We start from the raw sequence: 138,126 nt of genomic DNA on the forward strand, positions 1-138,126 counted from the left end.
AAGTTCTATTGGGGGTCTATTGGGGTGAATTGATGTAATCTCCTCGTTTTTTTTTCTTTAATCAAAGTTTTATTTGTCTAAATTTAGGGAGATTAGTTTCCATTCCGGCGATTGAAAGTTCTATTAGGGGGCAATAGAGGTTTATTGCCCCTCTATTAGGGACAATGGACGTCTATTGGGGGCAATAAACCTTTCCGGCGACCTATGAGATCTCCGACGACCTCTTTGGGGACCTCCGGCGAGGTTTTCAGAAAAGTCCGGTGGGCGGCAGCCGGTGACTGGAATCTGGCGACTGGTTACTGGTTCCGGCAAAAAGTTGGCCAGAATCTGGCGACCGGTAACCGGGCTCCAGCGAAGTCTCCTATGGTTTCTCTTTCTTCCATTCTCTCTCTCTCTCTCTCTCTTTTTTAAGTAACAAAGGAGTAAGGGTAAAATGGTCTTAAAAAAAAATTAATGGGGTATTAGGGAAGACTTCCTTAGAGTGTTTTGGGTAAGGAGGAATTTAAAAAATTTAATGGGGTAAGTGGGAAAAAAATCCCTAAAAATGGGGTAAATGGACAAAAACCCTATTATTTTTGAGTGAAACGGATGGTCTCGTTCTGTCCCGAATACTTCGGGGTTAAAATGGTATTGTAATTTCAATCTTGAGCTAGTTCCGTCCCATCGCAAAATAGTTATATTTATAATTAAAATTAAAATTTTAAAATGTGTCAATTATTAGTATTTATACATCTAACAAATTCTCTTTCTGTCTAAGCATCTAACACAGTAACACTTATCTAGACAACAACAAAAAAAAAATGGCACAACCACTCTTATCTCTAACTTGCGATTTGACTCTCCAAACTTTCCAAAGACAGTAAGGCACTAAGGCAGCAGCACTGCAACAAATCTCCATGAGTTAACCACCGAAATCAAATACCCATCCTTTTCTCTTTGGAATTTCATTACTCATAAGGAGTCTCAAACTCTCAATTAGAAAATGTGATTTAACATGGTGACTAATGTGTGAAGCATTGAAGCCTTGAAGAATGAAGAGATATCAAGCTCTTTAGCTGACAGTTTGTTGTTTCTTTTGCTTCTTTCTAATTATGCATCTTGTAGATACTTCCACTAGTATGGAGAAATAACTATGTCACCACGCATATGTAATACCCTCTTAGGGACGCCCACAAGCTATGGTGGGACCCAACCGCGACATGCATCCCGTAGCCCGACATCCAAGCTACTCCGCGGTAGTCGGAAGTGGCCAAGAGCTCACTGGGAAGCCACTTTCCCTTCCTCACCAATATGCCTTCACAACAAGCTTTCTAGACTAGAAAGAGACTTTGTGTCCCACATTGAAAACCATGTAAAGGAAGGAGCCTCCCTTCCCTATAAAAGGAGACTCCTTCCCATTTATTCCACATCCCATTACATACTTGTAATCCTATTGGGCCTTGTGGCCCAAACCCATATAGTGCAACACTTCAAGTGGATGTACTATCCCGCTAAGGCGGGAGACAAACCACTATATTTTTTGTGTTTTTTACTCTCGCTCTCTCTCTCTAACATTAACTAGACCATTCGGTTCTAATATTAACATTGACGTTGTCTGTGAAAAGCTGATACAATGACTTCATCACTTATCATGCGTTAAGTCACTTTAACGGAAGTTCAAAGAACTTTCTTTTCTTATTTGAGTTATCAATTCACTGGGAAGATGATGAGCAAACCCCATCCTTGGCGGTAACAAAAAATAATTTTGCTTCTCTACATAAAGCTTGCTCCACCAGCTCAAAATTCAAATACCTCCTTACTAGGGCTGGATTCGGCCCAAAACCGACCAAAATAAGGCCCAACCGTTACCGAACCGAAGTAGGTCGGTAGGCCCATTTCTTGGGCCGAAACCGAACCGTACCAGGCCCAAACCGAAAAATCGGTTACCGAATATTCGGTTGGTTTGATTCGGTAATGGGCTGATGCCGAATTGTATTGGGCCTTCATTCCCTTTCTTTTTTAGTATTTGTTTTCAAGCCCAATATCTGTGTTGATTTTAGCCTTGACCCAATATGTGTTTCCAAAGCCCAGCTATTCATTCTCTTCTAACAAAATCAGAAAATCTGGTACCAAGTACTAAGTACTAACACAATAACACATCCAAACATAAAATCTGGAAACTGAAAATCTTACAGGAATTCAGAATTCTAACCATTCAAAGTTTCAAACTCATCTTAAAAGGGATTCTAACTCTTCATCTGGAAACTGTTAACACAAAAAACATTGAAGCACAATAAAACATTGAAGGGATTCAACTACTACTAATTTACATATAACTTAAATATTACAATAATTGAAAAGAATATTACATTACCAGCATAAATCATAATGTAAATTGTACCAAAGCATTTTGAAGAGCAAAATACACCAAGTCCCATTACAAGTGAAAATCAAAAGCAGCAGTTAAGCACAATGAGGTTGTTTTAATCTTCCGATCAGCATGACCTCATCTTCTTGCTCCATTATGCTGCTGCAGCTGCACAGTTTAAGTTAATTAATATTGGACTAAAATGATTGCAGCAACTTGATGCAGCAGCCCAAACCAAATTCACAAGTTAGCAGCCCAGAATTCATGCACTTAAAAGAATCATCTATGGAAATAAATAGATATCAGACCAAAATGAATGCAGCAGCCCAGAACTCATGAAACTTATCACCTTGACACCTTCTTTATGTTGCAGCAGTGGTTGTAGAAGAGCTTGGTTCATCCAATCTAAGTCCAGCGGTTTCTACAAATTAAAACAAAAAATTGACAGTGAGTACAAGTTTTAAAAAAATTACAGAAATCACATAAACGAGTAAATTCAATCAAATATTTGCATAATTATACCTCTCTCCATTGCTTCTAGCTCGCGATACTGCTCCAGCTCAACCTCAGTTGGTTCCTTGTAGAAGTTAGGTGTTGTAGCCCTCAGCCAATCACTTGAGCAGACCAAACACTCCACCATTTTAGGTGTTAGGGAGCTCCTATAAGGATCTACCACCCTTTTCCCCAAACTGAATGCATTTTCACTTGCGATGGTGCTGCAAGGGATGGCAAATACATCCTTTGCAAGCTTTGAAAGTATCGGATAATGCATTTGCATTATCGTTTACCCACAACATTCATGATTAAACAGTCCCAGTCAAGTACTCTTACCTCCCAATCGTATGCTCCTAAATGTATGGTCCAACTGATCACACTTGGACTCCTTGATTTATTTTTACTAGGAAGCAGGCAAACAAAGTTGGTCAGTGAAGGTATACAAAAATCAATAAATGACTTTCGAAAAGAAAGCAGCAACACACCACCACAAATCATATACCAGTTATAGCTAAACAAGAAACAAAATAAATATGAACTCAGTGGAACGAGAAGAAGTGATTCTCACCTGCAATGGTTGTTTTTAGCTCCAAAAGTACCTTCTCAGATAAAGGAAAAACAAATTAAAAATCAACAAGAAGGCCAAAATCATCTTCTGGGATTAAGGAATGAGGACCCAACAGAACATACCTAAAGTTTCCGGAGTCGCTCTCCTTCTGCCTTCTCTTTCAGTCAAAAACACCTTGCCAGGTTGCCGGAGTCGTCGAAATCACAGAACTGGAGGACGGTTTCACTTGACCTTCTTGACCTTCGAGTTTCTTAAGATCAAAATCGAGTAATCGACAATAAAAATTGAACAACAACATAGAATAGCGGTAGAGATTACCTTTCGGTGAAGGAAACAACACTTTTCCAGAATTAGGGTTTCGATGGTTTGGGGATTTTCAAACAACAAAGGTGAATCTGTCGAAATTGTGGAGAAATAAGGATGGGGATTTGGGATATGACCTATTGCAAGAGAGATTTGTCCATGGTTTTGATGATTTTAGGGGCTAGAATCTGGGATCGATGATTTTGGGGAGGGAGGCAGGTTTAGGTCGAGCAAAACGAAGAAATGAAGAAGTGAGAAATGAGGCTGGGGTCGAGTTAAGTGATAGGGTATTAGGGTTTGTTGGTCTTTGTTTTAATTTTGACAATAAGAACCAAGTGATAAATAAATATAAAATTTGTAGTATAATATAATGAAGGCAGATTGTGCTCTAGTGGTTGGGAGCCGAGTCTGTGTGGAAGAGGATGTGGGTTCGAACCCTGCCTCTTACACAATTTTGTACATATTGTAAATTTTTCGGTATGTATACACTATACTCGGTCGGTACGGTATACCGACGGTATGGTGTATGGCATACCGTAGCCGAGCCGAAGGGAGCCATACGGTACGGCTGAGCCGAGCCGAAAGTCGGTAGGCCGAGATTTCGGCCCAAATCGATTCGGGCCGGTTCGAAAATCGGTTGGTTCGGTTACTTCGGCCCAAAATGCCAGCCCTACTCCTTATTACTCCGCCAAATGTCAGCTCCAATCTCAAAAAAATAAATAAAAAAAATTGAGCAATTTCCACGTTCAGCCTTACGCCAAGGTTAAGCGGTACACGAGCCTCTTATGGCAAATGTCATCCTATCCTAGCGGTATAAATTAAAAAAAAAAAAAATCAAGGCTAGCGGCCATCTCCAGCCAAACAAGGCACCGCTAGGCACGCCAACGTCAAAGTAGGCCCCCCGTTAGCGTCAAAGAAGGCCCACAACAAAAATTTGAGGTAAAAGGTGGACACCCAGAAGCTTACTCTGGGCACCCAGCCTTCTCTGTGGCTTTGTTACTCCGCTAAGAGCCGCCGCCAGGCAAGTTCTCCTCCAGGAGCAGCAACAAACACTCATGCCGCGAACTCACTTGGTCAACGTCATGCTTCAGAGTCCTTTGATCACCATTCCCATCATTTGATCATCCTCCCCATCCTTTGGCCATCGTCAGATCGAGGCCACCACGTGCAGTGCAGCTCATCACCTCAGGATAGCTGCGCTAGCAAGCGACCCCCGCTAGGCATCCTCTGCTGGGCACCACCGCCAGCAGGCCAGCGCACTCTGCTAGCAAGCGCCAACACACCAGCGGCCCCAGCTTGGCATCCTCCGCTGGGCACCACTGCCAGCAGGCCAGCGCACTCTGCTAGCAAGTGCAAATGCGCCAGCGGCCTCTGCTAGGCACCACCGCTAGCAGACACCAATGATGGCCCACAACCCGCCAGCGCCAGCATGCCAACCGCCAAACTGCACTGCCAAGCGACGACCACCAGCGGTCTCCCTAATCGAACATCGGTCTTGACGCAGCGAATACTCACATGACACTCAAGCATACTCTAGCAACTTTACGAAAGGAAAAGATATGTTTTAATAGTTGTGTTTCAGAAAGACATAACAAAACCAACGCCAATTGAATTCATCCGATTGCTGATGATCAGGCATGCATGTAAGAACACATACAAACTAACAAACCTATGTATTCACTATAGTACTTATCCATAGAGAATTCTTTTGTTTCCCCACTAGAAGCATAACATATAAAATTCTCCAATATATCAATCCATTAAGATATAATCAGGTTCTCGATCTCTAATGTTACAAATTAGAGTAGCAAATGCATACCTCCTCATCACTTCCATCCTCTGCCATAGTGTTAAGAGAGAGCTCATCATCATTCAACATATGCTGAGAATCATCTATGTCAAGAGGTTCTGAGGGTGAGGAAAATGAACAGATAGAGTAAACAGATTCTCTAACAACAATAATGGCTACAATATCCACATCGTTGAAAATAAGTGTTAGCTGAGAGATTTAAGGTGAGTGGAATTTAAAGTACCGGTAGAGTGAGTGCAGCAGGAGAATATCAGCACCGAGTTTCTCCGATCTGGTTCCCTTTTCACTTTAACTAATCTATCGACAACACGGCATTGTTCTGGCTTCCATCTAGTGATTGTACGCTCTTCAACAGTAAATATCTCTACACTTGATGGGGAGTCCACAGTATGACCATTTCTGCTGATAGAAAGAACTAATAATGTCTTCACAACACCTCCACAAAGCCGAGTAGTACAATGAGTCAATGAATATCTAACCACTCCCTCAGTCGCTTATTTCCAATGACTATCTTCCTCTCACAATACAATCACCACATATTCAGAATGAACTAGAGCTGGATGATGGCGGTAGGCAACAAAGTCTACACCGTATTTAGCTCCTGACCTGACAACCCAGTTTTCATTCTAAGATGAGAATAAGCCTTGTACAAATATGGGAACAATGATTTTCTGGATTCCATGCACTGCCTTAGCTGGTTATCATTCTTAGAGCACTTATCTTCACCTATCTCGAGGCATTTTAGAGTATGGCATAGGTAAAAGGCCTTTTCCATACACAACTGAAACCAGTGCTTATTCTCTATCACTCTAACACCAAAGCAAGCAGATTCAAGAAGATTAGCTTGTTCTGCTTTCACTTCAACAAGTACGTACAGTGCTCCCACATAGGAACCCTCGAGAATTTGATCCGATTAGAGAAGACTGAAGCTGCAATACTATATATGTTTGACATGGGTTGTGCAAAAGCTTTAGCTTTAGAGCGAGATTTAGCTTCAGCGCTGATTCCTTTCCATCTAGGCCCCATTAGATTCTAGAAGAACATAAACAACTAAAACATTATAGGATTCACAGCAAAAAAAAAAAAAAAAAAAAAGGCTAGTAACTCGATCAACCAGCAAACCCCTTTGTAATCAAATCAAGAACACAATAAGCAACCAAATTAACCAAACATTAGATTGGTCATATAATTGCAAACCAAAACTACACACAATAGCACAGATTCCTATTGTTTCTGCATTTAGGGTTTTTAGCTGATACTAAAAATTGAAGAACACAGTATTTGCTGACGCAGTGTAAACCTCTCCACTGAGGAAACTTCACTGCGTGGCTTTTAACGTAGCCAACACAAAGAATCAATCCAATATGAAACAAAGGAGTTTACAGTATACAAGTAGTGTTGTTCATGACAAACACTTTCACTTAGCAACAAATGCTAACTTGATTTATAACTGATCTAACTTCTTACTTAACCACCACCCTATCAATGTGAGCCTTTCTACTAATCTTACTTGATCTCAGACTCTCACTAATCTTGACAATGAAGTATGTAGGTGATATAGTGTAGGGCTGGATTTGGTACGGTTACCGTTTTTTTTCCTCTGAGCCGAATACCAACCGAAACACATCGGTATATTGAAAATCGATACCACTACCGTACCGGAAAAGTCGGTAACAGTAAAGATCGGTTACCAATATTACGGTCGGTTTTGTCTCGGTTAGGGCCCAACCGAAGAGGATGATTGGGCCTAATATTGATAAACATTTATATAGGCCAATCACCCATTCTGGGCTGTTTTTAAACCATTTTTCCTGTTCAGTTTTTACCAAATACATAAAAGCTATTACATACATACTTAACTCTACAATTTCCTGAATAATACATCTTCATCAAGTGTATGTCACGTTGTCTAAAGGTTATTGGATATTACAGAACCTCAAATTGAAATAAACAATGAATATTACAGAACCTCAAATTGAAATAAACAAAAAGCTGCAAGTGATTTGAGTGTTCCTAAGACTAAACAAACAAAACAAAAAACACAGCAGTTGCATCCAAATCTTCAAGTAGACTCCAAAGACTTGACCAAAAAATGCACAGCAGCTATATCTTCGATCTGGATGTTTGCACCATCCAAATCTTCAAGCAGTACTTGTCGTAGACGAGTTCGCACCTCCCAAATTAAGCGCAGCAGTTTCTTCAATGTTAAAACCACAAAAAAAATACAAATAGCCAAGTCAATATAGAAATAAGTTGATGTATTAATAAACAAAAATTTCAAGTAAGCTAATATTTCCAGTTTCATACTTTGCAATCATGTTCAGTTTATAGTTATACACACAGAAAGTCACAAAATAATTAATAAGAGAACAAGCAGAAACTTATTCACACAGAAACTCTCAAAGTCACATACTAATTAATAAGAGTACAAGCAGAATAGAAACTTCATGTTCAAATAATCATAAACACCCATACACAAAGTCACAAGCAGATACTTTAAGTTCAAAGAATCAAAACCCAACCAAGCACACACAAGTTTAGACGTTTAGTTACCTAATCAAAGACCTCGATCACCTCCCTGCCTCAGGATAAACTGATAAAGCCTCAACTGAAATCCATGGTCAATACCTTCAAGCTTCAAAGGACTTTCCTACCAAAACACATATGAACATATATGTTAGATAACCACGATCAATTTCAACCATGAAATTAACAAAATCAACAACAGATTCCTTTTTTTTTCATACAAATTAGAGCAAAAGGAGTAACAAGAGTAAAAAACTAAAAGGAGATCGATTTTACCTAATTATTTGTGCTCGGAAACACCAATTGAACACCGTATAAGTCTCTGAGCAACCACTTCAACCAAGCAAGTGAAGCAAGTCAAGCAACTGATCTAGGGTTGGTCGAATGATTTGGGGATTTCAAAAATCAAACTCAATCTGGGTCTCAGCTTATGTTGGTGAGGTTCGCATCAATGATCGATTGTTGTTTTTGGGATTGGATTGGGGCTGGGTTGGTTCTGAGAGGAAGAGAGAGGAAGAGTCTAGGGTTGGTCGAACGATTTGGGGATTTCAAAAATCAAACTCAATCTGGGTTGAAGCTTATGTTGGTGAGGTTCGCATCAATGAGCGATTCATTCGATTGTTGTTTTTGGGATTGGATTGGGGCTGGGTTTGGTTCTGAGAGGAAGAGAGAGGAAGAGAGGGTCGAGACTCGACAGAGAGAGAGGCTGCAAATGACCTAATCTGAGTGACCCCTGTTAGGTTAACCCAATCTCCACAGATCCAACGGCTATCATTCACAGATCCTAGAAATCAACGGCTTAAAACATACCTAGTATTAAAAATAAATAAAAAATAATACAAGTATATATGTACGGTTGGTACGGTAATACCGTATAATTGATATTAGTGTACCGATACCGAGCCGCGTACGCGTATACGGTACGGTAAACCGAACCGGATCTTCCGGTTACCATCTCAGTCGGCACTGACGGCGGCGGTTGGCCGGTTTTCGGCTGGTTTCGGCAGGTTCGGGAATTTCAACCACCCCTAATATAGTGTGTAATGAAACATGTAAAGAGAGTTTTAGAAGATGATTTGTGTAAACATATGCAACACGATAAAAACCCTTTTGATCACCAAAACTCTACGTCTTAAGATGCAGTTTCAAACCTTTTATAGTGGAGTAAGACTCCCCCTCAATCAAATTTATTCTTAATCACCGAATAAGAAGAATATAGAAAGGTTTTAAACTGTTTTAAATATGCAATCAAACCATGTGGTCAAATCTCTATCGGATATGCATTGTAGAACAAATGAGATTTTCAGACCAATTTAAAAGCAATGCAAATCAATTTAGAATCATGCAAAAATGATATGAATTAAAAGACATCTTTATATCAAAATCAGTGAGCATGATTTCCTTGATTTCCTCTCGGATGATCCGATTCTGCAATCTTCTTTTATGACCTTGAACCACTGGAAAGGCAAGAGAGATATTCTCCTAATCCTTTGCATCTTCTGATCTCCTAGCTGTTTTGGGAGAGCATGTGTTGAATGGTAATAGCCCAATATACTTACAAATGTAGTCGGGTTTCATACTCCAGGTACAAAAATGTAATTAGTGTAAATTGAGGCATGTTAATTCACAGTGACCTTTAGTTCAGGTACTATTTGAAAAAATTTCCCTATTTTAAACTTTGAATGATTATTGATGCTAAGTTGGATAATACAGATAGACGGGCTCAATCTTTTGAAGTTTGTGACCATAGCCATCCCGGCCCGGGCCCATCTTTTGAAGTTTCTACTTTCTAGGGGACGAATGATAGCGTAAAAGACCACTTAAAACTAAACGGTGCGTTATATGCAAGAGAACTGTAACCGCCTTTATTGTTTTTAGACTAACGAATTGCTGGACTCGCATCCTTCCTTCCTTCCTTCCTTATTGAGAGAGCACATAGAGAATCAGAGAATTTCTCTGACACCGTCTTCGCCGTAGAAGATCGAATCGGAACCCCAAGATGCCGCCGAAGAAGATGGGCGTGAACAACAAGGCGGAAGCCGCTAGGGCTCGGCGGAGCGCCACCGAAGCCGAGCGCAAGGAGAGCGAGGCTCGCCACAAGGAGGAGCAGTACTGGCGCGAAGCCGAGGGCAGCAAATCACGCGCCGCCAAGAAGCGCGAGGAGGAGGCCGAGAAGCGAGCCGAGGCCGCCGCTCGCAAGGCCGAGGCGCGCCGATTGGCCGAGCTGGAGGAGAAGGAGCTCGAGAAGATGGCCAAGAAGCCTGACAAGAAGGTCAGCCGCGTCGCGATCCCGGTCCCGAAGGTGACGGAGGCCGAGCTGAGGAAGCGCCGGGAGGAGGAGGCGGCGGCGATGGAGAAGAAGTCGGAGGAGTCGAAGAAGAAGCAGACGCGCACGGCGGCGGAGGAGGAGTACGAGAGAATGGTGCTTGTGTCGAACACGAACCGTGATGATTCGACTATTGAGGCGAGGTCGGTGGAGGAAGCGATTGCTCAGATGTCGGTGGCGGAGCCCTTGCCGGTGGATCGCCACCCCGAGAGGAGGCTCAAGGCTTCGTTTAAGGTGCGTTTTGCCATTGGTTTTAATCAAAATTATGGCTAGTTTGGGGTAATTGATGGTTTACGTGGTTCAATTGCATTGATTTTGTTGATTTTAATTTATAGGTAGAGTTAGCATATGCTTAGGCCTAGTTTACATGACTGGAATTGTTGCTTTTGATAGAAGAATGACCTTTAGGAATTGCTTTGGATGGAAAAATGACCTTAAATGACGACGGTGAAGTTTCAGGTATCATTAAGTAACCATCTAAAGGACCTTAAATGACCTTAAAATGAACAATGGAATAGAAACAACACACATTACCATAGGATGGCTACTCTAAAGGAAGAAGCTTGCGTTGTTAGCGCATATATCTTTGCTATATGAATTTTTATGGATTTTGAACCTTGGTCAAGGCTGTGAACAGATTTTGCACAATATACATATCTTTATTCCAACTTTGCTTCAGTTTTTTTTCCTATGTACATGTTATGAGATTTCACATGACACAATGTTTATCTCATGAAGAACGTAGTTTATGCTCTTCTGGTGGCAGAGGATATGTGTTATCCACACTAGTAGTAGGGATTGAGTTCTCAGTTCTAGACTAAAGTTCTTGGTTTATGTGTGTAATGTCCAAATATCTCACGCTTAATGCCTCCTATAGAGGTACAAATTCATTTTTTTTTTTTTTTTAAATTTGTCTTTACTGCTGTTGGTTCTATTAAACCTCTGATCGAGTTCAGTACAGTAGAAATTGCTTACAAAGTACAGATATGTGGCTATTGCTAGAAGCTTTATTTCTTACTTCTTTCCCTTGCCCCAGGCAACTCATTACTTTTAGGAGTTGTCATTTGTTCATACCCAGATGAGTGTTTTTATGATGTGCTTTTGCACTTCATTGATAAATCAACCTCTAATATCTTGTTGGTGTGTTCCTATGACAGTTTAAGTTTTTTCTGTGTTGATAAATTGTTGGCGAATTGTTGTAAACATTGCAGGCATTTGAAGAGGCTGAGCTTCCCAGGTTGAAGGAGGAGAAACCAGGACTTACTCACAATCAATACAAGGACATGATATGGAAGCTATGGAAGAAATCTCCCGATAATCCTCTAAATCAGGTATATTTCAATTGTCCTGTGTCTTACTTTCACCAATATTGAGTTTTTTTTTTAATTTAAATTTTGTTATAATTACTTTGACTCTTTAAAAACCAAGGGGCATTTTTATAGTTTGGTGCATCAATATCTCAATTTAAAAGGATATCTGTTTGTACACGAAGCCTGATATTTCTACTTCCACATATTCAGGTTGCTGCTGAGTGATCGCTGAGGATGTTCACTATCCAATGGCGGTTAGGCTTCTCCTGAGCTTATTTTGTTAATTTCATCATGTCGACCCACTTACATTTGTAATTTTATATGCATATATGGTTTCTACCCCATTGTATATGCTATGTCTGTTTAATAAAGCAATACAGTCTTTTATCTTCTACCTTGGTATAGAAGTGTTTTGGTATATTTGTTTATGTGCTATTCTGTCTATACTAACTATAGATTTTGACCACAAAATTTCAACACTCCAAACTTGTTTACTGAAGAACATGATTTTCCAAAACAATTTTTTCTTCTTCTGATTTAACAACCTTTGGTCCAGAATTTTTTTGTAGAGTTGTGTAGGTGCAGATCACGTGTCATAATATTTTATTTATGTGAACTTTGTATAGTTTGTTTGATTTCAAGGAGTCGATAAACGGTCAGCACCCTCTTTTGAGTTAATATAAAACTTGTTCCGCCTTTTGTGTGCGAGTAGTGTCACCCTTCTCTTCCTTTGTTAATTTTATATTTTATTTTCGCAATTCACCATTTTAAAATGGTGACATTGGCTTAGTAATGTAGGTGATGGTTTTCTGTTGGGGTTATCTTGTAGAGGTTGCAGATCGGGCATACTTAACAAGTGGTTGCGGCAATCTAGAATTTCTGAAGAAGTTCATTCATGTGAGGTTTGACTAAGAAGGTGTTTTAAAAATTTGGAGGAAGTTCATACTTCATATCCACTTCACAAGTTGTTGCAGCAATATAGAAATACTGTTTGGCTTGGCCAATTTTGCCAGCCTTACTGATCAATAAATTCTTGTATACTTAGTTGCTTCTGCTGGATGAGAGCTTAAGATTGCTCCAGTATAAATTCAAAGCATTGGTTTGCTTTGTTTTTATCATTTTGTGTTTTGTATTGCATAAAAGTAGCAAAGCTGGTGTTTTGTTTTTTCAATATCATTGACCATGTGGCACTGAGATATTTGCTTATCACTGAAGCATATTGTTGATAGGTCAAAATGCATTTTCAATTTCTGTAGTTTAGCTTGATTTGTAGTTTCATCCTGTCGAGTAGTCTTGGTAAGTTAAGTTAAAAGCTTATAGTTTAATGTTTGCAACATCAGTCCCTACGGTCAATTGTGGAGATTGAGATTAACAAAGGGCTTATTGCAAACTTTAAACTACGGGTTTATATTCCTTGAAATTACATGGACTAAAGTGAGAATCGGCAAAAACATTAGCAGCTCGCTTCCATCCATGTCATGGGGGGACCTTCCATCCCATCATGATGTTTAGCACAACACTTCCCTGTTGTATGAGCATCTGTACGGGTTAGGGCGTGCTATTAGCACAAGTTAGTACCTCAGATGGCCAATTCACCATGGAACGAATTCCTTGAGAGACCTCAAATGGTGGAAAGATAGAAAATTTTGTACTTCTGCTCTTGGGCATGATTAGCCAGGTGAAGATGAATCTGGATCCAGTCGATTCGACTATCCTCTTCCTACAGAAGCTCCAAGTATGTTAAAGTGCTATATTCAGTCCTTGTGATTGGCCATTTTTGGGCATTTATTTATGCAACACCAGACAAGCACGGCCATTGAATCTGATATTAACTTGTGCAATCAAATTGTTCAAACAAATGATCCTGGTATAAAAGGCATGCCCAACTATTCCATTTTCCTCTTTAATTTTGGCTGAAATAGTTGCTACACTCTTTGGAGAGAGTTATATTAGCCATCAATACTTACCAACTACTGGTACATTCTGAAACCCATCAACTACTGCAGCTCACGAAAACAAAGCGACAATATGTCCAAATAGATAAAACCCAACCAATTAGTTTATGGCTATTCCAAACCAGAAAGAAAAGAGAAGAAAAATGTTCTGCAGTTTTTCAATGAACTGGTGCTCCAGCACCAAGTGCCAGTTTGTATGAGATGGTTCGAAGTCATACAATTGAACCCCAAATGCTATCGTGCCGGTGCAAGACAGTGAAGACCAAGAGGACGATTATTGCTGGCCTAAATTCAGATACCTGCAGTAGAGAAATGCTGCTTGGATTGCTCACTTCTGTTGTTAAACCAGAAGACAATGTGATGGCTATTCATGTTGAAGAAACAGATGATACATTTGATCCGAACACGTTCCACATTCATGAAGATCTCTGCAAGTCCAAGAAGGTAGGGTCTTAATTAATTCTCCCTCATGTGAAATAATCAAAGAAATTTGGAGCTTATGGTTCTTGTGTACAGGTAGATTTCCAAATAAAGGTCTGCATAGGAGATTCTTACATTTCTGAATTAGCTTACCAAGTTAGAGTCAGCTATGCTACAATCCTTGCACTTGGTTGCAGCTCTTCAGGGTAATGAAACTACTAAAATCTCTCTCTCTCTCTCTCTCTCTCTCAGCTTTCTGTGTGTTAATTATAATTTACCATGCAGGCTCAATGTTTCAGCTACCAGTGCTTGCCTGAAAGGTTTACCTCCTTCATGCACACTTCTGGTAATGAATAGTGTTGGAAGAATCTTATTTCAGAGGGAGGGAACTTGCCAACAAGGTTCTGTAAAGGTAGCCCTGCCCCTGAAATCTTCTCAGTCATTTTCTTCAGTGTACACTTGCTATAATCAGTCAAACACCAACCGGCAATTGCACAAGTCATTGACAATACCATCTGCTCCTCCCGTATCATCAATTCGGCGAATTACTAGAAGGGCACTCTCTTCTGCACATAAAACAGTGGAGGTTTCCGATTTTGTGGCTCAAAAGCTGTTTCATAGATTGGGACTACTAGAAGCAGAAGGATCCAGCAGGCATTTCGCCTCCCAAGAGCTTCGCTATGCAACTAATAATTTCAGCTCTGACATGGTGATTGGAGAGGGTGGGCATAGCAAGGTGTACCGAGCCACTCTTGAAGATGGTCGAGCTGCAGCTGTGAAAGTCCTCAAAACCACACACCATTCAGTTAGTGATCTTTTCCGCGAAGTAGATTTTCTATCTAGTATGAATCACAAGAACATTGTTCAGATAATTGGGTTCTGTGATAGTGGAGAGATGCTTGCGATTGTGTATGATCTTTTACATGGAAGCTTGAGGAGGAATTTGAGACAACTAAGGTGGAGTGAGAGGATGAAAGTTGCAATTGGTGTGGCAAAAGCTTTGGAGTACCTTCATCATTCTCACAACCCTCCCATCATTCATAGGGATGTCAAGTCTTCTAACATTCTCCTCTCCCATGATTGTGAACCAATAGTGAGTTCTAGAATAATATCACTAGAATTCTAAAACCTTCCAACAAAAATTATTTTTACTTCTTATATATGAGATATTGATACGTGCTGTTACTTTTGCTTCTGATTCTCAGTTGTCCGATTTTGGAGCAGCAATGGTACTTCGTCAATCTCAGCATGCAGATGCGCCATTTGATGTTGTTGGGACGTTTGGATACTTAGCCCCAGAGTACATGATGTATGGCAAGGTTGATGAGAAGATAGATGTGTACTCATATGGAGTGGTGCTTCTAGAACTCATTACTGGGAAAGAGGCTATTCAAACCGACCAGGAGATTCGAGAAAGCTTAGTACTTTGGGTAATAGAAGAAACTGTTGATCTTTATAACTAACTTTCTGAAAATTGGTCTGTTCACCTGAAGCTGCTGTAGTCTTTGTTCATTGACTTGCAGGCAAGGTCCCTATTGAGCTGTGGCATATGCGAACGTCTTATTGATCCTTACTTGTCTGAGGACTACAACAAGGAAGAGATGGAAGTAATGATGGTAGCTGCACGCCTCTGCCTTATGCATTCATCTTCTAGAAGACCAACCATGAAAACAGTAAATCCAAAACTTAGTTTGCATGCTACTTTGAGATTATAAATCAAGATTTTGTTTCCTTCTAAGTGTGCAAATGTGTTCCCTGTAACTTTGTGACAAATTGTTTTAACAGATACTTAGGCTATTTGAGGAGCCAGATCACTGGTTAAGGATGCAGAGAGAAAGAGACGAGTTTCTGAAAGGGACTACATTAAAAGATGATTCAGCCCTGTTTTGACCTGAAAGCTCAATTATGTAACACAGTTCAATGTTTGTTGATCACTTTGACTTCACCATGTGGTCCACAGAAGCAACGTCCTGCAATATCGCCGTATATATACACAGATATGTAGCAAAAATTTATTGTTGAAAAATGTAGAATGAATAAGACAATTATAAAATCTATGCTTGGTCTCCTGATATCTGAAACCATAATTGGATTTGTTTGCAAGGATTTTGGCTAGCTTTTATAAAATAAAACTTGTCAGGTTCAAATAATTATTTCATCTTTGTAAACTGATATCTGATACCTGATGCTATAATTATTTCATCTTTGTAAACTGATATCTGATATCTGATACCTGATGCTAGATGTTCATTTTGATATCATCTATACAGTTCTATTTTACTTACTTTATTGTTTCAAGAATCTATGATCAGTGCCTCATTCAACTTATACAACAAGGGTAAGCTAGAAATTGGGTTTGTGCTGATATTCATGATGATTTCTTTATACATACATAACTGAACTTTTCAGAAACATAGAATCAAAAGCTGATTGCATAAATGTCCATTCAATTTGATTTTTTTTTTCTTTCCTAATTCAACCTTACATTAACAAAGACTTTATATATTTAAAAGGTAGAAGTAAAAGTCTGTTTGTTTCTGGAGATACGGTTGATTATTGTCCAAAGGGCAATCTTTTACTGTTAATTAAGCCTCAGCCAACTGAGCAAAATTAATTGGGGTTACAAATTGTGGTCCACCACCGTAGAGGGTTACAGCAGCCAACTTATAAGCAGCCTGTGTTGGATGAAATCGATCCCAGAACAAGTATTGATCGCGATTCGAACAGAGATTTGCATCTGGTTTACAGAAGTTTTCAGCATTGAGCTTCCCAGTTCCACAACATGCAGCTGCCACTTGTGTAAAATCTGAAAAATCAAAAGTAGAGTTTCAAGGTGATTAGTACGTTATGCATTTTCCGTTATTCTTTTGCTCATGTTTAACAGTAATTACACCATTGACAAGAAAAAATTGCTTACTGAATGCAAGAGGGTTCTGTATGACATTTATAGTCATTTCAAATGCATTTCGAAGTGAGTACTTCAAGCCCTCAAATTCTGAGCTGAGCTTGTGCATAAGCACATCCAGCTTTGAATGGAAAGCTTTTGCATGATCATTCAGCTCCTCTATACAGCCGCCAGTAGCATTAAAAAATCTCTGAGATGGGCAGCAGCCAATCGGTGCGACGCTGATAATTCCTAACTTCCTTGCTCCAAGATTGAGTAACGTCTGCAATTTCAATACAGCCCTCAGCTTAACTATAAGAATTCTAAACTGCAAATCTTCTCTTGTTAGACAGTAGTCTAACAACATGAAATTGGTCTGTGAATCTGGACCAATGGTTAGGTTGATTCTAGGCGTAACGTCTGAGCCAGATTCACAAGTTTCCCAGAAATCATTACCCCATTTTGTACATATAATTAAAAATTGCTTCTGTAAGAAGTGTTTCAGCAGCGCTTAAAACTCATAGAATCTTTTCAGTTAATATTCCAACTGCAGGAAGCACTTGGAAGTGCTTCATGCCAGGTGATTCCTCAAAAAGCACTAAAAAAAAGCTTCTATAAGCCTGAAAGAGTTGTAACTTTTTTCTGCCAGACATCAGTCAAGCATTTTTCATTATCTGATAGTGCTTTTGCAAGTTCCAGAACCAATGCCAAACCAGCCCCGAATATTCTTATTAAACCTGTATTTCTAAGATACATGAAACATAGAGAAAAGTATGTTACCTTCAAGTGATTCTCATAAGCGAGTACTAAAGAGGACAAGAATTGTTCCTCAGGAATTGAACTGTTTGAGCTGTAGTATTCAAAAATGTCATTGCTGCCAATGCTGATGAAGAACAAAGACTTTGAAAGATACGTCTCAGTTGCTACAGGGCCCATTAAGGCGGTGAGATTACTCCGGACAGACGAAAATTGCTGTATCTGCTCTGCTAGTGGAATACAATTTTTTGTCATTCTTTGTCCAGTGGTATCAAAAAGGCCAGACCCTCCAGAAGCAAAGCTGAAGCCTCCAAACCACTTGAGAAGAGAAGTAGAGTTGAGGGAAAGAAAGGGCTTTGGACTTTTCTCGTAACCCAATAGCTTGGCTACATATCATCACAAGATAGAATATGTTAAGCTAGCTTGATGATGCAGCAATGCTGCTAAATATTCATGAATAAGGCAGAAAATGTATTAATTTCAACTAACCAAGAAAATCAGCTGTATTAAGGCCATTGCTGAACCTTCCAGTGGGTGTTGAGTTAGAAAAGTCGATTCCATTGTAGGGGAAATCAGCCCTGGCCATGCTACCTGGCAAGAAGTTGTTGGTGCCAACATCAGCAGTGGAGTCACCTAGTATGAAGATTGCTGGTACAGCTGCTTCTGCTAAATTAAGAACAGCTATGACCAAGGATAGAAGAACTAGAGGAAAACCCCATTTGTTTGCCATGACAAAAAATATAAAAAAAATAGAGATGTGAACAAGTTAGTACCAAAAATATGTGTATTGCAGGAAACCTTTACTTGTCATGGGGATTTATATGCATGGAGGTTTTAGAATTACATATAGAGCTGGTCACTTCCTTCCAAGAATACACTAGAGACATGTATAATATGTTCATTGCTCAGTAGGCAAATTGGCCTAGTGATTGTCTTTCTGATGCATATGGCCGGATTGACCATTGACCAAACAATTACCATTGTTAATCACCTTAGCTTTCTCAACTAGGTTTACCACTTTATTAGAGTTTAACTCGGGTGCAACATTCATTCATAAATTACCGAAACTCATTTTAACACAGAATGAATTGGCTAGAGCTGGTGTAGACCTTTATAAGGATTACATTTCTAGACCGGATTATGTGACCACATGAGGTGACAATATTACATTTTAAGACCTGATTGATGTGTTAATTAACACTGTATGCAAGCCCTAAAAAGGAAGTTCTTATAGCATATATTCCCTTATAAACTCAAGATACTGTGTCCACTTTCCCAAGACAGAAACATGGAGACAAGTGGCCGGTTTATTTGTCCTCATGGGGTTTAACTTTCTTCCTCATCTTCGTAGTTAGGTCCAAAAGTGCACATCAATTAGAATTCTCCATTCTTTTCCTGAAAATTCTTTTTCTTTCGCTAGAGCAAGGAATTTTATATAGTTTTTGACTTTTTTCTATCATACAACAAAAAAAAAAAAAAAAAAAAAAATTCTAAAAATGAAAAAAGTGGTTCAAATGACTTTTCATCTTGGTTACTCACCCTCCAGATGTTTAATGCTTTGTTTACTTTCACCTTCTCTGCACTGCAAGTTTGGATTGTTCTTTGATACTATCACCTAATTATGTATGACAGTCTTCTTGTGTTTATAAGTGGAAACCATATTACTGAATCCTGATTCAAAATGCATAGTTTAATTTGGTAGTCTACAGTTATAAAACAAAGTGGAAGCTGAAAAGTGCAATCCTCTGTCTCTGTGAAATTGGGTTTTAGGCTTTTAGCTGATATTAAAAATGAAGTCTTCATTACAGATTGAACTTTTCAAAACCAGAATCAACATCTACTTGCATTATTATAAACAAAATTTACAATGCATGCATAAAAGAACAGTACGTGAATTAAAAAGCAGAAGTAAAAACAGTTGCATCTGCAGACATAATATCAAGTCATGACCAAATAGATAGGCTTTGCTCTAAGCCTTGGCCAACTGAGAAAAATTAATCGGGGATACAAATTGTGGTCCACCACTGTAGAGGGCAACAGCAGCCAACTTAGAAGCAGCCTGTGTTGGATGAAATCGATCCCAGAACAAGTATTGATCCCGATTCGAACAGAGATTTGCATGTGGTTTACAGAAGTTTTCAGCATTGAGCTTCCCAGTTCCACAACATGCAGCTGCCACTTGTGTAAAATCTGAAAAACCAAAATGCACTTTGAAGGTAAGCCTTTTCCTTACGATTTTTGTGCTCATGTTTTAAGTATAATAAATGTACTAAGACAACGTATTCTAACATAGGAAAATGTATCAGATTGACAAATATTTCTGAGCATTATGCTTGTAAATATTGATGAAGATAATTTTCTTACTGAATGGAAGAGGGTTTTGTATGACATTGATTGTCATTTCATATGAATTTCCAAGTGAGTACTTCATGCCCTTGTATTCTGAGCTAAGCTTGCACAAGAGGGCATCCAATCTTGAATGAAAAGCTATTGCATTATCATTCAGCTCTTCCAAACATCCCCCAGTAGCATTGAAAATCCTCTGAGATGGGCAGCAGCCAATCGGGGCAATGCTGATGATGCCAAACTTCCTTGCTCCAAGATTGTATAGAGTCTGCCATTTTAACACAAGAGATCATTACTCCTTCAAATCTTGTCATATACGATCAAGTTGAATTATCTATCTATTTACAATTCCACTTATTAATGACATACACAAGACAATGTGCTTAACATAAAAAAACGAAGTTTGTCACCTTCAAGTGATTCTCATAAGCTACTTCTAAAGAGGACAAAAACTTTTCCTTCGGAATGGAACTCTTTGAATGGTAGTATCCGAAAAGGTCATTGCTGCCGGTGCTGATGAAGATCAAAGACTCTTTAAGAAACTTCTCAGTTGCTACCGCACCCATCAAGGCCGTAAGATTGTTCTTGACAGATGAAAATTGCTGTATCTGCTCTGTTAATGAGATAACTTTTTTCTGGTTTTTGAATGAGGCACCAAATGGAATATTTCCAGTTCCAAACTTCATCAATGTCAGCTGAAATAAAAAACATAGAAGAGGAAAAATAAATCATCATCTTAGTCATTTATCTGTTTTTTCCGGATTAGACATCAGATTGACAAAGAGCCATCTCATGCTTAAAGTAACTTGTTCCCCAAGAAAGTGACTTGCCATTGTGTGTCCAGTTATGTCAAGAAGACCAGACCCTCCAGAAGCAAAGTTGATACCATTAAACTTCTTCTTTTGAAGAGAAGTAGTTTTCAGAGAAAGAAAGGGGCTTGGACTTCTCTTGTAACCTAAATGCCGGGCTATATCACCAAAAGAAGCAATAAAATGTTAAGCTTAAAAATGAGCTTTCCCACATTGTTTTCTTATGAATGAGAAACTAAGGGAGTAAGTAGTATATAGACTAACCAAGAAAATCAGCACTGTTAAGGCCATTGCTGAACCTTCCGGTGGGTTTTGAGGTGCGAGGAAAGTCAATGCCATTGGGGGGAAAGTCAGCTCTTGCCTTGCTAGCCGGCAAGAAGTTATTGGTGCCGACATCTGCTGTTGAATCACCAAATATGAAGACTGGTGGCAGTACTGGCTTAGCTGCTGCTGCCAAGCTAAGAACAGTTATAAACAAGGATAGGGCTAGAGGAAGAACCCATTTGTTTTCCATGAGAAGAGAAAAATCGATAGATGTGGGTTAAAAGAACAAAGAAATCCAAAAAAAAAAAAAATTCTGTTGGTCTCCAACGAATGACGGTTGTGTTGCAAAAAAGATTCAGTTCTAGTTGGATTGATAAGAAAAGAATGGATGTTTTAGAAGTATATATAGTCCTGGTTAGGCGGTCACTTGCAGCAAGAATATACACATACAAATATAAGCGGTTCACCAGGCGGATTGGCCTAGTGATATTCTATTGCCGGATTGAGCTGTCACCAAACCATATTAATTGTTAATCTTAATATGCTTTTTAGGTTAGGAGTAAACTAGAAATAGTAAGTTTGACATCACAAATGATAGGAACTGCACTCTCATGAATCACATGTACACTCATAACATTACTAATCATCTCTCACAGAAATGCGACTGAGACGCATTTAGACAGAACTGGCCAGATCGATGACAAACCCCTACAATACTTTTGTTTCATGCCATTGATTTGATCTGGATTAACTCGCAAGTTTTTATCTCAGTATTCTTAAATTTTTTTCTTTAAAGAAAGGACAAAAGGTGTTCGATGAAATGTAACTATGACTCGTCGCTAAAAATATGACGGTCTAGAATCAAATCTGTACTGTCTATGGGTGGTCACTTTGTAAATACATTACTAATCGATCAGTTCACATTATTTTCTTTGACAGAAACAAGGGAACCAATGGCCGGTTTAATTTGTCCTCATTGGATGATTTCTCTAGTTCACCTTTGTATTTAGGTCCCAATTAACATTAGTTTCACAAAAAGTGAGCCTGTCCCAGTCTTCACATTGAAGATTTGAAGTTTACACATGAAAATCCTGTGTTTTGACTAATGCATTCGAAATGCGCAAATGTAAGATTTAGATGAGTAATGATATAAGATTAATTGTGTGACTATTAATTCTTTAAACGTACATACTTTAAGAAAATAGTGTCAATCAATCTCTTTTAAAATATTGAAGGGAACTAAAAATTTGTTACTATTTTGAAAGATGTGCATTTGAACCGTTCTTGATACATTTACACAAAACACTACGTGAATGATAGTTTGTCACCACAAATAGCGTTTGACAACATGAGAAGTAGATACATCATCATATTCATCATCCCTGAGGTTATTGTTTCCTTTAATTTATGCTGCTAGAATAATAAGTTGTTCAGGACCTTAATCCTTTTACTTGAGCAACTACAAATGGAGTCTCCCTCATTGACTTATCATAACTTAACACTACAGATTTATCTTGATTATCTCAAAGATGGAGCTGTCAATCTCGTACTGTGTTTTATAAAAAAAAAGAAATAAAAAAAAAAAAGAATAATTCGATATTGAATTAATCTGCTCAACACAAAGATTAATTACTATTTTTGATTTGATGCCACAAGTTAATGATCAAATTGTAGCCCAAAACCAGTAACATCCTCTACATGAAGAATAGCATTTGCCAAACAAAGTTTTGCATGTGTGTTAATGCATTTGAGTCACATTCTTCTCGATCTAAATGCTTTCAAATTTCCTCAGGAAAAAAAAAAAATCATCATTCTAAAATTTGGCATGTTAATACATTTGAGTCACATTCTTCTCTAAATGCTTTCAAATTTCCTAATAAAAGAAGAATCTGTTGTAGGAAAATTGTAATTGTGTGTATTATTGATAATAGGAGCCCTTTAAATAGGGAGTTACAAGGTATACAAAAGGCAATAGAATCCGAATACAATTGAATACTTAGAACACTTTCCTATTACAACTCTAAACCCTAGTTTGTAGAGGCACACATTATGTCGACATCCTTCAACACTCCCCCTTGTGCCACTCAAACTTGGCGATGACGCTTTGATTGTTGCCTCGTTAAAAACCTTGTCAGGTAACAAAAACCCTGTGGGACAAAAATAACCCTGGTCGAATGACAAAAAGAGCACAACACGTCCTTCACTCTTCGAGATCTAACTGTAGACATCATACCTCCCCCTGATGTCCATATCTCCCCCTGATTGCTACAATCATGGGAGTTCGGATAACTTCCTTAATCCGATGCTCTTCACATGTTTCTCGAAGGTGGATTTTGGTAACGACTTAGTAAATAAGTCCGCTACATTATCCTCAGATCGGATTTGGTTCACTTCAATATTTAGAAGTGTCTGTTGTTGCTGATTGTAAAAGAACTTAGGCGATATATGCTTGGTGTTGTCGCCCTTGATGAAACCTAATTTCATTTGCTCAATACAAGCTGCATTATCTTCATAAATGCATGTAGGTTCATCTGTGGTAGACTTCAAACCACAAGTTCCTCGAATGTGTCTAACTATAGACCTTAGCCATATGCATTCTCGCACGGCTTCATGTAGAGCAATAATCTCTGCATGATTTGAGGAAGCAGCAACAAGGGTCTGCTTTGTAGACCTCCAAGATATCGCAGTGCTTCCCATGGTAAAGACATAACCCATTTGGGAGCGACCTTTGTGAGGGTCGAGAGAAACCCTGCATCAGCAAAACCCAGCAAGACATCGTTGTCATTTTGATGGAGGGGAGGAGGAGCACGGAAGGTGGCGTTTTGCCTTGTGGAGTCTGATCCCATACTTCCGTTATTTCTTTTCTCTCTGTAGGGATAGAACAAGCCCATATCAATCGTACCTCTCAAGTATCGAAGGATTGTCTTTATGCCAATCCAATGGCGTTGCGTTGGCGCGGGGCTATATCTAGCCAACAAGTTCATAATAATTGAGGTGTCCGGTCTTGTATTGTGCTAAGTACAATAATGCGCCTATTGTACATAAGTAAGCACTTCTGCTATTAACACGTCTTCGTCATCATCCCTGGGACGAAACGGATCCCTTTTAGGGCCAAGACTACGGACGACCATGGGAGTGCATCTTTGACTTTATCAAAATGCCTAAGCATCTATTGACACGGTATACAAAACCGTGTTCTCCCAAGGTCCATCCTCTCAAACTCGGATTTCAGGTGTTCAGCGGTTTTCCTTAACTCACAAGGGTTCCAATTATGTTTATCAACATAAACCGCGACAATTGCAAATCCGGAACATGTCATGGAAACGCGTGGGCATAGTTCATCATATCCCTTCCCAATCAAGTAGTCACTTTAGTGAGCGTTTCAACCTCGTTGCAAACGTGCTCCGTGGTCTAGAGCCACTTGACTTGGGTAAATGAGGTTCACAAGAACCTTCATTATATTCCGTATCTAGATCCCCATAAAGATACGTAGTGACCTCATTTGTAAGCTGCATGTTCAGTTATTTGGAAACTACCAAACTGACAAAGTAGTGGAGTGCAATGACATCCATTACGAGAGAATATGTCTTCTCCAAGATTCGAAAAAACTCTAGGCGCTAGTCGGGCGGTGACCCAGGGACTAGCGCCCAGAGGCCTAGGCGGGAATCTAGGCGGGGACTAGGCGGTTTTTAATTTTTTAATTTTTAAGTTAATTTTATGACATATAATTAATTAATTATATAAATAAAAATGTTTAAAGACCAACAATAAATTAATAACATGTAAAATTAGACAAAATTAGTCCCCTTCATCTACTTAAACTGGACGTCTCATCTATAATTAGACCTTAAATCCTAATTAGCCCAATGCAAATCAGAGCCACCCATCTTCCCTTCAACCCTACCAAGCCAAAAAAGCAAAAATTAACACTGCAACACACCGCCACAACCTTAAACATTCTCTCAGTCGAAAGCTCATACCTTTTCAGTGCCCTCTGTTGATTTCAATCTCCAACGTCTTCACCTTACGCAACCCAAGACCCCATATCACAAATAAAGCAAACCCAATCCATATTCTTTCCCTCATCTTAAAGTTTCAATCTTTCAGTCCTCTCTTTGAAATTTCAAATACCCAGAAACCAAAATCAAAATCCAATTCGTGTTTCTTCATTTCTGTGCTACCCAATTCACCAAGTTCTGATCTGCTATTTTGGTGTTTCTGGAAATCGAGCTATGAAATCCCAACCTTCAAATGTGGTGGGTGTTTGAGCAAATTAGTGGTTTAGATTCACAAAACATCATCGCAAACCTCGCAGTTCTCGTCTCCTCCAAAGACATCCAGAACGACGATCCACCGCATCCCCCCGCCTCCTCCAAGAAAGCCTCTGCGATGAGAAAGTTCTTGAAAAAAAAAAAAAAAAAAAGCAGATCCGCCTACTCCGCCCAGACGACTAGGCCGATTAATCTCCCGCCCAAGCCGACTAATCGGCCGCCCAAAACCCAGGCCGCCTACCTCACCGACTTGGCCTTACTCGCGGCGGTCACCTGCCGCCCAGCGCCTAGGCGGCTCCTAAGCGGGCTGGGCGGCCGAGTTTTAGAACACTGGTCTTCTCGTAGTCGATTCCAGGGTATTGTGAGAAACCTTGCGCCATAAGGTGAGATTACCATCTCTTTTTCTCGTCACGTTATCTAACGAAGACCTATTAATGTCAACAGGTTTTATGTTAGGAGGTGTTGGCATCTCAGGCCCGAAATCCTTCCTCTTCGTTAGTGAATCCAATTCAACCTGGATCGCATCTTTCCATTTAGGCCAATTTTCTCTACATTGGCATTCTTCAACTGAGTAAGGTTCGATGTCATTGGTCTCAATAATTCCACGTCTTCATGTACACTAGTGTAATTCGTAGAGATCTCTATATTCTCAGGGATCGGTTCCAACATTGAGGCGTCCCCCAACGATGTCTCTTGGACATAACCATAATCCAGAATATTCTCATGAGACGGATTTTGAGTATCAATGATCAATGGATCAAGTTGTGCCAAACTCGCTCTCTTTTTAGGGCGAGAATCCATCGAACCTATGGGTCTTCTACGCTCTCTAGCGAAACCCATGGCCTATGACGCCATTATGCCACCTTTGTGGCGTCACCATACCACCATCCATGGTAGTGGTGCCGTACCCATCTCCTCTGGGTGGCACCATGTCCTCTTGTGGGGACATCAATCCTTGCAGACATGTTTGCAGCAGGTATATGTGATCTCGTCACTTTTAGGGGATCAAGATGAGACATAGTGGGGACAGACCACGACAATTCCTGTCGTTCCTGTTGAACATTGACGTTCTAATCTCCCCCTAACGACGGGAAGACTGTCTCATCAAAGTGACAATTCGCAAATCCAGCGAAAAAGAGATCACCTGTCAAGGGTTCTACATAGCAGACTTATGGTTGGAGACTTATGTCCAACACAAATATATATATGCATTCGTTGCAATGACTCATGTTGATGCGCTGTGGCGGCGCAATTGGCACATAAACCGCACACTCAAATATGCATAAGTACGAGATATTAGACTCGAACCCAGTCACTAGCTGTAACGCAAATAAACGTTGAGTGGCTGCTATGAGTCGTAGACGAATTAGGATAGCTACATGCGATATTGCATAACCCAAGCGGAAATGTTGGTGCGCATTACCAAAGTCCAGGCTACCATCGTAGTCTTTTAATGGTGGCTTTTCCGCGAGACCAATTGGGTGTGTACATGGGAATATGATACTTGATATCAATACCCAATGATATGCAATATTCATCGAAAATTTTCGATGTAAACTCTCTAGCATTATCAAGTCAAATTGACTGAATGGGATGATCTGGGTAGTGAGCCCGTAGCCATATGTTATGTGCTAGGAGTGTAGTATAAGCAGCATTACGAGTGGATAATGGCACAACACGTGACCAACGTGTGTGCGTATCAACCAACACCATAAAACATCTATACGGTCCGCAAATTGGTTGATCAAATCCACAGAATTCCCTTAGATTCTTTGTAAGAATGGAATTATTTCCTCAATCTCCTTTGCATAGGATGGTCTCAATCCTAAAGAACAGGCTTTACAAAACGAAACATGGGCCTTATAATTAACCAATGAAGGTTTTGGTTAAGCCACAATGTCACTATGGACTTGAGAAGTAGAGAGAGGAGTTGAATTAGGGTTTATGGCGTCAATGCCATGTATTTGCCGCAGGGGGTAGGCGGCGCCGGCTATGTGTGGCCGGTCTTGCGTAATCATGGCACCATGAGGCGCATGTGCAACTCCTCAAACCAATTCTTGGTTCTTACTTTTCTTCGTTCTGAAAATGGATGTCTGTGTGAAGTCTTTTAATACACGGATCATCATGTCACGACTTGGGTGTCCCAAACGGTCATGCCAAAGCCTATATGTGTCAAAATCCCATAAGTCGTCTCTCATGACATGGTTGGATTCAATAACTCGAATAGTGGTTGCTTACAACCCACTAGAGCGACACATAAGTTTCTCTAATACTCGTTTATGTCCGTAGTCATTAGAGGTGATGCAAAGGCTCATAATGTGTTTCCACATGAAAACCATTGACTCTTATATAATAAAGTTCGAATTAAGGTATGTCCAAGACATTTAAGTAAAAGAATTGACACTTTATTAATCACCAATGATTACATCAAAGTTTCCAAAGTATAATCCAAAATAAAAATCAAACTTTAGACGAATCGTAGTCACTCAATCCGTTTGGTAACTCCAATCAAATATGACCAGGAAAGTAGAGAGATGTTGGTGGAGCGAGGCTCTCTTAAGTACCACTCATCTCAATGACTTTCCTAGACATCATATTTCATTGGGTGCGCCACATGAGAAAGAGTTAATACAATTGTCATTTATTGACTAAGGCATATTGCCATTACAAAATTCTTGGAAAATAAAGACTATTTATCAAAATCTGCGGCATCAACATGGTTGTTTTCCTCGCCAGATTTGAAGTCTGTAATGATGAGATTGATGTCATTATCATTTCCATCATCTCCTTCAGCTGCGAGACGAGCCTCATGCTCTCTCATATCTTTATACACTTGTATTGTGCAGCTTTGTTTTTCCACTCGTATTCTAGTGCTTAAACCAATGTTTTAAAGATCCACATCTATAGCATTACCTCACCCATTAATTGAGATGCACCTTGTGCATTTGGACATCCTCCATGGACGTTGGTGGCGACACTACCACTACCGGTGGCGCCTGTTTTGCCTCTCCCACGTTGGCCAATATTGCCACGTGTCCGCTTATTAATCTCGCCGTTTTCCTTCCTTTGTAGGGCGGTTGTATGAACCCACACGTCCATTTCATTGGCCCATAACTTTTAGGGTTCCGCTCCTTGCCCCCTTCTTTCGGTGCGCTATTATAATTCGCTTTGTGAACGCTCTTAGTTCCAACGGGCCTTTGAATTATGGTTTTTCACGAGTATGTGGTCAACTTACTCAGTAACTGACATAAGTTGATGAAACCTCGTAATCCATCTAGCATTGCACACAAGCCTATTGCTTTGCAACCAATAGTGCTGAGACGGGGAAGGTTGAGAGGATTTCTCAATTAATTCATATTCTGTGAGCTCTACTCCGCAGAATCTCATTAGTAGTGAGGTGATTCTTGACATTATTCACCCACCGGTGATAACAAATGTCATTTGAATCTGGTTTAGTGAAGTCGGGTTTTTGCACGTTTGCATTCGACATTCAAAGATGAAGGAGAATAGATTAGTTTAGGAGTAAAAACTTCCACGACAACTAATATAAGGTTTCCGAGCCTTAATGCTACCAAGAAACCGATTTCCAAGAATATTTGGATTAGACTGAAACAATGATGTTGATATGGTCAAATTCTCATGCTCACGGACGCTCTTAGTCCATAGCTTACGAACGCTCTTAGTCCGTAATATTTTTATGGTCGCGAACGCTCTTAGTTCGTGGTTTACGAACGCTCTTAGTTCGTAAAGCGGGAATCCCCACAATTCCGCTTATTTAAATAATCGAACCATGTTCATATTATACAAATCCTGCAGCAAAATAAAGGAATTTAAAAGACAAGAAAGCAGGAACTTTAATCGTAAAAACTTACTTGGTTATTTGAAGCTTTGCTTCACGATTCTTTATACACGCGCGTGTTGATGCAGGCGTGTAGCTAAATTAGGATTGCTGGAATCTGGTCGGAAAATGGCAGTTGGTGGGCTGCCCTTTTTTTTTTTTTTTTTTTTCGGCCCAGGCCTGCATTCCTTTTCTGGGCACGTGGGCATGAGCCTGTTTCTTTCTTTTCTTCTTTTCTTTCTTTTCTTTTTCGCGTCTCCTTCCTTCCTTCTGGTTCTCTCTTCTCCTTCCTTCTGGATTGCAGATGTGTGTCTGCAGCGAGGATGGGTCGGGTCTGTGCGTCGAGGCCGGTCTGGCCGGCTGTGGGATTCGCGCTGGAGGCCGGTGGGCTGGAGGCAGCGACTGCAAGGCGGGGCAGCGAGCTGTGTCTGCGATGGCGCGCACTGGAGGCCGGTAGGGAGCAGCGCTATTGCAGGCGTGGGGCGAGGGTGAGCGCAGCAGTGCGTTGGGCTGGAGGCTGGCAGGGAGGAGGCCCATGTGGAGAGGTTGATTGGGTTCCGGCCTCAGGTCTGATGCAAAGCCGATCTGGAGACTGCAGATAATGTTTTTTTTTTTTTTTTTTTTTTTTTTTAGGGCTGCCTTTTTGGTTTTAGGTTTTTTCTTTTTGGCTAGGGTTAAAGCTCGTGCTGATAACGTGTTGTAGGAGAATTGTAATTGTGTGTATTATTGATAATAGGAGCCCTTTAAATAGGGAGTTACAATGTATACAAAAGGCAATAGAATCCGTATACAATTGAATACCTAGAACACTTTCCTATTACAACTCTAAACCCTAGTTTGTAGAGGCACACATTATGTCGACATCCTTCAACAGAATCATCATTCTGTGAATAAATAAGCCTACAAGTTGAATACTAGACTTCAATGTTTTTGTTTTTTTGTTTTTAATTATTTTCTTTTAATCCTCACCTTGATGCCATAATTCTACATTTGAACCGGTGACATTCACAATATTAGTTATGTCAGCTAACCAACAGATCACGACTCATCGACAACTATAAAGTTGTGTCACCTTTCACATCTTATATACAGAACAACATTGGACTCTTTGTTGATATAATGACCTAGTTACTATTCAACATTCATAGTTATAGAACAAGGGGGAAGCTGAAAAGTACATCTTATCTCTGTGGAATTGTGTTTTTGCTGATATTAAAAATAACTCTTCATCACAGACTGAGTTTTGCAGAACCAGAAACAATATCTGCTTTCATAAATGCCAACTCAATTTCAGTATAAGCTTGTAATGAAAGAACAAATAAATAAAACGTAGAAGAAAAACTAGTTTTGCTACTACAGACACAATTGGTCTTAAACAAATGGTTAGTTTGCAGTTAAGCCTCGGGTAACTGAGCGAAGTTAATTGGGGATACAAATTGTGGTCCTCCATAGTAGAGGGTCACAGCTGCCAACTTAGAAGCCGCCTGTGTTGGATGGAATAAATCCCAGAACAAGTATTGGTCGCGGTTCGAACAAAGATTAGCATCTGGTGTACAGAAGGATTCACCACCGAGCTTCCCAGCTCCACAACATGCAGCTTCCACTTGTGTAAAATCTGAAAAACAGAAACGGAATTAGAAGGTAAACCTCTTCCTTGACCAGTTGACCACCTTCCATTTCATGTTACACACATGCATGACAAAGTGTTAAGCATTATGACTTCATTATTTACTAGTTGCTTACTGAATGGAAGAGGGTTCTGTATGACGTTTATTGTCATTTCATATGAATTTCCAAGGGAGTACTTAAAGCCTTCGTGTTCAGTGCTGAGCTTGCACAATAGGGCATCCAGCTTTAAATGGAAGGCTATTGCATGATCATTCAACTCCTCCAAACATCCCCCAGTAGCATTGAAAATCCTTTGAGATGGGCAGCAGCCAATCGGGGCGACGCTAATGATTCCAAACTTCCTTGCTCCAAGAGTGTATAAAGTCTGCCATTTTAAAACAGGGCTCAGGTTATGAAACTCCAATTTTATACTCGAGAAATAATGTTCTCTTACCAAACAGTCTGGCAGCATAGCATGTTTATCTAGCTACACGATGAATCTGATTAGGTAGATTTTAGCCTAAATATTTGGTCCGGATTAATGCAAGAACAGTAATTGCTCCTTCAAAACTTGTTTATCTGTGACGCTAGACAGTGTGCTATAACATAAAGAGAAGTATGTCACCTTCAAGTGGTTCTCATAAGCAAGTACTAAAGATGACAAGAATTCTTCTTTGGGAATTGAACTGTTTGAATGATAATATCCGAAAAGGTCATTGCTTCCACTGCTGATGAAGATCAAAGACTTCGAAAGAAACTTCTCAGTTGCTGCTGCACCCATTTTGGCCATGAGATTGTTCTTGACGGATGAAAATTGCCGTATCTGTTCTGTTAATGGGATAACATTTTTTTGGTTGTTGAATGAAGCACCAAATGGAACATTCCTGGTCAGCTTCAATCAAAATGAAAAATAAGAGAAACTTGTCATATATGGTTTTAGCCATCTCATTTTCCAGATTAGACATTAGAATGATGAAAAGCCATTCTATGAATTAAATAACTTCTGCATCAAGAAAGTGACTTACCAATGTTTGTCCAGTTATGTCAAGAACACCAGACCCTCCAGAAGCAAAGTTAATACCTCTGAACTTCTTCTTTTGAAGAGAAGTAGCACTGAGAGAAAGAAAGGGCCTTGGACTTCTCTTGTAACCAAAATGCTGGGCTATATCACCAAAAGAAGCACTATGTTAACCTTCAAATTAAAATCGGCAGAAATGTAATAATTTCAAAATAGGGTTTTTAAACTTGAGAGTGAGCTCTTCCAAATTTTCTTATACCGACCTAGAAAATCAGCACTGTTGAGGCCATTGCTGAACCTTCCAGTGGGTCTTGGTGAGTTAGGAAAGTCAATGCCATTGTGGGGAAAGTCTGCCCTTGCCTTGCTACCTGGCAAGAAGTTATTGGTTCCTATATCAGCAGTTGAATCACCTAGTATGAAAATTGGTGGCAATAGTACTGGCTTAGCTGCTGCTGCTAAACTAAGAACAGCCATAAACAAGGATAGGATTAGAGGAAGAAACCATTTGTTCTCCATGAGAAAATTATTAAGGGAGCAAATTAATCGAAAAAAAAAAAAATGTATTGGTATACAAATTCTGTGTTTCAAGAAAAGCTTCTAATGGGATTGACGATTGATAATGAATGCCTTAGAACTATACATAGTCCTGGTGAGGCGGCCGATCACTTCCTAGAAAGAATATGCACTTACAAATATAAGAGGTTCACTAGGCGGATTGTCCTAGTTATTATCTTTGGACCATTGACCAAAATCTAGAATAGCATTGTTAGAATAGATGATAGGAACTAGGATACACTCTTACTGATTCAACGATTTTCAATAAATTAAGATTATGTTTCACATTTACTGATGGCCTATTACAGTAGCGAGACACAAATAGATAGTAACCTCAATAACTTTGTTTCATTCCATCAGTTTCGAGCCAACTAACCACTTTGAAATTGGTAGTATTCTCAAGTTTTTTCTTCCAAGGACAGAGAGAAAGTATTTGCTGCCTCTTAGAGACTACTGGGGGCACGCCCATGTACTTCTTTTTCATTTATCCAGCCCCCCAATTACAAATTTCTGACTCCAAAACTGCGCCTTGAGCAAGTTAAATTATGCACGCGTCATAACTTTGTAATTACATAATCTAAGCCACATTTGTTCTTATATATGACAGAACCAAGGAGACCATTGGCCGGTTTATTTGTCCTCCTGGAGTTATTTTTCTAGTTCACCTTTGTAGTTAGGTCCCAATAAACAATTAGTTTCAACAACTAATCTTTCTTTTATTCTCTTCATTGATTTAAAAAATTCTACAACACTTTTATGCACCTTTGCTTCTAATTGCTCAATTACATTCCACAGAACTAACTGAATATTGCTTCACCTTATTGCCAAACTGTAAAATGTTTCTTACAAAAGAATGACACTCAATTTCAATGGTTAATGTTGAATATGATAATCTTCTGCATGCAGCAGCTAGCTTGCTTATAACTATCTAGATGTTCTGCCAGCAGCTCTGCCACAAAGAAGAGCATTCCTTGGAATAGGGTACTCATCTCTAATAGACTCCACCGGTGAGTAAACTCGTAGGTAAAATTGTTGTCCAAGGTATTGTCGAGTCCAAAACTGACTCCTCACGTTCCACATACCCACATTGTCCAATGCTACATAAACTGCAGTCCATGACTTGGGATACACCTGTTGCATCAACCAAAATTTTATAAACATCAGTACTAGATGAACACAGTGATACTTCGCATGCGTAACTAAATTTTTTTTGTATCTGCCGGTTATAATCTTAATAACTAGGCGGAGAACTGACCTGTGTGGTGTGTCTTGAAACTGCATCTACAAGATTGTACTGCTTTCTACTAGCTGGTGTCCATTGTCCTCCATCCATTCTGGAAATTCAAGTAAAAATGTGAGTAATAGTGAAGGACATAGATGCTATTCCATTTTTAAAAATGGGAATTTAAAAAATAAATAAAAATAAATAAATTACTGATGGTATATATATCATTGAGATACTTACCCAACTACCCAGAAGTAGTATCCATCAAGGTGCCAACTCTGAAGAATGTTCTCATTGTTCTGAAACACAATTTCCACAAAGGCTCTAAAGTCAGCACCCATAACTGCAGTGTCAAGGTGCAAGTTCTTGGTGGCGGGATTATCTGGAATGCTTCCAACTTTGAAAACTCCATCAATCTTGAAGTGGTCTGCAAGCTTTAGTGGAGTGTCAGCAGGGATGAACGACACACCATTCACTCCATATCTCTGTTTCCCATTTACTTGATCTGCTGAGCTCGATAGTCTGATGGTTCTGCTCACATTTACAAGACCATAGTGGTATGAGCCTTGTGGGTTTGGTCTAGGCCCACTAGCTGTTAGGTTTGTCCTGAAATGCATAATACAAAGAGATAAGGGTCAGATTGATTGGTGAACAACATTTTGAACAAAATCAAAAACCGTTGCATTGCTCCAGATAGAGAAAAACTTCTGGTGGGAATGTCAGGTGAAAGAACAATCCGATCAAAAGTTGTAGCATGTTACTAAATTTTGATATAAACCTTGTCTAACTCGACTATTCTGTTACTCAAAAATGCGACATTGCACGGACAACTCTCAATTGCCATGCAATACAAAGAAAAAGACACTATCATGAAAGTAACTGATTTTATGCATCACCTTACTCACGAATAGAAGAGCCCAGAATTGACCCATATGCTTCTACTTAGTTATGTGACACAAAAGTATGGTACATGTAGCATTACTTGGATAAATTAGATTAACTAGAGGAAACATTTACCTAATGCTACGAGCCTGGCTAAGAGACCAGCCGGTTTGGGTGGTAGGCCCACCGGGAATGGGGCCGGAAACTTGACGTCCTGAGTTGCTGTAGTGAAGGACGGCAGTGGAGGTGAGGACTTCGGAGGTGAAACGGGTTGAGGTGACAATGTAGTAGTCCTGAGGGGCCTGATCCGCTGTGATTAGTACAGAGTATGATTGGCCAACGTGGATATCAAGGGAATCATAGGTGGTCTGGACAGTGTGAGTTCCTTCAACTTCAACCAACTTCATTTGGTGACCTTGGATCCGGAAGTTGAGTGAGTTCTGCATACCCACATTTGATATCCTAAGCCTGTAAGTTTTACCTGCAGGAATAAAATGAAGTGAGCTAAAATTTAGATAAAAGAAGCATCGATCGTTAGTCTATACTGTGAACAAAATTTCATTATGTAATGTGGTGACTCTAGCTAGTCGGATGGTCTAGAAATATACCTTGTTCAACTGTGAACCATGTATTATTGCCTCCACGGCCATTGATTAATAGACCGTGTGGGCTGGGAAGCCGATGACCATAATCAAGAACAGCTTGTAGTCTCTGCAATGTTCCAAACAAACATATAAGTCGTTAATTAAGTACAGAAGAAATTTTACATGGATCACATTTGTGAAGTAGGCTACTAACAAAGGGTGAAACCTACTTAAACAAGTGGGTTTTCCACCTCTATTGATTCGAGAAATTTAAAATGTCGTTAAAACAGTTTTATCAGTGTACACAATTAGAAGCATTAGAAACTGATAGCATAGAGAAGTTGTTACCTTGTGATCAATATTGTACCAATCTCCAATTAGAACAGAGTAATCATTAGCTGGTTCTGGGAATGGAACTGGGATTCTAGGCCTGCTGAGGATTTTAATGGCTCCAAAGCCACCAGCAGCCTTGTGAAATGCAAGAGATGGGAAGTAGAAGAAACTGCCAATTTGATCCTTCATTTGGAGTGTGTAGGTGAAGTTCTTGCCTGGTGGGATGGGGCATGTTGTCCCATACACTCCATCTTGGTATGAATTTCTCCTCTGTTGAACTCCATTCCTGTTTTGTTTTCCCCATATTCAAATTTAATTAATTTCGTATCAAAACCTAAGTATCAAAAATTGAATATAAAAAGATAATTGAACACGGCCGCATTCGTCCAATAATTCTAAATATCATTTGCTGAACCAACTCAAAAATGTAATATATAGAGTCGAAAATATAACCAGGCTTATTCTAAAACAATATATATAACACGATCATTCTTAAAACTCGTTTCACGTCACTTCATATCATTTAGAATACATTGACCAAAATTCATAACCCAATTTCATATCCTATTAAAGAAGATCCAACAAAGGCCAGACAAAAAGGAGTTGTATCCAAGCTGTAACGATTATGAGACTTAATTTTGACTTGACCTTAGTACGAAATTCTGAAATTGGACAGATTTGGAAGTAATTAAAGCAACTTTTTTCTTTATCACAAGCAAATTTTGGATGAAAATTAGTTACTTCTATTGGTGAATTGGTCATACAGATCTTGGATGCGCGTGATGATTTATTCCTTTTGGCACCAAACTATTCGGCAACAATTTTTCACACTTGCCGACCAATTCACATGTAAGAAATTTCGTGTCGATATTTTGATGCTTATGAGCTGTCTGGACTCTCACTATATATGCAGGCAACCTATTCTAATTGGAAAGCCGTCTAAATTGGAATGTACCAAATCATTATATTAATAACACCAAAAATCTAGTCACATTCAACGTAAGCACTCTCTTATTTTAACAAAAATCATAATGTATGCCTCTATTTGTTTATGTACGTCATATTATATGCGGAAATTAAGAAAATTAATCACCATGTAACTTTAAAGGAAATAAATCATACAGTCATAAATACTAGACTCCAAACAAATCTTATGGGTGTAGATAATTATGCATTTATGTGGGAAGTTATTCCACAGAATGTGGAGAAAATTGTTGCACATATTAATATACACAGTGTTTTGCCTTGTAGAGCAATCTACAAATGGTTATAATTTATCTTTAATTATGTGAAGGAATGCAGAGTTAATTACCATTAAAACCCTTAATTTATTTTTCTAACAGATGTCTTTCGCTGTTTAATTAAGCAAACGTGTTTCTTTAAATAAAATGAAGGTGATGAAAATGGTGACCGGAGAAAAAAAGGACGAGAAAAGTAAAAGGTTGGGAAAAGAAAAAAAAACCGACCATGTAATGAGGAAAGGCTCCGGCAGGCTGTTGTAAACGTTGATAATGAGGTTGTCATTGGTGACGGAGTAGATTTCCGGCCCCGGAAACTGCCCGTTTATCAGAATACCCTGCAAAACAAACCAAAAATCCCATAAATTTTTCATTTTCAGTCCAGAAATCACACAAGACGAACGATCAAAGCATCACAATATCTCCACAGTAATAATCAGTCGAATACGAACCCGTTGCTTAACGCCGAGAGGGTAAATGTCGCCGTAGGTCACATTCCACTCGAAGAACCTGTAAGGGTCTTCACCATTCACAAGTGTGACAAGAGCCAGAACCAGAACGACGGCACCGAAATGCCACGTAAAACCCATGACCGACGAACGGAATGTAGCTAATGTTTCGGAGGAGAAAAGCCGACGAGAAGATTAAAGAGGAGGGGAATGGAACAGTAGTGAAGAAGAGTCTCTTCTCTCTTTCGAGAGAGTTACGGATGAAGAATGAGTTAGTGTGTGGGGAGAGGTAACTGACCAGGACTCGTATTTAAAGTGAACGAGCACAGTAATAGACTCTGATTAGCGGTGGGCTGTCCACGTGTCAGTGAGCGATTAGTGGTTCTCGGTTTCCTCTGCGGTCGCCCCCGCATGAGGGGAGGATGTGAGCGAATGGAAATGCAGGTGGGGGATGAGTAATGACGAGAGTGCCCTTAGGTTGGTGGCGCGCTAACCGCGTAAAGCATTTGCAAACTAATGCATGGCTGGATGTTTGGGTGTGGGGAAGGATCCGTGATTTCTGACGCGACACACGGTTTTCTCATGTGCACTTCGTTTTATTTCCTAACCAACCAAACACGCCACTTTGATTTTTTTATTTATTTTTCTCAAAGGAAAGTTTGCGGCATTTTTTCGGTGACAAAAATGAAGTAATGGTGGGCGAAAGAAGATGACAAAACAAATGGTTTCAGATGGAATTATGGGAAATTTGGATTTTTATACATTTTATGTTAATGAAATTCTCCTCATTATGTGTATACGGTCGTCACATAGCTGCTCAGTAATCTGATAGTTATGAATAAATACACAGTTTGAAGTTCTTATAATTTTTACCTTTAAATTTAGTACGTGTGGTTCAGATTCAATTGTTCTTAGTTGAGCAGGATTAATAGACGTCGAATCAGAACCAAAAAGCCAAAACCAAGAAAATACAGTGGAAGATAATAAGTTATTGTCTTACAATGTTGTACTTTACGATTGAAATTTTTTATTGTCAAGTAGTTGTCTGTCAGACGGAAAAGAAATTAATTATTGATTAAATGATATAGACTTGTATTTTTTTTTTTCTTTATTTTCAAGGAAAGTTTGCGGCCTTTTTTTCGGTGCATGAAACAATAATTAAGGGCAAAGGTTGTTTCTAGTCTCGGTGGGCACCAAGAAAAGACCGAAATAGAATAATGAGAAAGACAGGTTTATTACTATATTAGTGACTACTAATAAGGGAGAGCGATTTACGTACGCGCAAAAATAATTGCTTTGCTCGTATTTGGCTGTAAGCGTACGCGACATTCTTAATCATCATTGATCTTAGGGACTCTTCTCCTTTTTGGTTCTTTGCTTGTGAAAGGAACAGCCACCGTGTATGAAGCTTCGTTAGGATTTCGCTTAATGAAAGTGGAAGACTGTGTTTGGATGCTGGGCTGGAAATATGTTATGGGATTAAATTTGGCAGTCATGTAAAGTCATGGCGTTAATTTATGAAATCAAATAGTCCAGTTTGTTATGAGTGCATGGATATAGTTGACTATGAGCTGACAGCTATTTTATCTGGTTAAATGCATGGCTAGTGTATATATATATATGCATGCATGTAGTAATACTATGCATGGAAATGTCAAAGGTTTTTTTGTATAAAATTATTGGGCGGAAATACTGATGGACAGAAAGTATTCTGATCGCATGCATGAGAGTCTTTATTCTAGAACACAAGAACATGGCATGGAAAATATTTTGTGGAAGCTGTGATCGATTAGGATGGACAAATAACCACTTAACGTAGGAAAATTTTAGTATACAGATCTCCATAGCACACGCATAGGTCATGTGCTTAACATGTGATATCACTTTTGGGAATAATTTGATCAAGTAGTGACCGGTTAGCCACGTACCTCCTGCGGTTATTTTTATATTATCACATTTTTTAATTTCATCTTCAATAAAAACTTAACGGAGCGTAGTGGATCCATATTCTTAAATAATAATATAACAAAGATAATCCCTCATGGAAACAATGAATTGGTCAAAAAAATGATCGACAAGTTAACCCAAGAACTTTCGTTTGTGACTACTGCCAATGTCATGAAAAGAATAGTCTTCCTATGCTTTGTGAAGAGTCAAAAATGACCTATCACGAGAAATTTTTCATAGCTGAAGCTAGAAGAAAAACAACAAGTGGAGCAATAAGCCAAATTGTAGAGCAAGAATATTAAGAATATTTCTCTTAAATAAAATAAAGAAATGAAATTCTAGCTCAAGATACTACGGAACAAGCAAAACCTTCTCTAAAAACAAAAGAAGAAAAAACAGATGAAGAAAAAGAAATAGAACAACTAGAAAATAATCCAAGCATGATAGAAGAATGTAGACCATTTATACGTACATAAGGAAGAAGTTCAGGAAGAACTTCAACAATCAAAAATCATCTCTACTAGTAGATTCAGTAACTACATAGGGATTGGATTAAAATTTTCTGATCACAAAAAATATCATCTATAGTCCTTTGTAGATAGTGGATCAAGCTTCATAGTAGCAAAAACATTTGCAATTCTAGAATATCTCTGGAAGAAAGATACTAAAAGAATAGCTACTGGTATTCAATTCGATGGAAGCTAGTTTACCATGAAAAATGTATCTAAAGATGTCAAAATCACTATAGGTGGTGGAACGTTTGTCATCAGAACACTTTGGCATTTAGAAGGCCAAGAAGCAGATTTTTTGCTGCGAAATGATTTCGTTCTCCAGCAGAGAGTCGTTCAAGATGAAGAAGCCATAGGCTTTAAGAAAGGTGATAAAATATTTTGGGCAGGCAGACTAACACAAGCAAAGAGTGTGGTCGGTCCAAACTTTACCACTTAATATCAGAAGTTGCAGGGAAATAGTGGTGACTATCAGTCTAGATTTGAACCTGTGTTGCAATATAAAAACCAGGAAGAAATACTCAAAAAACAAGAAGAGTTTTTCTATTGGAACCTCCAAATTTACTCACTTGACCTCTATGCTTTTTACACCTCTTATCAAATTTTCAAATACTAAATTTACTCACTAAACTTCCTCAAATAACCTCACTCATATAATTTGCAAACAAATTATTAACTTTAAAATAAAAAATTTAGTCATTTCAATGATTTAATCACTCTATAAATCTTAACTAAATATACATTTCTTAATCAAACTTGAGTTTCAAAAATTAATGTCCAATCAATAAGACAATGTCATGAACTATTATGTTTTTTTTAATTTTTTTTTTCTATTTTAGCTGTGCAAAAAAAAAATTCATTTGTTTTTATTCTCAAAAAAAAAATCATTCTTTTTTTTTAATGTTTTTTTTTTCTGTATTTTTTGTACCGCATGATTAATTATTTAAATATTTTTAGTTTTTTTTTTTTTTTGCAAATATAATGGATTGACTTAGATTTAGGTCAAAAATCATAAGAGGATTTATTTTGTTTTCTCTCACCAATATGCGTTCAGCATATATATCATACATTTTTAAGTCACATAATCTTAATCATATTTTTAATTCTTATTAAATATATATGAATGCTTTAATGAGTATGTAGTGAAATTAGAAAATGAAAATAGATAAGGAAAATAATAAGGAATACAATCTAATATTATTGAATTGGAAAGTCTACATAAAATAAATGTAATATTTTTTTGGTATAATTATTGTCCTTAATAGTCATTTTATAGTAGGTTATATATGTCATTTAATAATGATTGAGGTCAAGTGAGCAAATTTGGAGGTCCCAATAGAAACTCTCAAACAAGAATAACTGCTCACTGAAGAATCTTCAGAGGAAGAAGAAACTAGTGATGATGAAGAACCTAGTTTTATCCATGAGCATAACTTCAAGCACTTTCAAAACAAGCTTGAAACCCAGAAAATCCTACGATTTCTTTAAACAAAATATTGATGTCGACCATCAAAATTTTGAGAAAAGACCCAGTGATCTGTAAATTAAGATTACATGACATGAATGCTATATGTCATGTCAAAACTATTTCTCAATACAAAGAAGAAGATAAAAAAGAGTTCAGGAAAGATATAGAAAATTATCTGAAAAAGAACTTTAATAAGGTCATCTACTAGTCCTCATCATGCTCCAGCATTCTATGTGAGAAAATCACGCTAAAAATGTTAGAGGAAAAGTAAGAATGGTGATTGACTATAGGGATGTCAATAAGAAAACTGTTAAAGACAGTTACCAATTATAGCAAAAGTAAGAGTCTTGATTAATCAACACAAAGGAGTTAAAGTCTTTTCAAAATTCAATGCAAAGGCGGATTTTGGCAAGTTAAAATGCATCCAGATATTGTTCCTTTCACTACATTTGGGAAACCACAAGGTCATTACGAATGGTTAGTAATGCCTTTGGTTTAAAACAAGCCCCTTCAATCTTCCAAAGAAAGATGGATAACATCTTCAAACATGTAGCTTAATTTTGTGTTGTCTATATTAATGACATCCTGATATTTTCTAAAAACAGAGAAGAACACATGAAACACCTTTATGATGTCGTTAAGTTGATAGTTCAGCATGGAATCATCTTAGGAGAAAAAATGGTTTTCTTTATCCTAGATGAAGTTGATTTTCTTGGTATGTATATCAAGAACGGAGTACACACACACACACACCTCCCCTATATATATCCGAAATTAAATACTGCAAGCTATACTTCAAGAACCCTAATTAACTTACCTTTTTTTTTTTTTTGAGAATGTTTTAATTAACTTAGGTAAAAAGTTAATTGTAGATTAAATTATTTGAAACTAGAGTACATAGGCCTAGCTCGGCCCGGCCCAGCCCGGCCAGGATAAACGAGGGCTACCAGCCCTGCTCGAAAAAACCCTGTTTATATGGACGAACTTGGATCTTGAAATTTATAATGAAGGGGCCTGTCAGTATGTCAAAATATTGTAAGGCCCATCCCGGCCCGTGGACGACTCCTACTTGTTGTTGTGGGAATGTGTTTTTTATCATTAAATTGTGGTGGCACGTTTTGTTTGATGGTTTGCACACACAATATGTACTTATGGAGATCTCGTTTGACATTGATGGCCCTCAATAAAACTTTTATTGGGGTCAATAAACTTCTTAAAACTTTCAAAATCTAGAACATCGATCTTTATTTTTCATTGAAATTGACCATCAATTAAACTTTTATTGGGGGCAATAAAATTTTATTAGGGGGCAATAAATTTTTTATTTGAGGTTAATAAAATGTCTAATTTTAGGTAGATCAGTCATATTTCCGCCTAATTAAATTTTATGGCCCCTCAATAAAATTCAATAAGTTTTTATTGCACCCCCAATAAAAAAAAAACTTTTAACTTTTATTGGAGGGAAATAAAAATTTATTGGGTTTTATTGGTGAGCAATAAAAGGATATTGGGGATAATAAAAATCTCCGGTGACCTATAAGATCTCTGACGACATTTTTGGAGACCTCCGGTGAAGTACCGCAAACGTGATCTGACTTTGGTGACTGGTAGCCGGAGTTCGATGATCGAAGTCTGGAGTTTGGCAAAGTCTCTGATAACTTATCTCTCTTCCACTCTCTTTATTTTTTTTATTTTTTTTGAAGAATATCATGTCGATATATATTAATACTCAGGCCAGAAATGACCATTACATATCCTCCTCCTGCCCTCTCTGGGTAGATAAAGAGTTTGCGGCGAACCACAACGATACATAGATTAGATCCGATCATTTGACGGTACCCATGCTCACTTAGTTAAGCAAGCCTATAGACTATGAAATAACATAGTAAATAAGCAAGCCTAAAGATAAAAACTTATAGTTGCCCTAAAAACAAAGGAAATAGAGTTCCCTAAACAAATGGAATTATTGTAAAAGACTAACTGAAAACATAAAAAGGAGTAGGGCAGCAAACCCCAGCCCAAGAAGGCAGCCCCAAGAAGAGAGGCCCGAACTCAGGCCCAGGAAAGAGTGGCTTGACCCAGCCCAAACTTCATCTTCCACCCATTGGCCGGATGTACAATTTCGGTGCAGCTCCATCGGTTCCTCCGCCGCGTCCCAAAGCCGTCTCCCCACGCTGCCGCCACAATCATCGCCTCGCCTCAAGCAGTCGAGCTTCAAGCCGCCACTCCTCAAACCGCAACACCGTCTCGATCCCCACGTCAAGCCGCGCCTCCACAAACCATCTTCACCACGCCGTCATGCCCTCCTATCCAGCAAGCATCAGCCCTCCTAGATTCTGGAAGACACGCTTGTACACAACCACAACAAGGAAGATGGCGTCCGGGACTTGTCGCCAAACCCCTCCACGCCAAAACCCGATTCAAACTCTCTCCAAGGAGCCCCCAGGCATGTAGTATTCAAATTTCCATCCGGCAGCAGCCCCTGACCGGCGAGGCGAACCAAAGCCAACCATGAGCGCCGCCGGACAAGAAGAAAGTTGCAACCTTTAGACACCGATCGATCCGAGTTTCGCGGTAGGTTCTTCCACTCTCTTTATGTGACATAGAAAAGGCAAAATAATCTTAAAAATAAATAAAACAACATAATTGGGTATTAGGGGATAAAATGAGTAATCTTTTTTTTTTTTTGAATAAAAAATGAGTAATCTTATAGGTAAGGGGAAAAGTTTATAATTTATTTGAGTAAGTGGAGTTAGTGTAGCTGAAATTAGGGCAAATGTACATGGTCCCTAATAAATATGCATGGTTGAATGAAGCATGCAGGAGGTAAATTTGAGACTAGGACTTGATAAGGATAAACCATTATTTCAAAAAAAAAAAAAAAAAAAAATTGTAGCTAGCTCAACATTAGAACCATGCAGATCATAAACTTATATAGGCCCAAAGTTGAAAACTCGAAACGGTGATTGTGATTCAATTACGCCCAAGTTCAAGAGGCCCAATGTATGTCCCAATCTCGCGCGAAAACAAACCAGATTTCCCCAAGATGAAATAGATTGGATGGGATTTCTTATCCTTAACCGATTTCTTTCTCCCACACTCTCTCCTCTTCACTCTCTCTCTCTCTCTCTCTCTCTCTCTCGATGAAAGCTCAGTAACCCACCGGACTCCATGGAAGCCCTCTTCGTCAACCAATACTCCATCTCCGGCGGCCTCAAACTCTCCCCCAACCTCACCGCCTCCTCTTTCCCTTCCCAACCCCACCTCATCATCCGCCTCAGACTCAGACTCAGACCCGCCCCCAAATCATCCATCTCCGTCATCCAAAACCAACAAAACCAATTCCTCGAAACGCAGAAACCGCTCTCATCAGACTCCTCCGACGAGTCGTACGGAGAAGTCGACAAGATAATCGGCAGCAGAGCGGTGGAGGGCGGCACCGGAATGCAGTACCTGATCCAGTGGAAAGACGGGCACGCCCCTTCCTGGGTCTCCTCCGACTCCATAGCCAAAGACGTGGTGGCCGAGTACGACAGCCCCTGGTGGACCGCCGCCAAAAAGGCCGACGACGCCGCTCTCAGGGAGCTCCTGGAAGCCGAAGACGACCGCGACGTTGACGCCGTCGACTCCGACGGCCGCACGGCTCTTCTGTTCGTCGCCGGTCTGGGATCCGAGCCGTGCGTCCGGCTGCTGGCGGAGGCCGGAGCCGACCTCGATCACAGGGACAACGTCGGCGGGTTAGCTGCCCTGCACATGGCGGCCGGGTACGTGAGGCCAGGTGTCGTGAAGCTATTGGTGGAGCTGGGGGCGGACCCGGAGGTGGAGGACGACAGAGGACGGAAGCCGTTGGATTTGGCCAAGGAGGTACTGAGCACGACTCCCAAGGGGAACCCGGTTCAGTTCGCGAGGAGGTTGGGGTTGGAGAGCGTGATTAGGGAGCTGGAGGGGGCGGTGTTCGAGTACGCGGAGGTGCACCAGTTGTTGGAGAAGAGAGGGAAGGGGGATGCCGTCGAATATTTGGTCAAATGGAAGGACGGTGGAGATAACGAGTGGGTCAACGCGCGGTTCATTGGGGAGGACTTGGTGAGGGACTTTGAGGCGGGGCTGGAATACGCTGTGGCTGAGGGAGTGGTGGGGAAGAGAGTCGGGGACGACCGGAAGATGGAGTACTTGGTCAAATGGACGGATATAGATGAGGCCACGTGGGAGCCCGAGGAGAACGTCGACCCCGATTTGATCAAGGAGTTTGAGGACAAGGGGAGTAGTGCTAGTACTGGGACTGGGGTGCCCAATGTGGGATAGTTCCTGTAAATTCATTGACCTGAAAATTTGAAATGCTGGCTTACATTTTCAATAGTTTTTTTTTTTTTGTTTGTAAACAACCGATAATATTACGACAGGATGGATAAGAATGAATCTATAAGACGACTCGTAACTCTCTATTTACTAAGTAAGCACCAACGCCACTGCATCAAATGATAATAGACATTTTAAAGAGAAGTTACCTTGTCGAATAGTATTTGAGACATTTCTTACGGCAGTGAACTATAGTGTTCAAAATTGCACCCTGTCATTCGACTCATGAGGTACGATTACTAATAGCAAATCATATGTCGATTTAGGACAGTCAATGATGCAAGTTTTGGATTTCTGGGCAAGCTCAACCAAAAAGAATGTCCAAGGTTCATGAGGGCGCAGGAGATACCATAAAAAAAAAAGACCACTTTCTGTTAACAAAATCCTTAATAACTTTACTATCCTTCACCCCGGGCAAAACAATACATACAAGAACAATTACGTACGGCCGTACGCAATGTCGGTACAACAGCCTATAAATCGATCTATTATGAAATTTTTTTTTTTAGCTCCAGAACATTGTATGGAACTCAGAGAAAGGGTTTTTTATGTTGTTCATACTAACATTGTGTCTCATATAATCATGCTCTTCAACACAACATTAAGCTCTATCAAGTCTCCACATAAACAACATATATGAAAAAAAAAGAAAAAAAAAAAGAACAATTTAAAACATTAGAACAGAGACATGCATTCACTTAAGCATGAAAAACTTCTTTTGTCAAAAGCTATGATCTCCTTGTATGAAAGAGGTATGGCCAAAATCATTCAGGATATAAATGAAACAACATAGTGATAAAACCATTGATGATTTAGCTCAAACAACGATATCAAAACAAGACATTAATGGTTTTCATCTGCTTCACATCCATGGGTCAAAAAAATCATCAAACAATTCAGTTTAGACCTCAGGATATTGGATGTGTTTTACTGTTGTTGACTTGGTCCGGCCTTTAGAGCTGAGAATTGCACTGCATACCAAACAGGCTTCTCTGGGAAATCACCTCTTGTTTCATAAATGGAAATAATGGAGCGCCAGCTATTTAAAATTAGCATACGTTCATATGGTAGATGCCTCATATATGAGCTCCAGGACCCCATTTCATTATCAAGACCGGCGAATTCACACAGATGCCTATGTGCGTAGATGAGTCCAATCTCTAAAAACAGCACCAATCTCAATGCCACGACCATCTACTAGTACCATGGAGTGAATTTCAATAGCACTTGAGAGTGGGAATGCCAGAAGAGGGACTGTAGTCTGAGGAGGCCTCATCATAGGAAGTCTCCCCTCCAAAACATGAAGTTATTTCGAATCTTTTGAATTGTGAGTCCTCATCAAAACTACCAGTCTTCCCCATCGCTGCATTCAAAACTTCCCTTGACAGACACTGATTGTCATTGTGATGAACGGAGTTCATGACCTCGTAAAGGAGAAATGTTCCTGCTGGATTCAGTCATGACACTTTACCAATAATCATAGAGTTTTATAATTTTCACTAATTTCGCAATGTCAGCCAACTTTTTGTAAAGTTTCACAGTGATAATTGAAAACACGGAAAAGCAAATTAAAAGATGGATTATAAACCTTAACCTCAACGATGACTCATTCCAACCGTAACTCTTGTGCAATTATTCTCAAGAGGTATTCTCGATCTCCCACTATTCTTTTAATAATCACTCTTCTATTAATCCATGTATCTTTTAGTTTATTTAAATAAACAAGTATTAGTTGGGTACTGTCTTATTCCATCATAAACAGAACAAATAAGGCCTCCAGAAAATTAGTCTCAATTAAAACACTAAATTCTTCATGTGTGAATCACTGATATCCAGAAAATAAGTCTCAATTCAAGCAGTTTATATTCTTACAGTTTGATCAAGCGATCTCCTCTCAAAGACAGGAGCCAATGGGGCAATCTTCTTCCACGCAGTCGTGCACATCCTACATCACATATGATTGCATCGCTTGATTACATATATGAGGGAGTAAGAGAAGAGATCGAACAATGTATATTAACTTGACTACAACAACACCACCTTGACCATGTTATGTATACACTCTTAATCCCACCTGGAATTAACCTAAACCAAACTCAAAGAAGTGATCAAATGAACATGCATGATCTTCTCAAAAACTCAAGCTGCACTGCCTAAACCGGCAGACAGAGAAAAGAAAAAAAGAAAAAAGAAAAAAAAAACAGAGGCATATATATTAATGTAAGAATCATAATAATATATATGTTCCATATATATTGATCAGGCAAGGGCAAGGAGCACATGGCGTACTTCAGGAGGGATACTGAGACAAATTCAGTCTTATTACAAGGGTGGATCGGCAGAGCTAATTTAATTGGAGGGGAAGCTCAGCTATCTTTTCCCAAGATTTGAGAGTTTTGTCTTTGTAGTTGATTTTGTACAATGCAAGGCGAGTTACGGGGAAGCTCAGGCTAGTAATGGTCTCATCCAAAACACTAACTTTATCTCGAGCTTTCTTCCTCTCCTCTTCTGTCAGCTTACCGTAAAGGAGGCTCAAATAAGGCACACCAGCTGCAGAAATATATGTAGACATAAATCAATACTCACAGGAGTCATAGTGATGCTATTAAGGTCTGAAAATTTGCTTCTCTGGAAGGATAAAAGTTCATCATGTATAGTGACCCAGAATAAAGACCAGATTAAAACAATATTCACCATCGATCTCTCATGTTTCATAACAAAAACAAAACGTTAATACAGACATGAGTTGAAACATTCTGGAGGCAGTGCCCTCCCATTAGTTAAAACTGCGATTATATATGTGTGTAGTGATGTAAGAAAGTTTCATAAAAGAAAAAAGAAACTTACGGAAACGTAAACCCCATTTATGAGAGCAGCATCTAGATATTTCTTTTAACTGCATGCATGAGAAACGAAACTATAATTTGAGTGGTTAAGGAAAAGACATGGACAAGTAGATGTAGATTTAGAGTTGTAGGTTTTTAGACCTGGTGGGAATAATGGATGCGGAGGCAAACGCACTGGTAATAGAAGGGGCGAGCAACGATTTCATCTACTCGAGCAGTGAAGGCAGAGATACAACCAGGCGGGTAGGACTGAATAAGGGTCCTCAACTTGTTGAGCGCGTCCTCCCTCGTCATACGGATGGACCCCACGATCGGAAAATGGGGCTCGATCTCCTCCGGTGCCCCGCCGAACTCGTCCCGGAGGCCCAACATCACCTTCTTGATCCGATCGGACACGTCATCCGGTGGAATGGCCCACACCGAATACGAACCGATCGCGGTTGCATCTGTTGTCATGATGGATGATCAAGGACAAGGAGAAGAAGGATGATGATGGCCGGGGTTAGGATTTGAGAAATATGCGAAGAAAAAGAGTTGGTACTTGGTAGGGGTAAAATTGGGTTAGGAAAAAAAAAGAGACGACGTCTTACATCTATTTAAAAGGAAAAGAAAGAAGAAAGAGAGTAAGAGACGGTGTCGACTAGGGAGAAGTTGATAGCTATCAGAAATGGCCGCCCAAAACTCGGATGTGGAGGAAAAAATACTATCGCTTTTGCCTCCCAAAACTCTGATGCGATTCAAGTTGGTCTCCAAACGGTGGTATGCTTTAATCAGCAATCCCAGGTTTGTAGATAAGCACCTCTCCAATTTCAATTCCATGCATAATAATCCGTCCACCTCCGTCTTTATAAAGCGTTTGGTTGTTAATGAGGACACAAAGGAAAGCGAGACTGTGTTCTCGCTGCTTAGTTTTTCCAATTGTAGTGATGATGATAGTAATGATGGTGGCGAGCCTGCTAGCTTTCTTTTGGGTGTCGAGGATATGGAGATTCCATTCCCAATGACTAGTCTAGACACCAATAGGGGCGAATCACTTGAAATTGTAGGCCATTGTAATGGGATCATATGTCTGAGTATTTCTCGCTCTACCAAGGTGTTTTTATGGAACCCGGCAATTAGAGAATTGAAGCTTCTACCCCCGGAACCATACCTTCCACATTGGACCAGAACATGCTCAACCGCGGCGGATTATCCCAAAGATGTTGTTACCATGCCATTTTTCTCAGACGATCCGGTGTTCGGCTATGATCCTCTATTGCAAGATTACAAAGTTGTCGAGATTGGATTTCAAGGAGCATATCGTGAGGAAGATAATTATGTTTTTCATCCTCCCCTAGCTGCGGTATACACGCGGGGCACTAATTCCTGGAGAGAGATCAGTACTGATTCTTTAGAAACAGAAACTACTAACCTATGGCCTGGAAATTTCCAAATGTTCTTCAACGGGATGTGTTATTGGTTGGGAAGAGAGCAATTGAAGGAAGGCAGTATTTATGATTACATGGAAGAGGAATATGTTAGGAAATTGATCATTTCGTTTGACATGAGTCGTGAAGTATTTCATGACATACTGCTACCATATGAGTTGATTAACCCTCCATGCATCACTGTGTGGAAGGAATCTATTGCTCTTTTTAATTTGCGTGATAGTGATGATGCAGATTCTTCAAATCTTTTGCCTTATAGTGATGCTTCAGATGCTGCTAAATTTGAATGTTTGGATATATGGGTGATGGATGGCTTTGCTGGTGTCGGATATTCTTGGACAAAACACTTAACTCTTGAGCTCAGAGAACACCCATCTCAGAGCATATCGTCACTCTGGTGGGATCAGACCACATTAGTGATGTGGAACCATGAACTTCTCATGGTGTCCCCAAATAGATCTATAGTGTGTTATAATCTAAGTTCCAGAAGGCTTAAGTATCTACCAATTCAAAGCGGCTCAAAGGATCGTGAAGCTGTTGCTGCTGTTTATCTAAACAGTATAGTTTCGGTCGTGGGAGACAAGAAGCTTCAGAGCAGAGAAAATGTAGCAATGTAGCTATGGTTTAGTTGATAATGATATTGTTGTTGTTTTTATTTTTATTATTATTATTATTTTTTAATTAATGATTCTCTCGAGTTGATAAGATATTAATATTGGTATCAGTAATGATTTTGAAATTGGGAGAATTCCACAAATGGTCACTCAACTATGACTCATTCGACACTTTGGTCACTCAAGTTTAAAATATATCACTTTGGTCACTCAACTATTACATTGTCAATCACTTTAGTCACCCAAAGAGTATTTTTTTCTCACTTTAATCACTTCTCTCAATCATTCTAATACATATTTATCAATTTTTCATAATTGGTTTGATGAAAATATCATTAATATTGTGGCAAATAATTTTTTTTAATGAAAAAAATTAATAAAGTGACTAAAGTGATTGACAGTGTAATAGTTAAGTGACCAAAGTGATATATTTGAAACTTCAGTGACCAAAGTGTCGAATGAGTCATAGTTGAGTGACCATTTGTGAAATTTTTCCTTTGAAATTAGCAGATACCAGTTAGAGGTACCGCGCTTTGCTGCGGGGTGTGGATCCTTTTGTTATAATATGTGATATTATCCTTTTGTTATAATATGTGATATTGACGGAACTATAGTGATCGCATGATAAATAAACGATAATTGTTGTTTATGTAGACTAATTCATTGAAGTTGTTATTTTACATCATGCTAACACCAAATTGTAGGATTATTGACATTTGAAGTTGTCGTTGTGGACATTTTGCCTCGTAACATTCTAAAACATACAAATTCAAGCATCGACAATGCAAATTTCTATTATGACTATGATTGTTGGGTTGATGAGTCAAAGGGTTATTTTCTTTATCATTGTGTATTCAACTTTACTGTTTGGAATGAGATCCAGAAGTCATCACTGTCATCTGTTTGACTTGGAGGATGGTAGTATGAGCAACATTGGCTATTCTCAGTTGTTCCGGACCCCCCCTCAAATTGGCCTACTACTTGATGTCCAGCTGTATCCTCTTGAATGTAAGTTCAAATCTTCTGTTGTTACTTTATTATAATTCTTACTGGCTAAACAATTTTAATTTTGTACTTTTTATTGCCCTGAGCAGCCATTATATATGTCAAAAGTGCATAGTTAAGGAACAATATTTTGGGGCTGTGGTGTGGTTTGAACAAGTAACCCTCTTAGAGGGAGGAGATAACTCTTTGTTTTGTGTATAACTCAGCTCAAACTATTTTATGCTGGTTTTAGAATTTAGTTTTTTCAAGTAAAATTAACTAGCTTATATCGTTAGTGTTGTAAATTATTATGGATATATCATGTAAATTATTGTATATTAGAAGATGCTTTCCTCTTTCCTAGTTTTAGGGGATCCATGTTTTAAGGAGGACTTTAAGGGTCCTTGTTTTATGGAGGATTTTAGGCTATATGTTCCTTGCCTTCCACTATATATGTAATCCATTTCTCATCTATGGATGATAGAGAAAACAGAAAATACTACACTCCCTCTCTGCATCAAAACTCTCTCTCTCTCTCTCTCTCAAGTTCTTTGAAGCAAAACTCTCTCCATTTTCTGAAACATTTCCATTTTACAACACGTTATCAGCACGAATAGCTCTAGGATTCGGATTGCAGATTGACAAGAGAAGAGGTGAATAACTCTTGGGTTGCAGAGAAGAGGTAGTTCATCATTCAATCAACATCAGTCTACAAGCTCTACAACCAAGTAGGTTTTTCCAAACAAAAACCAATTTCGCTGTTTCATTTTACCTTCTGATGTCTGTGTTCCAGTATTTATTTAAAATAGTAATTCAACTCCAAAATTCACCAAATTTTGTATGCTGGAGTCCTTATATGTTTAGTACATCTCTGTAAATTTTCATATTTTTCTGGGTAGTTTTGCTTAGTGTTTCAGTTCGTTTTTTGACTGTTGTTCAGTAGGAACTGCAGTCACAGTTTATGACTTTTGTTGAAGCATCTAGTTTAACTTAATCCTCTATGAGAGACACTTATTTCTCTTGCATTATAATTGGCATGATTGAAAAAAAAGGGAAAGAAAGAGGAAAATCAATAGCTTTTAATTTAGCTATCAATTCATGTATATTGTGACGAATATCTATATATACTTGTTTGGACTTTGTGATAATGATACATCTTTCCTTCATTATTTATTATGATAATGTTTTGTGGTGTTACCTGCTCATATTAAATTTAAATATTTTACCCGCTTAAATTCTTTGCATTAAGAATATATATGTGAGGAATGTAGGTACTTAATGAACCGGAAGTTCACACATAAACATTGAACCAAAAAATTCATACATAAATATTGAACCAGAAGTTCACATGTATCATAAAAGGAACTTGAAGTTTCCTTCACAAATTCACTATACATGTTTAATCCGATTTTTAGTATCATGTTATGGAACCTGAAGTTCTTATTGATTGCTTATGGAAGTTATTACCCATAGCACTAACTATTGTCCTTTAAATCCTTGTAGAGAATGTCAAATCTCAACAAGCTTGACTTTGTCGCTTTGGAAGTTTCCGGAAGGAACTATCTCAAGTGGACCCAAGATGTCAAGCTTCATCTGACTGCAAATAAGATGAGATCAACGATTATTGCTGACAACATCACCCCTGAAGACATGAAGGCAAGAGCTATGATTTTCATCAGGAAACATATGGAAGAAGCACTCAAGGTGGAATATTTAGCTGAAGAGGACCCACGATCTCTTTGGGTCGCTCTAGAAGAGCGATTCAACCATCAAAGAGCCATCTACTTGCCGGAAGCAAGACACGATTGGCAGAACATACGCTTCCAGGATTTCAAGACTGTCAATGAGTATAACTCTGAAATCTGCCGGATTCGGTCACTCCTAAAATTCTGTGGAGAAGAGCTCACAGAAGCTGACCTACTGGAGAAAACTTTCTCCACCTTCCCTCCTTCCTGTATGGTCCTGCAGCAACAATACAGGGAAAGAAACTTTGCTAGATTCTCTGAATTAATCACCATCCTGTTGCTCGCTGAAAAGAACAACAACCTACTTTTGAGGAATGATCAAGCAAGGCCCACCGGTACTAGAGCAATTCCTTTGCCTGAAGCAAATATTATTGCCCATCACGAAAATAATCGTGGAAGGAGGAACCGGGGCCGTGGAAGGGGAAGAAGGTCTGAACGTCCAAGGCATGGACGAAGAAATGGACCCAGAAATGGCCCATATGACCGCGACCACCCAGGCAATGGCCCAAGGGGTCGAGGAGGACGTGGACAAGGCCCACGTGGTGGAAACCGAAATGCCCAAGTCCGACAGGCTCAAATTAGAGAGAACCCTGGTCCGGCCCGTCGCCCTCAAAATCAGCATAATCTATGTTATAGATGTGGAGGCACTGACCATTGGTCCCGCACCTGTCGTGCAACAGATGAAGAGATAGGAGAGTATCACGCCAGACGCGGAACTCAAGAGGCCAACCTTGTGGAAGAGTCAGTCCCTATGGATACCACCTTGGAGATTACTGATTTCCAAGCAGCTATGGATACCACCTTGGAGATTACTGATTTCCCTATGGATACCACCTTGGAAATTACTGATTTCCAAGCAGCTAATGGATACATCGAGGATTGAAAACTCGAGGACATGGACATAATAGGCACTTGTGCCATATCTATGTTATTGTTATGAATAATGCTTTCTATTTTTCAGTTTATCTTTGGTGATCTTTGGAATATTAGTTTTGCATAATTTTGTTATGTTTGGATGTTTAATTCAATAAAATTATTTATTTTCATACATGTGATCCATTGAATTAAATATATGAATAGGCATGTCTTGTGGAGAAATTTGTTGTCTGGCTGATAGTGCTACTACGCACACCATACTCCAAGATAGGAAGTTTTTTTTAAACTTATTGCCTACTCATACCTCTGTGACAACTATATCAGGACAATCCAACCTGATAGAGGGCCATGGCAAAGCCCAATTTATGTTGTCCAATGGTACTGAATTTACCATTAATGAGGCCCTATACTCTCCACGTTCCAGAAGAACGTTATTGAGTTTTAAGGATATTCGAGCCAATGGTTATCACGTTGAAACCACTGAGGAAAAAGGAGTGGAATATCTTTGCATAACCTCCAATTTGTATGGCCGGAAGCGGACATTGGAGAAGCTAAAATGCCTCTCGAGTGGTCTCTACATGGCTACCATTAGATCGATTGAGGCGAATCACATAACCAGCCAGAAGCTAACCAATTCGAGCAACTACTTGCTTTGGCATGACCGTTTGGGACACCCAGGTCAAAGTATGATGCGCCGTATCCTAAATTCATCCCACGGGCATCCCCTTACCAATAAGGATCTTGTGTACAGTAACACATTATGCCAAGCTTGCTCATTGGGAAAATTAAATATAAGACCATCATATGCAAAGACTGAAAAAGACTCCAACCTTTTTCTACAACGGATACAAGGGGATATATGTGGACCTATCCAACCACCATGCGGACCATTTAAATATTTCATGGTTTTGGTTGATGCATCGACAAGGTGGTCACATGTTACACTATTGTCCACAAGAAATGCTGCTTTTGCTAAACTCCTTGCCCAGATCATTAAATTAAGGGCTCACCACCCGGATTATCCAATCAAGTCCATAAGACTTGATAATGCCAGAGAGTTTATATCAAAATCTTTTGATGATTATTGCATGTCCCTCGGGATTAATGTTGAGCATCCAGTTCCCTATGTTCACACCCAGAATGGTCTCGCAGAAGCGTTCATTAAAAGATTACAAATGATCGCACGGACCTTGGTAATGCGCACCAAGCTTCCAGTATCTGCGTGGGGCTATGCAATTTTGCATGCAGCCATGTTGGTCCGACTAAGGCCCATTGCCACCCAACCTTATTCCGCGTTACAGTTGGTGACTGGGTACGAACCTGATGTTTCGCACTTACGTGTATTTGGGTGTGTAGTTTTTGTGCCAATTGCGCCGCCACAACGTATAAAAATGGGTCCTCAACGAAGGATGGGCATATATGTCGGTTATGAATCCCCATCCATTATACGCTTTTTAGAGCCCTTGACAGGCGATCTCTTTACCGCTAGATTCGCGGATTGTCACTTTGATGAGACAGTCTTCCCGCCGTTAGGGGGAGATAAGAACGTTACCGTTCCTGATGAACGACGTGAATTGACGTGGAATGTCCCCACTATGTCTCATCTTGATCCCCGAACCGCACAATGCGATAATGAAGTGCGAAGAATTCTAGATCTACAGAGTGTAGCCCAAAATATGCCAGACGCTTTCTCTGATCTAGCTAAAGTGACGAGATCACATATACCTGCTGCAAATGTACCTGCAAGAATAGATGTCCCTGTAGGACGCGTTGTCCCGGATGGACGAGGTACGACCATGGCGGCTAACCAGTCACATGTCCCTGCCCAGAAGCGAGGTAGACCACTAGGTTCGAAGGATTCCTATCCCCGGAAGAGGGTAAAACCAGCACAAACGAATCCACTAGACATCGCGATCTCAACTGATCCATCTCACGAGATAATTCCAGATTATGGGTCCGTCCTAGAAGAGACAACGTTGGGGGACGCTCCAACGTTTGAACCCACTCTCGAGAATAGAGAAATCTCGATAAATTATGCATGCTTAAGTGAGATTTGGAATCGAAATGAGATTATCATCGATGATATATTTGTATTCGCAGTAGCTACTGAAATTATAACTAGCGATGATGTCGAACCTCGCTCTGTTGATGAATGTCAACGTAGAGACGACTGGCCAAAATGGAAAGAAGCAATCCAGGTCGAAATAGATTCCTTGACAAAGAGAAAAGTGTTCGGACCTGTCGTTCCCACACCTCACCATGTTAAACCTGTAGGATTTAAATGGGTATTTGTAAGGAAGCGTAATGAGGAAAACGAGATTGTAAGATACAAGGCTCGTCTAGTGGCGCAAGGATTCTCTCAACGCCCTGGGATTGATTACGATGAGACATATTCTCCTGTAATGGATGTTATAACGTTCCGCTACCTCATCAGTTTGGCAATTTCCGAAAAACTGAATATGCAGCTAATGGATGTGGTCACAGCTTATCTCTATGGGGATCTTGATACAGAGATATACATGAAAGTTCCTGAAGGACTTAAGATACCCGATACAAATAGTTCTAGACCACGGAACACCCTCTCCATTCGTTTGAGGCGTTCACTTTATGGATTGAAACAATCTGGACGGATGTGGTACAACCGTCTAAGTGAATATTTGATTGGGATGGGATATGTAAACAATGAACTATGCCCATGCGTGTTTATTAAGAAAACAAGTTCTGGATTTGTAATTGTGGCAGTTTATGTCGATGACATGAATCTGATTGGTACTCCTGAAGAGATCAAAGAAACCGCCAAGCACCTGAAGTCTGAATTCGAAATGAAAGATCTTGGGAGAACGAATTACTGCCTCGGCCTGGAGCTTGAGCACCGTGCTGATGGGATTCTGCTTCATCAATCAAACTACATCCAGAAGATGTTAAGGCGCTTTAATGAGGATAAAGCGAAACCTTCAAGCACACCCATGGTCATCCGAAGTCTAGATCCTAAGAAAGATCCGTTTCGTCCCGCAGATAATAACGAAGAGATATTGGCACCAGAAGTCCCATATCTAAGTGCAATAGGCGCATTATTGTACTTAACTCAATGCACTAGACCAGACATTTCATTTTCTGTGAACTTGTTAGCTAGATATAGCTCTGCACCAACACGCCGCCACTGGAATGGTATAAAAGATATTTTTCGTTATCTTAGAGGTACGATTGATATGGGCTTATTTTATCCCTATGCATCAAGAAATGGATCAAACCCCCTTGATCCTCAGAATGATGCTCGCCTTGTTGGATATGCTGATGCAGGCTATCTATCAGACCCACACAAGGCACGTTCCCAAACTGGTTATGTCTTTACCATTGGGAATACGGCAATTTCTTGGAGGTCTACAAAACAGACCCTTGTTGCTACCTCTTCGAATCATGCTGAGATTCTAGCTCTTCACGAAGCAGTACGTGAATGTATATGGTTGAGAGCCATCACAAAGCATGTTCAAAGCACATGTGGACTGCATTCCACCACTGATGAACCAACCACTATCCATGAGGATAATGCTGCTTGCATCGAGCAAATGAAGACAGGTTTCATCAAAGGAGACAACACAAAACATATTGCACCAAAGTTTTTCTTCAATCAGCAACAACAGGAGCATCAGAAGATTGAGGTCAAGCAGATTCGATCTGAAGACAATCGTGCAGACCTCTTCACTAAGTCACTACCAAAATCTACATTCCAGAAGCATGTACAAGGTATTGGTCTACGTAAATTATCTGAATTACCTAACATGTAATTTTCAGGAGGAGTTGAATCAGGGGGAGTATCCAGAAGCATACCCACTTGACCATCGTGTACTCTTTTGTCCTTCGTCCAGGGTTATTTTGTCCCACTGGGTTTTATTACCTGGCAAGGTTTTAACGAGGCACATTTTTAGTATGGTCGCTCCATCCTGAAGATGTTTTTGATTCAACATATATGCATTTGCTCATCTTTTCCCTTCGACCACGGGTTTTTCCCACTGGGTTTACCGGGCAAGGTTTTGGTGTAGCAACTCTAAATGCATCCCTCTCGTAGACATGCTACTTACTTCTGATGCTGATAAGAAGACTCCACTTATCTCCGAAGCTGTGATATTACTACTTCACACTCATGCGCGTTGTGCTCTTTTTCTCCTTCGACCAAGGTTGTTTTTTCCCACAGGGTTTTTATTACTTGGCAAGGTTTTTGACGAGACAACTTAAAAGCGCACAGCCTAGGCAACACTATTGACATGAAATATCCAAGGGGGAGTGTTGTAAATTATTATGGATATATCATGTAAATTATTGTATATTAGAAGATGCTTTCCTCTTTCCTAGTTTTAGGGGATCCATGTTTTAAGGAGGACTTTAAGGGTCCTTGTTTTATGGAGGATTTTAGGCTATATGTTCCTTGCCTTCCACTATATATGTAATCCATTTCTCATCTATGGATGATAGAGAAAACAGAAAATACTACACTCCCTCTCTGCATCAAAACTCTCTCTCTCTCTCTCTCTCAAGTTCTTTGAAGCAAAACTCTCTCCATTTTCTGAAACATTTCCATTTTACAACAGTTAGTTAATTCTGTGAGCAATAGTTAGTTTTCTAAGCAACATGAAGCATACTAATATGCTTACATTTTGGTGATGAAAGCTTGACAACAGAGCAGATTATTGTAGCAAGTGAACATGACTAATGTCTAGAAGTTGCAAGAAATTGGTATGCTTTTGTAGGTCACTTTTGTTTTAATATGTTGCAGAGAAGGGGACATTGTTATAATACTACTAGAATTTGCTTTTTATATCTGCTCTGTGGGGATGCCCTTATGTTTAGAACTGAGAATGTACATTCAACGAATGAGCTGAAGATGGACTTGATGATTGTTTGAGTTGTGGTGTTCAAAGTTCACAATACTGCTACTTCTCATATGTAGTTTTAGTCACCTCTTTTTACTATGTTTTACTTCATTCATGAGGTTATATGTTTTCTTTGGATAGATCTCTATTGAAATTACATGTCAGTATAACATGCAATCCTGCCAACGTTTGGGTCTTCGTTGGTTTGGTTACAGAGAGCAGCTCAGTTAGTGAGAAAAAGAGATAGAGAGGCGACATCGATTTCAACATGGAGGTGGGAGTGCATTGCCGGATAGTAAGGTTATTGATTTTGGTTGTTGGTTTCAAATCAATCAATTTCCCATTTTTTTTTTATGAAGGTTTATAGAAAATTTGATCTGTGCATCTGGGTTTTGTCAATCTTGAGGAAATCTAGTCGTGGCGCGTGGTGGAGCTGTTGAGGGAATCCGGGGCTCAGAGAGCAGGTCACAAAGCAGCAGCATGTAAATCTATGAGCACCCATTTCTAAGTCATGGATTTTATGAGTGATTTGAATTTGCTCCCAACTTTTCATTTTAGTTTATGCTCTTCTTCATTTTGATCGTCTTCTCTGAATTTATATTCAGTTTCACACTGCCTATGAATTTTAAATCTTTGATTGCTTTGGATTACAATTCAACGGACTCTCTTGGTGTGTTGTTTTTATCTCTCTGTTTGATTATCCAGAAACAGAACAAAGGGTACTCTGTTCTTGGTATTTCCTTTGTGAAGTTGGGTTTGATAATTTTTCTTTGTTTGATTGGTGAAAGAATTGCGTGGAAGATAGAGTTGTTTGGTTTTTCAGTGTTTTGGGTCAAGTGATGACCTGAACTGAGCTGATTGCATTTTTTTCATTGCATGAAGTTTTAATCCTGTTTTGCTATCTAATTGCATTTCTTAGTGCATTAGTGAACGAGTTCTAGGGAATAATGGGAACACAATCTCGACAAGTGCCATTTTTTTTTGTTTTCTAGGAAATGTTTTCTGAAGTTCCAGTTCCGAGTTGATGAGATATGAGTTGTTTAAATCATTGGTTCTGTATTGTGAAGTCTTTCCAGTCATTTTGAGAACTTCAATTTTGAATTCTAGAATGTCTCTCTTACTGTTTTATTGCAGATATCAGGAGGAAATGGGTACGGGAAGGTTACAGACAATCTGGTATTTGTTTTGGTTGGTGAGATTTACTGTTACTGTGATTTTTGGTTTTATTTTTTTTTTCTTTCACCTGGCTTGACTATAAATGTATGATGGTGATGCAGATGAAAGCTTTATCGGGCTCTGAACCTTCAGATTCTATTCGGGTACCATGCTCTCCCCCTTTTCTTTTGCAGGCTATTTTCTAAGCTTTTTGATCAGATGTAATACAAAACATCAAGATTAACATTTTTTATTTGGTTAGAGGGTCAAGGTCATGTTTTCAAGCTTTCCTTAATTCCCTTCAACCACGGCATGTGCCCATAAGCCCTTGACTTGGGGTTACAGGACAGTGGTAATGGTAGGTAACATAATGAAGATAAAGTAGGATAGTAGTAATGAGCTAGATGCCTGAGAATTCATGGGGTCCTCCCAAACTGCACCATTGAAACTAAGATGAGACAAAAAGAACAAATATATCATCATCAAAACTGAGATTTGAGGAGGTCATTCTCAAGCCTGAGCAGTTCTTTAGAAGCAATGTATGTTCCTATTAGAGGAGAAGACCTTATGCAGGACCATCTATGTTTAGGTGTATAGTTTATTCGACACAAAGACAACTTCAGCTCTATTAGACTGTCATCAGGATAGGAAAAAAAAAAAAAAAAACTTCAGCTCCATTAAACACAAAGGCAACTTCATTTCAACTTAGATGAACATTCTCTTTGGATGTATATATGATGTTTTTGTTTTAATATTCTTCATCAAAGTTATTTTGCTTATGGTTTGATTTCATACTTGTTCAGTCTTTCTGTTTGTAACTTTGAGTATTTTTTCCACTGAGCTTTAGTTGCTCATGTCTCTTTCGCGGTTCTTGTCCTGCAGATTCATAGGTGGCAGGCTCAAGGATTGAGTGCTGAGTGTTAGAACTTGTGTTTTGTTTTTCATTTTTGGTGAACCTTGTCTTGTAATTATCTTCTATGCTTCTGGACATGATCCCTTGGTGTAAGGGTTTTGCAATTGTATTATATGCAAGTTTAAATCTTGTACATACGCAACAGATCATGCTGAAATGTTATAAAGACATCTTTTGGTCTACTTGTTTCTTTTGCTTTAGTTTAGTTACCTCCTGCCTTTTTTGTGGTAAATATTTGTCATAGCTTGTGATCTCATATATGTTAAGAGAACAGGGCGTGACATCAGCAATCGGATTTGCTATAAATTGATGGAACTTTTGGTTTGCTTTTTTTTTAATTGCAAGATTGCAAAGCTTTTCTAACTAATAACTTCTGTGGTTGGATACTTGGATTAATATAAGAAGATTACGTAGTTTAAATATTTTTCAGACATTGCTTCTTCAAGATTCCTTGGTTGTAAAAGTGGTCAGGCACTGTGCTGCAATGCACAGTTGGAGCATTTCACATGCGCCGAAGGGGGTTTATCTTGGGCCTAGGAAGCCTTTGGGTTCCCCTTGACAAAGTCAAAAAAAAAAATTCCTTGGTTGTATGCTGGATACACGGGAGTCAGCTCAAGCATGAAATTTATTATGTATAACATTCAGCTCAAGCATGAAATTTATTATGTGAAATTTATTATGTGAGATTTATTTTGTATAACTTATGCACTAGTAAGTATGCTATATATATATAACAACTACAGATCCTTGTACAGAATAGTTCCAGGACCAGTGCAGCTTTTTGACAGATCGGAGTTGCAGTTGATAATACTCTTTCGATCATGGTCATAACATATGACCACTTCCAGCAATAGTCTACCCAAAGTTGGCAGATCAACGCAACGCAGCGCGGGATCCTTGGTGATTTTCTTTGCTACTGCTGCCTGTAGATCAGCTGGCTTGTATTTATTCCCTGGTTTATAACCAGCCTCGCTGAACATGACCTCGATGTGATTGTGGCTCCACATCTTATGCGCTGTTTCAAAGTATACCGTCTGAGTGAAGGTATCGTCGCAACAAGTTCCGTGCTTGTTATATTCATCGCTCCAGAAGCTCATATAATCACCAGTCAAGTTTGGCCATGATGTAGAGAGATCAGTCTGCAATTGCTTTTGCTTAACTGAGTAAAAGTTAACATTTTATTAATATACGATCCACACACATAAACGATACAATGAGGTAAAAAAAAAGATAAAAGGTACACTAGCTTTAATATCTATACCTCACACACACATAAACGATACATTGAGGTAAAAAAAAAATGAAGTTAAAAAGGTACACTAGCATTAATATATATACCTCGCTGCGATCGAAAGAGGTACCGCTGCACTGTAACTGAGCACCTGAAAAATTCGCTGGCCACAGGCCATGAAGTAAGAGATATTTACTAATTACCTGCCAAAGCAATCATTCGTTTCTCTGCCTTACGGTCCTCAAGAACTTTTTTAACCTCAAGTGGAACAGCTATGTCATCTAAACAAGTATGACAAGTGAACCATATACAAAAGGATGGATTTCTCTCGAACATAAAATTAAACTACTATAAAAAGACTCACTTATCTGAAAGTCCTAACAGGTCATGCCGCACCTCCTAGCCCCTCCTAGAGTACAATCTGCAAGATGATTAAGTTTAATATGTACTGGCACCAAATGTATAGACTACAAACATAGTTATATATCATGAGCAAAAAACGATGGAAGCTATATAAACCTACCCGTAGACGATGGTTGAGGCTTCCTTGATGCTCTACTATGTTCTTAAAAGAGACTTTTCCAATCACATCCTGTAACTAGTAGCCTTGACAATGGGATTGTCAACTTGATTGTAAGAAGAGGCCAGAATAGGCTCCACAATCATGAATGTAAATTCTGCAGTAATTGAAAGGGGGACAGAATTGCTGGTCAAGGAATAATTGAGTAATGTACTCAAGGCTTCCTTGATAGTGTCCTGCATAGGAATATGAGTGATCTTTTGTTTCAAGGAAAGCACGGGTGCGATTTTGTCAACGAATAATTGAGTAATGTACTCAAGGCCACAGCACCTTCAGATTTCCAAATCCACGGCTCCAATGAATCGGGGAGGACTAACCTCATGCTGCATGCATGATTGATTGAGTTCAACAAAGAAAACCCTAAATAGATCAGTGTAACATTGGGTTTGTAAAAAGTCAAGTAATTACCCCCATTATTCAAAAAAAAAAAAATTCAAGTAATTAAGTTAATTTTTATCTACTTTCGAAAGGGGGATACAAGTGTTTGTGTTTTGTTTTGTGGAGGGGGGGGGGGGGTGTGTTGGTTAGGCAAACCATGCGAGCGCGGACTCAGGACTGTAGTGGCCTCAGATATCTCTGTAGACACAAGAAATTTAATGAAAATAAAATTCATTAAATAAATCAGTCAATTTTTGAAATTCTGACCAAACAAGCTTAGTTGGCACATGGATCCTACAAACGGTACACGTGGCTCGTACGTCACCAAAATTATGTGAGCTCCAAGGATGACACATGTCAAAACACGGGTGGTCCACCGATGGAATGACGTAAAAGCGTTAATTTATCGCTGATTGGTTGTTACTCAAGTTAAGCATTAAAACGGATCAATTATATTAAACTGATTGATCTTGATGAAAATCAAGCATTAAATACAAATATCGATCAAATTAAATTGATTAATTATGATTGAAATCAAGTATTACATACAAATATAAGATTAAATTGTTTAATTCTGATTGAAATCAAGTATTAAATCAAATCATATTTGATTGACATATTCCTGAAATAAAAGGTAATTAAATCAACGAATTAAAACTGATTGATTTAATTACATATTTACGGAATGTGATTATTGCTATGTCATCAATACATTTCAAATTGAGGGAGACGTCGACATTATAATTACCCCTTCTCATATCAAGAGAAGACGCGACGACAAACAAAGGATAGACCGACTTCAGACAGACAGAAGAAATCCCCCCAAAGCTCAGAAGTCTCCCGAGATCATGAAGAACCATCAAGCTGCCAAATAGCTGGTTCCTTCACCTCACCGACTTCAGACAAACAAGGGAAATCACCTACAAGCTCAGAAGTCGTCAAACTCGCGGAGAATCAACAAGCACCAAGCACACGTACCGATTTATCAGCCATCAAAGTCATACTTGCCGCGCGACCTCTCATGGTTCAAATTTAATCAAGATTAAGCCTTTGCAGCCCTTGATCATCCGTCTTCTTCAAGTTGTCAACAAAGCAAAGATTCTGCCAAGTTCTTCATCAAGCTCGTGGAGAATCAACAAACGCCAAACACACGTGTAGGGATAATCTTCTTGAGTGGTGAGTCCATACTTTTTTATGTAATCAAATGCATTTTCCATGTATCCACCACTGCAACCTTGGTTCCCAGTATGTACGTCACAGTCCACAAGCTCTTTTTCCGAGAGTGACACCAGTTTTCCAGTATTGATTTCGTGAAGGCCTTCCACAGCGGCAACTGCAGAGAATGCCCAACAGCTACCTGTACATATAGAATGATACGTATTATATATCCACATAGGCTTTGTGTCAGTGGAATTATATTGAGTATTTGATTTTAAGAAGAAAGTAAATAGGTCAATACTTCTAGTGCAGGAGCCACAAAAACAAAATATAAAAGTGGTTAGCAGACACTTTTAGAGAATAAACTCAGTTTTATACCACATCGGCCTTGATCCCTGACCGGAGTTACGCTCCCATTCTTTCTCCAATCCACTGTAGTTGGCAAGTCCTTCTTCCACTCATACCTGAACTTCGTCTTTGGATTTCTACCAGCTTGGAAACCCAAGTGGGTTCTTGTAAACTCTAAGTTTGTCATGTCTGCAAATTTGTTGTCAGTGAGTTTGTATGACAGGTTTTGAGAGTTTACAAAATCAACAAGCTCAACGTTGGACTGGTAAATTCCGAAACGATATTCCCACTCCTCTCTATTCTTGTATCTTCGGTCGTATTTTGTCAGCCACCTTTCGTACTTCTCCTTCATGGATTTTTGCTCATACCCTATCGGCTTCTGCTTTTCAGTACATGCCAGAGACGATGATATACACAGCGTCCAGACCATAAACAACATAAAACTGGCACACCTCAGCATTATAGATGTCACCATTGTTCCCTTTGGAATGTAGGTGGATCTTATGCCTAATATGTTGGTTTTGCAAGTCTAATATAGATTGCGAGTTCGTATTTTCTAGGTAACATTTCTTTGTTCATGCCTTTGGTGCTTGTGGATCTGTCAAGGCAAGCTTTTCAGATCGTCTTTTTAATGATCACTCAACTTCTTTTCGCATGAGGCTCAAGGATAGCCAATTAACTCAGCTACTCTAACCAGTGGCAGAATTGAGTTGAGTAGCCCCAAAAAAAAAAAAGAATTGAGTTGAGTAGCCCCAAGCTATCCACACAACTGAGTCAATCCAATATTCATGCAAAAGTTGCAACTGAGTCAATCCAATATTCATGCAAAAGTTGCAATGGTGCAACCCAAGACGTAATTAATGAATGCATTTGGAGTATGGGACTGGGATTCTAAAATTCATTTCACAAATCGCATGGCATCTACATGATCAGAAGAATAACAAAGAAAATGAGAAGGGAGAAAAAGAAACTAGGCTACAATCAGTCTTAGCATACTAAGAGACGCTGAAATCAAAGATGAAACTTTTAAACGAGATAAGGTTCAAATAAACAGAGCTAAAGAAAGAAAGAAAGAGAAAAGACAATCCAGATAATAGATCTGCCTAAAATTAGTCAGATAAGAACAATATATGTAATAATGCTTACATTAACAACGTACAACCAAAACAGAATCTCCTCTGACGTTTCCATAACTTCTCCAACAGTGATTACATGGTTCCAAGCTCACATATGCTGTTGCATTCTCTGCCACATCGCCAGCATATCTCAGATCAAGAACCTGTACCATTCAAATTTCTGGTATGAAGTTCCATCAACAGCTTGTTGGGATATATAGGTGAATTTACAAAATTCATGTACAATAAAAGATAACCTTTGGCATACTTGAGAACTACAAATTCAAATGATACTAGTCTAACACAAGATAGTTTAGCCATTTCCCTTCTTGTTCTCCCTAGTTCTAACTTCTAACAAGACCTTTTTACTCTGCATACAAGCATGAAGACATCAAACCTATGCTAATTTTTTGAATTTTTTTCAAGCAGAAAGCTTCAGGTCTACATCATCGATCATTTGTAGTAAGAACTGAAATAGGAAGAGAATGCCAAAAAGCTATCTTATCCAAGCCATTGAACTCAATGCTCCACTGGGTTGTGAAGAAAATAGCAGCGGAAATTTAGTTGAAAGTCAAAAAAAAAAATGCAAGAAATATAAACTCAGAAAGTGTTAGTCCCTTAAAAACTCAGAAAGCATTGGTCCCTTAAAAATTCAGAAGGTTGCATTTATTTATTTATTAATTTATTTAGAAAGCAATTTCACTTGAAGTGCAAAAGATAGCTCAGTGGAAATTTTGTGTTAAGAACAAAGAGGCGAGGCACTTCAATTTGGCTGATCAGGCAGAAGGAGCAGGATTGGCATGTGTTGTGAATAATATGATATGGATAATGTCGGATTGATGAGTTTAACAATTTAGTAAAAAGGAATACAAATAAACGAGAAGTGTAAGGGTTGAAAGAGGGGGAAGGGGGCAAGAAAAACTCCCCAATTTCTTAGAAACCAAACGGACATTTAATTAAAAACCAACAGACTTCATCACTCACATAGATCCATACACATTTCAGAAGGAAAATAAAAAATAAAAAACAAGGAAACGAAGAGAAGTTTACCTCAATATGTGGTTGGCCAGCTTTAGGGTGAAACCCTTGACCAATAACCTTGCCATCCTTGACAATAACAAAACCCACCATTGATTGGCTAGCAGACATGAGAGCCTTTCTGGCAAGCTCCACAGACCCCCTCATATAAAACCCATCATCTCTTTCTTGTTGCCAGTCCACACCTGACCCAAACCAAACCGCCATGGTTTCTTACACCTGTTAGTGATTTAAACACCCTTTTGAACGAATTGTGAAACTGATATTCCAGATTCTACCTCAAAGGTTGGTTGAACGTTTCTTTGATTGTGAGACATTGTAGAGAGTCCAACTTGGGAGTGAGAATCTTTGAAATTGCACTCTCTTTTTATCTGTAAAACCTAGATCACAACTTTCCTAGTGCAGCAGTTTGGTCGAAGTAACTTCACCTGTCAGAGAAATCTAGGGGTTGTTCTCACCACTTCTATGTATCGTTGTCTTCTCTGTAAAACGAATGCAATGTGGAGATACAATCATTTTACTTTTTTGGAAATTGTGTTTGTGCTAATCTAAAAAAGAATTAACACCAAAAGGAAAAGAGTGAAACCGAAATAAAAGGAGCTTAAGGGAGTACAACCCTAACATCACATGTGTTTGCATGGCTGAAGCGTTTCAACAATATCTTTTCAGAATAGATATTTGAAGAAAGGTGCCCATCTCAGCCTCAAGCATGTGCAGCAAAATGTGAGGGATTGTTCTTTCTTTTCTTTCTTAATTTCAGAAGGTGAATTAAACACTACGTTTTTTATGCATTCAAAATCAACATAACATTCTGAAAATAGTTAACATAAATCAATAAAATAAATCAAATGAATAGATAGAGTGCACATTTTCGTTTCCCACATAGTAAGCATCTCTGCCAATGCTAGCTCTCTAGCACAGTGGCTGATAGCTATTTTGACTTAAGGTTAGTCCACAAATCTTTCTTAACGGTAACTAACAGTAAAACTGAAATTCTGTTATTTTTGCATTAAAAAAAAAAAAAAAAAAAAAAAAAACTTTTTCTCATCAAAAGTTCATTTGAAAGCTCATTTTTCTTCAATCTTCAGCATCTATAGTGTCGACCAACTTATTATGCACAACTTTATCACATCTCTAGTCCAGATAATGTCAATCTTACTACAGTTGATGCTAAATCCTACAGTCTGTGTTCACTTATTATATACAAATCCAAATCTAGCTCTCAAACACGCTCAACAATTTTTGTCTATCCAGTTGATTTAGATTAAAAAAACTAAAATCCTGCAAGTGGTAGAGGCAATGTAAGTTACTGATATATATAGGTAAAAACTAATACAGTATGTGTTCACTTATTATATACAAATCCAATTCTAGCCCTCCAACAAGCTCAACAATTCTTGTCTATACCAGTTGATTTAGATTAAAAAAACTAAAATCTTGTAAGTGGTAGATGCAATATAAGTTACTGATATATATAGGTAAAAACTAATGTCCATTGTATGAGAAGAAAAAAATGCAAATAGAAATCAAAAGGCACAAATAAAAAATGCAAATAGAATTCAAAAGCACAGATCAAAAATGCATATTTGAGTTAACACCGATCCACGGTTTAACTATGATGACAGATTTACAAACAAATTGGCAATCAAACTCAAGTCATTAGTCAGTTATAGTACAAAAGGAGAAGAGGACTACTACTATTTAAAACATCTAAACAAACTCCATGCATGAAATTTATACACTGACCAACACAAGAAAAACAGGTATTGCTTATAATGCCATGTAGGAGTTCAAACAATAAAGAATAAACTTTTAAGTCAAAAAGTAGTTCAGTTCACACAATCTTTGTTCAGATTTTGTATCAAGTTTGAATTTGGTGACACTTCTAGAGACATTTTTTTGTTACATTGGGGACCCAATATGTTTACATCAACAAATCCGCAATATCAAATAAATTTTTCATCTCAAAATCATCATTTATCCCATGCATGAAAAATTAAAGTCCATGAACTTTACCATATATCACCAGACTTTTGAGAAGCTGAGTAGCAGCACCAAGGAACATTGGCCTCAAAGTTAAGGTGCAAAACATCCCACTGAAAACCAGCCCCCTTATATGCTAGCATTCCATGGACTCAAGGAAGAAACAGAAGGAACTAAGACCTCAATTCTGCAAATCTTTGTCTCACAGCATAAGCTAACTTCCACTCACCAGCACCAGCCAACCTGTCCACGACCTTGTGCCTGGTCCTGATATACGGTATGAAGCCTTTCTCTGTCATCCTCATGACCACCTTCCCGGCCAAAATATTCTCACCGGAATCCAAGCAGCCTTTAACCACTAAATCATAGCTCTCAAACCCAACAGGGTAATCCTTCCTCTCTAAGAACTCAATCAGCTCAACTGCTCTCCATATCTCTCTGTTTGCTCGCAATGCTGCTGCTACTTTCACAATAGTCCCCTGCCTCGGTGTCAACCCAACTTTCTCCACCATTTTCTTTATCATATCTAATGCCTCAGAAGTTTTTCTGACCCTGCACATAGCACGAACTACTGTGTCAAAACTCTCCAAATCAGGAACACATCCAGCCCTATTCATGCCCTTCAAGACTTTAACAGCCTCATTCAATTGATCAACATCACACAAAGACCATATAAGGTAGTTACACGTACTACTGTCAGGGTGATATCCAATTGACTGCATCTCAAATAGGGTGTCAGAGACAGACTGAGATTCCTTCCTGCAGTTCAGCCAAGCAGACGAGAGGAAAAGACGAGTTTGGGCAACAGGGACGCAACCAGAGCGAAGAGTTCGCTGGAGAACGGCAAGACCAAGAGGGAGAGGATTGGAGCTTTGGAGAGTAAAAGACAGGAGGTAGGCATAGGCAGCCTGAGCACGAAAGCGGGGCCTTATGGGGATGAAAGACTGTAAGATTTCATCAACTACTTGCATTCTAAGGCTGTCGGGAAAGGTTGATAGGAAAGCAAAAGGATTCGGGTTTTGAAAAGCTTGTTCAAAGGAAACGAGAAGATCAGGAATCTGCTCATAGGCTTTGGCTTCAACTGCATTTTTTACAGTTTCGTGGAGGGCATGCGATGGAGATATTGAGTTAATCGAGCGATACTTGAGGAGACAACAATGTAAAGGAAGAAGAGATCTGCAAAGCTTTGCCGATACAATTGCCATGTTCTGCTCAAGACATCAACGTTTACGTACACAACAGTTGCAGCATCCAGATTACAGAAGTAACCTGAAGAAAAAAAAAGATTAACCAATGCAATAACCTCCATATTAGATAGCTAGATAACAGAAGACATAGCTAAACTTTCACATATTCCCCTAATTCAGATTCAATTTCGAAGAGGGATAAAAAATTCAGTACATGAATAAACTAAACAGTTTTCGCAAACGAACACTATAACAGAATCAAGAATTCCATGAAAAAAAAAAAGGAAGAAGAAGAAGAAGCAAATCCAAACCTTGCGAGAGACTTGAAAAACCTGCAGATTCATTCTGAGAAGATCAGAGTTTCTTAGAAATTCTGAAATGATATGCAACTAGGGACTCGGGGATTTGGGGATGGAGGAGTGTACTTTAATAGATATACTGCTATTACGATTTTAACCTCGTACCAATATACTTCTTTCGTCTCAAAGTTTCTGTTTTCGAAGACTATTATGGTAAATTCAGTTTTTTTTTTTTAATTTTTTTTTTATGGGGACTCTTTTTTTTCGGTTTGGTTGTTTATGTTGCACACAAGGTGTTTGATGAAATGCCTGTGTAAATTCTTCAGATTAGAATTATGCGAGCAGTGGAATTATGTGCATTGTTTGAAGGAGAAGCAGTTTATAGTTCGGGAGAGGATCCTCTCCTGAGCTAGTTTTCTAGCTGAGCTACCTGAGCTTTCACTCAGATTAAGACAGGAGGTAGGAAAGCAGACAGTCTATCCCTCTGTGGATTGTTCTTGATAAGTGATAGAATTGAAATGGATCAAAATACCTGAAAACGTAATCAAAGAGAGCGTAGCTTAGTGGAAGTTGAAATGAATCGAATGGAAACAGGACTTTTCTGCGTATTGTTGTTTCCCTCTGTAACATTTTTTGTATTTCTATGCAACAAAGATGAAAAGCCTCTGAAAATTACGGGAGAGAATTACCGGATTCAATTGGATTCATGTGGCGACCTTTAGTTATGCCTCACCCTTGAGTTTAAACTCTGGAGCTTCAACACTTTAGCTGGTGTTCTGTTTTAAACCTGCACAAAAGAGGTTGATTAGCTACGGCCTTTGCTATTTTGTAATACAATTGGGGTATGGTGTCTTTTACGTTCACAACGAAATCAAAAGTATTTTGTGAAGTAAACAAAAAAGAATGAATCGGTGCTGTCATTGTAGATTAAAAGGGGAAATCCAATTAAATGTGCTGCTATCTAAGCATTTGCAGTAGCCCACAACAACAACAACAAAAAACAAAAACAAAACAACAGAGCTGAAGGGGAGAAGTTTTTCGGTGCCATCCTTGTCTAACTATGAAATATCAAAAAAGCAGAAAGCAAAAAAAATAATAATAATAATAAAAATAAAAGAGAATAAAAGAGAAGTTTCGGGTAGTTTAATTAATCTATGCATAAGACAAACACAGTTTTAAATTTTTAATTAACAAAGTGCAAGCAAAGTTCTTCCATACTGGGCTTGTGAAAACAATGCAGGAAAAAGCAAGACAATCAAAATGTTCAATAAAGACAAAGTATTTGCCACTTCAAAAAGTTTGTCAATTCACAGTTGAATTGAGTGGCAAAGAGAATCTGGCCTCACCCATGAAATGACAGAGATTTTGAAGTTGGATGCACACTAACAGAAAGCTCTAGCCAATATTCTTGTCACATGCAATAGAAACAGTCTCAGTACTTGGCTTTCATTACAAAACTAGAAGCAAGAGCAAGGAGGAGAAGCTCCTTACCCATTCTCAGAGGAAACAGCAATACAACAAATTTTTAAGCTTCAAGGGTTGACAAATTCCTTCTAGATATATACAAAAGCAATACAAAACTTGTATCACAATTTCAACAAAGACATATAACAATTTATCTCCTCTAATCTCTAAATTCATCAAAACTTAAATGGACAGCTTGTAGTATATTTAGTAGAAAACAATGCAATTCAGCAGGATAGTTGCTTAATGAAGCTATATATATAACTACATATGATTCATTAACTTCTCACATTCAAAAACCTACCGAAACAGTATGAGCTGTGAACTTTACTCTACTTTATGGTGAAAAATTAAGATTTTGAATGAAATCAAAGACTGCAGACACCTTAAATGTGACAAATAGACATAAAACAGTAGAGTATCGCATCTCATTTGAACAATAATAAATTTAGAAACTCAATTAACCATTAACATTAGATCATCCCATAAATACAATGTTAAAAACTCATTCTTGGAAACAGAACACCTCACAATCTGAATGAATATAGGAAAAGAGAAACCGAAGCAAATTTAAGAGATTAAAAGAAAAATAGATCTTGATCATAGTACAAAACCCCTCACCTAGTTGGTCTAACATGATTATCTTCAAAGCCCAAGCACGGTTGGTTTAATTGTAGTGAGTAAAATCCAGTTCACATATAGAGAGAATTGAAAAAAATTCCGCGAAAAAAAAAGTACCAAAAACAGATGATTCATTCATGACTACCTTTTATCAATAGATTGGAAAAAGCTCTGATGCTAAAGATCGAATAGAGTCCAACCCTCTCATCTGACATTCACATTAGAGGAGATAATGAGCAGAAAGAAAACAAATCTGAATCCAAGTCTACCGACTATACCTCAGAAGAATAAACTAAACAACAGCAAGCCTTCTTCTTCTGTTTTCCACAAAGCCCAATCTGATTCGAAAGAGATTGATCTTTCTCTCTCACTCACTCTCACTTTCAGTCCAACCCGACCCGACCATCAAAGATAAAACAACGAATCAATAATCAATGATTCGCAGTCGCAGACCAGATTACGAAGGAAGAGAAAGATCACCAATCCTATATCAAATCTACAAACAATCAATTATCGGATCAATTATTTGCGAATCTCACATCAAGTCAAACAATTAATTAAAATTCCAAATTCTATATCAAATCTGCGAGATAAGATTTGAAAACGGAAGAGCAGATGATTCATGATTACCTTTACAGATCGAAGATTCGGACCAGTCCCTTCTATCCTCGCATGAAAACCACAGTAAACCTCTATCAAAACCCCGCACTCACAGTCATTGATGGAAAGAAAAGGGCAAGACAGTCATTACGCACGCTTATGAACAGTTGTCAACAGTGGATTAATTGAGCTTTAGTATATGTTAAATTTCGTATACAGATGATGAGTTTCTATAGGTATTAAGAATCGTCCACTCGATCAATTTGGCAAACCAAACTTGTGTCATTATGTAATCAAATTTCAAAAGGAGAAAAAGAAAACTGTTGGGAACATCTCAGTAAACTCCTTGCACAACAAAACATCACTTGGTTCTTAAACACTGATCCAAACAAACAATAAAACAAGCATTGATGAGGTACAACATAGCTCAGTACTTAAAACCTGCCAGCTCCTTTCTCTGCAAAGAATCCGTGGACTCAAAGAAGAAACAAAGATGCTAGCTAGGACTTTGACTCAGCAAACTCTCCTTATCAGCTTACGTGGACTTTAAATTGAGTGAAATACTAACTTAATCAATTCTTATCTTTATCACGCACATACTTACCAGCCTCTTCGTCATCGACTACTATCTTTCTAAGTCGCTAAGTCTGAGTTGGAAACTGACTTGAGTGATTTGAGTAACTGGCCGATGGGCTTTTAGACAATAAACTTGATTAAGGATGCTAGTTCGTCTACAAGAATTCTTAAGCCTAGAGAGGAGTGGATTCAAGATGAGATTCATGACTGGAAGGGTGACTTCAAAGAAATAAATAGTCCTTTCACCGCCTTGTCCAAGAGGGAGAGAGTTCGTATTAGTCATTGTGAAACGGCTAAAAAGGCATGGGATATTCTTGAAGTTACCTATGAAGGAAATAAAAAGGTTCGCTCTCAAAAACTTCAAAGACTTGTCTTAGAATTTGAAAACATGGCTATGGGTGAAGAAGAGCCAGTTGATGATTTTCATGCTCGTCTTCTAAATGTGACAACTCAAAGTCATAGTCTTGGTGATCCTTTTGAAGAGCATCAGATTGTCAAGAAAGGTCTGATCGAGGTCTCTTTCATCAGAGTTTCAATGCAAATAGACAGTTATAGAGGAGGCTCAGGATTTGGACACCTATTCTCTTGATGAACTGGTAGGTAATCTCAAAACCTTTGAGATGAGGATCAATTAAGCCTGAGAAAAAGGTAAAAAAAATGTTGCTTTCTCTTCTGTTAAAATGAAAGATGTGGATGATAGTGGTTCTGTGGATTTTGCCTTACTAACCAAAGAGTATAAAAAAATTCTTAAAAATAAAAATTCTTCTAGTAGTACTTCAAAAAGTTTATCTGAATAAAAAAGGCGGCAATTATCTGAAAAACCTAAATGTTATGAATGTACGTGGTGGTATTGGTCACATCTCTTCTGATTGTGGAAACATAAAATATAATTCACGAAATGACAGGGCTATTAAGTCAACTTGGAGCTATAGTGAGGAAGATTCTCAAACTGAGAATGAAGAAGAGATCATTGCATTCACCTCCTCGCTTCATCATGAGGCATTTGATGATTCTGACATTGAAGGTGAGATTTTTGATGTATCTGATGAGGAAACTAATGATAAACATAGGGAATTGTATAGAGCACCAAGAGTGATGCTCAAAAGAAATCTCAAGCTGGAGAACGAGATTGAGCAGATTAGAAAAAGAAAGGAAAAGTCAGAGCTAAACCTTGAATTAATCAAGCCAGAAAAAATGGGAAGGTGAAAATGCATTCTTATACTGACAAAATTGATGCTTAGCAGGATGAGATGTAATCCCAAAATTGGGAGGTGGAGCGTACTGAATTGATTGACAAGATCAAGACTCTTCAGGTTGAAATCAAAGGTCAATCTAATCTAAATGTCTCACTAACCTTTGAAATTGAGAAATTGCAGGCTAAGCTTGAAGAATCTTAGGAAAAATTCAACAAATTCTCAATAGGATCAGATTTGGTTTCTAAAATGATTGGAATTGGAAAACCACACAATAACAAGAAAGTGTTAGGATATGAAGATGCAAAAACAGAAGGCATAAAAATCAACCATTCTGGCTTTGTGAAAAGCAAGAAATTGAATGTCCAGTCTAGCTCATCATCCTCAAAAGATCGAGAAGTACCTGCCCCAACTCTTCCTCAAAGGCCAAAATCTGATTTCAGCACCTCTACTTGATCAAAGGAGAACTCAGGTAAGTACTTTGACATACACACCTCCGTGAGCCAACCAAGGTATGATAAACTCTCAAAAATCGTTATACCAAAGTGTCACCAGTGTGGTAAAATAGGGCACATTCATCCTAGATGTAATCTGCTCTGCAAGGAATCCTAAAAACTCAGGAAATAGAAAGAACTCAGTTCTACCGCCTCTTTGCAAGCTGAGCTGAAAGAACATCTAAAATTGATAAACAAGATTGCAGAGCTTGTTGCAATCCCAAAGAGCAGAATTTGAAGCAAAAGCTAATCTGGATTGACAAAGGATTCTAATATTGCTTTTCTGCTCATATGGATTGTTTTGATAATATTCTTGAGCTTGCCCTTGTTCCTACTGAATACTAATTGGCTGATTCATTCACTAAGCCCTTAGATACAGCTCGATTTGAATCACTTAGAAGCGTCATTGGTGTGTGCTCTAAGTATTGATACTCTCACTTTGCTTGATCCATTCTGCATGCATTCATGCTGTATGATCTCATAGTAGTATAGGTGCATTGCTATTTTTATTTTTGCATTTTTTTTGTGCTTTCTAGAGAATCAAGGATGCATGTGAGGTTTGTATCCCAAAGTGTCTGACATCAAATTGAACTTAGATTGACAAAGTGTTCTGATACTTTCCTTAAATCTGATTGTGATAAGTTGACTAACATGTTTTGAATTGGTTCTTGCATCACTCTGTAATCTTGAGCTTGAACAACATATTCTCCATCACTTTGTATTCTCACATGCACACATACTCCTTTGTGGTGGTAAGGATCTTCTTGGTTGATTGGAATTTAGCTCACATATGCTGAGTGTGCAAATATTATTATTGTTGCTCCCTGTTAAAAAAAAAAGGTACAAATTTTTGGAGCAAGGCTAGGCTATTCCTAAAGTAAACAAGCCTTGGTCGTGGTGAACGATATGAGGTTTGGGAAGAAAAGGGAATGTTTGGTCACCCGGTGGATTGTGAAACTATTGACTCGAGTTTATGTATCCTTTGGGATGTCCTTGTGATACGTCTTGGATCGCAAACTACCGGTCTACTAGTCATTCGGATGGTAAACGACATTTAACTTTTACTTTTCACTCTATTTTGATCTTTTAGGGACCCTAAAAGTAGACTTTTGTATCGTTCGTCATTTGAGAAAATTTTTTTCAAGGAAGTTGTAGATGACGTTAAATCGAGTTCGTAAATATGTGGTACACTCAAATTAGAGTTCGTATGAAGAAGTTATGGATGAAAAACCAAAAGTTATTGGTTTGGGAAGTTACTATAAATAGCCCATTTACCTTTGGTAATTTTCCATTTTCGGAAAGTACCCTAATATGAAAACCTATTTTCTCTCGCTCGGACCCGCGAACCAGGTTCCCCTCCTTTAGCTGCGGATCGAGGCGCCGCTGGTGCCGTTAGAAAGCTCTTTCCATCCTCTATCGATCTGTGGTGGTTTGGTGACCAATTTTGAGCCATAGAAGGTGCAGCAAAGCGAAGAAGGTGGTGCTGCGGACCCGATCGGCAATCCTGCTGGAACTTGCTTTTTCGGCCACCTCCGGCAACGATTCTTGTCAATTTTAGGAGCCCATGAGACGCTGATCAAACCCTCCAAAGGGCTTGGGACGATGTGAAGTCTGGAGGGAGAATCAAGCTTCGAAAGATTTTTGGGAATTTTCGGCCTCTCCCCTTTTGAGGTAAATTCTGGCCATTTCATGCATTTCTGGACTTTGTGATAATTATGAAAGTTGTCGAGCATGTTTAGATGAAGATTTTGGTATAGGTATTGTGACCCAATTTGGGGTTGGAATCGAAGGCGCATGGGGGCGCGTCCGGTCGTTCCTGGCGGCTTGCTTTGGTCTGTTGGGTTGAGTTTATCGTTACGGACTTGTAGATATGGTTTTGGTAGATATCGAAGAAGGTTAGGGATCGATCGGAATTTCCAAAATTTATAATTTCGGGTTGTGATTCGAGGAGATCTGACTGTTGGATTGTCTTCAATTTTTATTGGAATATTAGAATAATTAAGTTTGCAAAATCCTGGAAGTTTGGGTTGATTTCGATGTGATATCGGATATTCGAGGAATTGCTTGTGCAGGGGTTTTCAGGTTTCGTTTTAGAATCATATTTATCTTCGAGTCGTCGTTTACAAATTTGATTTGGGAACAGGTTTACGTACCAAGCTACCGCTTGACGGAGGAATTCCCATGCATGATCGCCTAAGTCGTATTGTGAGTGGACCATTGAATTATTAATTTATTCACTTATCGTTTCATTTATCGAGCTTATTATTTGGTTTCTGATAATATTTGGTTGAATTATATTTTGAGATATGATTCAATTTCGGAAATTTGATTTCGGTTTAACCTGGGGATTTGCTTTCAATGATGATTCTCAGAGATTCATTATGATTTATCTCGGTTATGATTTCAAAAATGGATTTGTGTTACTATTTTATTTGATATTGAGGTTTCGATGATTTATCTCCGAGAAATGGTTAACATTTGAAATTATGAATTCACTTTAATCTCACGTATTTGTTTATTGATTCAAGGGTATTTTGGCATGTGGGACACATCGTTGATTTAATTATTTTCTCTTCAGATTTTTCTAAGTACGGTTGGGAATTGTAATCGTGTCTCCATTTGCGAGATATTAGGGAAGCTTTATAATTTTATGGATTTATAGACTTACTGGTTTTCAAATATTTTTATGCACCATACTTGAATTGCTTTATTTAGGCTTCTCCTCTCGTGGGTTGCAGTTGGGTATTTTGTATAGACGTCTTCCTCACTTACTTTGTGTTTGTGAGTTGCAGTCTAGCATAGAGCCTGGAAGGCTCCGTCCTTGAAGATCAAAAAGTGTAACCATGAACATCATCTATTGCGATTTCTATATGTTCTTGCATGATTGTTAATTTCGAACTTCAATCCCAATTTTTGTGTGTTAATTGATCTTTGGATGCATACTTAGGTTGATAAACATGTAATTGAATCCATATTAAGGTGCTAGCGTTCTAGGCTTTGATAAATTCGGTGGAAAACCTAAAATTACTTAGGTAAATTAACAATGAGTCTTGCTTGCTTGATTAGCGTTCTAACTTGTGTTCTTGACTTGAATTGATCAAACTTCTATGATTCTTAATGCGTTATGAGTGTTTTTGTTAGTGATTAGCTACCACTTGTGATTGCATGATTAATAGGGTTAACTATGGTGAGTTCATCTAGTTAATTTAATTAAGGGAAGTAAAAAGAACTTTGTATGCGTTCATCTTTGTTCTTGATTGATTCTATGCTTAAACATATTTTGATTCATGATTTGATGTTTGAAACATTTTCCAACGTGTTAGTAGTAGTTAATTATATATTATTTTCATTCCATTCATATAATTCTATTTGATTCTTGGTTTTGATGTGTCACATATGTATATAATTACTTAGGGGGGTGTATTGTATTTGGATTTGTGCAGACTTTTTTAAATGACAGACTTTTTGAAAAGTCCACAGACTCTTTAAAAAGTTGATAGACTGTTATAGATTTCTTAAAACCATTGATTTTAGCAACAGACTTTTATTGATTCATGAAAATCTATATACTTTATTATGAATGACTTCTACAGATTTCCTAGCATGTACAAAATATAAAAACAAAAAAAAAAACAAAACAAATGCATTCCAAACACAAAACAAGATAATAACTCGTTGCCTCTTCAATGCTTAAGTATCTTCTAATAGAAATTGACTCAAATGAATGATTGTTAGTCTGTCTAGCGAGTTTGTTCTCATTCCTAATCTCCCAACAACATAAATATACAATATAGATCACTTGATGCTAATGGTTAATTATTCTCATCAATTTTGTTTTCGCCGATTAACATATATTTTAGCAATATTGATCACTGTCTTGATCTATAATCAATCAATTGAAATTTAATTGTTCAACTTTTCTTCGTGCGTAGAGATAAGAACTTTGATAGACCCTTTTTTTTTTTTTTTTTAAGAGGAAACTTTGATAGACTTTTTCAAATCTTTGGTCTGGAGGCTGGAAAATTATTGGAATTTGGTATGTATAGTTAACACTACAAAGTCCATGATTATCCATGATTTTCTAATTCCATAAGTATGAATGATATTTTGAATACCTCTGTACTTTTATTCATTTTTAAAAGTCCTAATTGAATACCCCTAGATTTTGGTGGAATTCATGAAGTCTTTAAAAATCCTAATTGAATACCTCAAGACTTTCATGGACTGCTAAAAGTCTATATTGAATACACCCAGAATTTTAAATTCCATAGATTTCTTTAAAAGTTCCACTAATTCCATATACAATACACCCCCCTTAGTTGTTAAATTAGAAAACAAATCTTAAATCCCCTTCTTATTTTCGTAACTATGTATAGATACATTCTTTAATTTGTTTTGCTAATGTTTTATTTTTCAGGAATTAATTAGGCCCTAATCCCCGGTTGAGAACGATCCCTACTTATTCTTACTACATTGATAGGGTTTTAAATTGATACACTAATTTGTGTACGTCATTCACTTACACAACAAAGGTACAAAATACTCAATCATCTTTTTGCTTACTTTGTTGTTGTCAAAAACTCTTCACTCATGTGACCTTATCTTATTGTATTTATGTTTGAGGATTGGTGCTAACACTCTTGTCTAAAAGGCTATGCTTTTATCTTTGTCAATTGTACAAGGATACAAACCCACTCATTGTGTGTTTGCATTCCATTCTTGCATCTTTCATAACATGATCACACTTAGGGGGAGTATTGATACTTGGACTACCTTCCTTTGATTGATTCTTCTTGGGCTGGTGATCCTCCTTCTGTATAGCTTTTGCTACTCTTTTTCATTGCTTTTGTCATTCCTAGACAAAAAGGGGGGGATATTGGTGAACTTGTGCTTTGAATGTTTAAATCTTTTGATAATTGATCTTGAAATTGTCTTGATATATGCCTTATCTTTAACTTGCTTTTCACAAGGTGTGTTCATAAATGTTTCAGGAAAGGTATGTGGCTGGTGAAATGTGATGACTCTCATGTACTTGTCGAGGGGGAGTTTGAGTAGAATAAGATTGTTTTGCATAGGAAATGCCAAAGAGGGAGATTGTAAGTACAAAATTTTGTACATGTTGGTTGTTGACATTCCCATACAAAGAAAGTGAAGTATATTATGTCATTTCGTCACTGAAGAAGCTGAAAAAGTGCCTCAAAACTGATCTTAGAGATGTCTTAAGTAAATGCATTTCATGTGTCTGCATATGCACTGAGTTTTCAACCTGTATTGCAGTCCCCGAGTTTGTCTTTGGTTTTAGGTCGTCCTTATTTGGAATATATCTTTCTAGTATTTAAATATTGATTAGAAAAGATATCTTCCAGCTGGTTAATTCGTACTGTTTAAGAGTATCATTCCTAATTGATTTAGGATGATTTTAAACTAATTGACAATCTTTCCTTAAAAGATTTTTTTTTTCCTAATAGGAGTTAATTCGGTTAGAAACATTGATTGAGTAGGAATTTTTTTTCCTCCATATAATTATGAAAAAGTGGTCTAGGTTTTTAGAGCTTTCAGCGTGAGATTAGTGGGCATCTCATATCAGTACAAAAGGTGTTCTTACTTAGCAAGAAAGTTCCATGTATGCATCATTAAAATCACTTGTTCCTTGTTAAGTGATTTATTGCTCATATACTTGCATAATTCTCTCGAAATCAGTGGAGAAGTCCTCGATGCAAGAAGATTGAAGGTCGTGATCAGTATCTTTCATTCATGTGAAGAAGATTCCATGTGAAGAAGATAGAATATGTTTGATTCAAATACATTATCTAGAAAGTCTACTGATTGTAGCCTTGATTAGTGCTAATTTTGTTTGTAAACAAACTTTTTCTTCACCATTAGTGGATTGTCTTTCATTTGGGCTTTCAAGAGTTAAAGCTCCACAGTGTTTTCAACCTCAATTTGAGGTTTTCACTAGGTAAACAAATTGCTGTGTTTATTGAAAATTTCTGTTATTAGTACCTGTCAGGATAGCAATCTTACTTTCAATCCCCGATATCCAAAAAACGTTCATACTAGCATTTTCATCTAGCAAACTCTATGGTGACCTCACTCACTCACTCCCTCCCTCTCTCTCTCCCCGACTTTATCACTGTGTGCTAAAAGATGAGAGAGTAAAATAGTCTCAAAAATAAATATAAAAAATTGAGTTTAATTAGGAAACAAAATTAATTATCTTATGAGTAATGAAGAAATCCATAAATTTGGTGAGATGAAGGACTTATTTTCCCTAAAATTAAGCTATTTAGACATTTTTCTGAAAAAACAAAACGAAAATTAACTTAAAAGATTTAAAACATTCTGTCCTCCAGTGTACCAAAACCAGATCCCAGGGCACCCAGCATTTATAACAAAACGTACAGCAGAATTCAACTCATCCTGGCCGTTGATCAAGTCCCAGCTACTTGTTTTCTTTGTCCTCGAAATGAATAACAAAACAAACAAAGAAGAAGCCGCAGCAGCGGCAGCAGCAGCTTCGCTTTAAACCCTCTGCACTTTCTTCTTCGTCGTCTTCGTTTCAAACCCAACAAACAAACAAAGAACCCAACCTCTTTCCTTTCAAACATATCAGAGACAAAAAATGCACGCCAAGTCCGACTCCGAGGTGACCAGCGTGGAGCAGTCCACTCCTCCGCGGTCGCCGCGGCGGCCCATCTACTACGTCCAAAGCCCGTCCAATCACGACGTCGAGAAGATGTCGTACGGCTCAAGCCCAATGGGCTCTCCCGGCCACCCCTACTACCACTGCTCCCCCATCCACCACTCCCGCGAGTCCTCCACCTCCCGCTTCTCCGCCTCCCTCAAGAACCCTCGCAACCTCTCCGCCTGGAAGCGCCTCCACCGCCCCGACGACCACGGTAACGACTCCGACGAAGACGACCAGAACGACGCCGCGCCCTCCCCCGGCCGCAACGTCAGGCTCTACCTCTGCTTCGCGCTCTTGTTCTTCGTCCTCTTCACCCTCTTCTCCCTCATCCTCTGGGGCGCCAGCAAGTCCTACAAGCCCCAGGTCGTCGTCAAGGTAACGCCGTCTCCACTCCTTTCTCTTTCCCCGGCGAGCGGAGGTTGGTTTTTGACGCCGTTAAATTTTCTGGTTTGTTATTGTTGCAGAATATTGTGTTCGAGAGCTTCAACATACAGGCGGGGGTGGACAACTCCGGGGTGGCGACGGACATGCTGTCGTTGAATTCAACGGTCAGGATTCACTACAGGAATCCCGGGACATTCTTCGGCGTCCACGTCACGTCCACTCCTCTCGAGCTCCACTATTTCCAGCTCAAGGTCGCCTCCGGTCAGGTAAACCGAGGGTGCCACAGGGGTAGTGTTGTCATTTCGCTTTAGGTCGTTGGGAGGTGGGATAGATAGACTGAGATGAAAGTTTGAAAATTTTAGAGTGATGGGTCATATCATCGTCTTTATTGGGAAATGACTGACTGCAAAAGCCTGTAAGTCCTGAACCAACCAGAACGTACTAGAGTCGGACATCTTTGTTGGGATGCGTAGGGCGCTTTGAAAGTTTCAAATTTTGTGCTAAGACTATATTAAACAATCTCACCCCTTGTGGTATATTTGGTGCACATCATGCTATTGTTGCATTTGGGAGACCCAAGAGAAAGTCTTGCTCTTTAGGCATTGGGACATTGCTCTTTCATTTTTCTAGGCTAAAGCTTGTTTATTGCTATATATTTAGTATGTTTTTTTGGGCTTATCTTTCATGACTGCTAATCACTTCCATTTAGCTATGGGAGGAACAACTTGGTCACAAATGGGGGAGGGGACCATTATCCATTAATATTCTAGATTAAATAGAGATTTTCCTTATTCCAGCCAATTTTCAAATTGTTTTTTGGGGGTTGTTGACATGGAGTTGTAATCAAACACAAGGGTGTAGTTATTGAATTTAAGAATTTGATGGATACCCCAATAGAGAGAACCACTATTTTGGCAATGTCTCTGTCACTTTAATGGGATAAAATCCTTCAAAATATAGGTGGGTTGGGTTTTCCTTCAAGTGTTTAGTTTTTCTTCTCTGATTATTTTGGGACAACGCAAGAAATGTATATGTAGAAGAAATTAAGAACCCTTGGAATTGACAATAGTTTGCTGTTATGAAGCTTTATCCATGGTACTGATAGCAAGAACATTTTAAAGCAATTTTTGGTTTATTTATATAGGATTTGGTAGTCATTGCTAGCTTTATTTCAATAAGTTTATGTTTTATTTTTGTAATGATGAAATTGAAACAGATAAAAAAGTTCTCCCAAGCAAGGAAGACTCATCGGACAATATCGACAGTGGTGCTAGGGTCTCAAGTAGCTCTCTACGGTGGAATTTCAGTTCTTGATGTTAGAGGGAATCACGAGAAGGTGGCAGTGCCGCTGAATCTGACATTCGTTGTGCGTTCCAGAGCCTACATTTTGGGAAAACTAGTGAAGTCCAAGTTTTGTAAGAGAATTAGATGCTCTGTCACTCTGAGGGGCAGCAATCTAGGCAAGCGTTCTAATTTGACAGAATCTTGCGTCTATCAATGAATCATATGCTCTGTTCATTTACCATCAGTAAGCTTTTGGGGATCTGATTGTCCATTAATTGTTTCTACCACAACTGTTTAAACTATTGTGCTATTTCACTCCATTAGCCCACAAGTTTGTGTACAAAATTTTAATTTGGCTTCAGCCTCTTGGTGGATTTGCCTTTCATTTACATTGTAGAACTTCAGTAGTTGTAAAGAATAGACGGGGGAAGGAAACAAGTATTTGCAGCCTCCCATTCATTTCTGTAGAACTGATTTGTATAAAGCAACATCATTTGTTTCATGAGCGTATGAGATTTCTGTTTCGACTATGGTTGATAGAAAATGCGGAGCACAATGTTGAGCTAAAGTGTTTTATTTTATTTTATTTATTTATTTTATTTTTTATAAGAATGTTGAGCTGAAGTGCTGACAATATTTTTTTTATACTCTGCATACTATAAGGTTTTATTAGTTAGTACGTTAAGGGCCTCAAGACGAAGTAAGTGAAGTTTTGGCCTTAGAAAATGCTGAGTAGGTAAACAAGGGGAAGAGAAGACTTGCAGGACAACATGCCTAACAGGCACAACACATGAAATTTCCGCAAGTACATAGGACAATAAACAATACAGATTACAAGCGAACACTTTTACAGGTACAGAAAGGAACACAAGCAAGACACGTTACAGGCAAACATCATAGCTAGCTAGCACTACTACTAACACCTAAACATTTATTGGTTCCATAACTCCTGCATGTTAGTACTCCTTGGGCTTCTCCTCTTCATTCTTGTTACCACCAGGGAGCTTCTCCTTAATCTTCTCCATGATTCCTTTCGTCTCCTTTGGCTCACCTTCGTGTGGAGCATGATACTCGGGAGGGGCACCAACTTCAGCTTCCTTGTGCTGTCCAGGAAGCTTTTCTTTAATTTTCTCTATGAATCCCTTCTTCTCCTCACCATTTGTTACTCCACTCTTTGCAGCGGGAATGGGTGCATGGTAAGCATCTTCCTCATCCTTTTTGCCGGTGATCTTCTCCTTGATCTTACCCTTCAGTCCCTTCTTTTTCTTCTCCCCGCCTTCTTCATCACTGCTAGACTGTAATAACACAGATTTAATCAGATCAAACACGGCATATATACCAAATTAGGATCAAATGAAAGACAGCTTACTGAGCTAGAGTTGCTGCCATCATGGTGGTGGAGCTTTTCAGCCAGGGTATGCTTCTGTTCTTCAGGTTGGGGCATCTCATTTTCCTTCTTCTTCAAGAAATCAAACATCCCACAGCCAGTAGCAGGCTCTTCTTCCACCTTCGCTGCTGCACGGTTCTCTTTGATCTCTTTCCGGTACTGATCTGCCATAGTGCTAGTGCTAAGTGAACACACAATGAAGGCTTTGCACAACAATATGTGATTCGATATCAGTGATTTGATACTTTGAGTGATGGTTGAAGGTCTGATAGTGCTGGTATTTATAGTGATTTTGAGCACGGATTGCTGACAAGGCAATGCATTATTATATGGCTACATTCATACATGGGCTCTCGTATCGACCAATGGGGAAGAGAAAACTAAGAAGGGTCGGCGTGGACGGTGTGCAGAATCTGCAGTTATCAAGAGGTTTCAGTAGAGTTGCCTAGCTATGTGCGGGCAAGGCTTCGAGATTAGGAGCTTGCCAAGGGTTCAATGGTACGGCTCACATGGATGAACTTGGCCGGTGCTCGCAATGTTTAACTTTGATGAATAGATTAGTCATAAACTAGTTTGATAACCTATAATTAATCAAAGCATGTAGGAGAACTGTTTTCAAGATAAACGAGCAATATGTTTTCTTAAACTTGTCTGATTTCCAAGGCCAAATGATAAAATAATTGTCTAGTGTAGCTTATTAACTTGGGTTACTGGATTCAAATTAATATGATCTTGATTTGTTTAACTTTGACGACTACTCAGGCGTAAAAATCTTATGTATTCCTTAGCAAGATGTACTAGGAAGATCAACCACACACTATCATTTCAGAAGAGTTTATTGCAAGCATGTGTAGAAGCCGAATTGAGTTTCTCAATGTAGCAAAATTGATGAGTCCTCATTCATCCTGTTACATGAGTTTCTCAGTTTCAATAAATTTTTCTGTTTATTTTGGGATTAATTCATCATTGTTAGCTTGTATATAGTATACTTTGCCAGTCACTAATAACTTGAAGTTTCAGGGTCCAGTGATTGTCTGCTACGGCATCGAAGTTCTGGTCGTAGGTGATCTTGAGCTCGAAACTTCCAAATTTCCAATCCACATTTATCACTTCTGGGATAACTTATAAGTTCCAGGGTGCTGATTGCATCTATATGTTTTTCTCTGTCCCCTCCGCAACAAAAATCTTTTAGGTTCCGGTGGTTGTCTTAACAATTACGGCTTGAAGAAGTTGGCAACCAAACCTTTGTCAGCCAAATTCCAAGCTGCTGCAACAACAAAAAGAACACTCAAAACCATTCCCAAGCATCCGAGTCCCATATTAGTACACCAAATGACACCTTTTGGCTTTGGTTTCTTGATAGAAATCCACATAAAACATGGATAAACATATGTCAAAGGCACCGATGTAACTGCTCCAATTAGGGGTGATAGGTCTCCCAGGAATGGCAAGGCCACTGCCACAAAGAATGCGAGTCCTCCAAAGAAAAGGCGAAAAACTATCCGAAGCCATCTCGGGCACGGTTCCTTCTTCTTACTGGTGTACTTCATCTCCATGTTGTCAAAAACTACCATGACATAGATTTGGAATGTAGCTACGCAATTTATCAGTACCAGTATGCAAAGTAGTCCCAGAACAAATTCTGAGATGTTTTTTCCATGGAATTGAGAAACTGCTTTCACCACTTGTGCATTTTTGAAAGGTACCTGCATAAAATATGATACCCTAGTCTGTGATCATATATGCCAACATTAATTGAGATCATGTATAAAAGCTTTGAAAAATTCCTCACCTTGTTTCCATAAGCCCAATATCCACCAAGTGCAAGAGGAAACAAACACATGGCTATGAGTACATGTGATATAGTCACTCCACTCCACTCCACATTCTCTTATGAGAAGGATGTTTTGGGTTTGATGGAAATGTCCCCTGCATCAGTAGATACCTTTACTCCCACAAGCATTGCGACGCCACCAACGACATCGGCGACATTGCCGTCGCCTAGCCGTCGCCATTGGTCATTGGCGACGGCAATTTGGCTTTCGGCGACGGCCTTGCGCCGTGGCCAATTGAATTTTTTTTTGTAGCGAATATTCTGAATAAACCAACAAAACCCACATCAAAATCACACCTTGATGACGATTGTGTCGCCCCTAAAGAGCTGGAGCTTCTCCATGGTCTCAGGGTGGAGCGCGACGACAGAGTTGTCATCGTTGATGGCCTCATCGACGACAAGGCGATTCGCTGCCTTCTTCCGCTCGAGAATCGCAAACCTGAAATCCCTTTTGGTCCCCTTACAGCAACAATTTTCAAAGCAATCGCATCAGAAATCAAAATCCCTAAAAATTGCAGAAAACCAAAAAAGTTAGGTCAAAATCGAAAAGAAGAGGAATTGGATCTGAGGGATTACGGGTCGGACGATTCAACTTTATCGGTCATGATGGAAGAAGAGCAGGAAATTGAGACTCACCCATAACTCATTCTCCTTATATGTGAGGCCGGGCTCTAGCGCACAAATCCATAGAATAAAAGCAACTAGCAGAAAACATCGAAGAGCGAAAAAGAAAAAGGGGGCTGGGTTTAGAAATTCATACACTGATCTGGAGAGAGAAGCTGAGATGAGATGAGAATTAAGCTAATTGATCTCAGTCGGAGGCGAAGAAAGGTCGAGAAGGAGCTCGAGTTTCTTCGACATTGTTGGGATCTAGGTTTCTTCGACTCTCTCAGCTCTTTAGATTCCGCCAAAAATGGAGGAGGAAGGATTGTGATGGTGAGGAGGAGGAGGAGGAGGAGCTCAAGTTTGGGAGGAGCTCGGGACCGAGCTCAAGGGTTTTGATCTGTTTCAGTTTTGGGGTCGGGCGCAAATTTTTTCTAAGTGTGAAAGTTTTGAGTTTTAGTACCCGCTTCTTCATTTCACTTAAAAGACTTAGCGTTTTTTGCAAAAATAGGTTCCCGCAAATTTTCGAACAAAACTTTTAACACCGGTCATTTTAAGAACCGATGGTAATGATATACATTTAAATCGGTATTTTCGTAAAACGATGTTAGATTACTTTTTTACATCGTGGGCAAGTCTGACCGATTTAAAACATGCGATGTAAATGAACAGATTTCTAGTAGTGATGACTCTTCCTTTTCCATTTTCAGGACACAATAATTGTGTCCTAGTAAGGTAAAGAGGACACATTTTTCTTGATATGAGAACACATTTTAGGTGTCCTCTATCACTACCAGAAAAAAGGTCTTTTACGGCCCACAAATGTAGGCAGTAAATGGACATGCCGTAAAAGACAATTATTATTTACGGCGCGCATGAAGTGCGCTGTAAATGAGTCACAATGTGCGTCGTAAATGAGTCAAAAGTGTGTCGTAAAAGAGGAGTACATTTACGGCACATATACCATGCACGCCGTAAATGAGTCAAATGTGTGCCGTAAAAGAGGTTACATTTACGGCACACATACCATGCACGCCGTAAATGAGGGTTGAAAAAATTAAAAAAAAAAAAACAAAAATCCACAATTATATATTATTTCATATTTCTATATTTTTGTTGTTAAATAAATTTCATTTATATAATTATTTTACATCATACAAAATTTGCTTACAAGCAAAGAAAAATAACCTTCACTACTATACTTTACATCCATTTTCTACACTACTTTACATTCATTCGCTCATCCACTCTGCAAGATAAGCATATACTATACCAGCTGAAGTTATTTGAATTACCCTCTTCCCACCGAATAACTTGTGTCTTGCAGTCAACAATACCAATGGGAGCTGGCAAAAGATGCTCCAAGTCCAGCATTCTTTAAGACCCCAAAAAAAAACATATGTGATCCCCGTTAATTATCAACTTCATTGATAGAGCTCAACATATTTGTGGAATATCACATAACAGTACTCCTCCTATCATTCTGTATAACAGCTACAAAAATCCTATTAAAGACTTATGAATTGCATATCCAATATCAATTTTCAAAATAGAATGCAAACCAACTTCTAAGCTTCAAAAAACTAATTCAAAGGCTATAAAGAATAGTGATAAGAAAGCAAGCAAATTGAATTTGTAATACAGGGAAGTAGACTAACTTGTAACCCAAGCTATGATTGGGCTATAATTGGCACAATTGCCATTGCAGGTTCAACACTCTGTGAGAATTTGGTTTCTATTCGGGTCTCATGTGCAGAACCACCATTCTAAGATGCTTCACTTGCATTGGGATACAAAATTCTTCACTAACAGACACATCATATCTATGCAACTTTTCTCGCTATTTTATTATACGAAACAGTTGCTCAAGAGTCCTAAAATTGACTCCCGAGCTTCTTCCGTTCCCTCCATTGTAAAGGTTTTTCCACTTTCAGTCTGCCCGTAAGCAAATATGCAGACATTGTACCCATCTAGAACTGAGGTTGCAAATGGAGTTGTGTCTTCGAAGACATCAGCTAATATGACAAACAAAAAGGATGTCTGTTATTCAAAGGTGTTTTTTGTACTTCAGTAGATAACCAACAGAAGACTTGCATCATATGCATGTACCTTGGTCTGCTTGAGGGCCGAAAACTGCATCAAACTTAAAGGTCCTTCTTGTAACCCCATTTGACTTGACAGCAAGCTCACCTTCTTTCTCAGATTGAAAGTCAATAGCCATTGAAGCTCCTGCTGAAACTTCCTCAGTGTTTAGAGGCCTACACCTGCAAAAGACCCTTATGTTTCCTACAAGAGAGCAAAACTGATGTCAGAAACCCTCTCTAGAATCACAATCGATTGGACCTCTATAGAACAACATACACCTAACCTTTCAACTCTAACACCTTGTTGTAGAGTTCTTTACGTTCTTTGGCCCCTTCGATAAACTTTGTCTTCAGATCATTATGCAAACTTACATGTTGATTTACTGTTGGATTAAAAGATAGGATCAAAAAAGGAAAAACAGATAGTATATCTCAAAAGATTGGCATTGTCAACTTACAGCGTTGGCACCTCAGGCTTTTGGTTGATCAGAAGTTTCCAGCTGCTCTATCCGTCCAACTTTATACCTTAACAGCTGATGTAACAAAGAACAAGTCAATTATGATGTATTAATATATTAATCTAGGAGGTGAGACTCTTCCTGAAACAAAGGATGCAGAGGATGATCAAGTTAATAAGGGCAGTCAATCACATACCCACGGACAACCAACTTTTGAACATGTCATTAGGCATTAACTCAACTTCAGGACCACAAATTCAACCAAAATATCAGCAAGATTTACACCAATTAACAAATAAACCCATAGCACACGCACATTCAACAGCGCAAGATTCCATGTTTAAGCTTCCATATTGCTAAACTATAAGCTTAAACTACAATCCCAATTGAAAATTATCATGCCTACTATACTTTAAGAAAGATGAGAAACTGGAAACCTAATTATCCATGTCCGGGAAAACGACCCTGAGCTGGTCGATCAAGCACGAAGCAGTAAACGACGTCGTCGGAGGGGAGAAGCGTAACGGAGAAGAAGAAGAAGAAGAAGAAAAGTGAATTGGCGCGGAGGAGGAAGCGGCGGCGGATTGGCGCTTGGCTTTGGCTCCTAATTTCACGAGACTGACAGTAGCAGCTGCGATGGCGGCGATCTAGGGGCTCTACGACGACCCTGATATACTTCTCTGCTGCTCCATTCAACCCAATTGCAATTAAGATCAGCCCAAACTCAAAATGGCAAACAAATTCATAAAATCATGGCCAAATTGGGGAAGGGAGAGTTGTAGATTGTAATTACCGTGACAGACGCGAGCTTTAGGATCGAGGCCAAACCTTTGAAGGGTTCGATGATGAACTGCTTCTTGCCGGGCTGAGGGGGCTGGGCCTTTTGCGGGACAGATTATAGGGCTGGGCACGGTGGCCGTCGTCATAGTTGTCCGAGTGGTGGTGGCGGCGCTGGGAGAGCCAAAGGCCGTACATATCAGCGCAGAGAGATCAGATCCAGTTTACGGTGATGGGCTCGCCCTTCCTTGTATGGCCGCCCTCCCAAACACCTGACGCTCTGATCTAATCTTGTTTAGAATAAGAAAAGAGAACGAGAGAGATGAGAGGTAACTGGGAATTTGGGCGAGGATGAAGATAAGAAGAGAAAGTAAGAGATGAGAGAGCCATAGAGATATATGAATTATGGAGAGGGAAATTAGAATTTGAGCCGAAAATATTAGCGGGTTCTTATGACATTCACGGCGCTCATCAAAGCAAGCCGTAAAAGATTATTTTATAAACATGATACTTACGGCGCAAATCAAAAACACGTCGTAAAAGATAAAAAAAATAAGTCTTTTACAGCTCACAAAAAAAACACGTCATAAATATATTTACACATTTATAGCATACATGAAAAACACGTCATAAAAGACAAAAAAGAGAAGTCTTTTACGGCGCACAAAAAAACACGCCGTAAATGATCATCTTTTACGGCGCACACGATATGCACGCCGTAATTTGCGCGTCGTAAAAGACAAGTTTTCTAGTAGTGTATTGGTTACAATGACACTTATTTTGGATTTTTAAGGACACAGTTTAAGTGTCCTAGCAAGAAAAAGATGACACTTTTTCAGTGTCCTTATATATGACTTACAATGACTGCTGAACAGAGGACTTTTTTTTTCAGAGTCCTTAAACATATTAGAGGACTCTTTTCCAGTATCCTTAGATCTAATTTTTCTAGTAGTGGAAGTAACATTATTGATGTCGTAATTAGTATCGAAATGGTCACTTGTAGGACTAGCAGTAGCACTTGTGAGGGGAATCTGCACAAGTTAATCAGATTTTCTACTTGCGCTGTTAAAAGGAGTGAACGCTGGCCTCCGATTGATTTCATCGATATCAGCCACTTGTTCCATCCCTGCCATTTCCTTGAGCTTGATCTCTTGCAAAAACATGGTGCCCGACTGAGCTATCTTATAGCTTTGTGGGTTGTTTCAGTTTCAGCTGAGGTGTGTTGTTGATTATGACTTAATTGGTATTGCATAATAACGTGGGTATTGAGGTGCCGATAAAATAATGTGGTGTGCGGCATTTTACTTTTTGAAAGGGTGGTGTGCGACATTTTAATAACGACTTGATGACGATGCTGAAACAAGCAGATGGGTACTTGATAATGTAATGGCTGATGATTCATCAAAAACAACTGAATGGTCATGCTTAGTATAATAGTAAACTTGCATTTTCTTGAGTCGAAATCTATTCAATTCGAGCATAGGTATTCTATGCGCTTCATTACTTTTTTAAAGTTCGTCATTGTGAAATTTTACTCTGATTTTTAAAAAATTATGAGGATGTTCATGCACCACATAGATTGATGTGACTGGGACGAAACTTACATTGGGCGTATTCTAGCCGTACTCAATTAATAATTAGGAAAAGCTTACTTTATTATTGGGGACCTTTGTGCATGCATTACAGGTAATTGTTATTATTATTTTTTCGTTAAACAATTGTAGAGGCAATAATTGTATTTGTATCTCAATCATGAGTAAATGTGTTGTGGTGGATCCTTGGAGTCATCAAATATAATATTATTTTTACTAAAACAAATATTAATAAATGTAACTAGAAACAAAATGGTTAAAAATATTTTCATCCGTATTTTTTTTATCTAGATTACTACTTATAATTTTTTTTTTTTTAGAAAAGATTACTACTTATAATTAGTATAACATCTTCATTGATGAAAAGCGCATGCATGTAAACTTCAATTGTAGATTTGAAGGGGATTCGTTTTGTCAAAGAGAAATAGCGCTAGTAGAAGAGCACATAGTTCAGTGGGCATTATATAATTGAATCAGTAATTGTCATCACCAAATGCTTTATGTTCTTGGAGATTCTAGCTTGGATGAAGGTCTATACATGAGACAGAGAGCAAATACGTTGCCATATACAATATTATCCAATACAAAATATTTGATATTGCCAAGAAAAAAATAGAGCGGAGGGTTGTTGAGTTGTACGCGCTTCACGCGCCCAGGAAAAAAAAAGGAAAACCGTCGAGGGATCTCTCTCCCGGCCGAACACGGTAGGCTTTCTTGCCGCTGTGTTCCGTCCGGGAGAGGAGTGATGTTTCGGAGCTGGTGCAGGCTTTCAGGACAGAGGTTTGGTCCAGGGCGGGTGGAGGTTTGTCCGGCTTCGGATGGTATGGATCGATCTCGATCTGTCCTGTTCGGATCCGGGACGGCGGCTGAGGTGCAGCAGCGGCGATCTTTGGCTTTCCGGTGGTGGCTTCTTGCGTCTCCTTTCCTACATGGGTTGGGGCTGTGGCGAGTGAGATCGGATCGAGACAGTGGTGATCTCGAAAGGGATCTGTCTCCGATCTGGTCTGGGTTTGTTTGGTGGGTGGCTGTCTGGTGTAGGGGCTGGCTATGGCGGGACAAGGCGGTGCTGCGACGGAAGGATTGGGCGCAGCGGCTTGTTGCTGTGTGGTGGCGATCGGGCTTCTCGGCGGCGAGGGTGGCTTCTTGCTGCGCATGGTCTTGGCAAGGGGAAGTGGGCCTTGGGCCGTACCAATGTTCTCGGGCCTTTTGGGTGTTTTGTTGTTGTTTTCAGTTTAGTGTGTTGTTGTTTGTTTCTAGTTGTTGCTTGTTTAAGCATAAGTCCCCCCTCTGTTGAGCGGGGGTTTGGGTGTTTTCGGTTGTTTAGTGTGTTGATTTATTCTCAGGATCGCAATTCATTTCTTGGTGGTCAAAGTAATGGGGAGAAGCTCCCGCACATGGTCTGGCGGTATTGGGTCATGGTGCTGGAGGGAGTGACTTTCTTCTTGAGGTTGGCTGCGGGGATGTGCGTTGCCTCTTGGGGGAGTATGGAGGTTGTGCCATGGACATGGTGTTTTTTCCGGGGACTATTTGGTTTACTATCGATGTTCTCTTGTTGTCAACGTAATTGTCATTTGTTCACGCACGTGGTCTGGTTGGTTTGGGACACGGTGCTGTTTGTGGATAGGTGGCTGTTTGTTATGTTGGATGCAGGGTCTTATCGTTACTCTCGGAAGTGGTCTCATGTTGTAGCCCGTGTGAATGGGCGAATTTGGTGGGTGGTAGTTGGGCTTGTTTGGCTCACGGAGGTCGGTCGTTTTGACTGGTTTGCCACTTATGGTTCTAGCTTGGAAGGGGTTGTGCGCGACTCATCAATCATTCGACCTGTGGATGAGGGTGAAGTCGCGGCTTGTCACACCCGTGTTATGTAGTCTGTTTGCTTGTTATTGAATAAAGGACTATGTTTTCTTCTCAAAAAAAAAGATATTGCCAAGAAAAGAAATACAAAAGATTTAAGCCTCGAGTTGGGGATAGGCCACTTGCAGTTGGTTATAATCCAATGCATAATCAAATCTTTAAAACTATAACTGTTTGGCTGATAAAAGATTAAACATGTGGCAATACTGCATTTATTTCACTATGCATATTCAAAAACTATCAGAAAATTAAAGTGAAGCAATGAAAGCCAGTCTCTTTATGCCAGGCAGGTTGACCCATCAGTTCTAAACTTCCAATATCTCAAAAGCAATAAATTCCTGGATGTGCTTACCTCTTTATGCCACTTTCCTACCTTACTGTAACAGTGGCTGAGCAACAGCTCATGGCCGTTAAATTTGAAAATGCTAAAAGACCAAGGATTTGGTCGAAACAGGTACAAGTGTTTCATGTGTTATACGAGGTGCTCCAAGGAGAAGCATTTTACGCGCTTCCCCAAGAAGTTTTTCCCAAGTACATTTTCGCGAAGTGTTACTGAGCTAAAAACAGTCCGTCCTCACGGATCCTAAATAGTGATTAAGGCCTGAAGAAGTTGGCTTTTAGGCCGTTGTGAGCTATATTCCATGATGCAGCAACAACTAAAAGAACACTCAAACACAGGCCTAAGCATCCAAGTCCCATGTTAATACACCACATCACCCCTTTTGGTTGTGGTTTCTTGATAGCAATCCACATCCAACATGGATAAGCATACGTCAAAGGTAATGTCACCCCTCCTAAAATAGGTGCCAAACTTCCCAAGAATGGAAATGTCACTGCTGCAAAAAATGTCACTCCTCCAAAGAACACACGCAAAGCTGTTCGAAGCCACCTAGCGCATGGCATGTTCTTCCTGCTAGTGTAGTTCGACTCCAACTTGTCGAAAATCACCATTCCATAGATTTGGAATGTGCTTAAGCAGTGAACGATTACCAGTATGTAAATGAGTCCCAGCACTACTTTTGATGTGTCATGTGCATGGAATTGCGAAATTGCGATCAATAGTCCTCCATTAGAGGAGGGTACCTGCAGAGCAACAGAGCTTATAATTGCGCACAAAGATTGGTTATGGATATGGAGCTATATACATTCATTGTTCGAAAAAGGGATTGAAATGATCTCTCACCTTGTTTCCATATGTCCAAAATCCAGCTATGGCTACAGGAAGCAAACAGATGGCTATGAGTGCATATGATATAGTCACTCCTCTCCACATTGTCTTATATGTTGGGAATTTTGGATTTGTTGGCAAGGTCCCCTGCACGTTAGCAGATAAGTACTTTAGCCTTTAGATGCCATTACAAATTCACTACTTAATTTAACCTGCCAGCTCTCATACCCACTCACAGTTAATCCGACAAACGTCCAAGAAATATAAAAGTTTTAAACTACGTAATTCTAGACATAAGTACAATATCGGTGGCAAAATGCATGTAATGAAGAGGCCGGAGCTCACCTGTATCTCAAGAATAACATTGTGACCTCTGAATGCAAGACAAATGATACCTATTGCATTCATTATCCCACCAAACCTATCCATGTTAGACTCCATTGCTGGCGGGTCGTATGACACGTTATTGATCCTGCCCTTCCCAATTGAAAGACCCCAAACCAGAGTACAATACACAACTGCAGTTGTGGTGCCAATAAAAGAGACCCAAGCCACGGAGTTCAGATTTGGAAACTGAGCCACAGCTATGGCCATGCACATGAACACCAAGAAGCACTCTGAACCAGTCAATGATTTGGGATCACAGGTTGATCCATCCCTACACACAGTTCTGATGAAAAGCCTTATTGTTCCACCTCCTATGATGATTAGTTGTACACATGTACCAGCTGAAAGATACATTACTGGAACCAGAGCTAGAACTTTCCCCAGCGTTTGACCTGCATGGACAACAAAATAATATAACATGATTAACACTAAATATTTTCTCAACATTAATTTATAGACCATAGATCTCTGATAGAACTTAGTTACTAACCGAAAGCTGTCATTGCTAGGTCGAGGTATCTACTGTAACGAATTCCAGAGTCTGATTCGTGTAGGTGTACGAGAAGCCATATGGTGTAGAGCTGCCATGTGAATGCAAGTGACAAGCATACAGTTCCCCATGGCCTGCAACCATCGGAAATATATTGTTACAAGAATTTATTAAACCAAGAGAACAGATAGGATGGTTATGAGTGATAAACATATATATCTTCTTCCTTTTATTTGACCAAAATGTCAAAAGTATATTATAGTTTTATAAGTTCAGCCACATGGATGTATCTTTAATATATATGTGTTCTATCACTTCTATGTGCTTTTGATTCTAAACCTCTTATTGTTCAAAAAAAAAAAAAAAGACAAAAAGATTCCAAAACAGATAATTCAGATATTGGAATTGAAAAACCAGAAAAGTGGAAAAACTCTAAGAACTCAAATCGATCCAACTAGTAAATAGCATCAACTCCAGCAAGATCACAAAAATCAGCTGGAACCTAATCTCAAACCATCAAAGCCAAACATGCCGAACAACTAGAAACAATTCGCCATGAAAATGCAATTTTTGCAGAATTAATCCATAGAATTTATCCAAAACTTTACCATTGACTAATTCAGACTAACAATCTCATAGCATAATATATCAAATTGTGTACTACATATAACAGAAAACTTCGGAATATATACAAGACCTATTTGAGTTGAAAAGGCAGAAGTTTTTATGATAGAGGTAATGTTACTTGCCATCCAAGAGTCGCAAATGCAACAGGAAGCAAAAGGGCTTGGACTCCGATTCCCGAACATAGTAAATGAAAGCTAGCAGAGAAAGCATTGCCTTTCCTCGACTCGGTGAGAGGTAGCCAAGCGTCCTGCGGATTGAGCTCACCATTTCCCCCCCAATTTGCAGACGTAACATTATTGATGTCGTAATTAGCATCCAAATGATCACTTGTGGGACTAGCAGTAGCACTTGTGATGGGAATGACTCGTGCAGAATCAGACCTTCTACTTGCGCTGTTAAACGAATGAACCCTATCGACTGGCCTCTGATTCGCTTCATCAGCCACTTCTTCCATCCCTGCTATTTTCTTGAGCTGTCTTGCAAAACACAGAGTGCCCAGCTGAGGTAGCTAATAGCTGCGTGGGTTGTTTCAGTTTCAGCTGAGTTTGTATATATGTATATGTTGTCTACTTGGTATTTGCATCATAACGTGGGTGTTGAAGACTTGAAGTGCCAATAAAATAATGTGGTGTACTGGTGTAGTACATATTTTAACAATACCTTGCCTGCATTCCGACTATAATCATGACTTCGATCATGACGATGCTGAAACAAGGAAATGGGTACGTGATGATGTAATGGCTGATGATTCTTCTAAATCATCATGTTTAGTATACAGTAAACTTGCATTTTCTTGGTCTTAGCGACCCAGAGACTTATATTTAAATACGACCAGAGGTATAGTCTACGCTTCTTTACTTTTTTAACAAGCCAACTAATTAGGAATATCTTACTTTACCGTAGGGCTGGGCACGGGCCGGGTTCAATAAGAATTTTGCTGGGCCCGGGACCGGCCCGTTTTTTACGGTTCGGGCCCAAAGCCCGTTTTGCATTCAACAGGGACCGGCCCGTTTTATTTCAGGCCGGGCTTCCGGGTTTACGGGCCCAAACAGCCTTAAAAAAAAAAAAAAAAAAAGAGATAGACATCAGTTGCATTTTTTGGCCGCCACCATCAGTTGCATTTTTTAGCCAACATCAGTTGAATCATGAATCTGGGCTCACATGCTTTTATCCTCCCAGTAGAGCAAAATACTAAAACCCCCCAAAGACTCTTCTACTTTGCTTTGTGCCGACCCCAGCAAGCATCTTCCTTGCCCCAATGTTGATCTCGCGGTCCAAGACGCAAAGCAAAACCCCAAGTTCCAAATCCTGCAGTCAAAGCAAGGTAAGGAGGTTTAGCTGCTAATCACCACAGATCTTAAATCAAAGCCAGAGAAATCTGAGATTTGGGATTCTTCTAACTTAAAAATATGTTAATAAATTCAAATCAATTTCTGGTTTACTTTTGCTTCATACCGTGCAGGTGAAGTGAAGAGGGAAGGAGGGAGGAAGAGGGGAGGGGAAGAGAGAGTGAGAGAAAGCAGTCTCGGCGTTCGGCTATGGGGGATATGGGGGAGGAGACTTGGACAGCAGAGGCACAGACTTAAGACTCGGAGAAGAGGGAGAACGAAGGAGGCGGCCTCGTTCAGGTCGGGAAGAATTGAAGACTGAAGACTAGTCAATTAGGTTTGGGTATTTGACTGAAGAGTCTAATTGAGTGTGTCCGATGCTATGATAAGGATTTTGAGCCTTATCTTAGGACCAATAATACATGGACATCTGTCTCTTTTTATTAAAACGGGCCTGACGGGTTTATGCAACTTTGAAAGTTAAGGCCCGGCCCGAACCGTTTGTTTGAAAGTCAAGGCCCGGGCCCGAACTGTTTTGATGGAAAAAAAAATGGGCCCGGCCCATTCGGGTCGGGCTTTGACGGGCCAGTCCGGGTTTGCGGGTTTTCGGGCTTAAATGCCCAGCCCTACTTTACCGGGACCGTTGTACCTGTGTTACATCTATATAATTTTGTATTATTTTTGTTAAACAGTTGTATTTGAATCTCAAATGCCGTAATCATTTTTTGTTAGACCTAAGCGCCGTCAGCCTCCACTGTACGACGCCTCCAAGCACGACGCTTCAAACCACCGTGCACACTACCATCTTTGTCATGATGTGGCAAGGTAATATCATTGTCTGGAATTGTCGAGGCATAGTGAATCAAGAAACACAAAGGGCTCTCATTGATATGGTTCAAGCAAAGCGTCCTCAATTAATCTTCTTGGCTGAAACTCTAGCCAAAGAGAAACTGATCGATACCATCACAAATCGTTTAGGTTTTGCTGGTAATATCTGTGTTCCACAAGATCGAGATTCTCAAGGTCTGGCACTCTTATGGGGCTCTGACTTACACGTTGACAGTCGCACTTCTTCCGCACATCATATTGATGTTGAAATTTGTGAGAGAGGAGCCTCTGCCTCTTGGCGCTTCACGGGCATCTATGGAGTTGCCTCCAGAACTGATCGAAGTAGAACGTGGTCCTTAATAGAAACCCTAGCACAAGAAAACTGTTCACTGCCTTGGCTCATGGCAGGGGACTTCAATGAGATATTATGTCAGGATGATAAATCGGGAGGTGTCCCTCGTGCTGCTGCTCCTATGTATCGTTTTCGCAACACTATGGTCTCTGCAGGATTAATGGACATGGGTTTTGTAGGCTGTAGATTCACATGGTCAAACAAATTCACAAAGGAACGTTTAGATCGTGGCTTTCAATCTGTGCAATGGAGAGACCTATACCCTTTTAGTAGAGTTATAACCTTGCCTCCCTCGGATTCTGATCATAATCCTCTCCTTGTGGAGGTCATGGCAGAAAGACATAGAACAAAGAGGGGTCCAAGGAAATTTCGTTTTGAGGAAGGCTGGCATGGTAATGAGCACTGTACTCAAATTATCCAGCAAAACTGGGCAGCTCCTCTTACAGGGAATGTATTGCAGCAGCTTGGCACCAAAATAACCACTGCAGGACAGCAGCTTATGCAATGGCATATCCTTGAGTTTCAAAAACAAAAAGCTGAGCTCCATGAAATACAGGAGAAGCTTTTTGATATTATGAAGCAGCCCTTTTCACCATTGCAATACGAAGAACAGAGAATCTTACATGTCAAACAAAGTCAGTTACTTTCACTTCAAGAAAAGTACTGGAGGCAACGTTCAAGAGCTATTTGGCTAAAGGATGGAGATCGTAATTCTGCATTCTTTCATAGGAAAGCTTCTAACAGGAAAAATCGAAACTCCATTAAGGGTCTCAAGACTGAAAGTGGTGAGTGGCAAACTGACCCCGGTGCCCTAAAACATATTCTCTTGGAATACTATCATAAAGTCTTCACCAATGAAGGGGTAGATGATGAAGCTATTTCAGCAGTTTTCAGAGCTACACCAATGAAGGTTACTGCACTTATGAATGAAGATTTGAATATGTCGTACTCAGATGAGGAAATAAAAGCGGCGTTATTTCAAATGCACCCTTCGAAAAGCCCAGGACCTGATGGTATGTCCCCGTTCTTTTTTCAAAAATATTGGGATGTAGTGGGACTGGATGTGTGCTTAGCTATTCGAAATTTCTTGGAAAAGGGAGAGGGTTGGGATGAGTCAAACTTTACTCATATATGTCTCATTCCAAAAATTAAAAACCCTACTGATGCCTCACATTTTCGGCCTATAGCACTATGTAATGTAATCTACAGGATTTGCTCCAAGGTTGTGGCTAATAGACTTAAGAGATGGTTGCCTGAGATCATCTCACCTCTGCAGAGTGCTTATGTGCCTGGTAGATTGATTTCGGATAACACATTGGTTGCTACTGAAGTGGCACACTTCATGCACAAGCTGAGAACTCAAGTAGAAGGTTTCTTCTCACTAAAATTAGACATTAGTAAGGCATATGATTGCCTTGAATGGCCCTTTCTTCAGGCTATACTGACAAAATTGGGTTTTGCATCCAACTGGATCCACATGATAATGAGGTGTGTTACATCTGTTAGTTATGCTATTTTGGTGAATGGTGAAGCAACTGACAGGTTGAAGCCCACAAGGGGTATAAGGCAAGGTGATCCACTTTCCCCTTCCTTGTTTATTCTTTGTGCTGAAGGATTATCTGCACTAATTTCTCAGGCTGTCCACTCTGGAGCTATTAAGGGTTTGAAGATGTGTCCCCAAGCTCCAACCTTGCATCATCTATTTTTTGCAGATGATAGTTTATTATTTGGTGCAGCAACTATTGAAGAATGTCTTACTTTCAGAGAGATATTGAACACTTATGAAAGAGCCTCGGGCCAGAAGATAAACTTTCAAAAAAGCAGTGTTGTTTTTAGTAAAAATGTACACACTAACTTACAAGCTGTTCTTGCTACGGCTCTGGAAGTACAATGTGTTGAGGAACATGACCGATATTTAGGTTTGCCTTTGAGGGCAGGCAAGTCTAAGACACAACGATTCCAGTACATAAAGGAAAGGTTGTCAAAGAAATTGGTCAGTTGGAAGTCCAAAATTCTCAGTTGTGCAGGTAAAGAAATTTTAATTAAAGCTGTTGCACAAACCATGCCATTATATGCAATGAATTGCTACTTACTTCCGAAGGGTCTTTGTGATGACATCCATCAATTATGTGCTTCGTTCTTTTGGGGTGACACAAATGAGAAGAAAAAAATTCATTGGAGAAGTTGGGACAAATTATGTTTGACAAAGCATGAGGGTGGTATGGGATTCAAAAATATATATGCTTATAACTTGGCGATGTTAGCCAAGCAAGGATGGAGATCATCACCAACCCTCATTCATTAATTGCTCAGCTTTACAAGGCAAGATACTTCCCAAATTGTTCGTTTTGGGAGGCTACATTAGGAGATGCACCTTCATTCTCTTGGAGAAGTATACTAGAAGGCAGGCCAGTTTTAAACGCAGGCACAAAATGGAGAATTGGTGATGGTTCACAGGTCCATATTTGGAATGATACTTGGATTCCAAATTGCCCTACATACCTCATTCAACGACCGGTGGACACTATTTTTGAAAAGGTTGCTGACCTTATAAATCATCAAACTCATACATGGATTGATGCTTCTGTACACACTCTTTTCAATGATAATGTTGCTGAGCACATTCTTAGTATTCCACTGAGTCGAAATCCTCTACAAGACAAGCTCTATTGGAGTTTTGAGAAACGGGGCCTGTTCACTGTTAAAAGTGCTTATTGGAGTGCCAGGGAGTATGTTCTTGGACAGGCTTTAGCAACCTCATCTACTGGTGATCCTTTTAAGGAGTTGTGGAGGAGACTTTGGAAGACCAAAGTGCCAGGCAAGGTCCAGATTTGCGTTTGGAGGGCTTGTAACAATCTGCTTCCCACAAGAGAAAGACTACTCACAAAAGGGTATATGGGGGATGTTCATTGCCTTCTATGCAATCATGGATGTGAAGACACTGCTCACTTATTTGGTAAGTGTCCTACTGCTCTTGAGTTACTCTCTGCTGCACCCTTTAATCTGCATCCCACTGTATTGCCCAACTTGAATTTTAAGGAATGGATGTTGGAGCAAGCAGTCCATCTTAAAGCTGAGGTGTTTGAAAAGCTTGTTATGCTCATATGGGGACTGTGGAAAAATAGAAATGCTATGTTGTGGGAGAACAAAGTACAAGCTCCAAATGATATCATGTTCAGTTGCTTCACTTGGTTGGAGGAATTTCAGAATGCTAGTAAACCGACTGTGCCGAACCTACCAAGAGCAGTACAGCACTGGCGTGTTGCTGATACACTGAAATTGAATGTTGATGGTGCTTACTTGGCACAGGGAACACGAGGTGGTGTAGGTGGTGTCCTGCGTGACTCAAATGGCCAGTTCAGGGCTGCCTTTAGTCAGCCGGTATGCCATGTTAGCTCTGCACAGCATACTGAGTTGCTGGCCATCAAAGCAGGGCTAGACTTGGTCCAACATATGCAGCTACAGAATATCATAATTGAAACGGATTGCCTACAAGCAGTAACTGACATTACAAGCTCAGCTCCCATTTTGTCATCGCTAGGCAGTATACTAAATGACATTCAGTTTGCAATGCGGGGCATTCCCGGAGTCCAAATCAGTTTTGCCCCACGTTCTTGTAATAGAGTAGCACATAGATTGGCTAATATTGCCTATGAGTCTGAACAAGGAGAGATGTGGTTTGACCATATGCCAAGCTGCATTCTTGACATTATGCAGCAAGATTGTAACCCTTCCTGATCTTATTAATAAAGCTCAGTACTGTTTCCTCAAAAAAAAAAAATATGAGAAAATGTATTGCGAGTTCTTTTTTTTTCTTTTTTTTTTTGAGATTTGGACGACAGTAGTAACCACACACACCCTCATGCAGTGTATCACAGCGTAGCCGGACTAATCACTGCACCGCAGACGCACGAACCATGGTGTTTAATCAACCTAGGTCCCTCAAATATGCTGGCCACAGGGTGGAGCTGAGATTCGAACGCTAAACCTGGGGGTTCCAGACTAGGCCTCTCGACCAACACACCACACCATGTGGTTTGTTGCGAGTTCTTTGAGTCATCAAATAGAACATTTTTTTTTTAAATACAAAATAATTTTTGACAAAAAAAATACATAAATAAATGTACCTAGAAAAAAAAAAAGGTCAAAATTATTTCATCCATGTGTGTTTTTAATTTAGGTTACTACTTACTTTTTTTTTTTTTTTTTATATATCTCTACTACAATAAAGCATTAAAGCGAAGCGTCCAAAAGCATCACCAAATTTTAAACTTCCAAATTTATCCACATTTCACCAGACTCTGACACACAAACACTGGAGCTATTACCGTAAAAAAAACAAAAACAAAAACAAATTCATATATACGGGAGAGAGACAGACGTGGGTACGCACGAACTCACCCACTCAGAACTCCATCATTTGCCAGATATAACCAGAAAAAGCATGATCTGAAGTTCTGAACACGAATGTGGGAGTTATCGGCGGACAATTGGGAGATGGACTCACCACAATTTACGGACTATATATAAATCACCGAGTTTCTCAAAGCAAGTCGGTGATTTATATCTCTTTATTGTAGTAGAGATTAAAAAAAGAAGAAGTAAGATTAACAATTGCGAACCATAACCACCCCACTCAGTTTGTAGAAAAGAGAAGGGGTAATCGAGGATGCCCGAACAAATAAAAGGAAGTCGAAGATAAACTGAAGGAAGGAAGTAGAAATATGCATGCTTATCACAAGGATAACACCGGTTTAAACTTTATGTTCTGGGATCTCAAACGACGGTTGGATTTTGGGAAACTAAGAGGATAAGCATGATCCTTATATCATGCTTTGAATCATCTTCATTTTTTTTTTCTGTGTAACTCTGGTTTTTTTTTTCTTTTTCCTTTTCTGTAGGTACAATTTTTGTACATGTCGTGTTGGCATTCCCATTGTAGCTGTGACAAAATCTATTTACTGATCTCGGAGAATCACAGGTAAATGCATCTGCATATGCATGGGATTGCAACACACGTTGCAATCCCCGAGTCAGTAGTCAGTTTCTTTTGGAGTCCGATTTTGGAAAGTACGTTTTGGGTTTTATGTAATTACGTTTTAAAAAGATTTCTTTATGATTGATAAAATCATGGTTTTAAGTCCTAGGCATTTTAGGATTTGTAAATTTTATAATTGATTATTTTAAAGATTTGGTGGATATATTGGAGTAAAAGTTCTTTCCTAATAAAAGTCTAATTAGGGTAGAATCTTGGATTTTTTTGAGTCCTGGCCGTTGGTCAATCATATATACACAAAGATACACGGTCAGAATAATGTGTCTTGGAAACGCAAGAATATTGTTAGGTGTCTTGCATGCTTGCTTGTAATTGAGTCTTCACAAGAGTCAAAACACTTGGTCCATGTTTTAAGTGTTTTTGATCATTGGTTCATATGCATAAATTCTCTTGATATCAGTGGAGGAGCCGTGAAGAAAGAAGAGCGATATTTGGTGATCGTTCAAGTGAAGAAAGAGTTCGAGACGGAAGACAAACTTTGGATTAGTTTTTGTCTAATCATTGTAGCCGAGCTAGTGCTATTCAAGTTTGTAAAGAACATATTCTTCATCATAAGTTAATTGTTATTTTGGGTTCTCAAGAGTAAGAGCCCCGCAATGTTTTTAATCTCATATTTGAGGTTTTCACTGCGTAACCAAAATTGTGCTTTCTATGTGAATTTTTTGATATCTGCCCAGTAAGGATTGCAACGTGTCTATCAATCCCTGACGTTTCATCCAAGTATTTTCATTTTCTAAAAGGCATGCTTATCATATTGTATTTTATGCCTTATTGCAGTCCTATTGATCGAGTTTGTCAGTTTCACACCTTCACGTTTGTCTATTGATTCATTCAAGAAGACCGGGTATTAGAATTTTAGTTTGTTAAGATCTTCTCTGCAGATGGAGAATTGTAAGTCTCTAACCACGAAATCTCTTTTTTCTTCAATTGTATGTTTCTCCATTCCGCAATTTATTTTTGTTTGCCAAGTAAATTTGGTGCACTGTATGATATAGAATGCATCTTGCCCACATCGTCTAATCGCTTGTGAGAGCATCTCGTTTTAGTTAAAAGTCAAGTACATCAGATGCTGTCTTATACCAAAATCATAAATGACACAAGCCGCCAAACAAAATTCGAGTGACCCTCATTATTAACAAATGTGCTCCATTATTGAGCCTAAAAATAAGAAAACAAATCCTCATATCTACCTCCCTTTGAACAATAACCTAATCACTTAGAGAACTCAATTGGTGTACAACTAGAGGAACTAAGATGCAAGTAGCAAAAGACCATACTTCTAGTGATAGGCAAGAAGACTGGCGCAACTTAAAGCTTCCCTTTGCCCTTGTTTTTAGGGCTAGGATCAATAGTTGCAGGGTAAGTGAGTTCCAAAGTAGCAACATTTGACATCTTGCTGGGGCAAGGGTTCTTGTTCCTGCTTCCAAGTGGCTTGCCTTACTTTTTCTTTAGCTTCACCCTTGCGACATCAGTGTCTTCTTCTACCAAGCCTAGAGCTTCAGCCTCCAAAGTAGGAAGCTTACCGCCCAAGACAGTTTTAAATTCCTTGGGGGAGGGGCTACATCCACTACTTCGCTTTCTTTTCTTAGAGGGCAGAGCCTCCATCTGCACAAGTTGCACTGCTTATGCAGGTTCATGCAAGCCAATGCCAGTCCTTGAAGCAGGCTCCAGTACCACATGCTCCACAACCTGCTCTACAACAAATTCAACTGTAGCCCTCCTTTCTGCATCTACTGCAGAATTAGTACCTAATGCAAGATTAGTTCATCAACATTTGATCTCACTGACCTTCGAATGGTTGTCCTCTTCTTCTTTGGAATGGAGGAGGAAGCCATGAAGACATCACGACGGTTCTGCACTAAGAAAGAGAAGGAGCCTTCTGAAGTTGAGGGGCCAGTAAGGTTCAAAACCCTGGGTGCTGAGATTGCAATGCTAGGCTCCTCACACTTTGCTCTAGCATGTGTGATCAAACCACATTGAGGGGACCTCCCTTTCAGGTGCTCAAACTGGAACTGCAAGATTGGTTCAACACCAACATCTAGAAAGACTGCGCGCTCAAGCAATACCGGTCTAGTAACGTCATGGGCAAATACGATAGCGATCAAGCCCTTCTTGAACTCCTTGTCATAGTCCAGAAAACCACCCAACAGATTGCCAATAAGTGTGAAGTTTTTCGGTTCTTCATATAAGGGAGGGATCCTGACTTGGATACACATTTACGCAAGCGTACGTATCATTGTCAAGATAGGGAAATATTATGCCCAAAGTTTATCGTACCACGGGGATTAGTGGCTAACCCACAATCCTTGGGTAATCGAAAATAAAGACACTTAGCAAACAAAGAAAATAAATAAAAATGTTAATCTAAGGCACCAAGCCTTAGCAATGCTCGGCTTTTCACCAAAGCCTAATCAAAACTAAGAACCTAGTGGTGGATAAGCACAAATGAGTGGAAGAGTTCAATATTTGGGAGTTGATTTCAACTTAACAAAAAGATAATGAATGTAAAGCAATAAAAATAAAAATGAAATGTAAACAATAAAAATGAGAATGTTGGGTGCTAGGGAGGTTCCTTCACCCAAATTCTATGTGTCGGAAGCTAATCTAATGTAGATGCAAATTCCTACTTTGGCGGTAGTCGTATCCAAGGCGTCGTATCCAAGGCGGTTCAAGGCTCAAGGACCGAAATTCTCTTTCACGGTATTCCTACTCCGGTTCAAAGGCCGTAGGAACTCACTTAGCATGAATTAGAGCCGGTTCAAGGGTCACTAATTCACATCAAGAGGCGTAGAGATCGAGGAATTAGACTACTAAGCGACCCGCCCGCGCAATCACGCAACGGGTGTAAATCACCATGCTTATAACCCCTCGAATACGAAATTGAAGGTTTCTAGCTTAAGAATTAGAAGGGGTCAAGCCTCTAACTCCGTCCTAAACATGCTCAAAATACACACCCTAGAGTTGACTAGGCTCCTAGACATGCATTTTAACTCAACAAAAATAGATATAAGCATCCATCATATGAAAATTGCATCATTACATTAAATTAAACATCTTTTACACAAAATTTGGGCTAGGGCACACAACCCTAGCCCCCAACAAAGAAATTACTCACAACCCATAAGCATAGACATCAAGATTACAAAATTCAAATAGCAAAGAGTAGAGAAGTGTGGCAGAAAACAAGGATAATCACAAATAGTTAAAAAGCTAACATAACTAGCCTTGAATTACAACTCCCACAAAATACCCAAATATTGAATCTTGTAGAGGTTGAGCCAATCGATAGATCCTTGAAGCTTTGTGTGAGTAGTCCTTCAAATCTCAAAATAAAATAGAAAGAAAAAGAGGAAAAATGGAGGAGAAGGAGGAGAGTGAGCAGCCCAAAGGGGCTGCCTCTGTTTTGGTGCAGCGCTGTAGCTCTAGGGTTCTGTCCTCCGCTTCTCTAAGGGTGAGGTGTGTGTATATATATATGAGAGAGTGATCATGAAAATGGGTGGCTGCTGGAGGTCTTCGTGAGAAAAAGAAGGGATTTTGTCAAAAGATCAGGAGCTCCTCCAAAAATTGGGCACGTGTCCCCTCACCTGTTGCTATGCTTTTCGGGAATGAAAGAGTAAGAAAGCTTGTTTAATTAAGCCATCATGTCATCACACCATGGTCTACACGTGCAGCACATAATTAAGCCCAAAACATGCAACACTTAATTAACCATTAATTAATTAAAACTAATGATTAATTAAGTTTGCTATTTTTCTTTTGGGAAAATAATACAAACAGTACCCAACTTAAGGGTCACTCCGAATTTCTATACCCAAATTTTCGAAACTATCACAATGGTACCCGAAATAGCCAGCCCGACCCAACTTTCGTACCCGCCGTCCATGACGGCATTAACCCGCATGCTACGCGCCAAAATTAGATGGGTATTTCGGTAATTTTCTCACCCAACCCTTGTTTGTCTCCTCCATCGAAGCACAGTCCCTTTTCTTTCTCCCTCTCTGCTTTTCTGCCTCTCTCTCTCTGTCTCTCTCCCTCCTCTCTCAGATCGCTTCACACCATTGACGGTGGAGGAACAAGCCTTAGCTTTTGAGCTCAAAAAAATCTTCATTTACAAGCTTCTTCCTTCCATCTCTTTCACACTCTCTCTTCACCATCACAACGCCAAATCTCACTCTCAATCTCCGCCATCACCGCTTGATGCAGCCCTCTCTGGTAATGCTATTGGCGCCAACAACCAGCGATTCCGCCACCGAGATCACTCACCGAGTTCTCTAAACTCTCTCTCTCTCTCTCTCTCTCTCTCTCTCGTTGAAAATAGAATTTTTTTTCCTCCTAATTTTCCATTTGAAACATACACACAAGATTTATTTGGGTTGTAATTGAAAAATGAATTTGAGCCTATATTCTTTCCCTAACCTCCCCTAAAGATGCTTGCCGATTAGCCTTGGACTCCTCTGCATTTGGATCTGCAGATGGCCAAATGGTCATTAGAAGCCATTGACAGGGGGTCACAGGGGTAATTAGAATGTACTACAACTGGGGTTGGATGTTTGTTTATTGTAGCTTTAGTTGGTTCATTGAGGAATGCAGATCACGTGTTTGTGAAAATGCTTGAGAGGCTTCATATCTGCTGCTGAGCTGCGTCATGTGATGACAAACCTTGGGGAGAAGCTCACTGATGAGGAAGTGGATGAGATGATTCGCGAGGCTGATGTTGATGGTGACTTGGTGATGGAAAGATAAATTATGAGGAGTTTGTGTGATGACGGCCAAGTGATAACTCACAGCAGATCAAAAAGAAAAGAAAAAAAATGAGAATGGTGGACTTTGGAGGGTTGGTTCACAAATGACATGGTGGGAACTGGGAATGGTGGAGGTGAAGACAGAGGGTCGGTTTTACCCCTAAGAAAATGCCACGTGGCATGATAGTTAACGCCGTCATGGACAGCGGGTATGAAAGTTGGGTCGGGCAGGATATTTGGGGTACCATTGTGATAGTTTCGGAAACTTAGGTATAGAAATTCGGAGTGGCCCTTAGGTTGGGTACTGTTTGTATTTTTTTCCCTTTTCTTTTCTTTTTTCCCAAATCACTTCCTCGTTTCTTGATCGCACCAACGCATGGTTGATTTTCTTGTCATGTAGTAGAAAATCCTCATTTGCTCTATTTTCTTGCGTCGGTTTGTCTCAATTTTGCAACTCCGCTTATTTTCTACATAATAAATAAAAATGAATTAATTACATAATAATTGACTTGAGAATTAACTTATTTATAGTGTTTTAGATATAATGCGTGTATACAATACGCATAAAAATGCGTGTAATCAGATCTCAGGAACCTTAACCCAAAAACAAACATGTTTGAGAGGGACTTCATGGAGAGATTTGACACCGTCATACTCCTCAAGACAGACAGAAGCTTGATCAAAGCACCAAACCCCACCCCGCAAAACTTTGATGCGTTCACAAGCAGATTCAAACGAGAACAAGAAAAGATTTCTAGCCCGCACCTGAACCCTAAAACCTTTATCCACCATCCAAGTCCTAAGGAAGTGGGCTTTGAAGGCTGCAGGGTCAACCGGCCGGCAAGTCAGAGACTTCCCAATCAAAAAAATTTAAGACGACCGACAAATAGGGCCACCACAAATTCTCCCCAGATCAGGAGCACTACCTCCCTCGGCAAACGCAAGGGAGGCAGGGAAGCTAGCAGTGACAACGTCAATAAAGGCCATTGGGTTGAGGGTCGAGGATGAGAGCGAGATGAAGAAAGGTAGGAGAAAGGAAGGGCTAGGGCGCCGTCAAAGCTAGGTTGAGAGCAAAGTCTCTCCTGGGGCTTTTCTTTTCTTTTAATTTGTTGGCAAAGCTAAGATTAGGGTACTACTTACTAGTATCAAAATTGTATTTGAAAAGCGTGTGAACTTTACTTGGAGACTTGAAGGGAGACTCGTTTTGTCGAACAACAATATTGCAATACTGCTAGTAGATGAGCACGTACGTAATTCAGTGGGCATCACATAATTGATGTTCAATCACCAAATGCATAATATTTTTGGAGATTCTAATTTGGATTTTGGATGAAAGCTATATACATGAGATAGAGAGAAACTTTGTTGCTATATACAATATTATCTAATACAAAAGATTTAATAATGCCACAAAAAAAAAAAAAAAAAACTTCAAGCCTTGAGATAAAAGGGACTGTTCGGTTGATATTGGATTTACACATCGCAATACTGCCAATACAGCATTTATTTCACCATGTCGTATTCACAAAACCAGTGCAACAATGAAAGCCAGTCTCTTTATGCTCGGCAGGTTGATCCCATCAGTTCCAATATCTCAAAAGCAACAAATTCCTGGATGTGATCACCTCTCATTTCTCCTAGCACTTTCCTACCTAACTGTAACACTAGCCGAGCAAGAGCTCATGGCCATTTTGGAAGTGCTAAAAGAGCAAGGATTTGGCCGAAATAGCTGCTAGTGTTTCATGTCCCGAAGAAGTTTTTCCCAAGTACATTTTCTCCAAGTGTTAATGAGATAAAAACACTCCGTCCTCACGGATCCTAAATAGTGATTAAGGCCTGAAGAAGTTGGCATTTAGGCCGTTGTGAGCTATATTCCATGATGCAGCAACAACTAAATAAACACTCAAAGACAGGCCTAAGCATCCAAGTCCCATGTTAATACACCATATGACACCTTTTCGCTTTGGTTTCTTGATTGCAATCCACATCAAACATGGATGAGCATATGTTAAAGGAAATGCCAAGCCTCCAATTAGAACCGCCAAGCTTATCAAGAACGGGAAAGCCATTGCTATGAAGAATACAAATACACCAAAAAAAATCCGAAAAGCTACGCGTAGCCACCTTGCACAAGGCTTCGTCTTCTTGCTTGAGTACCTCAACTCCAAATTGTCAAACACTACCATGCCATAGATTTGAAACGCACTTAAGCAGCTAACCACTACTAGTATGCAAATTAGTCCCAATACAAATTTCGAGGTTTTATGTCCGCCAAATTGTGCAGCTGCTATCAATATTTCTCCAATTGACGATGGTACCTGCATAAAGCAAGAGATATTAACTGTGATTGGTTATAAACCCAGTTTGACGTGTATTTCATTATGTAGTCAGATCAAAATAATTGCTCTCACCTTGTTTCCATAAGCCCAAAATCCGCATACGGCAAGAGGAAGCAAACACATAGCTATAACTGCATATGATATAATCACTCCTCTCCACATGGGCTTACGAGTTGGATGTTTTGGACTTGATGGCAATGTCCCCTGCATCACAAGGAAACTTAATCCTCTAAACTTCTCCGGGTTGACACACTCTGAAATAGTATTGCCACTTACAAAACAAACTAGGACTATTGTGCTATAGACTAATAACACGCGCGATGCATGGTTTTCCCTCTTGTTTTTTTTTTTTTTTTGGTAGCAATGGAGATTGCACTCCCTATTTGAGAAACCACCCCAGCCCACCCCCAAAAAAAGAAAAAGAAAAAAAAAGAAGAAGAAAGAACTTGAACCAAGGTTCGACTTCAGACGGATTGGAACCCCATCTTAGATTGGATTTATCTGAGATGAGTGTACTCATGGGTAAAATCAGGAATGTTGAGGAAAACAAAAGGTGTCTGAAACAAATCATTATTGGCTGCATATGGATCCTCTTGTACATCAATATTAAGCATATTAAACATCATCTTATTTCAATGGATCTTTCTTAATGACCACTAGAAAAGCATTTTAGACATCCTCCCAAAAAGTTGACACAAAATGAACTATGAAAAATGAGCAAGACATCACACTCACCTGTATTTCAAGAATTACATTATGACCTCTGAATGCAAGAAAAATGATGCCAAGTGCATTCAGTATACCACCAAATCTATCCATGTTGGACTCCAGCAGTGGTGGATCATATGATATATCATCATGCCTTCCCTTGGCAATTGAAAGAGCCCAAATCAGAGTACAGTAGACAATTGCTGTGATGGTGCCAATGAAAGAGACTCTAGCCATGGAGTTCAGATTGGGAAACTGAGCCCCAGCAATGGCTAAGCATGTGAACATCAAGAAGCACTCTGTAGCAGTCACTGACTTGGCATCACAAACAGTATTGAAGAAAAGCTTTATGGTGGAACCTCCTATGATAATCAATTGCACACATGTACCCCCAGATAGATACATCACTGGGAACATGCCTAGCAACTTCCCTAACTTTGGACCTGAAATAGGAGAAAATGAAAAATCATATATTAGTCGGTACTTTATGAAAATTTAGTTCAACTCGTTTCTTTAAATTGAGTGCAATATGACAATTTGGGAGTGTGAATAGCAATGTCAATGTAATCTGTAAACCATTGTTGGCAATAATTTAGTGTTTGTTTTAGAAGAAGAGTTTGTTGTACTAACCAAAGGCTGTTATAGCGAGGTGGATGTATCTGCTGTAACGAATTCCAGATTCAGATTCGTGTAGCTGAACGAGGAGCCATATAGTGTAGAGTTGCCATGTAAATGCTAGTGACAAGCATATGATTCCCCATGCCCTGCAACCATTGAAATTGTTATGGGGATTAAACCTTTTGTATATTTGTAATTAGTATACAAACAAATTAAGCTTTTAATTGGGATCTGATAAAATACTTGTTTCTGCAAAACTCCAAGTGATTATGTTAACTATTTTGGGATCATCAACATGAAGTTGGTCAAATATTTTAGGGGCAGACCGGGTTGGTATGGAATTTATAATTATGGGTAGCTGCCTCAGTTCAAGGTCAAATTAAGAGTCAGACCAAGGACTAGTCATTAGTCTCATTTCTTGAGAAAATCAATTTACAAGGATCTGTGAACTCATACAGTAATGGGTACAGAAATTCAAAGCAACTACTTTTAATATATATGTACTTTGTAGATTCCAAATCCCTCATTAAAAACCTGGAATTGAACAAAGAAAATAAAACAAAGTTGACCTGTAAGTCCTAGGTCCTCCTTCCAGGACACTGTCACACTGTCCAATTAGAAAATCTTAGAACCCTAAACTCCAGCAAAATAAAAAAGGTTTCCTACATGGGTTTTTTTTTTCTTTCTTTTCTTTTGTTCTAAAAGCCATGAAAAATAAATCATAAAATCTGCCTTAGCAAGTTTTAATAAGAAACTGTAACAAAAAAAAAAGTTTTAATAAGAAACTGATCGAGTAGAAGACTTTTAGAAAGAGCCAATGTTACTTACCATCCAAGAGTGACAAATGCAAATGGAAGTAAAAGGGCTTGGAATCCAATTCCAGAACACAGTAAATGGAAGGTAACAGAAAAGGTATTCCCATTCCTGGACTCTGTGATGGGTAGCCAAGAATCTAGTGGATTGAGCTCACCACCACCACCTGGGCCTCTCCAGTTTGTACCATCTTCTTCTCCTCCACAAGGAGGACTGGTTGTGATGGGATTGACTTGAGCAGACTCTGATGAAGTTTTGATACTGAAACTGTGAAAGGAATGTCCCCTTGTTAACTCTGACCTGCAATCTGTTTCCATAACCACCACCTCTTCCATATCTGCAGTTTCCTTAAAAACCTTAAATGCTGTGAAACAAGAAAAGCCACATTTATAGGGACCTAGCTTACACATGGGGTGCTTCTAGACAAAGCCAAAGCAGCTAAATGGGTAACTTGTAATTTTGTGCAAATCAGTTTTGTAAGACTTGAAGTAAAAAAGGAGGGTCTAAGTTTTCTTTCTCCTTTTCTTCTTTTCCTTCTTCTTCTTCTTCTTCATTTTTCTTTTTCGACAGAACTTCGACTAAATAAATGAAATTTCTAAATGATAAAAGAATAAAAATACAAAACCAAAAAAATAAAAATAAGAGAATACAAAGAGAAAAGTTTATGAAACTTGAACATTTAGCAAACATATGGCTAAATTAGTATCCTATTCCTTAGATCACACTTACCTTGTCAGTAACTAACTAAACAAACTAAGTTAAATCACCCTTACATGTAAATCCAACGATTGAAAACAAAACAGCTCAACTCAAAAATAATTTTCTGGTTAGTTATTGACCATGTGAACAATCATCTAGATTTTTTTTTTTTCAATACAGTATTCTAGAAGTCTTTTTTTTTGTTAAAATTCTAGAAGTTATTATGAAACACAATCTTCTTATTTTTTGTGAATAATAAAAAAAGATGTGAGGAGATGTGAACTTTGCTTCATTGGTGGTTGGACTAGGGCTAATACCCAACCCTTTGCTACCAAAACCTTGTTTGCTGAATCACTGTCTTAGTCAGCTATCAATTTTCATTTGCTTCATTTTTCTTTCTGACTGGTTGTAAAAAATTGCAACATCCAAGCGCTTGTATTTGAGTTTAGGACTTACCTTTGTGAGAAAGCTCGAAAATCACTGTTGCTGCTTTACTGACCCTCCTTCGCCTCTTCATATGAACTATGGAATTCTTGTGTTTTAGGGTTTAAGGTTTGTATTTAAGACACTTTACTATGTTCGATCTATGTACATATAAGACATACTCCACATCTTTTTGGTCATTTCAATCAAGTGGAAAAATTAAAAGAAAAAAAAAATTCTAATTAGGTCATATTTTATGAATTTCCCATTTAATCAACATGAACTTTTTATTTCCTATTAAGGAGTTTTGTTGTAAGACAATAGTTTCTTAATATTATGGTATTGACGAGTTTTAAGCATTATTTGGCCGTATAAATGTGGGTAGGAGGACTTGATGCCTACAAATGTTGAAAAATTAAAATTTATTATTAGATAGTAAATTACTTTGAGTCTGTGGGAAAAAAAAAATTTCTCATGTTTAGATGGGCAAAATTTCCTTATTTTAATTTATTGGTGAAAGACTCAAAAAAAAAAAATCTAACAATAAAGTATGATTAGAAAGGTAAAAAATCCCTAAGAACTAAAATGACATGAATTCTAAATCACAATTATTAATTAATGACAATAGTAATAAAAACGGACAAAATTTGGGACCCAGCGTGGACAGCCTAGACCGACTTGGATTGTCCACCAAGTCGTGACATCAGCAGTGATGTAATTACGCGACGTCATGCCATTAATTTTCCCACAAAAGTAATGCGCTTTTTCAGGTTTTTATTGTGGATTTATTTGGAACAAAACAAACAATTCTGAAGGCCCCAAAAAAAGAAGAAAAAAAGCCGAAAAAGAATTAATTGATTTCTTTATCCATTTACCCCATTTTTAGAGATTTTTTTCCCACTTACCTCATTAAGGGGGGTGTATTCAATCTAGATTTTAAATGATTTTATCTGACTTTTTATAATCCATGGATTCTCATGAATTCTGAAGAATCCACGGATTGTTTTAATTCCATACGGATTTAAACAGATTTTAATGTATTGTATTAGCAAGATTTGTTTGGATTTTAATAAGTGCTTGGATTTCTTGGACAATGATAAATTGATAAGGCTGGCCATTATGATTGCTGCAGATACAAATAATCGAATAAAAACCGCTACAAGAGATTTTATACACAATAATCTATTGTCCTTTTAATTTTCAAGTACCATCACAATGCAATACCATTCAGATACTATACACCATATATAACATAACATCAACAAAGCCTCTACAAGTATAGTTGACAACAAATTTTCCTACTCAGGGCAAATTTCAGCAAACAGTGGGAATCTTCTTCTTGTAGTAGAACCATAGACAAGACTCAGCACAGCATTGCTGGGTGCATCCGTATCTTCCTTCGTTGAAGGTATTTCAGTTGGAGACAAGATAACCTCAATGCCATCATCTTGGGGTGACCAGTCCTTGTAGCTGATGACAGTAACTGGGATCTTGCCGGTGTTATTTGGCTTTGGCAATGAGGTTAACGTTGTTGTTGCTGCTGCTTCTGTAACAGCTAATGCCATGACCTGATGGGAAAAGTAGGACTTCAAGCTGGGTGTGCATAATCTTGACTCTTGAGCTACTTGTAAACTTGCACATCTGTGCCTGGGAAACAATAACAGAATAAAAGTACAATGGCAGTTTCAATATATAGTTGAATATGTCAAAATTTGGCAGCTAATTAGCGCTTATCCGACTGCTAACCTCAGATATGTTCTTGGCAGGGAAAGAAGTTGACGCAGATCTTCTTGGACATTTCAGAGTGAACATTAGGTTCGTGTACAGAACTGTCACTGACTACTAAAAATATATACAGTACCTCATGGACTGAAGTACACTTACAATTTAACCTCTCAATGACCAACTAAATTCGATAGAACACTATTACTTTCATTTCCATAATTATTAAGCTTGTGGACGGATGGCACATAAGCTACTACTTGTTTACTTCAGAGAAGGCAGGTTAACTTTACCTGACTTCCTTATCAACTCTAGCATTAACTCAAGGTACAAAAACATGACTTCAAAATCTTATCGCCAAGGCAACAACTTATTGTCCAACTGTGACCTAGGCTATGTTTGGGGGGGCTTTTTTGCTCCCCTGCTTATAAGCACAAGAGCATCAAGTGTTTGGTGACTGAGCTTATTCTCAGGTTTTGAAAAAAGCTGCCCCAGCTTCTATCTAAACGCAGAAGCTGACTCCCCCCAGCTTTTAGAAGCCAGAAGCTCGATCGGTACTGTAGCGGTAGTTACTGTTCATTAATGAATTTTTTTAAATCTCGAATTCTATCCTCCGTTGGCTGAAACAATTACAGCCATCTGCCACCCACCCTCGATATCAGTCTCTCGCTCTCCCATCTCCCATCTCCCATCTCCCTCTGCTCGATCCCATCTCCCTCAAATAACATCACAGAACGCATCCCATCACAGAACGCATCCCATCCGATCTCCCTCTGCTCGATCTCCCTCTGTTCGATCTCCCTCTCACAGAACCCATCCAATCACAGAACGCATCCCATCCGATCTCCCTCTGCTCGATCTCCCTCTCACAGAACCCATCCAATCACAGAACGCATCTCGGCCTCACTTGCATCTGAAATTGAAGCCTCAATCAAGCAATTTTCGAATCAAGCAAGTCAGTCTCCTGCCTCTGCTTCGTTCTTATCTTTAATGTAATTGTTGTTATAATTGTTTTGATTTTCGTAGTTCTTGTTAAAGCTTTTGCATTGTGACTTTCGCAACCTCTTAGTACTTTAGCGACCTATTTGTAAGTCGTGACCACCCTCTACCCATCTTCTTGAAATGTTAATGAATTAATGATAGAAATATTTTTCTCATGCTGTCATGTCACATGTCAAAACCATCAACTTGAGTAAACACAGCATTGTCAAATATCTCGAGGAATAGTAATACTACAACTCGTATGTGATGATCTTTGATACAGCTAGTAACGACATTTTCTGCTTGTGCTTGTGTATAACCAAGCAAATATTGTTGTTTAGTAAGCTTAAGAAGCAGAGGAGTTCAAGAACACTAGAGAAAACAAAATGCAAAAGAAAAAGAGGTCCAATAGAAACATTTCGCAGTCATTTGTAACTACCTTTCCTTGGATGTCAACAGACATGTGGTAAAACCTAAGATTCATACAATTAGCATGTCAAAATAAGTCTCTAATGGACCATCATTTTGACTAACCTAGCATCATCAGAAATCTAAATGAATTCCAAATGTTGCAATGTCATTTACTCGTACCTAAGGGCAACTCCAACCATAGGCACCATTTGGGGGTGCTATTCTCATTTTAGCACCCCCTTGTTACACTATTCATATAGGACTCAATTCTCATCTCCAACCATTAGACCTATATGGGGTGTTATTTTCACTATTATTGATTAAAATATAATATAAGTATAATATAAAACGTTCAGACAAAAAAAAAAAAAAAAAAAGGCCAAAATCGGATCGTCCATATTCAAACTGGAGCGATCTCAGCCGTCCATTTAGTGACCGTTGGGTGTGCCAACGGTCGGCAGCAGACAGCGCTGGCATCGCGGGGCCCACTGCAGCAGACGAAAGCAGGTGCATTTTCTCTCTCCAGCGCAGGTTGGCGCGTCTTCCTCCTCCCCTGTTCTCCCTTCTGCGCGTGCTGCACACCCAAGGCTTCCAGCGCGTCAAGCCGCATATTGGGCTGGGTCATCAGAAGCTGTGGTCCCGGGCAACAGTGATCAGTCTTGGTCTTGGATTTGTCTCAAATATGAGACTACAAATGAGACCAAGTGCCATAATTATAGAACCAGATCCACCAAAAACACAAGGTTGGAGAAGAAAAGTCTTATAATTGGCAAAATATAGGTTTGGCACCACAAGGTTGGAGTTGCCCTAATGCCCTCTAAAGGCAGGAAGTGACAACATTTTCCGCTTCACTGCATTTTTATTGACCATAGCATCTATTTGTAAGTTTACTCTTCCTAAAATGTTAGTGAACTACTGGTAAAATGTTACTGTCGTTTCTCGAACATTCATTTCACAAGTCAAAAAAAGCTCTTAATGGATTGTATTTTTCGCTGACCATAGCAGTAGCTGAAATCTCAAGGAATTGTGGATGTTGGAATGTTAAGCCCAAGATGGCGAACCATATTAGTTCAAGAGCAAAAACCCTAAACTAATTCAAGTTTGCATCTTGCAGCGTCTATAAATATTACACGAAGTGTAATTCCCAAATCTCAACCAAAACGAAACAAAAAAAAATCACACAAAGACTAATCACCTTGCACCAGTTGTTAAAAGAACCAATTGCAATTGAACATAATTATGATTTCATGAAAATAGTATTACTTGGACCATTATCCTGTCATACATGAACAACAATGAATATAAATCGATGAACAAGAGAGAGAAAGAGATGGATAACTAGCCTTTGGAGTCGTAGCTTTGGGGACCGAAGTGTCGTCAATCACCAGAAGCTCCTCCCTCTGTGCGCGATTGGATTCTGCATGAGCGCAAGCGGTAACAATTGACGACGGCGGTACTTGAAGACGTCGATCAGTTGGTGTTTGTACCAAGCACCCCAGAATCCTACACAATCTCACGTCTAGAGGATGGATTTTGGATAGGGTTTGGTATTTATACTAAGCACCCTCAAATCCTACACAATCAAGCACCTAATATAATCCTTCAAAATCGTTAGACTTTTGAATACCACTAGATTTGAAAGGAATTTTTTAAATCTTGATTGAATACCACAAAATTTTAAAGGATTTTTTAAAATCCTAATTGAATACCACAAGATTTTAAAAGACTTCTAAAATACAAAACAATCCAATAGACTCCTAATTGAATACACCCCCCTAAGTTTTTTTAATTCCCTCTTACCCAAAACACTCTAAGGAGGTCTTCCCTAATACCCCATTAAGATTTTTTTTTTGTTTTTTAAATTTTTTTAATACCATTTTACCCTCACCCCTTTGAAACTTAAAGAGAGAGAGAAAATGGAAGAGAGAGAAACCATAGGAGACTTCGCCGGAGCCCGGTCACCGGCCCCCGGAATCCGGTCACCGGCCGCCGGAATCCGGTCACCGGCCGCCGGAATCCGGCCAACTTTCGCCGGATTCCGGTCACCGGTCGCCGGAATCCGGCCAACTTTTGCCGGATTCCGGTCGCCGGATTTTGGTCACCGGTTGCCGCTCACCGGAATTTGCTGAAAATCTCACCGGAAATGTTTTTTTTGCCCCCAATAGACATCTATTGCCCCCCAATAGACTTTTATTGCCCCCCCAATAGACGTCTATTGCCCCGATAGTCTATTGCCCCCCAATAGACGACTATCAGCCATGTATTGCCCCCCAATAGACTTCTATTGCCCCCTAATAGACATCTATTGCCCCCAATAGATGTCTATTAGTCATGTATTGCCCCCTAATAGACGTCTATTGCCCCCTAATAGACGTCTATTGCCCCCAATAGATGTCTATTAGCCATGTATTGCCCCCCAATAGACGTCTATTGCCCCCCAATAGAACTTTCGGTAGTCGGAATGGGAACTAATCTTCCTAAAATTAGACAAATAAAACTTTGATTAAAGAAAAAAATGAAGAGATTATATCAATTCAAAACGTCTATTGCCCTCCAATAGACGTCTATTGCCCCCCGATAGATATTCAATTTTTTTTGTTTCTTTCCTTCTGCCCTATTAACATGATCGATCCTACTCACTGATACATATTTCCAAAAGCAAAACTTAATAAACAACCTCCATAATAAATCACCAGACCGTGATTGATCTATCTTATTCAATCCATGTTATATTGCTATAAAGGCCCAGTAAAAATAAAGCAGGTCCTAAAGCCAGAAAGATATTAAGAAGAAAAAAAAAAAGGCATGCGATTTTGCAACCACAAGTTTGCACATCTATTGCCAAAAAAAATGTTTGCACATCGTTCTGGAAGTGTTAAGCTGAGGTTGAAATTGAATTGAAGAGAGTAATGGGCCCCAGAATGCTGAAACCCACGCCAAGTCAAAAAAGAGGAAATGTATGCTACCTGAAAGGTCAAAGAGGGAGAGATAGTTTCCTCTCCGTCTCACGGAGAATGACATGTATGCTACCTGAAAGATAAAAAAAGGACAGTTTCCTCTCCGTCTCATGCAGAAACAGTATAGATCGGGGAAAGACTAAGAGAGAGAGAGAGAGAGCGCGCGCGCGCAGAGACAGCCCTCCCATCCCTTTGGAGTCTCCCAAGCTCGCCGGACCTTCCCGTCGCCGAGAAGGTGAACCGTGAAGGCGAGAACAATCAGGCGCTGCCGGAGCCGCTCGATCTCGGCGGAGACGGAGTTGGAGAGCCAGGACAAGCTAGTCGACGGCGGAGAAAGCGCTTTGAGACGGCGGAGGAGAGATAGGAGAGTGAGAGAGAGCGCGCGGAGAGAGAAATCGGAATGAGAGAGACAGATGAGAGAGTGGCAGTGGCTGTAGTTTATTAATTAGAACGAGGGCAAAATTGACTTTTTACACTAAAATGGGTGAGTGAGAATAAAAATTTGTTGCTGGGGTAAGTGAGATAATTTTAGTAGATTTTGGTGCTTTGGGTCAAGGACCCTTCCAAATATTCAACCTAGTATGATATAACTATAATAGTGCTGACACTTGGACATGCACTACAGGCATTTTCTATGTTTTAAGTCAATGATGTCAATTTTTTTTTTTATCAAAGTCAAAATTGGTGGATTAATGTGAGATTGTGAATTCTGGCTTTACACGGATCTAGTGATGGTAGCACAAGGAAAAAAAGGGATAGAGGGACCAGATGATGATCATAATGAAACAAAATTTAATGCAAAAGATCATGAGAAAATAAAAATAATCCAACGGCTTATATTGAAGAAAAAGATTACGTAAACTCACAACTAATCAAAGAAATGATTCATATTTCAAATAGAGAAAAAATCACAAATGATCACTGAGTTATGACCCGTTCGACACTTAACTCTTTGATTTTTTAAAAATATCACTTGACTCACTGACTTTTCAAAAATATCACTTAACTCACTCACTTTAATATCCGTTTTTCACATAACTCACTCCCATCTATTGTGTTGTTAAAAATTTATACGAAAAGATTATTTTCATCAAATTACATATATATATATATATATATATATATATATATATATATATATATAAAATAAAAAAATGAATTTTTTGAACAAAAGTTATTCGATTTTTCTTTTAAAATTTTTCATAGTTTTCTCATAATTTCTATTAAATTTAAAAAAAAAATGAATTTTAATTGAAAACAAAAAAAAATAATCATTTTTTATTTAGAAAAAAAAAAAAAGGTTCTTCAAGAAAGAAATGTATACTTTAGTGTTTAAATAAATATACACTCAATTTTAACGGCTTTTAACGACAGTGAGTTAATAGTAAAATAATGAGATAATGATAAATGTGAGTGAGTTAAGTGTCGAACATGTCATAACTCAATGATCATTTGTGATTTTTTGCCTTTCAAATATAGAATTTAGGGTTACAGATATATATCATGAGCCAACTAGGCCCAAACTCAACCACAATATATGTTCACCCTTCTCTCCGAGCTACTTGTATTTAACCAATCTTGAGTGTCACAATATAACCTCACAACCAACATCAAGCCAAATCACTTCAACATTTTTTATACTATGTCAAAAAACCACTAAATTATTTATTAGGAAAATTTACAATCATATTGATAACAAGAAGACAGACACCGAATTACATCATATAGTTTGGGTGGTGCTATTCACACACCATTTTTCTCTATTCACACACCCCCTCTATTTTTCTATTACTTTAATTCAATTTTCTTTTAAAAATTACCCTAACTACCCTTCCTTATAATAATGTTTCTTTTTTCTATTTGGCAAGTCAATCATCCTCAAATCCTAAACCCTTATTTTCCCACAAACACAGAGGACTTCAAAACTCTTTTTGATTCCCTCTTTTCTTTTTTATCAAAAACTTCTCTAGCATAGTCACTCTATCTCTCTAATATGATCCTTTGAAGTTTAATCATGGTAGAACAAGAAACTTTATACCCATCTTTTGAGAAAATTTTACATTTGATTTGCAATGGAGACATGGAAAAACAAAATGAGTTCAGTGATCATTCGAGCCCCTTTGAATCTATTATTCCTGGTAAGATTCTAACTGAAATTATATTGGTGTATTTGAATCCATTGAGCAACTATAGAACTTTACAACAGCTTAATAATGATGGCCTTATTATAAACATGATTTTTTCTACTATATTATGCTAGTAGAACATAATTTTTTCCCCACACGAAGATTGCAACTCATTGCATTCAATATTATGTAGAGCATCTCCAAATTTTGTGTACATCATCAGCTGCAGTGTGGAAGCTTGTGGCTGAAGTGGATAAAACGATGATGTTTTATTATTTTTTTTTTTTATTTGAGGATGATGCACTTGGATTAAGAGTCATAAACAAACAAGCATTGAGTTTGGTACTTTGCAAAGTATGAGGACAAACTTTACAATTTGGATTCAGTTGGGTGAAGATGATTACCTGGAAAGCATATTCTTTGTCTAATAATACAGGTCATTCCACTTGATAAACGTATTCTTTTTCCTTCATTTATAGGTAAAAAAATTGATTTATTGTATAATGATATTTGATTCATGATTGAATTGCCAATTAGAAAAAAGGAAAAAAAAAAAAAGATTTATAAGGGAGGGGAGTTAGGGTAATTTATAAAAAAAGATTGAATTAAAAGTAATAGAAAATTAGAAGGGGTGTGTGAATAGAGAAAAAAGGTGTGTGAATAGCACCACGCTATAGTTTTTGAAAATCATGTCATAAAAATGGCACAACAACAACTCTAAGACCCCTAAATCCTAATTAGATTGAGCAAGAACTTGGTAAAAGAAGTAAACCAAAATCCAAAACCCTATCAAAAAATAAAAAAGAGCCAGCACAAACCGTCGTACTTTCTCGAGAAGTCAACACCGGACCTTGATCTGCACCGCCGGACTAGTACCCAAGGGCGGAACTATGTTCAGGTCCGGACCCCCCTTAAGTTTTTGACAGATCGCTCAATACCAAAAATGTTGCAGTGATAAAGCTTTAAAAAATTATTGTATCCAATACATGGACACCCCCACCCCTAAACCCTAAACTCAAGGTTTTAAATCTCTGCGATATTTTCGATATATCCCCCGATATCTCATTTTTTCGACGGACCGATATATCTAGGGGGTAAATATCTTATCTTTTACCGTTTCTGCGAAATTTCTCTGACATCGTCAAATATCCCCGATATATTAGATATTTGCGATATATCCCCGATAAAGTGAAGAAATATCTGTAAACTTTGAGGTAAAAAAAAAAACTCGGTAATTCTCTAAATGAAAATCTGTGTGAAAAGAGATCTCCTAAAGGCAAATCTGACTATCTGAGTGAGGAGAAATCTCTTCAAGGTGAATCTAGGTGAGTAGAAAATCCCTTCAAGGCGAATCTAGGTGAGGAAAAAAATCTCCTCAAGGCGAATCTTTACCCCGGAGAAATACCCACAAGGCGATTTTGGGTGAAAAGTAATTTTCTAAAAGTCTAAATGCAAATCTGTGTGAGGAGAGATTTGGTACTATGTAGTCTATGACTATGTCTGTAACTCTGTATGTAGTTTGTAACTCTGTAGTTGAATAATAGAAAGAAGATAAAGCCATAAAAGTTCAATTATTCAAATGAGGCCAAATGACATTGCAAAAGGAAGTCAAGGAACCATATATGGATGACATGATGAGAAGAGAGTGCAGAGTACGGAGTATTAAATTTTAGCTATGCATCTTGAAAAAGTGAGGAATAATGAAGCTACTGTGTAGTATGTGAGTGTATAGTCTGTAGTTGAATAGTATAAAGAAGCTAAAAGTTCAAATGCTAAAGTAACTATCAAATGGAATAGGTGAATAGGTATATAGATCTACTTCATGTTGCAATCGAGCCGCTTGATAATTGCATTGATCCACTTCATGATTGGATTATGCCTGCAGACCTCGATGATAAAGCTGGAAGACCTCTTCCACAAGTTGTAGAAATTGTAACTAATGCTGGAATCAACGTAGAGAGAGTCTAATCTGAAGAAGTTGTTAAAAACCAAGAAGATAATTCAGATAGTGATGATGCGTGGGGTGGTACAGCAACTCCAGATAGTTCTGATGATGGTGGAGAGGGTGGAAGCGGAACAGGTGGTGGAGGTGAAATATATGAATATGGACAATCTTCTGTGGATGGAGGATTCCAATTTACCTGTGAAGGTAATTTTGATCATGCCGCCCAAGATGAAGACCACAGAGTGAGAACAGCTGGTCATGGTGCTCAAGAGAAGACCCGATATGGGAGGAGGACTAGAGGTGCAACTGATGATCAAAGTACCCCATATGATGTTTCTTCAATTGCCTTAAGTTTTGACTCTATCAGTTTAGGCACAGAGCGCAGTGAGATCTCAAATGAATCTCATGAAGGCAACAATCAATTTGGTTATGATGCTTATGGATATAATCAATATGGAGAAGTATATGATCAGTCATCCAGTTGGGTTCATCCTTATTATCCCCTTCTAGGGGAAACAGTCGGCAGTTCTAAAGAGATTTATAACTATCATGTTCATCACTACAATTCACACTATATGGGTCATATATCTTGGTCTGATTATTACATTTTCGTAGACCAGCGAGCAGCTTTTCAACCGCCTAGAGTCTCTTTTTGGATGTAAATGAAGTTGACATTCATATGTATTTATATGTAGTTCTAAATTTCTAATAAATTGACTTTTTTGAAAAACGATATTTTCGTACCCTGTATCCCCGATATCTCCATTTTTCAAACTACCGATATTTAAAACCTTGCATACGGCCTAAACCACAACCCCCCCCCCCCCCCCCCCCCCAGGACATCCCTTCCTCCCCCAAACCCAATCCCACACTACCACGTGCCACTTGCTAGGTGTGAGAAAGAAAACAACCATAAATGTCCCCTTGATTACTATTCTATATATAATATTTTATTGAATTGAAATTGGTTAACTAAAAATAATAAACAATTGTTTAGATTAATAAAACGAAATATATAATATGCAATAGATGTTAGGGTTTTTAATGGTTTTGAATGAGAAGCTTTTTGTCAATTTTGTGCCTCTACTTTTTATTTCGAGTCTGCGACTACAATGGTGTGGAACTAAATTTTCAGAAATTCATTCTCGATTAAACAGATATGGTTTTATAAGATTTTGTAGATTTAGTCCTCTAAAGTATTCAATTCTTTGTTTATGAGTATCGTGATGAAAAATAATCTACAAAAACACTACATTTAACGCATAGTTAACTCATGCATGTAAATTCTTTTATACATTTTAAATAGAGAAAAATTCAGCTAACGTCCCCAAACTATGTTGCCAAGGCCAATTTGATACCCGAACTCTCAAAAGTATCAATGTGATACCCAAAGACCTAAATTGCTATCAATGTGATACTTCCGTCCAAAATTTCTGACTGTGCCGTCTGTTTGCTGACGTGGCAAACACGTGGCAAAAAAGAAGAAGGGCAAAATCGACTTTTTACCCTTTTTTGTCAATTTATTTTTCTTTTCTTTTCATTTATTCTTCTTCTTCTTCTTCTGCTTCTTCTTCATCGTCTGGGATTTTCTTCTAGCCCAAGACCCACTCCGATGACGATGGTGACTCTCTCCCTAGAAATCAAAGAAAAATAGCTTCTTCTTCTTCTTCTTCTTCAACCTCACTCTTCTTCTTCTTCTTCTCTCTCCTCTACTTCTCCTCCGCCCAAACCATCACTAACGCCGCCGAGATCCTCTCCAGTTCCTGCCACAAATCCATCTCCCTCACACTCCTGTGGCACCCTTAACTTTTTGACTACATAGTATCGCATCAGTACACTAACTGCACCATGCACATACAAAAGTCTCTGGTTTCTCAGTGTAATGCAACAGTTCTTTGGTGACTGGATCAGCAACCAACTCACCAAACTCGTTGGCAGATTCCGCAGAAACCTGCAGATACAGCAAAAAAAAAATGAATAAGAATATCACCAAAAGGCAAAATAGAAGATATTCATCAATAGGGATAGAAAGTAGCTTATCAAGACACCAACCTTGATTACTAGCATTGTACCCATTCCACCGTATTTTATATGAGCCTCTGCAAAACCAAACAACATTCGCAAGCAGCATTATCAATTACTCCTTCAAGTCCCCATTCAAAATCTAACCAACAATAATTCCTTACAAACCAACATAATACGGAAAAAAAAACATACCAAGCATATCTGGAAGTGGAAAACTGCAGCATACATCACAATTCAGCAAAAAGATATGCGACTGCCAAACAAACACAAACACAACATACATGTAAGCACAACATTATTACACATACAAGACTAGAATCCAAGAAAAACTAAGCAGAGAAGTGATACCGGGCCGTCTTCCATGATCAAATCTCTGAAGTAATAAATACCACCAGCGGAGCCATGTGGTTTATCCTCTTTCAAGTACCTCACCGGCACTCTAAGCTCATTGGAAATCGAAGAAACATAGAGTGCAAACTCACGCTCCTCATAAAACCCAATTAGAAAAATTTGAGCCAAATTGGGTATCTACAATACAACAACAAAAACAACAATTCAGACCCCATAAACTAGTACTGATTGCAAAACCAGCCCAAATTTGCAGAAAAAGAGAGAGAGAGAGAGAGACATTGCACCCTTAACTTTTTGCCTGCAATTTGAGGAAAAATCGAACAGCCCAACAAAACCCAAGCCGAAGAAAAGAAACGCATTCAAGAGAAGGCACCGGTTCGCTGCACACCAAATTCCGGCGAACCCAGCTCCACCAACCACCTCCTCCCATCGCTTTCCCTGTCCGATCACTCAAGTCCCTCCCGTTCGGCGCCAATATCGCTACCATGCTCGACGGCCACTCTCTGAAAGTACCTTCCGGCTGACTGCCTTGTCTCGCTCAACAACTCGGCGGCCCCAATTTACGCCGACAGATCGTTGATCCTCGGCACCAGCAGGTTCTTCAACCGGTTTGATTGGGAGCTTCAGCCCCTTGGCGCCGCGAAATCCTAAGAAGAAGAAGACGAAGATCCCAGAAGAAGAAGCATAGAAGAAGAAGGAAGAAAAAGAAATGAAAAGAAAAGGAAAAAAAAATGAATTAACAAAAAAAAGGGTAAATAGGTCATTTCATATTTTTTTTCAACCCACTTGCTTGCCACGTCAGCAAACAAACGGCGCCGTCAGAAATTTTGGACGGAAGTATCACGTTGATGCCAATTTAGGTCTTTGGGTATCACATTGATACTTTTGAGAGTTCGGGTATCAAATTGGCCTTGGCAGCATAGTTTGGGGACGGTAGCTGAATTTTTCTCTTTTAAATATATATGTTCTTTGAGGATCCTTGGCAATAATCTTGTCCATTACAATATAGATTATTGGTACGTAGATTAATGAAAAAGAAAAAATTGAATGAGCCGGTGTTTGTTACTAGGGGCATGGAGGTTGAGGTGGTCGATCACAAATCACCTACATGTCATATTCCACTATTCCAGTGTTGTTAAACTTTATTAGCATTTTTTGGCAATATGTCATGATCGATAGAAATGGTTATATGTGATTATTATAAAGAGTCATTATTTTAATGAGGGATTTTTTTTTATATCATTTTAAGGGATTGATTATTTGACTAAATTTTCAATTATCTATCAATATTTCCACGGTTCAGTTGTTAGGTCTATATGAGTAGATCAATTCTAAAAATATTCAGCTAAATTGATAATTGTTAAGACATTCAAAACTGTGATTTACAATTATAAACATAAGCGGTTCAGGTTTGACAGATTTGGTTCGTCAATTGATTTAATCTTATTCGATACCTTAACGGTCACCAATTTGGCTGAAAATTTGCAATCCTATGAAGTGAACAGTCGAGATGCCGATAGATGATTGAAAAGTTGGTCCCAAAAAGAATCTCTTAAAATGACTAAAAAAAAATCCATCAGTGGAAGGGCCATATATCATTTTTTAGGCATCCCTTGTGGGACCCACTTTTCGATTGTATTTCGGCATCTTGACTGTTTATTTTCTAGGTCCTAATGCATAGAACATTTCTGCAAATTTTCAACCAAATTTATGATTGTTAAGGTATCGAACTAAATTAAATCATTGGACTAACTGAATCTGTCTAACCTGAACCGTTCGTGTTCAAAATTATAAATCGCAGTTATGAATATCTTAATGATTATCAATTTGGCTAAAATTTTGGGGAGATGATCTACTCATATATATCTAAAAACCGAATGGTTAAGATGTGAATATGTGATCGAAAAGTGGGTCTAATGAGTGATCTCTTAAAATGGCTAAAAAAATGAATCCCTCACTAATATATTTTGTTGAGAGTATCATTTCAATTCCAAACTCTATATTGCGTATAAGTAGTGCATGGTGCAAGCAAAGCCATTGCTGCGTACGTACATAGCTGATGATAGCAATCTTTTCATGACCACCCATTATGCAATTGATTATGCAATATCTATCATGCATAATAATAGATATTGCATAATGCATAATGATATTGCATAATGCATATCTATCATGGGCCATATTCACAATTATTGGTCACAAAAATACACAAACCATACGTCTTAACGTCTACTTTATCAACTGGCCCCAATTGTGAACAAATGTTTACCTTCAATAAAAAAAATTATTAAAAAAAAAAAAAAAACCGCCATATATGGGTGAGGATGGTGTCCCCAAAAAGTTGCTAAGGTGTGCTCATTGTACGTAACCATCGTTAGCATGGTCCTTGCGCAAGGATGACACGCATAAATCGAGAAATGGTCCAAATTTTTTTTGATTCTTTTGACAAAGTGGTGTTAGCTCAGTGGTTAGAGCACCCACTACCTAAAATTGAGATCATGGGTTCGAGTCACCATAGAGGTAGGAGTGAAATCCTTGCGCAGGGACCATGCTAACGATGGTTACTGATACGCTCAAAGCAAGCGCATAATTTAACCCTGAAATATCGTTAGTAGTATAAGCAAATAGGGATCGTTCTATTCCGGGGATTGAGGGTACACCTGTCATTGTCAAACAATTAAACAATTAAAATTAAAACAAAGTATAATATTCACACACATATACACTATTTACGAAAAAGGGGGGTATTTTTGATTTTGGTTTTCTTCGAAAATTAAACTAAGTTAACAAAACAATTAAAATGCTAAAACATAAAAATACAAATGGAATGCAAGAACAAAGATCAAAGTCGAAACATATGATTAAAATTAATTCAAGTTCATCATTGTTCATCATAGTCATGCAAGCGGAATTGATCATGTGAAACGTTCAAAGCAAACAATTTCCCATATTTTACTTTCAACGCTAATTAATCTAAGCGAAAGCACATAGACTAATCCTATCAAACATGCATTCAAGCCCTAGAAAGCTAGTCAATCATACATGTCTAACGCATTAAGCATCTAGAAAGGCTATCAATTCAAATGTGCAACTTAGTATGAAAAAGTCCACCTAATTGCAATCTTCTTTGATTAAATTCGGTTTTTGTACAAAACCTTTACTACTTATTGATTCAAGAACACAAAACCAAAAAGTTGATTCATGTTCTTAAATTCGTAGCACCAATTATATAAAAACCCTAGGTGTTTGCAACCACATAAGATTAAAATACAAAAGTTATCTATCATGCAAATTTAATCAAACACTCACACATAAGCAACCATAAATCGCAAAACATGAATCTGAAAATTAACAATTAATCATAGAATTTCAGAATTCGAAACTTGTTCAAACACATGTGTCAACTAGGGCATAACCAACGAAAATTACAAAGCAAAGGTTACAAGGAGAATCGGATTACACCAAGAGATGGAGATGGGATGAATGGTCTCTTGAATTTCGAAAGCAATCTTCAAGGATGGTGATGGATGATGTGCACGGCTTGTCCTCTTCTTCCTTGGCCTTGCTTGAACTTCGTGGTTGCCCTAGAGGATGGAGAAGAACACGGCTAAGCTAGAGAGAGTTTTCTGATTTTTTCTAAAAGTGTAAATTGTATGGGGAGAGGAACTATATAGGGGACGGCAAACTTGGTCTCCAAGCCGTGTATTTCTTCTTTATTTTCCATGGAATTAATCTGAAAATGCCACATAGTTTCCTCCAATGATAGCTTGCCAAATAAGCCCTATGATGTGGTCCAACCAATCATATAATTCCAATTTAATTCCCTAAATAATCTTGCCGAAATTCCATGGATATATTCTGATTTTATACTTTAAATTCGGCCAAAACTCCTTTAGGGAATATAGGGATGAACCTAGACACGTTTTGAACCTTTTCTTGATGTCCACACTTCTTCTTTCCTTAAAACTCTCCCTATTTCTTCTCCCAACGTTTTCTTCTTGATTTTTCTTGATTCTCACGTTGTTCTCTCTTTCTTTGCACGGCAAAGACTCTTAAGTCTCCCAAAAATATTTTCTTTCCATAAAAATTTGCCCTAGAAAATCTCAACCGAAATCTTCTTTTATTTTCTGATTTTTCTCACGGCAAACTCCTTGTTTCTCTCTTGATTTTCACGGCAAACTCTCCTAGGGTTTGTTCCATGCGTCACAAACCCTAATTGCATGGGCTTTGTGGGCCTTGTATCCATTTTGCCGAAAATCCAATAAGTCTTGAGAGTTTTTGGGCCTTGTTGCTTCAACTTCAAGCCTTTATACATTCCAACGTCATAACACTTCATTCTTCCATTTCTCTTTCATGGTAACGTTGGAAACTTCATTGGTAAGCTTTCCTCCCTTTCGCAGGGTTTCCTGGTTGAAGCAGGAAAACTTCTTTTCTTCATTTCTGCTCATTTCTGTGGTCCATTGTTCCTCATTTTTGCTCCCCTTAACGTTCGCAAGCTCCTCTTTCCATTTGTGAGTTCATTTCCACTTTTTAGCTCGGAGGTCCTGAAAATAGAAACTAGTAAGAAAAAATAGAAACTTTCCTAAAATGAAAAATAGCAACTTTCCTAAACTGAAAATGGGAAACTTTCTAAAAATGAAAAATAGAAACTACCGAAAATGGAAACTTACTAAAAATGATAAATACAAACTACAAAAATAGAAACTTTCTACAAATAGGAACTTTCCCAATCAAAGAATGGAAACTTTCCTAAACAGAGTTTTATTAAGGAAATAACGCAGAAAATGTAGGGAAATGCAGTTAAAACGTCGCATTAAAATGCTCCTATCAAATTCCCCCACACTTAGCTTTTGCTAGTCCCTTAGCAAAATCACACAAAGACACACGCTAAGACTCAACGAAAATTTAAAGACTCAAACAAATACAATGACTCTATTGCCCTTCAACTTTTTGTCTCAGCAATCTCTTACTTTCACAACACCAAGATTAGCACTCAACCAAGAATTAATGTTTAGGCATTCGAGAGTTAATTAAAACATGTAATCCACACATACACAAGTAGGACTTGGTTGTAACAGTGGTGATGGGTTGGGCTTAGCATGCTTCAGACAAGTATGATTCATACCCTCACAAGGTATATCCACTCTTTCTTCTCTCAGATCATGGTAATGCTTAAAAGCTTATTCACTCATGTATATGTGAAAGATAAACAAAGTGTATCACATATAAAGAAACGAAAGCACATAAATATTCTTTTAAAGATCTCATGAAGGATATCAACTACTTGCACGAATGGACTGCCATAGGTTCAACTCTTGTAACTCATCTCCACATCAAGGGCTATCCCATCTTAAGGATCAAGAAGGTCCTCTCTCTCAAGGGTTGTAATGGGGCTCAGGCTCAAGGTTTAAAGAAACGAAAGGTAAGGATTTATCAAAGTGTCCTAAAAACCTAGTAGAGCTCATATGAATGTAGAGATCTCGAAAATTCCACCAAGGCATTTCAAAAACGTCACTTCCCCATATAGGTCACATAAAAGGGCCAAATGTCTTCATGTTGGGCCCAATCTTCAATGTAAACTTCCCTTGACTCTAGTGAAATGGACAAAGGCCAAATTTTTCTGTAGTGGGCCTTCAATTTAAAGCAGAACTCCAAAATCACTAAGTATAGGGGACTTAATCCATAAACATTTCTTTCTTTTTATTTCTTTTTAGCCGTATATATTTTTTTCTTTCTTTTCATTTTTCACGGCTTTCTCATATTTTTTTCTTTTCATGGACAAGTCTACCCCCACATTTGAACTTTCACCTCTTCTCAATCTTCATCTTTAACACCAAACCCATGTAATATGTCTCAAAAGTTAGCTCCACTAAGTTCTTAGAACAAAGGGTAGAGTTGTAACTATACTAAGCTTCATGGTTAAGGATTTTAAGGGTGATGAACGAAAAGGCTTAATGTAGGCTCAAAGGGGCTTATCTAGGGGGGGTCCCACGACGGGCACAAGTGGGGACACAAGTTTATTTGGCAATGGTGGTAATTCCTAGAGAACCTCTATCCCTTCCAGAATCAGGGCCATGTATTGATATTACGTCTCAACAAGCACAAGAGCGAATTCTAGCATTCTCTAGTCCATTAAACTTAATCTATGGCAAGCAGTCAATCAAGATGAAAGAATAATGAGATCATCAAAACATCGCCAAGAAATTAAGAATATAGTTATTTTCATTTCACTCCAAGAAAAAGGGACATGGCTCAATTATCTCACATGGGCTTTATGAATCACAACTCATCTTAACATGCTCATATTCTGTACCAAGGTCATGCAATCCATATCCACTACAAGGCACATATTTTTCACACATCTCAATTAACCAAAGAATACCATGTTAAAATCATCTCAATGTTGTGATCCTCTTTTAGTCATGATTTCAGAGATATAGAATCATCCCAGACAGTTGAAAGGCATCCTATGACTCAAAACAAAAACAAAAGCAACGAAATTTTTTTTTATTTTTTTGACATTTTTCAATTTTTTTTTTTTGTATTTTTCAATATATGACTCAAAAATATAAATCCCTTCCCCCACACTTAAATATTGCATTGTCCTCAATGTAATCAATCATAAGCATGCAATGAAACACTTAAGCATATAGGGATGAAATTTACGAAAAGAAAGTTCAAAGAAAAACAAAAAGCATATAATAAAGAAGTAGGGAGGAAAAAGAGCAAATCTGCGTTGAAGGCTCCTCCACAGCTACTTCTGAATTGGGTTGCCTCCCAAGCAGCGCTTAATGTTTATAGTCTTTCAGCCTAGACTTGTACCTCCATTTAATCCTCAAGAGGTGGAACGTTTTGGAGGGGTACTTCCTCCACTTCGTGTTCCACAAACGCCTCATAGTAAGGCTTCAAGCGATGGCCATTCACTTTGAACTCGTTACCTGTTTGTTCACTCTTTATCTGCACAGCTCCATGAGAAAACACATTAGTGATAACAAAAGGTCCAATCCAACGAGAACGAAGTTTACCTGGGAAGAGTTTGAGACGAGAATGGAAGAGAAGAACTTTTTGACCCACAACAAAAGTCTTCCTTCGAATCATTTTATCATGGAATGCCTTAGTCTTTTCTTTATAAATGTTGGCACTGTCGAAAGCATCATTCCTAATCTCCTCTAACTCTTGCAACTGCAGCTTCCTATGAAGCCCAGCTTCATCAATATCCATGTTAAACTGCTTCACAGCCCACCAAGCTTTGTGTTCTAACTCCACAGGTAAATGGCAAGGTTTGCCATAGACAATACGATATGGGGACATACCTATGGGAGTCTTGTATGCAGTTCTGTAGGCCCACAAAGCATCCTCCAAGCGTAGGGACCAATCCTTCCTGTTAGGGTTCACAGTCTTTTCCAATATCCCCTTGATCTGACGATTTGAGACCTCAGCCTGCCCACTAGTTTGGGGGTGATAAGGTGTAGAAACCTTATGTGTAACATCATATTTCTTCAACAAGGCCTCAATCGTCCGATTGCAAAAATGGGATCCACCATCACTAATGAGAACTCTAGGCATTCCAAACCTGCTAAAGATGTTAGACTTGATAAAATCTGCAACAACCTTAGAGTCATTAGTTCTAGTGGCCTTTGCTTCCACCCATTTGGAAACATAGTCCACTGCAAGTAAGATATATAGAAACCCAAAAGATGAAGGGAAAGGTCCCATGAAATCTATGCCCCAGACATCAAATATTTCAACAGTTATGATATTGGACAATGGCATTTGATCTCTAGAATTTAGATTTCCGGTTCGTTGGCATCTATCACAAGTTAAACAATATGCATGTGCATCCTTAAATAACGTTGGCCAAAAGAACCCAGACTCTAACACCTTAAAAGCAGTCTTTTTAGACCCAAAGTGACCCCCACATGCTTTAGAATGGCAAAACGAAAGTATGGCATTATGTTCATGTTCAGGCACACATCTCCTAATCAGTTGATCAGAGCAATATTTCCACAAATAAGGTTCATCCCAAACATATTGCTTAACATTTTTCTTAAGCCTATCTCTATGAGCACGTGACATGGTATCAGGAATCTTCCTAGAAACAATATAGTTCACAATATCAGCATACCATGGTTCACTTACCTGAAGTCCAAAAAGCTGCTCATCTGGAAACGTCTCCACCAGAGGGAGAGGGTCTTCTGTACTCAAGTTGTGGAGGATTCTTCAAACGAGCAAGTCTTTCTTCAATCTCTCGTATGGTAGGGAGTTTAGAGGACTCGGACATTCATGGAATTCCTGAACAACATTAAGATGTACAAAAGTGAGTAACTTACGAAAACAAACAAAATACAAGTTAATATTTCATACAAAAACGTCACTATTCACAATGCAACAAAAGAGACTTACATTTTGTACAAGTAAGAGAAGTAAAAACAAAACACTTTATATGTGAAGGGTATGTACAAGTATTTTATTACTATATATATTTTTTTTTAGAACTTATAAACATCGTTAATAACTCAATTGATTCCAAGTTGTAAGTCGAGCCCAATAGAAACCACTACTATTGGTGAGCTACGATATAGGGATAGTCGCCTAGACATAAGTCTCTTTCCGTGGTTTCAGAAGGCCAGATAGCCAGATTAAGAGGTAAGTGAGAGGGAGGACTCATTTTGGTGATACTACGGAGGCTACTCCCACATTGTGGTTTACGCACAGTCTATAGTATCTCTGAGATCCAATTTGAACCCATCACCCAGGGTCTCAACCTAAGACACCATCTGTAATGCCCCTTACTCAGTTTGGAAAGTACTCATGTGTTAGACTGTTCTCCTAATGCTAATAAAGGCCGCCCTCAACCTCATAAGACCTTAGAAAGGTACCAATGAAGGGTTAAGGCCAATATTAACAAAAGGGCCCTTGTCTACTCATACGATTTTACACACTTATAACAATCAAATAATTAACAACATTTATAAATCAATTTTTTACTTTTTCTTTCTTTCCCTTTACAAGTATATTAGACAAATTACACACAAAACTTTCACACAAAACACATGTACAAAACGTCACTATTCACAAATTTTTTTTTTTTTTTTTTTTTTTTACTTTTACAATTCTTTTATTTACAATTACTTTCAACACTTAGGTACGGGAACAGGGAATCTTGTTGTGCAATGGGACTGAAACAGCTACCCTTCCAAGATTATGTTTGATCCAATATACCTTAAGTGTCACAACATTTTCTTTACATTTTCTTTTGTTATAAATACTATTGATATCAAATTTAATTCCAAGCGGTAAATCAAGTGGACATGCGGCCCAAGTATAATCGTCTAGACACAAAGTCCCTCCTACATCCGTTGGGCAACCTTACTGAAATGGCCAGGTAGGGGAGGGCGAACACAAGAGGTAGGATCCATTTTGGCATAGGCTACTCCCTCATTGAGGTTTACGCCCATTTGTAAGCACTTCTGAATCCAGAACCCGTCATGAACGTTGTCCCCAGCCTAGACACCATCTCACATAGGATATACTTACTAGGATGTAAAAGGTCCTAAGTGTGTTAGACAGTTCAATGAATGTTAATAAAGGCCGCCCTCAACCTTAAGGGACCTGAACTAGGTACCAATAAGGGGTTTAGGCCAATATTAATAAACACGACTTCACCTATTCCTTCTTTAATTTACAACTCACAATTAAACTAGTATTCAACAATATAAATAACAACCTAAGTAATTAATTATCTAATTTTCGACAATTAAAATAATTAACAAGTAATATGTTTTTTTTTTTTTTTTTTTTTTTCGGTCACAATATAAACAAAACAATTTAACAAAATAACAAATGATTTTTCAATCCCCGGCAACGGCGCCAAAAATTGACGCGCTTTGAGCAAGCGCATAATTTAACCCTGAAATATCGTTAGTAGTATAAGCAAATAGGGATCGTTCTATTCCGGGGATTGAGGGTACACCTGTCATTGTCAAACAATTAAACAATTAAAATTAAAACAAAGTATAATATTCACACACATATACACTATTTACGAAAAAGGGGGGTATTTTTGATTTTGGTTTTCTTCGAAAATTAAACTAAGTTAACAAAACAATTAAAATGCTAAAACATAAAAATACAAATGGAATGCAAGAACAAAGATCAAAGTCGAAACATATGATTAAAATTAATTCAAGTTCATCATTGTTCATCATAGTCATGCAAGCGGAATTGATCATGTGAAACGTTCAAAGCAAACAATTTCCCATATTTTACTTTCAACGCTAATTAATCTAAGCGAAAGCACATAGACTAATCCTATCAAACATGCATTCAAGCCCTAGAAAGCTAGTCAATCATACATGTCTAACGCATTAAGCATCTAGAAAGGCTATCAATTCAAATGTGCAACTTAGTATGAAAAAGTCCACCTAATTGCAATCTTCTTTGATTAAATTCGGTTTTTGTACAAAACCTTTACTACTTATTGATTCAAGAACACAAAACCAAAAAGTTGATTCATGTTCTTAAATTCGTAGCACCAATTATATAAAAACCCTAGGTGTTTGCAACCACATAAGATTAAAATACAAAAGTTATCTATCATGCAAATTTAATCAAACACTCACACATAAGCAACCATAAATCGCAAAACATGAATCTGAAAATTAACAATTAATCATAGAATTTCAGAATTCGAAACTTGTTCAAACACATGTGTCAACTAGGGCATAACCAACGAAAATTACAAAGCAAAGGTTACAAGGAGAATCGGATTACACCAAGAGATGGAGATGGGATGAATGGTCTCTTGAATTTCGAAAGCAATCTTCAAGGATGGTGATGGATGATGTGCACGGCTTGTCCTCTTCTTCCTTGGCCTTGCTTGAACTTCGTGGTTGCCCTAGAGGATGGAGAAGAACACGGCTAAGCTAGAGAGAGTTTTCTGATTTTTTCTAAAAGTGTAAATTGTATGGGGAGAGGAACTATATAGGGGAC

The 138,126-nt window shown here is 38.8% G+C and overlaps 18 protein-coding genes, 4 long non-coding RNA genes and 2 pseudogenes across 46 annotated transcripts; 8 read left to right on the top strand and 16 right to left on the bottom strand.

The window, feature by feature from the left end:
• Positions 1-2,409: 2,409 nt before the first annotated feature.
• LOC133735137 (uncharacterized) lies at positions 2,410-4,009 on the bottom strand. Of its 2 annotated transcripts, none has more exons than XR_009858771.1 (6): positions 3,729-4,009; positions 3,533-3,650; positions 3,411-3,441; positions 3,179-3,245; positions 2,656-2,768; positions 2,410-2,515 (listed from the first exon to the last, which is right to left on the bottom strand). It is a non-coding gene; the product is annotated as an uncharacterized LOC133735137 (long non-coding RNA). The 2 variants fall into 2 exon arrangements; XR_009858772.1 differs by having other exon boundaries at positions 2,426-2,515; positions 2,697-2,768; positions 3,729-4,008.
• A 1,393-nt stretch (positions 4,010-5,402) lies between these two features.
• Positions 5,403-6,549, bottom strand: LOC133737621 (tRNA-splicing endonuclease subunit Sen2-1-like; annotated as a pseudogene).
• A 3,354-nt stretch (positions 6,550-9,903) lies between these two features.
• Positions 9,904-12,891, top strand: LOC133738948 (uncharacterized). Of its 3 annotated transcripts, none has more exons than XM_062166641.1 (4): positions 9,904-10,609; positions 11,587-11,706; positions 11,896-11,939; positions 12,484-12,891. In XM_062166641.1, the coding sequence occupies exons 1-3, from the start codon at positions 10,049-10,051 to the stop codon at positions 11,908-11,910; spliced, it is 696 nt and encodes a 231-aa protein (XP_062022625.1). In that variant the 5' UTR covers positions 9,904-10,048; the 3' UTR covers positions 11,911-11,939; positions 12,484-12,891. The 3 variants fall into 3 exon arrangements, with proteins under 3 accessions (XP_062022625.1, XP_062022624.1, XP_062022626.1); XM_062166640.1 differs by having other exon boundaries at positions 12,515-12,891; XM_062166642.1 differs by having other exon boundaries at positions 12,524-12,891.
• A 121-nt stretch (positions 12,892-13,012) lies between these two features.
• On the top strand, positions 13,013-16,113 carry LOC133738947 (protein kinase STUNTED-like). 2 transcript variants are annotated; one of them, XM_062166637.1, is made up of 6 exons: positions 13,013-14,084; positions 14,157-14,266; positions 14,346-15,153; positions 15,266-15,490; positions 15,563-15,733; positions 15,846-16,113. In XM_062166637.1, exons 1-6 carry the CDS (start codon positions 13,842-13,844, stop codon positions 15,948-15,950), a joined length of 1,662 nt encoding a protein of 553 aa, XP_062022621.1. In that variant the 5' UTR covers positions 13,013-13,841; the 3' UTR covers positions 15,951-16,113. The 2 variants fall into 2 exon arrangements, with proteins under 2 accessions (XP_062022621.1, XP_062022622.1); XM_062166638.1 differs by having other exon boundaries at positions 15,584-15,733.
• A 295-nt stretch (positions 16,114-16,408) lies between these two features.
• LOC133739709 (GDSL esterase/lipase At5g55050-like) lies at positions 16,409-18,467 on the bottom strand. Its single transcript, XM_062167500.1, has 4 exons — positions 18,190-18,467; positions 17,725-18,086; positions 16,978-17,227; positions 16,409-16,866 (listed from the first exon to the last, which is right to left on the bottom strand). Exons 1-4 carry the CDS (start codon positions 18,428-18,430, stop codon positions 16,646-16,648), a joined length of 1,074 nt encoding a protein of 357 aa, XP_062023484.1. The 5' UTR covers positions 18,431-18,467; the 3' UTR covers positions 16,409-16,645.
• Positions 18,468-19,479: 1,012 nt separating this feature from the next.
• On the bottom strand, positions 19,480-21,500 carry LOC133739708 (GDSL esterase/lipase At5g37690-like). The gene is made up of 5 exons (XM_062167498.1): positions 21,120-21,500; positions 20,877-21,013; positions 20,457-20,741; positions 20,065-20,314; positions 19,480-19,890 (listed from the first exon to the last, which is right to left on the bottom strand). Exons 1-5 carry the CDS (start codon positions 21,367-21,369, stop codon positions 19,670-19,672), a joined length of 1,143 nt encoding a protein of 380 aa, XP_062023482.1. The 5' UTR covers positions 21,370-21,500; the 3' UTR covers positions 19,480-19,669.
• Positions 21,501-30,235: 8,735 nt separating this feature from the next.
• On the bottom strand, positions 30,236-32,508 carry LOC133740894 (GDSL esterase/lipase At5g55050-like). The gene is made up of 5 exons (XM_062168837.1): positions 32,118-32,508; positions 31,862-31,998; positions 31,462-31,728; positions 30,972-31,221; positions 30,236-30,843 (listed from the first exon to the last, which is right to left on the bottom strand). The coding sequence occupies exons 1-5, from the start codon at positions 32,368-32,370 to the stop codon at positions 30,623-30,625; spliced, it is 1,128 nt and encodes a 375-aa protein (XP_062024821.1). The 5' UTR covers positions 32,371-32,508; the 3' UTR covers positions 30,236-30,622.
• A 596-nt stretch (positions 32,509-33,104) lies between these two features.
• LOC133735831 (L-ascorbate oxidase homolog) lies at positions 33,105-37,406 on the bottom strand. Its single transcript, XM_062163255.1, has 8 exons — positions 37,124-37,406; positions 36,900-37,009; positions 35,449-35,719; positions 35,125-35,227; positions 34,652-34,997; positions 33,875-34,240; positions 33,665-33,743; positions 33,105-33,540 (listed from the first exon to the last, which is right to left on the bottom strand). Exons 1-8 carry the CDS (start codon positions 37,259-37,261, stop codon positions 33,334-33,336), a joined length of 1,620 nt encoding a protein of 539 aa, XP_062019239.1. The 5' UTR covers positions 37,262-37,406; the 3' UTR covers positions 33,105-33,333.
• Positions 37,407-44,081: 6,675 nt separating this feature from the next.
• Positions 44,082-45,474, top strand: LOC133735832 (signal recognition particle 43 kDa protein, chloroplastic). Its single transcript, XM_062163256.1, has one exon. It carries the CDS (start codon positions 44,216-44,218, stop codon positions 45,344-45,346), a length of 1,131 nt encoding a protein of 376 aa, XP_062019240.1. The 5' UTR covers positions 44,082-44,215; the 3' UTR covers positions 45,347-45,474.
• A 623-nt stretch (positions 45,475-46,097) lies between these two features.
• LOC133740451 (cyclic phosphodiesterase-like) lies at positions 46,098-48,835 on the bottom strand. 7 transcript variants are annotated; one of them, XR_009861227.1, is made up of 5 exons: positions 48,388-48,809; positions 48,248-48,296; positions 47,690-47,950; positions 47,273-47,345; positions 46,101-46,844 (listed from the first exon to the last, which is right to left on the bottom strand). XR_009861227.1 is itself a non-coding variant. In XM_062168409.1 (5 exons), exons 1-5 carry the CDS (start codon positions 48,700-48,702, stop codon positions 46,799-46,801), a joined length of 513 nt encoding a protein of 170 aa, XP_062024393.1. In that variant the 5' UTR covers positions 48,703-48,835; the 3' UTR covers positions 46,106-46,798. The 7 variants fall into 7 exon arrangements, 3 of the variants coding, with proteins under 3 accessions (XP_062024393.1, XP_062024392.1, XP_062024391.1); XR_009861226.1 differs by having other exon boundaries at positions 46,102-46,847; XM_062168409.1 differs by having other exon boundaries at positions 46,106-46,844; positions 47,921-47,950; positions 48,388-48,835.
• Positions 48,836-48,913: 78 nt separating this feature from the next.
• LOC133737622 (F-box/kelch-repeat protein At3g23880-like) lies at positions 48,914-50,290 on the top strand. Its single transcript, XM_062165145.1, has one exon. It carries the CDS (start codon positions 48,914-48,916, stop codon positions 50,288-50,290), a length of 1,377 nt encoding a protein of 458 aa, XP_062021129.1.
• A 1,274-nt stretch (positions 50,291-51,564) lies between these two features.
• On the top strand, positions 51,565-53,981 carry LOC133740450 (uncharacterized). The gene is made up of 2 exons (XM_062168405.1): positions 51,565-51,999; positions 52,775-53,981. Exon 2 carries the CDS (start codon positions 52,778-52,780, stop codon positions 53,897-53,899), a length of 1,122 nt encoding a protein of 373 aa, XP_062024389.1. The 5' UTR covers positions 51,565-51,999; positions 52,775-52,777; the 3' UTR covers positions 53,900-53,981.
• A 4,502-nt stretch (positions 53,982-58,483) lies between these two features.
• Positions 58,484-61,004, top strand: LOC133740452 (uncharacterized). Its single transcript, XR_009861229.1, has 3 exons — positions 58,484-59,242; positions 59,895-60,079; positions 60,798-61,004. It is a non-coding gene; the product is annotated as an uncharacterized LOC133740452 (long non-coding RNA).
• A 561-nt stretch (positions 61,005-61,565) lies between these two features.
• On the bottom strand, positions 61,566-64,998 carry LOC133737623 (senescence-specific cysteine protease SAG39-like). Its single transcript, XM_062165146.1, has 4 exons — positions 64,554-64,998; positions 64,159-64,374; positions 62,263-62,340; positions 61,566-61,987 (listed from the first exon to the last, which is right to left on the bottom strand). Exons 1-4 carry the CDS (start codon positions 64,996-64,998, stop codon positions 61,566-61,568), a joined length of 1,161 nt encoding a protein of 386 aa, XP_062021130.1.
• Positions 64,238-73,267, bottom strand: LOC133736537 (pentatricopeptide repeat-containing protein At1g06270). Of its 14 annotated transcripts, none has more exons than XM_062164063.1 (8): positions 72,861-73,266; positions 72,376-72,726; positions 70,835-70,932; positions 70,158-70,677; positions 68,693-69,928; positions 66,689-67,104; positions 65,670-65,802; positions 64,238-64,374 (listed from the first exon to the last, which is right to left on the bottom strand). In XM_062164063.1, exon 5 carries the CDS (start codon positions 69,862-69,864, stop codon positions 68,833-68,835), a length of 1,032 nt encoding a protein of 343 aa, XP_062020047.1. In that variant the 5' UTR covers positions 69,865-69,928; positions 70,158-70,677; positions 70,835-70,932; positions 72,376-72,726; positions 72,861-73,266; the 3' UTR covers positions 64,238-64,374; positions 65,670-65,802; positions 66,689-67,104; positions 68,693-68,832. The 14 variants fall into 14 exon arrangements, with proteins under 14 accessions (XP_062020047.1, XP_062020048.1, XP_062020050.1 ...); XM_062164064.1 differs by lacking the exon at positions 64,238-64,374 and having other exon boundaries at positions 65,523-65,802; positions 72,376-72,438; positions 72,509-72,726; XM_062164066.1 differs by lacking the exon at positions 64,238-64,374 and having other exon boundaries at positions 65,523-65,802; positions 70,576-70,677; positions 72,861-73,267.
• Positions 73,268-81,436: 8,169 nt separating this feature from the next.
• Positions 81,437-83,951, top strand: LOC133739520 (uncharacterized). The gene is made up of 3 exons (XM_062167304.1): positions 81,437-82,156; positions 82,246-82,431; positions 83,382-83,951. Exons 1-3 carry the CDS (start codon positions 81,716-81,718, stop codon positions 83,664-83,666), a joined length of 912 nt encoding a protein of 303 aa, XP_062023288.1. The 5' UTR covers positions 81,437-81,715; the 3' UTR covers positions 83,667-83,951.
• A 287-nt stretch (positions 83,952-84,238) lies between these two features.
• Positions 84,239-85,502, bottom strand: LOC133740750 (dehydrin COR47-like). The gene is made up of 2 exons (XM_062168702.1): positions 84,819-85,502; positions 84,239-84,744 (listed from the first exon to the last, which is right to left on the bottom strand). The coding sequence occupies exons 1-2, from the start codon at positions 85,005-85,007 to the stop codon at positions 84,406-84,408; spliced, it is 528 nt and encodes a 175-aa protein (XP_062024686.1). The 5' UTR covers positions 85,008-85,502; the 3' UTR covers positions 84,239-84,405.
• A 196-nt stretch (positions 85,503-85,698) lies between these two features.
• Positions 85,699-86,747, bottom strand: LOC133740749 (lysine histidine transporter-like 8). Its single transcript, XM_062168701.1, has 2 exons — positions 86,629-86,747; positions 85,699-86,542 (listed from the first exon to the last, which is right to left on the bottom strand). The coding sequence occupies exons 1-2, from the start codon at positions 86,677-86,679 to the stop codon at positions 86,051-86,053; spliced, it is 543 nt and encodes a 180-aa protein (XP_062024685.1). The 5' UTR covers positions 86,680-86,747; the 3' UTR covers positions 85,699-86,050.
• Positions 86,748-88,487: 1,740 nt separating this feature from the next.
• On the bottom strand, positions 88,488-90,972 carry LOC133741138 (uncharacterized). Of its 2 annotated transcripts, XR_009861644.1 has the most exons (6): positions 90,609-90,972; positions 90,253-90,498; positions 89,816-89,890; positions 89,642-89,740; positions 89,383-89,559; positions 88,488-89,288 (listed from the first exon to the last, which is right to left on the bottom strand). It is a non-coding gene; the product is annotated as an uncharacterized LOC133741138 (long non-coding RNA). The 2 variants fall into 2 exon arrangements; XR_009861642.1 differs by having other exon boundaries at positions 89,816-90,498.
• Positions 90,973-94,108: 3,136 nt separating this feature from the next.
• Positions 94,109-98,663, bottom strand: LOC133735278 (lysine histidine transporter-like 8). The gene is made up of 7 exons (XM_062162685.1): positions 98,166-98,663; positions 97,604-98,018; positions 96,833-97,415; positions 96,084-96,217; positions 95,552-95,985; positions 95,222-95,353; positions 94,109-95,121 (listed from the first exon to the last, which is right to left on the bottom strand). Exons 3-7 carry the CDS (start codon positions 97,162-97,164, stop codon positions 94,633-94,635), a joined length of 1,521 nt encoding a protein of 506 aa, XP_062018669.1. The 5' UTR covers positions 97,165-97,415; positions 97,604-98,018; positions 98,166-98,663; the 3' UTR covers positions 94,109-94,632.
• An 11,714-nt stretch (positions 98,664-110,377) lies between these two features.
• LOC133739109 (lysine histidine transporter-like 8) lies at positions 110,378-114,102 on the bottom strand. The gene is made up of 5 exons (XM_062166831.1): positions 113,510-114,102; positions 112,694-112,827; positions 112,091-112,506; positions 111,428-111,559; positions 110,378-111,334 (listed from the first exon to the last, which is right to left on the bottom strand). The coding sequence occupies exons 1-5, from the start codon at positions 113,902-113,904 to the stop codon at positions 110,846-110,848; spliced, it is 1,566 nt and encodes a 521-aa protein (XP_062022815.1). The 5' UTR covers positions 113,905-114,102; the 3' UTR covers positions 110,378-110,845.
• Positions 114,103-115,758: 1,656 nt separating this feature from the next.
• On the bottom strand, positions 115,759-116,724 carry LOC133741512 (uncharacterized). Its single transcript, XR_009861980.1, has 2 exons — positions 116,363-116,724; positions 115,759-116,263 (listed from the first exon to the last, which is right to left on the bottom strand). It is a non-coding gene; the product is annotated as an uncharacterized LOC133741512 (long non-coding RNA).
• A 9,363-nt stretch (positions 116,725-126,087) lies between these two features.
• On the bottom strand, positions 126,088-127,765 carry LOC133735478 (uncharacterized). Its single transcript, XM_062162884.1, has 4 exons — positions 127,132-127,765; positions 126,976-127,036; positions 126,811-126,857; positions 126,088-126,709 (listed from the first exon to the last, which is right to left on the bottom strand). Exons 1-4 carry the CDS (start codon positions 127,144-127,146, stop codon positions 126,596-126,598), a joined length of 237 nt encoding a protein of 78 aa, XP_062018868.1. The 5' UTR covers positions 127,147-127,765; the 3' UTR covers positions 126,088-126,595.
• Positions 127,766-129,388: 1,623 nt separating this feature from the next.
• Positions 129,389-129,566, top strand: LOC133741626 (U6 spliceosomal RNA; annotated as a pseudogene).
• Positions 129,567-138,126: the final 8,560 nt, after the last annotated feature.

Source organism: Rosa rugosa, chromosome 3, assembly GCF_958449725.1.
Source record: "Rosa rugosa chromosome 3, drRosRugo1.1, whole genome shotgun sequence".
NCBI lineage: Eukaryota > Viridiplantae > Streptophyta > Magnoliopsida > Rosales > Rosaceae > Rosa > Rosa rugosa.

Excerpts from the sequence above, each read along its gene's own strand:
- LOC133738948 (XM_062166641.1), top strand. The coding sequence starts at position 10,049 with ATGCCGCCGAAGAAGATGGGCGTGAACAACAAGGCGGAAGCCGCTAGG. Across the intron at positions 10,610-11,586 it reads GGCTCAAGGCTTCGTTTAAG|GCATTTGAAGAGGCTGAGCT; the intron begins GTGCGTTTTGCC and ends TAAACATTGCAG.
- LOC133738947 (XM_062166637.1), top strand. The coding sequence starts at position 13,842 with ATGGTTCGAAGTCATACAATTGAACCCCAAATGCTATCGTGCCGGTGC. Across the intron at positions 14,267-14,345 it reads CTTGGTTGCAGCTCTTCAGG|GCTCAATGTTTCAGCTACCA; the intron begins GTAATGAAACTA and ends TTTACCATGCAG. Across the intron at positions 15,734-15,845 it reads GAAGACCAACCATGAAAACA|ATACTTAGGCTATTTGAGGA; the intron begins GTAAATCCAAAA and ends TTGTTTTAACAG.
- LOC133739709 (XM_062167500.1), bottom strand. The coding sequence starts at position 18,430 with ATGGCAAACAAATGGGGTTTTCCTCTAGTTCTTCTATCCTTGGTCATA. Across the intron at positions 17,228-17,724 it reads CTTATGAGAATCACTTGAAG|ACGTTACTCAATCTTGGAGC; the intron begins GTAACATACTTT and ends TTGAAATTGCAG. Across the intron at positions 16,867-16,977 it reads ACAGAACCCTCTTGCATTCA|ATTTTACACAAGTGGCAGCT; the intron begins GTAAGCAATTTT and ends TTGATTTTTCAG.
- LOC133739708 (XM_062167498.1), bottom strand. The coding sequence starts at position 21,369 with ATGGAAAACAAATGGGTTCTTCCTCTAGCCCTATCCTTGTTTATAACT. Across the intron at positions 21,014-21,119 it reads TAACAGTGCTGATTTTCTTG|CCCGGCATTTAGGTTACAAG; the intron begins GTTAGTCTATAT and ends TTGGTGATATAG. Across the intron at positions 20,742-20,876 it reads ACATAACTGGACACACAATG|CTGACATTGATGAAGTTTGG; the intron begins GCAAGTCACTTT and ends TTTTTATTTCAG.
- LOC133740894 (XM_062168837.1), bottom strand. The coding sequence starts at position 32,370 with ATGGAGAACAAATGGTTTCTTCCTCTAATCCTATCCTTGTTTATGGCT. Across the intron at positions 31,222-31,461 it reads CTTATGAGAACCACTTGAAG|ACTTTATACACTCTTGGAGC; the intron begins GTGACATACTTC and ends TTAAAATGGCAG. Across the intron at positions 30,844-30,971 it reads ACAGAACCCTCTTCCATTCA|ATTTTACACAAGTGGAAGCT; the intron begins GTAAGCAACTAG and ends TCTGTTTTTCAG.
- LOC133735831 (XM_062163255.1), bottom strand. The coding sequence starts at position 37,261 with ATGGGTTTTACGTGGCATTTCGGTGCCGTCGTTCTGGTTCTGGCTCTT. Across the intron at positions 37,010-37,123 it reads CTCTCGGCGTTAAGCAACGG|GGTATTCTGATAAACGGGCA; the intron begins GTTCGTATTCGA and ends TTTGTTTTGCAG. Across the intron at positions 34,241-34,651 it reads AGCCAGGCTCGTAGCATTAG|GACAAACCTAACAGCTAGTG; the intron begins GTAAATGTTTCC and ends TATGCATTTCAG.
- LOC133735832 (XM_062163256.1), top strand. The coding sequence starts at position 44,216 with ATGGAAGCCCTCTTCGTCAACCAATACTCCATCTCCGGCGGCCTCAAA.
- LOC133740451 (XM_062168407.1), bottom strand. The coding sequence starts at position 48,702 with ATGACAACAGATGCAACCGCGATCGGTTCGTATTCGGTGTGGGCCATT. Across the intron at positions 48,297-48,387 it reads GCATCCATTATTCCCACCAG|TTAAAAGAAATATCTAGATG; the intron begins GTCTAAAAACCT and ends TCATGCATGCAG. Across the intron at positions 47,951-48,247 it reads TAAATGGGGTTTACGTTTCC|CTGGTGTGCCTTATTTGAGC; the intron begins GTAAGTTTCTTT and ends ATATTTCTGCAG.
- LOC133737622 (XM_062165145.1), top strand. The coding sequence starts at position 48,914 with ATGGCCGCCCAAAACTCGGATGTGGAGGAAAAAATACTATCGCTTTTG.
- LOC133740450 (XM_062168405.1), top strand. The coding sequence starts at position 52,778 with ATGTCAAATCTCAACAAGCTTGACTTTGTCGCTTTGGAAGTTTCCGGA.
- LOC133737623 (XM_062165146.1), bottom strand. The coding sequence starts at position 64,998 with ATGGTGACATCTATAATGCTGAGGTGTGCCAGTTTTATGTTGTTTATG. Across the intron at positions 64,375-64,553 it reads CAGGGATCAAGGCCGATGTG|GTAGCTGTTGGGCATTCTCT; the intron begins GTATAAAACTGA and ends CTATATGTACAG. Across the intron at positions 62,341-64,158 it reads TCCCTACACGTGTGTTTGGC|ATGACATAGCTGTTCCACTT; the intron begins GTTTGTTGATTC and ends ATACTTGTTTAG.
- LOC133736537 (XM_062164063.1), bottom strand. The coding sequence starts at position 69,864 with ATGGCAATTGTATCGGCAAAGCTTTGCAGATCTCTTCTTCCTTTACAT.
- LOC133739520 (XM_062167304.1), top strand. The coding sequence starts at position 81,716 with ATGCACGCCAAGTCCGACTCCGAGGTGACCAGCGTGGAGCAGTCCACT. Across the intron at positions 82,157-82,245 it reads AGCCCCAGGTCGTCGTCAAG|AATATTGTGTTCGAGAGCTT; the intron begins GTAACGCCGTCT and ends TTATTGTTGCAG. Across the intron at positions 82,432-83,381 it reads TCAAGGTCGCCTCCGGTCAG|ATAAAAAAGTTCTCCCAAGC; the intron begins GTAAACCGAGGG and ends AAATTGAAACAG.
- LOC133740750 (XM_062168702.1), bottom strand. The coding sequence starts at position 85,007 with ATGGCAGATCAGTACCGGAAAGAGATCAAAGAGAACCGTGCAGCAGCG. Across the intron at positions 84,745-84,818 it reads ATGGCAGCAACTCTAGCTCA|TCTAGCAGTGATGAAGAAGG; the intron begins GTAAGCTGTCTT and ends GTGTTATTACAG.
- LOC133740749 (XM_062168701.1), bottom strand. The coding sequence starts at position 86,679 with ATGTGTTTGTTTCCTCTTGCACTTGGTGGATATTGGGCTTATGGAAAC. Across the intron at positions 86,543-86,628 it reads ATTGGGCTTATGGAAACAAG|GTACCTTTCAAAAATGCACA; the intron begins GTGAGGAATTTT and ends TATTTTATGCAG.
- LOC133735278 (XM_062162685.1), bottom strand. The coding sequence starts at position 97,164 with ATGGAAGAAGTGGCTGATGAAGCGAATCAGAGGCCAGTCGATAGGGTT. Across the intron at positions 96,218-96,832 it reads GCATTTGCGACTCTTGGATG|GCCATGGGGAACTGTATGCT; the intron begins GCAAGTAACATT and ends CGATGGTTGCAG. Across the intron at positions 95,122-95,221 it reads TTTGGACATATGGAAACAAG|GTACCCTCCTCTAATGGAGG; the intron begins GTGAGAGATCAT and ends GTTGCTCTGCAG.
- LOC133739109 (XM_062166831.1), bottom strand. The coding sequence starts at position 113,904 with ATGTGTAAGCTAGGTCCCTATAAATGTGGCTTTTCTTGTTTCACAGCA. Across the intron at positions 112,828-113,509 it reads GCATTTGTCACTCTTGGATG|GGCATGGGGAATCATATGCT; the intron begins GTAAGTAACATT and ends CAATGGTTGCAG. Across the intron at positions 111,560-112,090 it reads ATGTAATTCTTGAAATACAG|GGGACATTGCCATCAAGTCC; the intron begins GTGAGTGTGATG and ends CTTGTGATGCAG.
- LOC133735478 (XM_062162884.1), bottom strand. Across the intron at positions 126,858-126,975 it reads TCCACTTCCAGATATGCTTG|AGGCTCATATAAAATACGGT; the intron begins GTATGTTTTTTT and ends TTGGTTTTGCAG. Across the intron at positions 126,710-126,810 it reads GTACAATGCTAGTAATCAAG|GTTTCTGCGGAATCTGCCAA; the intron begins GTTGGTGTCTTG and ends CTGTATCTGCAG.